Below are 121,896 nucleotides of genomic sequence, written 5' to 3'. Positions count from 1 at the left end.
GACGTTGGTGTGTGGGTTTACCGCAGTCTGGTTATCTGTTTACTTCTGAAAGGACGATTGGGGTGTTTGCCGTGTCTAGCGATTATGAGTAAAGCTGTTATAAACACTCACGGCCGGGTTAGGGTGTGAGTGTAAGTTTTCGTTTCACTGCGGTAAATAGTCTGAATGAGATGGCTGGGTCGCGTGGCAAGTACGTGCTTGACGTCGTAAGAAACTGCCAAACTGTTTTCCAAAGTGGCCGCACCGTTTGGCCTCCCCCGCCCTGGCCAGCAGTGGGGAGCCGTGCTTTGAACAGGTGTGTGTGAGACGGCAGACGTAACCCAGGACCTGGCCAGGCAGAAAGTGGGATCCGAAATCCCCATCAGGTCCCCTCTCCCCTTTAGAGAAAGGGTACACTTGAAAAGGGTCTGTCTTCCAAAAGGAGATGGCAAAAAAAGTGTTTGCACTTGGCTTTGACTCAGGATGGAAGGGGAGATAAACGCTTCCCTGAGCCAGCCCCCCGGGGGAGTTCAGAGCCCGGATTCCTACGTCTTGCTTGGTCCAGAAACTTCGAGCTGAGAATTTAGTTTAAAGTAGTTCCTGGTGAGTAATGCTCCCAGGTGTTAGCACAAAACAAACTAAAGTCCTTTCTGGAGGAAAACATGTCAATCAAAGCCTTAGATAATCCCCACAATTGGAGTCCTGTAATCACGAGCTTACAGTGAAAAATTAAAAAAACACCCAAGAACCGAGATTCTATGAACAAGTTTTTATTTTATTTATTTATATTGTTATTATTATTTTTGGTGAGGAAGACTGGCCCTGAGCTAGCATCTGCACCAATCTTCCTCTATTTTGTATGTGGGACGCTGCCATGGTGTGGCTTGATGAGTTGTGTGTGGGTCGGCGCCAGGATCCAAACCTGCGCACCCCGGGCCACCAAAGTGGAGCACATGAACTTAACCACTATGTCACCAGGCCCGCCCCCTGAACAAGTTTTAGTAGAAACAAGAAGCAGCAGAATCAGACCTGCAAATACTTCAGGTATTGGAATTAGAATATTCATATTAAGAAATAAGGGTGCTAAATAATTTAAACAAATAAAAGAAAGTATTGAAAGTGTGAACATGGAACGCATTAAAAAGGACCAGGCACAGTTGCTTATAAAATTAAACAGATATTTACCGTATGAGCCAGAAATTCCACACCTAGGTATTTGCCAAAGAGAAATGGAAACATATGTCCTGGAAAAGATGAGTACATGAATGTTCATAAAAGTTTCTTACAGCCTCAAACTGGAAATAACACAAATGTCCATCAGCAGGTGGGTGGGGAAACAAATTGTGGTGTGTAACGGGGTACCACTTAGCGATAAAAACGAATGAGCTGCAGATAGTTCCAACTGCTTGAATTAATCTCAAATCAGTACGTGGAGAGAGAGAAGCTATATGCAAAAGAGCACAAACTGTATGATTTAATGTTTATGAACTCTTTGAACCGGTAGAACTAAGCTATAGTGACAGAATGGAGATGAGCAGTTACTTGGGGCCCAGATGGAGGTGGGGTTGATGCGAAAGGACACAAGGGAACTTTTTTGAGAGAATGGAAACGTTTTACATCTTGATTGTGGTGGTGGTTACACAAGTAATCAGACGTGGGTCACAACTCACCAAACGTTACACTTAGGATAGATGCATTTATTGTATGCGTGTTATAAATGATATAACAATACCTCAGTAAATTGTACTTCAGTCAAGTTCATTTTATTGAAGATTTTTTTTTTATTTTTCCTTTTTCTCCCAAAGCCCCCCGGTACATAGTTGTGTATTTTTAGTTCTGGGTCCTTCTAGCTGTGGCATGTGGGACGCTGCCTCAACGTGGCCTGATGAGCTGTGCCATGTCCGTGCCAGGATTCAAACCAGTGAAACCCTGGGCCGCCAATGCAGAGCACGTGAACTTAACCATTCAGCCACGGGGCCGGCCCCCAGTAAAGTTCATTTTAAAAAGGCAGTTTGAAAAATCTTAAATTGAGCTTCTAGAGATGAAATATATAAAATTTAAATAGAAAATACAATAGCTGAAAAGAGGATTAGTGAATCAGATTACTGAATAAATACTGAGATTGTAGCACAGAAAGACAAAGATGGAAATTATGAAAGGGAGGTTCAGAGATGTGAAGGATAACGTGAAAAAGTCTACAAGAAATTGATTCAGGGCCTGGCCCAGTGGCACAGCGGTTAAGTGCGCACGTTCTGATTCTCGGTGGCCTGGGGTTCACCAGTTCAGATCCCGGGTGCGGACATGGCACTGCTTGGCAAAAGCCATGCTGTGGCAGGCGTCCCACGTATAAAGTAGAGGAAGATGGGCACGGATGTGAGCTCAGGGCCAGTCTTCCTCGGCAAAAAGAGGAGGATTGGCAGTAGTTAGCTCAGGGCTAATCTTCCTCAAAAAAAACAAAAAAGAAAGAAATTGATTCAGAATTCTAGAAAGGGTCAATGGGAGAATAAAGGAGAAACATTTTTCAAAGGGATAAACGCTGAGAATTTTCCAGAATTAATGAGCGATGGATTCTCAAATTCAGAAACCCAAGCAGAAAAAATAAAAAGAAGTATCTATCTTGACAATTATGTTGAAAGTTCAGAATATCAAGGATAAAGAGAAGACCCTAAAAGCAGCTAGAAAAGTCAGAACACCTACAAAGGAGCAACAGTTAGTCTGATGGCTGACTTTCCTCGGAGACAGCGGAAGCCAGAGGCGGGAGAACGATACCGTCCACGTGCTGAGAAAATCGCTAATGACCAAACTGGAGACTCAGCAAAACCACCTTTCAGGAGTGAGGGGGAGTTTAAGGCAGTTTCAGAGCAAGAAAACCTGACACTTGCGTTCCAAATGAGACACATTAGAGGAAATCATAAAGGATGTGCTTTGAAAAGAAAGATGATCTTAGAAAGAAAGTCTGAGACACAGATGAAATGGTGAGTAATGAACACGCCAAACACGTGGCTGAGTCCAATTAAACACCAAATCTGTAATTAGTGGTAGTGATGTCTTTTTTGAGGGCTTGAAAGAGTGAAAATACCAGGCAACGGGAGCACGTTAAGTCAAGAAGGGGTAATCAGACTTAAAATTTCCTGAGGCTGCGGCATTATTTTGGAGGAGAGTAAATGTGGTTATTTATAGACATAATGCTTGGGGACAGAGAGGTCTGCAAACTATGGCCCTCGGGCCAAATTAGGCCCAGTGTCTGTTTTTATAAATAAAGTTTTATTGGAACACAGCCACACCCATTTTTTTATGTATTATCGTCTCTGGCGGGTTTCCTGCTGCCACAGCAGAGGTGAGCAATCGCTACAGAGACAGTATAGCTGGCCAAGCCTAAAGTAGTTACTACTGGGCGCTTTGTAGAAAATGTTTGCCAAAAAAACAGAAGGGGAAAATAGACTGAGGAGAAAACTCAATCCAAGAGAAAAGAAAAAAGGAGAAAAATAGAAAGATACAAAATTGAGATAAGAGAACATACAAAGTAGGATGGCGGAAGTAAATGCAAACGCTTCTAGCCACTGCCCAATGCTCCACTTCCATCTCAGCTCGCAAGGTCTCCAAGCCTCACCTCTCTTCCCTCCCCACCGTGCTCCCGTGAGGCGCCTGTCCCCGTGACCCACCGTCCCAGCTCCGGTCAAGGGTACCAACGACCTCCACGTTGCTAAGCCCAGTCGTCCAGAGCTTTCCAACCGGGGTCCCCTGAGAAAGACGCCCAGATGTGCGTTCTCTCCGCTCTTGGGGGCATTGGGTGGGGCCTGGGGTGGCCAGAGGTAAGTTGGTCACCTTCATCCTTGAGCAGCCTGGTGTGTTTCCCTGGGGAACACATCAATATAGGTGTTTTCTACTCGTGCCATCATCTGGAAAAGGTTGGGAGGCCCGGTTAGGGTCGACCTTCAGTCCTTTTCTTAGGCTTCTCACAGCATTTCACACAGCGGGTCAGGCCCCTTCTTGAGACGCTGTCTCTTCCTGGATGTCCCCATTCTTTCCCGGTTCTTCTCCTCCCTCCCTGGCTGAACAAAAGAGAGAAAATAGACTGAAAAAAGTGAACAGAATTTCAGAGACCTGTAGGGTTTAATAAGAGGTCTAACATTCAGTTGTTGGAATCTCAGAAAGAGAGGGGGAAGATGGTGGAGCTGAAAAAGTACTCAAGAAATAATGGAAAAATTTCCCCAATTTGGCAAAAGACACAAACCTACAGATTTAAGAGTTCTGTGGACCCCAAACAGGATAAAAAAAATCTATGCCAGGACACATCATAGCCAAACTTCTCAAAAATGAAGGCGAAAATAATTTTGAAAATAGTGAGAGAAAAATGACATCTTCCCCATGAAGAAAACAATTAGAGTGAAAGCAGAGTTGTCATCTGAAGCTGTGGAAGCCATGTGGCACATTCTCCTGAAAGAAAAGAACTGTGAACCAGAATTCTATATTTAGCAAAAATATCTTTCAGGAATGAGGAAGAAATAAAGACACTCTCAGATGAGGGAAAACTAAGAGAATTGGTCACCAGCAGACCTATCCTAAAGACCTTATCTAAACAGAAAAGAAATGATAAAAGAAGGAATTTTGGAATGTTAGGAAAGAAGAAAAAACAATAGGAAGAGCAAAATTATGGTAAGTACAATAGATTTTCTTTCTCTTCTTGAATTTCCTAAATTGTTTTTGATGGTTAATGGTTGATAACCAGGGATATCAAAAATTATAAAACTGTCTGATGTGATTTGCAATGTATGTAGATAAAGTATTTAGGACTTATATTATAAATTGGGAGGATAAAATGATGTAAAAGGAAGTTAGAGTTCTATAGTTCACTTGAACTGGTAAAATGATGATATGAGTAGATTGTGATAAGTTATGTAATACCTGCAGCAGCCATTGAAAAAAGTCATACAAGGAGATACACTCAAAAACACTATAGAGAAACCAAAATGGAATTCTAAAAAATGTTCAAGGAACCCACATGAAGATAGGAAAAAGAAAACAGAAAAACAAAATGAAATGGCAGACCTAAGCCCTAACAGATCAATAATTACATTAAACGTAAATGGTCTATATAAACCAGTTAAAAGACAGAGATTGGCAGAGTGGTTAAAAAAAATATGACCTAGCTATATGCTGTCTACAAGCAACTCACTTCAAATATAATGATACAAGTAAGTTGAAAATAAAAGTATGGAGAAATATACCATGCCAACATTAATCAAAAGAAAGCAGGAATGCCTATGTTAACGTCAGATGACGTTGACTTCAAAGCAAAGAAATCACCAGAGACAGAGAGGGGCATTACATAATGGATAAAAGAGCCAATTCACTAAGAAGACTTAGAAATCATAAATGTGTATGCACCAAACAACAGAGCTACAAAATATATGTAGCAAAAACTGATAGAACTGAAAAGAGAAATAGACACATCTACAATTATAGCTGGAGATTTTAACACTTTTTGAACAATTGATAGACTAGTGAGAGAAATCAGCAAAGTTATAGAGGAACTCAACACCATCAACCAAAAAGATCTAATTAACATTTATAGAACACCCTACCCCATAGCAGCAGAATGCACATTCTTTTCAAGGACCTACGGACATATACCAAGATAGACCATATCCTGGGTCATAAAACAAATCTCAAAAAATTTAAAAGAATTGAAATCATACAGAGTGTGCTCCCTGATCACAATGGAATTAAAACGAAAATCAACAGAAAGATAACAGGGAAATCTCCAAACACTTGGAAACTAAACAACACACTTGTAATTGATACATGGGGCAAAGAGGAAGTCTCAAGGGAAATAAAAAAAAAATGCATTGGGCTGAATGAAAATGAAAATACATCATATCAAAACTTATGGGGCACAGTGACAGCAGTGTTGTGGGGAAATCTAGAACACTATGCTTACATTAGAAAAGAGGAGAAGTCTCAAATCAATACTCTAAGCACCAACTTTAAGAAATTAGAGAAAGAAGAGCAAAAGAAACTCAAAGCAAGCAGAAGGAAGAAAACGATGAAGAGCAGAAATCAATACAATTGAAAATGGAAGAATAGAGAAAATGAAACAAAAAATGAAATGAAAAAAGCAAAAATGAAAACAAAGTCAATGAAACAAAATCAACGAAACAAAAAGCTAGTTCTTTGAAAAGATCTCTAAAGTTGACAAATGTCTAGTAAGACTGACAAAGAAAAAGGAGAGAAGTCATAAATTATCCATATCAGGAATGAAACCAGAGATATTGCCATAGACCCTGCAGACATCAAAATAATAATAAAGGAATATTACAAACACCTCTACACACATAAGTCTGACAACTTAGATGAAATGGACCACTTTCTTGAAAAAACACAACCAACCAAAATTCACCCAATATAAAACAGGTAATTTGAAATAGCTCTTTGACTTTTAAAGAAATTGAATTCATGACTTAAAAATTCCTGAAAAAGAAATCTCCCGGCCCAAATGCTTTCACTGGAGGATCCTACCAAATGTTCAAAGAATTCTCCAGTTCTACAGAATCCCTTCCATAAACCAGAAGAGAAGTTGTTTCCCAATTCATTTTATGAAGCTGGCATCACCCTGATATAAAAATATACGAAACTAAAGCGGACTGAACCCCAAGAATTGGACAAATCTACTATTAAAGTGGGAGATTTTAACATGTCTCACAAACTGATAAAGCAGACAAATGTTAGTCAGTGGAAGATTTGACCAGCACAAATGACAAGCTGCCGCAGTCAACATAAACGTGCATCAGTCGTGTATCCAGCATACATTCTTCTCAAGCCCAGGGAACAGAGATGGAAGCTGGCGTGTGGATACTGTCTGTAAAGCAAGTCTCAACAAAATCGAAATAAATTGTATCACCCCGACCACATCCTCTGACTCTAATGCAATTAACTTAGAACTCAGTAAGGATAACAGGAAAAACCCATTGGTTTGGAAACTTAAAAACCGTCTTTTAAATAACTCACCAGTCAAAGGGATATTGCGGTGGAAATGATGAACTGAATGATAATAGAAAGACAACACGTGAAAACTCTTGGACTCAGCTAAAATGGTTCTTAGAACAAAACGCATAGTCTTCAATGTTTACGGTAGAAAATAAGAAAGGTAGAAAATGAGAGAATGAAGCACCCAACTAGAGAAGTTGGAAGAGTAACAAGATTAACCCAAAGAAAGGAAAGATAATATAAAAGTGGGAGTTGGTGAAAAAAATAGGATTTTAAAAAAGTCAAATTTGGTTCTTGGGAAAGATGAACTAAATTGTTAAACTTTGGACAAGATTCACGGGGGAAAAAGAGAAAGGCAGAAATAACGGGATTTAATGAGACAAGACAGTATGAGTATGAAGATGTACAACAGGAAACAAAAGGAAGCCAGCTGGGTGCCTGAAGCGGACGGGTACCATTTTGGATCAACTGGCCTTCAAAGACCGGGGTCAAGCACGATCTTTTTGGGGAGCCAACTTTGTGTCTCTGGGAGCTTCATGCTCATACTTGCCAACAGGCAGCAGCTCAGAGAGGGGCCCGCTTCCCCTCCCAAGGAAGCCCCCAGGAGCGTGGTCCCTTCCTCCCACACCTCCTCCTGTCTCGCTCTCCTCCTACCAGAGGTAGAACTGTCATGTCACCACGCGGCTGCACCGTGCTGATTTCCCAAGGAGCGACACCATTTTACATCCGCACGAGCAATGTCTGAGGGCTCCAATTCCCCCATATCCTACCAGCACTTGTCATTATCTGCTTTTTTTGTGTGTGTGAGGAAGCTTAGCCCTGAATTAACATCTGCTGCCAATCCTCCTCTTTTTTTGCTGAGGAAGACTGGCCCTGAGCTCACATCCATGCCCATCTTCCTCTACTTTATTTGTGGGATGCCTACCACAGCATGGCTTGATAAGTGGTGCCATGTCTGCACCTGGGATCTGAACCCTAGGCTGCGGAAGCAGAGCCTGCGAACTTAACCACTGTGCCACCCGGCCGGCCCCTCGTTACCTACTCTTTGATAGTAGCCATCCTAATGGGCATGAAGTGGTACCTCATTGTGGTTTGGGTTTGCATTTCCCTGATGACTAACAATGTCAGGCATCTTTCCGTGTGCTTATTGACCGTTCATGTACCTTCTTTGGAGAAATGTCTGTTCAAAACCTCTGTCCATTTTGTAATTGGGTTGTCGTTTTAATGTTGAGTTGTAAGAGTTATTCACATATTCTGAATATTAGGCCCTTATCGGATATATGATTTGCAAATATTTTCTCCCATTCTGTGGGTTGTCTTTTCACTTTCTTCCTCTTGTCCCTGGAAGCACAGAAGTTTTAATTTTGATGAAGTCCAGTTTATCTATTTTTGTTTAGTTGCTAAAATTAACTTTAAATAAAACGCAAATATATGCCAACAAACGTGAAAACTTAGATGAAATGGACAAATTTCCGGTAAAGTATAGCTTATCCGTACAACCAGTGGTGGACTGGTAAACGCTTAACAATTGACTTTCCAAACACAACGCGCGCACAAGCAGAACGCCCTTGTTTGTAGCGTTTACCAGTTTCCATCGTGTAAGTTTTCCCGCCACGGCCGGTTTCAAGCTACCAGCGTGACATCACTGAATGTGGAGGCGGGAAGAGATGCTCACCATGCGCTCTGCAGGGCGGGCGGCCAGCACAGGAAATGGAAACCTGCCATGTCCTCCTGCCAGTGAGGCCCCACCGGCCATCCTCCACCCTGCGAGAGCTGCTGATGCTGCAGCTAGTGAGGGATGACATCAGCAGAGTGCCACCAGAGAGCGGCAGCCGCGGAGCTCATACTTGCTCCTGGCCTGGCTGTCTTTCTGGGACCATTACTGAGCCATGGTTCTGCCTGAGCCTTTAAACCTAACCAGGCATGTGTAGACTCATGCATCACAGAATGTCAGTGACCAGTTTCTTGCAACTGAGGTTCAGAGAGGGCCAGCAACATGCCCAAGGTCACACAGCAGGACGTGGCAGAGTTCAGCTGGAATCCAAGCCTCTGGACTCCTGTCTCAGCTTTGGGGCTGTGCAAACTTGAGTTTGGCCCATGAACCCTCTTGAGCTGAGCCCCTGGGGCCCTCGTGCAGCCCTCCACTGGCCTGAGGATCCACTGGCTGAGCGCATGCCCAAGGCCAGGTCTGGCTCTGCCTGCCCCATTGCTCCTCCTCGGGGAGCTCAGGGAGCTCCACAGCCAGGGCTGCAGCTGCGGGGGTGAGGGCGGCAAGGCCAGCTGTGAGCCGGGGGAGAGCCCAGCCCCTGCAGGACCAGGTCAGTGGGGTGAGGTTGACGGGATGCGCTGGGCACGCCCAGAGGAGGTGAGCGTGCCCTGGGGCTCTCCAGAGGCCGCGGGTTCAGCGGAGAAATAAAGTGTGGGCTCCGGAAGCAGACAGAGCTGGGCTGGCACCCCAGCTCCCCTCGTGGGTGCTGCCTGAGCTGGGACGAGGTACCTCCACATCTTTGGACCTCCGTTTCCTCTCTTAAAGGCTCCTGCTCTCGGGACGGCCGTGAGACCCGCAGGAGGGAACGTGCAAGCGCTCTGCTCTGGGCCAGCACCTGGCAGGGGCTCAATAAGAACTAAGTCCCTCTCCTGCCCCAGCTGTCTCAGCAGGGCCGTGTCCCTGCTTCAGGGAGCCTGGTGGTGGCTAGGGCGGGGGTGGGATGGAGGGGTGCTGTGACCTTCCATGCCCCCTGACCCCCATCTTGACAAATTTCTACCACAGCTGGAACCCGGGTCGGCCTCCTCCCGGGATGCGTGGGGCGGGACAGAGAGCCAGGAGTGGGGGGTCCAGCCCCAGTGCAAATCCCTGAATACCCCAAAGGCAGAAGACCTTTCTGACATCCTGAGCTGTCTGCACCGGGACCGCTTGATGGGAAGAGCTGCTCCACCTGCCCCAGTGCCAGCGAGAGCCCTGGCCAGGGGACAGGGGGCCAGTGGCAGATCCAAGCCCTACTGCTGATGTGCTGTGTGACCTTGGGCAGGTCACTGCCCTTCTCTGGGTCTCATTGGTCCCTTCTGTAAAAGGCCCTGCCATGCCTCCTTCTGGGACTCAGTTTCCCCATCTGTCAAGCAGGGAGGCCAGCCCCTGGCTGGTTTTGCTCCTGGAGGGAGTTGGCCCAAGGCAGAGAGCGTGTAGAAGCTCTTTGCCAGAGTGAGCAAGTGTGCGGTTTTGTTTTTTTGTTTTTCTTTTTGAGGAAGATTGGCCCTGAGCTAACATCCGTGCCCATCTTCCTCTGCTTTGTATGTGGGACGCCTGCCACAGCATGGCTTAATAAGCAGTATGTAGGTCCACCCCGGGGATCTGAACCCATGATCCTCAGGCTGCATACAAACTTAACCGCTATGCCACCGGGCCGGCCCCAGTGTGCGGTTTAAGAGCGACCCTCACAGCGGTCTCCTGAGGGCTCCTCCATCACCTGGAGATTCCCCCAGGACAGGGGCTGTGCCTCTCCCATTAGATCGGAAGGTTTGCAGGCTGTGCCAGCCCCTTCAGACTGTTCCTTCTCCATCTTTCTCCACCACAGCCAGCACCCAGGAGGCCTGCGTAGTGGGTGGCTGCTGTGTGTGCGCCTGGCCCTTGGGGACCAGAGCTGGGAAAAAGGGGCGCACACGTGGACTCAGGGGAAGTGGAGCAGGAATCAAGTATTAAAACAAAGCAGTGGCTCGGAACGAAGCGCCCGCCCTTCTAGGCGGCTCTGGCACCGTGAGCTCCCAGGGCACACAGCCATGGTCGGGCTGGGTGATTCAGGCCTGCACCGCGGCTGGTTGGCTCTCAGACTCAGCCAGGCCCTGACTGGTCTCACTGTGGGTTACTGGCTGGGGGAGTCCCAGGGGCTGGGGGCACTGAGATGCTGTTGGGGGAAGGTGAGGGGCGAGGGAGCAGGAGGGGTGGACCCGGCCTAGTCTCCCTGAGTCAGAGCTGGACAGCTCCCTGAGGATCAGCTACCCAGTGCTCTCCTGGTACTGCTGTAAAGACCAAGGTCACAGAGAGGATGCCCAAGGTCACCCAACCAGTCTGCCGGGTGTTAGGACTGGCACCCGGGGCTCCTGACTCCTGGCCCAGTGCACCTTCCCCTCTGCCTGGCTACTTCTTGGGGAGTTCCAGGTTGTGCTTTTAGGGAGCTTCCTCTCCCATCGGAGGGTGGAGGGAACTCCCCAGGCCCACGCCACTGTTAGCATGGAGCCCGGACCCCGGGGGCGAGTCTGGGGCCTGTCTGGGAAGACTTCCTGCCTCTTCTCTTTTCTTCTGGTGTCATTCATCCTCCGTCCTTCTTGGCATTCTTCTTTGGCTCTGCAGCCCGGCCCCTCCTACCAAGAGCAGGGGACAGGAGACTCTGCAAAATTTACCCCTGAGTAAAGGCACAGCGGATACAGAACTTGGCGAGGAGTGAGGGCAGAGGCCAGGGGAACCTAGTTGTGAGCACAGAATCTGGAATCTCCTCGAAGGCTCCACTTAATGTCTGCGGCTGTGAATTTTGAGTCCCTTGTACTACACGTGGCTGGTGGCTTGTCTTTTTCATGTTGATCTGCAGGCGTTCCTTATATATTCTGGAGGTGAGTCCTTTGTCATGTCGATGAAAATAATCCATAACCAATCTATAAATGAAAATTTGGGAGAGTTTATTCTGAGCTAAAATCTGAGGACCATGGCCCGGGGCCTTTCTTCTCAAAGGAAGAAAGGGCACCGAAGAAGTGGGGTGCACAGAGTGGTTCTATACCCCCAAACAGGATGTTTCACATATGATTCAAATGTCCCTTTTACAATAGTCGCGAGACTGCTCTGTTGGCACAGCAATTGAAGGACACAGCAGGTAGGCCTGCTGTCTCAGTGAACACAGCAGGGTGGCAGGTCTGCTGTCTCGAGCTGGGTGGTCACAGGTGAGCTGGGTGGTCAAAGGTGAGTGCAGCGATCAGTTCCTAGCCTAAGGAAAGATGCTTATCCCTAAGGAAATGCCAATGTGGGGGGAAGTTGTACCTTTATCTTAAGGCCATTTGTTCTTGCCATAGTAAATGTTTTAAAGCAGATATGCAATGCGTGCTCAATGGCCACAGTCAGGCCCTTTTGGAAAAAACAAAGTCGGACCGAATTAGGTTTATACCAAATGGCTTCCTCATATACTCCAATATATCCTATTGCTTGCCATTTTTATTTGTCAGTCAGATACACCGATTATGAGGATCTTCTGCTCTACCTGGAAATTTAACTCATCTAGTCGTCAGCCCATTCCAGGAGCATCAGTAACGAATGGGCCAGGCTCTGTCTGTGCTGGGTGCTGGGTACCCACGTGCATACGATGTGGCCCCTGCCCTCAGAGGTGCTCACCTCTTGGGGAGGAGACAGACATTTAGAATAAGAAAGAAAGAAAGGCGATTGTTGAGGGACCGAGCTCTCACCAAGCTAACATGAGTTTCTTTACAGAAGTTTTATCCAGGAGGATCTCTTCTGAACCCAGGTAGGGTGAAAAGAATGGTTTCCCATGTTTGTTTTCTGGGCTGGGTCTTTAAATCCTTTGCAGTGAGCATTGCTTCTAGAAGCTTCCCATTGACTGAATGTGTGCTCACCTGCTGACCTCTCTCCCCTGGTTTCTGCCCTGGTTTTGGGTGTTACAGCTGTACCCACTAAGGTAGAGTTGAATTCTCAGCCTGGAACCCGGTCCTTGACGCTCATTGGAGGTCAGTCATGCAGCAAAGGAGGCAGTGAGCCTTTGCGGGGGAGAAAGGGTGGGGTCAGGCCTGGTGCATGCTCTGCAAATGGCGTCCAGTTTAGAACTCCACACCTGTCCTGGGGTCAGCGTGTACTGTGGCAGGCAAAGCCAGACTCCGCCACCCACCCCTTGAGCTGCAAAGCCTGAAGGGGACTCGGGAGGCTGTGAGCAGGACAGAGAAGAGAGGCCAACACTCAGAGCGAAAGGGCCAGGTGGACGCCAGGTTGGATGGGCGTGGCATGGAAGCGGGGCCCGGGCCTCAGAGAAGTCCACGGCTGGTTCGTGCACGGAGGGTGGGGCCTCGGCAGGCGGGGGCCCAGCATGTTGGGAGTGGAACAGTCAGCAGAGAAGGGCGAGGCAGACGGTGCTGGACAGGCAGCGAGAAGCCTGGGCTCTAGCTCTGGGCCGTTCCTGGCTTGCCACATACCAACCAACCCCCCTCAGGGAACTCAGTTCTCTGACCTCGGAAGTGGCCCCCACCAGCTCTGGCGTTCTCTGAAGCTTGCCCAGGCAGGGAGCAGGTTCCAAGGATGGGGCCAGCGTTGGGAAGCCCAGAGGAATGACGGAGAAGCAAGAGGCATGTTTGACCCAAGGATTGGAAACCCCATCCTGGCACATGAGGCTCTTCCATCCTCGTCCGTGGCTCCAGTGTCACCTCCTACAGGAAGGCCCCTGACCTCAGGCTAGACCAGGAGCCCATGGAATTTGGGGCCTCTCTTTACGCTTGTTCATAACGAGCTGCGTTACAATGTCTGCATCTGCCTGAGACTCCTCCGGCTCCCAAATTGGGAGCTCCATGAGGGCGCAGACTCCGTCCTGGCCCAGCGCCTGGCGGCCTGCAGACCGGGGCCGGGGGCAGCAATGTGGAGATGCAGGGTACACCCATGAGCAGCCTCGGGCTGCACCGGCCCCTGAGATCTCAATCCCCACCCTCTGCCTTCCTGGGTCAGGAGGCGGGAACAGGGGCACCAGGCAGACCACCATAGCCATGCCTCCATGGCCCCTCCCCGCCTGGACCCGTGGGTGGTGTCTCCCGAAGGCCTGGGAATCCTGGGATTAACCCAAGTGGCGTCACAGGAGGGTGGAATCAAGGACCCTGGGCCCCAGAGGGCACATGGGCAGGTGAGGTTCAGAAGAAGGAAGCCCATGGGCTCTCAGAGACCATCGAACTGTCCCCTGCCTCCTGACATATGCAGACAGGAAATCCCAGGGGGGGCTCTGACTTGTCTGGGGTCTCCCAGCCAGGGAGAGTCCCCCTCTTCCCAGCCCGGTGTGTCCTGGGGTTCAGGGTGTGTGTGCAGAGGAGAGGGGGTGTAGGGCTGGGTGGCTCACGCTGTGGACCAGGACAGGGATGGGCAGCCTGGGGAGCCCAGGTAATGGCCGGAGCTCGGGCTTAGGGTCCCGACCGTCCTGAATGGCTGGTGTGACCTGGGTGGCATTGGTGTCTCTGTGAGTCTTGCTTCGCTCACCTGGACCTGCCTTGCTGGGGAGCAAGAGCCCACGGGGAGCCCTGGTGAGTGCTCAGAGCAGATGCTCGGCATGTGTCCTCTCTCCCTTCCTCCAGCGGACTGAGCACTTTGAGGGGAGCCTGAGGACACACTTTGTGATGTCAGCAAAAGTTAGGGGTGTGGGAACTGCCACCCTGCCTCTTGTCAGCTCTCCATGGGAGGCCAGGTTGGAGGGCAGGGAGTAGGGACGTGGAGATGACACCAACGGGGGCCTGGTTCCCAGGAGAGAGGACGAGTTCAGGGTGCCCAGAGCTGACATTCCTGGGAAAGACAGCGGCAGGTGGGCAGGCAAGAAGGATGTGGCAGGGGGTGTAACCAGCTTTCAGGGTGTTGGCCCCAGCCCATCTGGTAAGACCTGGAGCCTCCTTGCCAAGACTTAATGAGATTTACTTTGTTTTGTTTGGAGCCAGGAAGGGTGCCAGTAGAGCTGGCTTCCAGCCTCGGCTCTGCGGCTGGTGGCTGTGTGACCCAGAGCCAGTCACTGGCCCTCTCTGGGTCCCTGTCTCCCTGTCCATGACCTCCCGCCTGAACCCTAGCAGTGGTGGATCCAGTTTAATTGGCTGAGTCACCTGATGGCTCCCAGCCTCAATTTCTTCATTTGTGTAGTAGGGATAAGCACAGGCGGGCTGTGTCCCCAGCACACAGGCCAGGAGCAAAGTAGGTGAGCAGTTCGTATCCAAGTGAGGGAGCAGGAGGCTTGGGGAAGAGGAGAGCCGGGGGAAGCGGGAGCTTGAGAGGGGCCTTGTCGGCCTGGGCACTCGCGGCACTGCCGGGTCTCCTCTGCCTTGCCCACGGGCCTCTCTCCTGCTCCGTGTCTCTGTCCCTTCGTCCTGTTTCTGTCCCTCCCTCTGTCTTTTTGTTCGTCTCTCTCTGCCTCCGTCTCTCTCTCTGCACCTCGCTCTGTCTCTCGGTCTCTGTGTCTCTTCTTTTCTCACTCTCTCCCTCTGTTCTCCGTTTTGGGCTTTCTTTGTCTCTGTCTCTCTGTTTTCCAGTCTGCTGCTTTCTGTCTGTTTCTCCGCCCCCTTCTCCCCTTCTCTCCCCTCTGGTGGCCCCTCTGGCTTCCTCGAGCCGCAGGGCCAGGCCGGGGTGGGGAGAAAGCTGAAGCCCTGCTCCCAGGTGACGCTGGACCCCCCCAAGGCCGCCCAGCCAAGTGCCGGGGTCGGGGCGGTAGAGGCTGGACGGCCCAAGAGCTCTCTCAAGGGGCGGCTGGAACCTCTGCCTGGGGAGCTTGGGGGCTGCTGACTGGCTGTGGCATGGGTGGCTGAGAACTGTCGTACCACCGTGAGTCCAGATATTTTCATTTAAGCCAGCTCCCTGATCCTCCGTGGCCAAGGGTCTGGTCCTCCCATGCCTCTGAAATGTGCCAGAGTGACAAGGGGAATGGGAGGGCATCCTGGGGCAGGGCCCGTGGGGGCTGCTTAAAGGACACAACACTCCCTGGGAGCCAGAGCCATCTCGGAAGGCTTCCTGGAGGAGGCGGACTGTGAGGGACCAGGAGGGAGACTAACCTGCCCTGAGTGCCCACCAGGGGCCTGGCCTGTGCTGGATGCTTTATAAACATCACCTCAGTTTCTTCATCTGCAGAGTGGGGATGACCACCTGGGAGGGGTCAGGGGGGTGGATTGTAAAGCCCAGTTCCTGAACCAGGAGTGCACGTAAGTCCCAGTTTACAGATGAGGCCAAAGGAGCCCCAGAGGGTCAAGTGGCTGCCTGTGGTCACATAGCCAGTGAACGGTGGGCCAGGGCCGGACCTGCCTCCCGGACAATGCTCTGTCCACTGTTGGTCCAGCCTGCCCTTTGCGACCCCCTCCACCCTCAATGCCCCTCCTTTCTTCTCCAGGTGTGGGACAAAGAGAATGGGCTGTGTGGCCTTGGGTCAATGACTGGCCCTTTCTGGGTCTATTCTTGGTGACAAACCAGGCTGGTGGCTTTCTGAGAGGATCTGAGGAGCCCCAGGCTCCTGCAGGAGGGCTGCAGGGACTGCTGGAGGGGAGGGGCTGAGCAGGTGGGCTTTGAGTGCACCAACCCCTCCCCCGCTCCCCCCGCCTTGGCCCTGAACGTCTCCTCTTTTATCTGTTCGAAATCTGAACCCCTGGACTTCCAGGTTATCTCCAAAGTCTCACCTTTTCCTGACTTTCTGAGAGAACGTGTGCCCCCGTATCCCCACCCTGGCCATGGGGACCCTCTCTGAGATGGGCGTCTGTCCCCAGGCTAGTCCCCAGCCCTAGGACTCAGGCCAGGCCAAGGCCAGCAGGGACAGGATGGCCTGGGCCCATATCTCAGGAGGCCCCAAGGCTTGAAGGATGTCAGAGTGACAGAGCTGGGCGGCCAGGGCCCAAAGGACCTTAGTGACGTGAGGCAGCTGGGGACTGACTGTCTCCAGGGTCCTCCTGCCATCAGGTTTCTGCTCGGAGGGGCTGGCCGGGGCCAGCAGGCCAGACACAGGACAGGCTAGACATGGGATGGTCTCGCCCTTCCCAGGGCAGAAGTTGGTGCAGCAGGAGGGGCTGAGGCCAGCGGCACCCGCGGCCTGTATGCACCGACAGCACACGCCGTAGCGAGAGCTGCTCCGGCTTCCTCGGAGACGGTAGAACGGAGCAATTAAAACACAAGCTCCGCGTCCCAGGGACTGAGGTTGCAGGTCTGCTTCCACCCTCATTAGCAGGAGACCTTAAACGTGTTGCTTGAACTCCCTGAGACTAGTTTCCTCCTCTGCATAGCAGAGGCGACAGCGGAGCTCACCGCCGAGGTGTGATGCTCGAATGAAAGATGTTGCCTGCAAGGTGCCTGGCACAGAGCTGGTACTGGGAGCGCTCAAGAGACACTGACTCCCGTCCCTTCCCTCCTCGTGTGCGTCCCCGGCCCTCAGCACACCCCCTTATTGCGGCTCTTACAGAATCCTCATTACAGCAAATTCACACGTCCACATTCCCATAACCCACCGTCTCCTGTAAGGCAGCCCGGGACCAGGTCTCGTTCGTTTTCTCATTGCCCGGGCCATGAAATGTTTGTGGAAGAAATGAATGATTTGGGGAAGGATGCTGTGTCCTTCTGTGCAACTGTTTCTCCACTGGGGGTCTTGGCAGATGATGTCTGGTCAGCAACACAGGTGGCGAGAACAGCAGTAGGACAGGCCAGATCTCGAAGGAGTGCCTCCATTGGACCGAGCTGCCCTCCTGGAGAGAAGGAAGAGCTTTCAAGGACCCGTGTTAGGCGGCCTGAGAATTCAAGTTTCTAACTCTGGGATCGATTCTCTGTCCTTTACCCCACGTTGCCTCTACCCGGCTGTGTGTTTTGAGGCAAGTCACTCCCCCTCTCTGGGCCTCTCTGTCTCTGTGTGTTCAATGAGGCACGTGGACCATATTTTCTGGAAGGGTTTTTGGGAATGGTTCCCCAGGGCTGAGTGAGCCCATCGAAGGTGCTGGACCCTGGCTGATTCTCCCAGTGGGACCTCAGCTGTAGCCAGGTTGGCTGACACTGGAAGCTCTCTGCTCTAGCAGCTGCAAGGAAGAGGCAACATCAGGGAGGGAAACCCCAAATTCTCCGCCACTCCCTGTATAATCAAAGGTTTGGATATAACAAAGAATGCTCACGGAAGAGTCTGAAGGATCCAAAGCACATTTTTCTATAGACACCCCACCCCAAAATATACCTGTGGATCAAGCCAGACACAACCGTAAGGATGTTGTGGCTCACTTAATTCAATATCCCATGTGTGCCCCATTTATTAAGCCCCACCCAGGGGCAGGGGTGGGCAATTTCCCTGAGTTGTCAGGGCCTGGAAGAGCTGGGCTTGTCTTCCTCAACTGGTCTGGTTTTACCTTGTGAGCACTATGATTCATGGAATTGATTGTATTTCTCTTTTTGCCTGGGCCACCAGGGAACTCACAGCTAAATCTGCCAACCAGACAGGGTGTCCATTCCTGTCTTTTTCTTTCTTTCCCCACTCTTTAACTTAATTCTCTCACTTAAAAAAAATCTTCCCAGGGCGTATTTTGTAGGCTGTCTCAGTTCTTTTTGTTAGGTTGTGGGATATCAATGTGCGAAAGCGGTGGAGGCGTGGAGTCTTTCTGCGGAGTGGGTGCTGGAGGAAGAGAACTGTGAGTAGGGAAGGGAAGGAGAGGGCGGGAAGGCTGGTGATGGACAGAGCTTCACAGAGACCCTCAGGTCAAGGAGCAAGTCCCCAGCAGGGGCAGTGGGAGGGCCTGGAGAAATATGATCAGGACTGGGGTGGGGCTAAGGGAAGGAGGGGTCATCAGGGGCCTGGTCTGGGGGGCCTTGAATGCCAGGCTAAGTTTCTATTTCTTGAGGATCAAGTAAACCTCAGGCACTTTACAAACGCATTTATGACTTCTCTGTTATTCCAGATCTTACGAATTAGGAGACTGAGGCTCAGAGCCGTTGAATCATTTGCTCAGGGCCCTGAAACCCAAGAATGGCCGAACCCAGATTGGAACCCAGACAGCAGGAGCCCAACGTCCAGGCTTTTTCTGCTCAGTCACCCTCCTTTGTCCTGGGGGCCGTGGGGAGCTGCAGAAGGCTTTCCGAGGAAGGACATTATCAGATGCTGCTGCCTGTGGCGTGGAATGCAGAGAGCTGGGGACCGGGCAACCAGGAGGCTGCTCAGGTGTCGGCTGGGAGGTGGCAGTGGCTGGGAGCAGGGTGGCAGTGGGGGTGAGGATGGGGGCCGACAAGACGGGATGAGGCGAGAGAGGGTTGGGAGGTACAGCTGACCGGTCGGGTGGGGTGACAGTTTTGGTGCTGGGGATGAGGGGGCGGAAGACCCAAGAGGCTGAGTGCCTCTGGCTTGGCGCCTGGGGTGGAGGCAGCGCCACTTACTGAGATGCGGAAAAGCCTGCTGGGGGCAGGGAAGCCCGTGATGTGCTGGGAGGCTGCTGAGCTGGCCACCTGTGGGGGTGGGGCTGCCTCTGCCCGACCACAGGCCCTGCCAGGCCTCTGCGGTGCCCAGCCCAGCCCCACACACGGTGTCACCAGCACTGCTGACGTTGCCAGGGGAGCCCTGGATGTCCCAGAGCCGAGGAGGGGTCGGCAATTCCTGAAGGTCCGTGGTGCCCCGTAGAGACCTGGGCCTGGGTTTCGGGCTCCAAGGGGACGTCATGAATTGAGTTGGGTGACTCATGGCCCTCACCACTTCCTGCCATTAGAGCTACTGGCCCCAGGCTCCCTGGCGCTGCAGGAATCGGTGGGTACCCTGCTTCCTCGTGATGGCTGAGTTAGAGTCCCAGAGGTCCCTCCTCCACCCACCTGGGGGTCCAGGATCCTACCCTGGGTGCCAGGGGCACAGGAAGGGGTAGTGGGTGACCTGGGACCTCCCAGAGGGGTGAGTTCATATAAGAAGCTGAGAGGACTCAATAGCTGGTGAGAACTCTGACTTCTAGAACAGTACCTGTAAACAAAAAGTGCCCAATAGATGTTTTTCAATGAAGGAGTGCATGAATGAAAACCTTGGATCCAGACTTGGCTTCCTGTGACTTTACTGTGTCATCTCGGGTATGTCACTGCCCTTCTCTGAGCTTCAGTTTACCCAGCTTGAAAATTAAGAGGCTGGACTGATGGTCTCTAGGGGCCCGTCCCGCTTGAAGCTGGGGATTCTGGGGAGCAGATGGCACTGTCCCTGTGGTGCTCAGGAGCGCTGAGAGTGGAGAAAGGCCACAGGCCAGGTCGTGCAGAGAGCTAAACTCTGCCGGTCTCCTCTCCCGCTCCCTCCATGGCTGCCCTCAGGGAGCTCAGGCGCAGGCTGTGTGTGGGGGGGGGCCCCCCTCCCTGGGGGTGGAAGAGCCCATAGCTGCTGTCAGCAATCGTGAGGGCAGCCCAGAACCCACTCTGATTGGTCACAAGGGCTCAGGTAGGCAGGTCCCAGGCAGGCCCCAGGTAGCGCGTCCTCAGGGGCATCAAGTGACCTCCCCAGCCAGAGTTATTCCCTCCACCGCCCTCCTTCCCCACCAAGCCAGAAACAGTCAGTGCTGGAGTCTCAGATGAACGGCCTAAGGGCCGGGTCTGACTTACAAATGGATTTTGCTTAACCCTATGGAGGCTCTGTGCTCTTCACTGTTGTCGCCACTCCTCCCATTGTCTTGGACCCAGCGGCTGCACCCTTGTGCTTTAGCTGCCTGACGCCTGAAGGCATCTGAGTTCGGAAACTCGGATGTGGCTCGACAGGCCCACATTGTGAGGAGGGAGCCTGGAGGGGGCTCCTAGGTTCGCGGGATCCTAGGCAATCTGAGGCTGGAAGACCCCTGGAGGTCACCAAGCTCTCATTTTCAGATCTCCGCTCCAAAATCCTTTCCCCAGACGGGCCTTCCCTGCTCAGCCTACTCAGAGCAGCAGCCAACACTCCCCGGCTTTACCCTGCGCTGGCGGTCCTCGCCACTTCCTGACGTCCCGTTCGTCCCCTGTCTCTCCTGCTGCTCTGTCTGCCCCATGAGGGCAGGCACTTGGTTTGTCTTACTCACTGTTGTATCCCCAGTGTCAAGAATAATGCCCGGCACGCGGTAGGTGCTCAGAAAAACTTGTTGAAGAATGGGGCAAAGGAGGCCCTGGACATGGTAGCACCAGCACCAGGCGCCCTGCCTGCTACGGTGTCCCTGGGTCGTTCCAGGGACGTCCCAGAGTCTTCCTAGAGTCCCAGGGACACCCAGCAGCTGGCGGGCCTCTCCCGCTGCAAATGAGGCTCCCTGGGGAAGGCTTCCCAGCTGTATGTTCTACCTGACAGAGAGGAGGGGGCAATGATGTCATCTGGGTCCCCCACCCCCGGCTCCTCCCAAATCTGGCCATCCAGCCTGGAACCCCAAGTTCAATAGACCGCGACACGGGTGTGCAGGATGTGACTTTCACGGGTCGTGGGCAGGGCACGGGCCCGGGCAGGTCATGGTGTCTTACCAGAACTGTTCTCAGAGCTGGAGGAAGAGGAAGGGAGGCAGGCAGCAAACAGCAGAGGGTGGCAGGGAGGCCGAGAGAAGGAAACGTTTCTGATTTTTCTTCAAAGAGAGACTCTATTCTTTTTCCAATAGTAAAGGTATTTGCTCACAAAAACTGTTTAAACATTACACAAAAGCATGAGGAAGAAGGTAAAAGGACCTGATACTCTACCTCCCAGGCGTCTAGTCAACAATTACGAGCCCATCTAGAGTTGGCTGGCCTGGGCTCAAATCTTGGCTTGAACACTTTCCAGCTAAGGACCTTGAGAGGGTCCCTTAACTTCTGTCGAGGAAAATAATCCATAACCAATCTATAAATGAAAATTTGGGAGAGTTTATTCTGAGCTAAAATCTGAGGACCATGGCCTGGGGACTTTCTTCCCAAAGGAAGAAAGGGCACCAAAGAAGTGGGGTGCACAGAGTGGTTATATATCCCCAAACAGGGTGTTTCCCATATGATTGAAACGTCCCTTTTACAATAGTCGCGAGACTGCTCTGTCGGCACAGCGACTGATGGACACAGCAGGTAGGCCTGCGGTCTCGGTGGACACAGCAGGGTGGCAGGTCTGCTGTCTCGAGCTGGGTGGTCACAGGTGAGCTGGGTGGTCAAAGGTGAGTGCAGCAATCAGTTCCTAGCCTAAGGAAAGATGCTTATCCTTAAGGAAATGCCAACATTGGGAGGGGGAGGGAAGTTGCACCTTTATCTTAAGGCCATTTGTTCTTGCCATGGGAAATGTTTTAAAGCAGATATGCAATGCGTGCTCAAGGCCAGTCAGGTCCTTTTGGAAATAACAAAGTCAGGCCGAATTAGGTTTACACCAAATGGCTTCCTCATATACTCCAATATATCCTATTGCTTGCCATTTCTATTTGTCATTTTCCCCTTTTGATCTATAATCTTTCGATAGAAAGTATTGATGATCAAAATATTTTCCCTCGGCACCAGGGTGGTTGCTGCCCGCCCTGGGCCCATCATATCCCTTGGTGCTAGGTTTTTATCTCATTTATTTGCCTAGTTGTCCACGTTGGGGGGAAATAGTGGACAAGCATAGAGGTATATATATTAACAGAGGAAGCCTCTCATGGGTTATGTAATTTTCAATTAATTTTAGATTGTTGTACGAACATTGTATATGTGCTTCTCTGTGACTCTTCACATTTACACTGCATATGATCATAGAACAAGTACAGTAACAATAACAATTCAACATTTTTTGAAGACATTAGTTTAAAATGAGTTCTTAGGTAAAGTCTTTATCAGAAAAGGAAATTTGTCCAGGGTTATAAGATAGATCAACCATCTGGAGTCAGCAAGAAACAATTATTCTAGTTTGTATGGTATTTTTACAGCACTGATTAAAGAAAACAACAATTAGTTTGATTATGAATAGTACAAGGATTCCAAGAAGTGATAGAAATAGGAATTGCAATCTGGATCGGAAAAGGGAACTGAGACCGGAAGGAAGCCAACCAAACAAATCAAACTGGGTGTCGGATGGCATAAGGCATCCACCTGCTTCTTCATGTGCTTTAGCAGAGATGACACATTGGAAGACTCATCAGGTATAAAAACACAGCATCCAGTCTGAATGATTGTATATGTACCACCTTGGGATGCAGTAAGATTATCTAAGGCCATTCTATTTTGAAGGACAGCCCTTCTCATTAAAGACATTTCAGTATTTAAATAAGGGTATTCCTGCCTGACTATCATAAAGGGCTTCTTGAGTAAATTTAGTCAGAGCTTTCATATGTAATAATGACATCTTTCTTTTAATCCCAAGAAAGAAGCACATATAGCTGCTCGGTGGCCGTACCAGTGGAACGCTGAACAAGCACATCTGGCCTTAAAGAGAGGGAGATTGGCAACAGGTTTTAACTCAGCCTGACTCCTTCCCTGCTTTTAAAGGAAACTCAGGGCGCAGTGTCTTAGCCATCCAGGCAGTAGCCAAGGCCAGAGATTTGTAATTCCTAACCATTGAGTTCCATTAGGAGTCATTGGATAAATTCCTGCCCTTCAAGTCCAGTCTGTTCCAAATTAATCCCTTTCTTTAAGTATGATCGTATTCCAAACAAGTTATAAAATAGGTATACAGTTTAAGCATAACAAAGGTTTAAATGAGGAGATATGAGGTTGGGAAGGCAGGCCTGGTCCAGAGTCTTGGGACAGCTGTCTACAACAGATGTCGTCGTCTTCTCCTCCTCATACGGTCCTTTCCAACAGGGCTTGCAAAGAGTCTTATTTGATGTCTCTTTCAATAAATAAATTCTCCAGGTTGTAGTCCATGATCCTTAAGTTCTGGGAATGCTCTGTGAAAGAATCAGCTACCAATCTTTCATTTCTTTTAAGCACCACAATAAGACCCTGACAGCGATGTAATACATCCCTTAAGCAAAGCTGGTTCATATATTTCTTCATTTAATTGCATAGGCTGTTTTATTATTATTTCAGCCGATGTTTACAAACAGGATAGATCTAAGATTAAGGAGCACTTGCACAAGAGCTTTGGGCCGTGAGAGAGTAAATGCTTCTGAAAGCTTGCCAATTAAGTTCTGGTTGGCCGTTAGTTGTTTTTACCAATCCTGAGAATGGAGGATGGTAAGCACAGTGGAAATGCTGCAATATTTGCAAACATTACAAATAGATTCAATTATTTAGCCAGTGAAATGAGTTCCCCGGTCACTATGTAACTCAGTAGGCATTCCCCAAACAGGAATTATCCTTTTCAATAATAATTTACCTAAAGCCATCGCTCTTCTGCAAGGAAAAGCCTCAAAACAATGTGAGAATATACAGATCATTACAAGATATATTTATCCTTGAGATGGTGTTTAGACAAAGTCCAATTGTCATACCTCAAAGGGTCCCTTAGGAAGGGGAAGTGGCCTTGTGACTCATGAAGTGGCTTCTCTGGATTATACTTTGGGCATATAGCACAACATGTAGAGGCTATATGAGCCACTGGGAGAAAGTTTCCAAAAGTATTATTTTTCCCTTTTGCTGTAACCTATATATATATATTTTTTCTTCTTCCGTGGTGATTTCTTAAGCCTGTAGAAGGAAATCTTTTTACTGGGTTAGCAGAGTTAACAGAAAGTAGCAGGCATTCTTGAGGCTGGACAGCATATCCAGCTTGATAACCATCCTTGTTTAATCATTTAAGTAAGACCCATTTGTAAACCAAATTAAACAATAGAATGCAGTTGTGATCTTCTCCCCTTGTGATGTTGGAAGCAAGGTAGCAGGGTTAGAATAGTGAATAATATTTACCTACACCATATAACCTAAGGTTTATCATCATTTACTTCACAATGCTTCCCATGCAATTTAGCAACAAACAAGCCTAATTAGTATCCCTCCGGTATAGGACGAGAGAACAGATTTCTTTGAGAAGTCCCAGGGCCCTCTGAAAATCCTCAGAGAAGTTCTCTTCCTTCATTTGGGTCAAAGGAAAACCTTTATTTAGGACTTGACTATTTGTTTGAGGGAGAAGCTTGTCAAAAATATCAAAAGATTTTTAAACTCTTACTTAAACAAGATCAAGAGGTTGCTGATCTTGTCATTGTAAAACAAGGGTCAATGAAACAATGCTTCATAATATTTAACCAAAATGACAACAGCAAAAAAAACTTTAATAGAGAGACCTCTGTCTTTTTGCACCTAGGAAGTTATCTTAACAAAACATAGATCTTCTGTAAACTTACTCAGAATGAAAAACCTTTATAACTTCTTAATCAAGAGCAGACTAAGAGTTTAAGAAAATTATCCTTTTAAGAGAGAAAGCCAAATTCTAACTTTTGTACCAGTTTACTTTTTCATATTAAAACACATTTACTTAATTAGATTCACTTCAATCTTAGCCAACTTGACCAGGTACAAAACTCTTTTCAGAATTTCTTTCACAAACCTTCTAAAACTTTCTTTCACATTCAGAATTTGTCCAAAGTCCTTTTGTTTTTCTAGTACTTTAGGACAAATTTACCCTTTTTAACCAATCAAACAAAAATTTTCCGTTCTTTTTATACCTTCTTTACTGAAAACTTATACCTTACTTTCCTTATTAACTTCTAGTAGCTTTAATCACATTTATTAGAACTCTTTAACCTTTAACAGACCGTAGTAAACACTGAAAAGGTAAGCAATTATGAGTTGTCTTTTGTATCAGCATTCTAAATACTTTTCGTAATTTCTAGAAACGTGCCACACTTTACAGTAAAAGACCCAAAGACTTTTAGCATCTCTGTGATGCGGGGTCGGTGAGCCGAGGAGTCGAAAGAAAGATTTCTTAGACTCTCAAGATCTGGCAGTAGTGCTCTTTTATTTAGAGAATAGTGTGGAAAAGCATGGGGACAGGACCCATGGGCAGTCAGAGCTTCTGCTGCCTCCGCTTCTGCTGCCCTCGCTGGCATGGGGACAGGGCCCATGGGCAGGCAGAGCTGGTGCGTGGGGACAGGACCCACGGGAGGTCAGAGCTCCTGCTGCTGCTGCTGCTGGCATGGGGACAGGACCCATGGGCAGGCAGAGCTGGTGCGTGGGGACAAGACCCACGGGCAGTCAGAGCTCCTGCTGCTGCTGCTGCCCTGAGTTGAGGGTTAGGGCTAATTTTATAAGGCATGGGTACGTGACTTATTTTTACTGGAAAAAAAGAAAAAGATGATGTAAAAAGTCATTAAATGATTTCAGTGCAGATGGGGTCTGGTTATTGTGCGGTCATATAACTTTAGATATGAATCTGGCCATATAGATCGGCATGCAGGTGAGGATGCCCCGGGCTTCTCTCCCTGGGGCAGTCCTAATTAATACCATAAAAAAAGTCCACTGGGTCATATAGTTTGGCATGTAGGCCAGGTCACCTTGGGCTTCTCTAGCTGGGGCAGCCTTAATCCACATCATCTGCAATAAAAAACCAAAAGTAGATAAACTTACATTTAGTAATTAATGTCTAATATCTTATTTGGAGATGATCTAGATACTCAATGAATTTTATCATTCAGTTAAATTAACCTAGCAAAACTTCAAAATTTCAAGTTACCAAAAAGATTTTGGAAGTTATTTTAAACACACATGCCATAAACTATAATTATTGTTAAAAGTTTATCTATAAACTTTTATTTCATTTATATCTAAACCATTTGTTCCCAGTAATGATGTTTAGATTACCTACAAAAACTTTATGAGACATTAGATAAAACTAGTTATCATTTAAAGCTATTATTTTGCTGAGAAATTTCTAATAGACAACGTAAACTTATTTGACTAGTAAACCCAGGCTGCATGCCTGCCTCATATTCAAATACCAACAACTTTTGAGGACATGCCTTTTCAATCAAACCAACAACTTAAACTTTCATTAACCAAAGATTAATCTATATCATGTTAACTTGAAAGACATTTGAGTTAAAACTTTTTAGAAAAACTTTTTGTAAGTGCTTACTTTAAGTCAATGGAATAGAGCTCTTTAGCAATTGTACCATCCGGAGGTAAAATATAAAAACTTTTGTAACATATAGACACACAAAAACAACAGACAGAGCAAAGATTTTCCTTAGATTTCTGACGTAGGTGTTCTCATAGCAGAACGCGGTGGAAAAACTTGTTTTCCCAGTTTTTTCCCTCTTTCTCTCTTTCTTTTGGCCTTAGCAATCTGGCTTGGGATCCCCCTTTGTTAAGCAATTGCAGTCACAGCATAAAGCCAATAGGAGTCTGAAGGAGAGGCTGCCCATTTGGGAATTGATTGGGCTGTTTTAGAAGCTTGATTTCCCACTTCTCTTTTAATTTTGTTTTGTTATAAAGTCCGAACAACTTCTAAGGACAGTGTAATGGGTCAGAAAGTGTGCTGCTTGTGAGTGTTACTCCCTATAGAAAGGTCATAAACACTCTCTTATGTGCCTCAGTTTCTCCCTCCGGCAGTCTAACACCACCATGGGTGCTCAGAGTGCTGGGTGACCAGCCCTTATGTGCACGACCCTGGACGAGCCTGTAATTAATTACCGTGAATGAGAGAGGAGTTCCCTATGGGACCGCTGCACGTCACGAGGATTGATCCTCTGACACTCCCGCTGAGGTCCTTAGTCACCTAAGGACGCCTTTTGGTAAAGGCCGGGAGGAGCAAGTGTCCCTTTTCTTCGGAGCTGAACACGTTCAGTCTCTCATTTCTCTATCAAGTAGTTTGTTCGGGCTTTATAAACACAATTCTTTCCAATTTTAAGCCAAATTAAAAACGTCAGCCTTCCCCATTCACTCCCAAGTTCCTCCAGGCTCCTCTGGCCTGGGAACTTCCCTCTGGGCTCCTCTGACCTAGCAAATTCCTCCTAGGTTCCTCTTACCTAGGGTATGTACCAGTACCCCTTGAGACACCAAGTCTTAAGACCTTACCCAGCTCATATAAACTCTTGGACCGTCAACTTAAAATAAGGAGGTCTGGGTTTCAGGAGAACTCACCAGAGTCACCTGAAGAATGCAGTGATCCGGGGGGCTCAATGGGCCCTTATTGGAACCGAATGCCCACTCAGTGTAGATTCCAGGTGGTCTCCAATGGGTTTCTCTGAAATCCTGCTGACTATGCCAAGAAATGTCGACGAAAATAATTCATAACCAATCTATAAATGAAAATTTGGGAGAGTTTATTCTGAGCTAAAATCTGAGGACCATGGCCTGGGGCCTTTCTTCCCAAAGGAAGAAAGGGCACCGAAGAAGTGGGGTGCACAGAGTGGTTATCTACCCCCAGAGAGTATGTTTCACATAGGATTGAAACGTCCCTTTTACAATAGTCGAGAGCCTGCTCTGTCGGCACAGCGACTGATGGACACAGCAGGTAGGCCTGCGGTCTCGGTGGACACAGCAGGGTGGCAGGTCTGCTATCTCGAGCTGGGTGGTCACAGGTGAGCTGGGTGGTCAAAGGTGAGTGCAGCAATCAGTTCCTAGCCTAAGGAAAGATGCTTATCCTTAAGGAAATGCCAACATTGGGAGGGGGAGGGAAGTTGCACCTTTATCTCAAGGGCCTTTGTTCTTGTCATAGGAAATGTTTTAAAGCAGATATGCAATGCATGCTCAAGGCCAGTCAGGCCCTTTTGGAAAAAACAAAGTCAGGCCGAATTAGGTTTACACCAAATGGCTTCCTCATATACTCCAATATATCCTATTGCTTGCCCTTTCTACTTGTCACTTCTCTGTGCCTCAGTTTCTTCTTCTGTAAAATGGGATGCATTGATATTCCTCTCAGCCTCTCTGCCCACTCTCTGCTATTCCCTTCCTCTTTCCTCTGGCTCTGAGGACATTTCATTTAAGACACCATGACCTGCCCACGACCCACAAAAGCCACATCCTCCACACCCATGCTGCGATCTGTTTGAACTTGGGGTTCCAGGCTTAATCGGTACCTGCCACCTAGTATTGTCATGAGATTAAATAAGTGATTGCACGGAAGGGGCTTATAACAATGCCTGGCACATGGTAAGGGCTATATACGTGTTGGCTAGAATCTGTTCGTCATTGCCATCATTATCATGGTCACCACTGTTGTCACCATTACCATTGTCATCATCATCCTCACCATTATCATCATCATCTGTGCAGCAAGCTCTTTATGCACCAACCTGCCTTTTTCCCTCTTTCCCATCTGTCCACCCACCCACCCATCCACCCATCCATCCTTCTATCCATCATCCACCATCCACCCATCCACCCATCCATCCTTCTATCCATCATCCACCATCCACCCGTCCACCCATCCATCGTTCTAGCCATCATCCATCATCCACCCATCCACCCATCCATCCATCCATCCTTCTATCCATCATCCACCATCCACCCACCCATCCATCCATCCTTCTATCCATCATCCACCATCCACCCATCCACCCATCCATCCATCCATCCTTCTATCCATCATCCACCATCCACCCACCCATCCATCCATCCTTCTATCCATCATCCACCATCCACCCATCCATCCTTCTATCCATCATCCACCATCCATCCATCCATCCTTCTCTAGTGGGAATATACTTATATACTCTTCAGGAACCTGCTTTTACGCTCTACATTGCATTACATTTGAGCAAAATGGCTCAGGTTCTGGTTAACGGGGGTGGAAACCATCATGCCCCCTCTAAAGTGCCCTTTTGCTGAGTCCTATATCCATGGGGTAAACCTAGACTTTGCCTCGGTAACTTCGGGTGCAATGAGCTTTGCAGATCAAGAACAGTGGCAATCAGATATGTTGGCAATAAGAAAGATCGTTCCAGGAAGATCTCCAAAATCAGAAGTAAACAAATAAGTGTTACTCCATTTTTATGCTTCCTGTCTCCCTAATCAGCCTGGCAGTTCCAGGAGGTAGTGACTGTGTCCTCCTCCTGCCTGTCAGGCTGGCATTTCCCCAGACAGGGGGTGTTTCTCCTCTTCCATCTCTCTCTTTGCCATCCTCCCACCCCGGACCTGTGGATGTTGGAGTTCTGGTTGTGCATCCTTTGTTCCATTCTGTGCAATGGCTCCTGAAATGAGAGGACCCCATGGCTGGGGAGGGGCGTCCTGTGATTCCTGAGGGAACTCCCCTCCTTGTCACCCCCGATGCCCAGAATGGAGGGAGCATATCACCTGTCATTCGTTGTCTCACTCAGAGGTCTAAGAGACACCTCAAGTCCAACGGGTCTACATGGAATGGCATCCCTCTGCCCAACCTGCCCGCCCTCAGCCTTCTCCTGTGTGATGACAACGCTATCCTTTCGCTTGCTGGGACCCCGAACACTCCAGTCATCCTTGGTGCCTCTCTTTCTCACACACCCGCATCCAATCCATCAGCCAAACTTCTCAGCTCCTTCCAGGTACCTTCAGAAGCCAACCACTTCTGACCACCTTCGCTGTTACCCCCGGGACCCAGCCGCCACCACGTCCTGCCTGGATGACGGGGAAGAGCGTCCTGCACCGTCTGATGTTACCCACACTTTACTCTGGAACCTCCTTATCGTCTGTCTCCCCGGAATATAAATGCCGTCAGAGCAGGGACAGGTTTTGTTCATAGCTGTGTCCCCATCGCCTAAAGGGGTGCCCAACACAGAGTAGGTGCTTAACGAATGTTTGTTGAATGAATGAATGAAATTCCATAAATAGCAAGAAAACAGACAGGAGCCAGCGCTTGCCAGAGCTGAAAGGAGGAGATTTCCAGAAACCAATAGCTCTCCCCAGCCCATCGCTCAGAGCTCCTTCTCAAGTGCCCTCCCCACTGGCTGGTGGAGGATGCTCACCTGGGGTGGCCTCTGCCATCGCTGGAGTTGGGGTGCAAGGGCATAACCTCACCTGGAGATGGTGAGTCATGCGGACCTGGGTGCGAGCTATGGCTCTGCCACTTACTAGCAGTGTGACCCACAGCCCTGATTCTCTTCCCTATCAGATGAGGGTACTAGAACAGCTGCCAGCATTTCCTTTAGTGAGTACCAGGTGCCGGCACCGTGCTAAGCCTCTCACACAGAGCTCTTGCGATCCTGCATCAATCCGATGGGAGCCACTGAGGGGTTGTAACTGCTCAGGACCACAGGCTGTGAGAGGCAGAGCCGGGATGTGAGTGTGGGCAGTCTGCCTGCACTCTGCTTTATGTGCTACCTGATCTCTTAGCATATGAGATAAGATCTGCAAAGCACTTAGCTGGCCCCTGGCATGCAATCAGCCTTTAGGAAACGCTGACGTCATTGCAGTGTGGCCTCAGGCACCGGGAGTCTGAGGACAGAGGCACAGCTGAGGAAGGGGGCCAGGGGCCGCAGGGGAGCTGCGCAGTCTTCTGTCGGCAGCTGAGCCCTGCTCTATCAGGGGTCCCCCGCTGAAGACCCCATTTCCCATCCCTCAGAGAGGTCTCGGGCGCCTCCTCCTCCTGGGTTGACCGGCCTGAGTGAGGAGGGCTGGGCGTGGAGCCAGGAGGTGGGGATCTGGCTCTGGCAGGCAAATCAGGTCACAGGGTGAAATTAAAAGGGAGGAGGAAGTCACTGACCCGTCAGAACTGGAGCTCCTTCGGGGCGACGAGGTGACTGGGAGAAGAGCTGGGGAGACAGGCTGTGCAGGTGGGGAGCCAGGGGCCCAGGATGGCCCTGCAGAGGGCTGTGCAGCTGTCCTCGAAGAAGCCCACCTACGCCGTGTGTGTGGTGGGAGTCGAGACGCATGTGGATGTTCACAGGTGAGAAGTGAGGGGCGCGCGTGGCTGCAGAAGGCTGGGGTAGGATGGAGGACCCCGAGGCAGTGGAGTGGGCGCCTGGTGGACAGGTCAGGCACACTGGAGGATGCTGGTGAGTTGTTTTGACAGCAGAGTGGGAGAAGTTGGCTGTGTAGCCTGGGAGGGAGGGACTAGGGGGTCAGGGCCATCTTGGGGCTCTGGCTCCTGGGCACCAGAGCCAGGTCTTTGGCCTCAAGCCCCTGGAGAGGGGTTCCAGCTCAGAGCCCTGGGGCCAGGCTATGGGGTCTGGGCTCTGTGTTCTGAGGTCTGAGTAGAACTTGCGTGGAGCATCAGAATGAATTGGTGCTCAAGACAGGGACCAGGACTGGGCCTCCCCCCATTTCTCCCTCATTTCTTGCCGACGACCCATCTCCGAGGTGGCGGGGTGGGGTGTGTGGCAGCCTGAGCCTTAGAGGCCGGTCAGGGTGATTGGGATCAGGAGGGAGTGGTGATGGCATGATTCAATGAGGCAATGAAAGAAAAGAGCTCGGGACAAGACCTGGGGCTCATATTTGTCGTGATGAGGATGATGATGCAGTGAGGGTGGCAGTGATGACCTCTGAGGGGCAGCAGAGGCATCAGGTTCTCCTGTTGGCCCAAATCCTCCCTGTCCTGGCTCTGCCCAGATGGGAGCCCAGGGACTTGACACAGCCTCAGTTTCCCCACCTGGCCCTTCAGGGAGCTGGACTTGGGCATCTCTGGGGAAGTTTCCAGCTCTGACGGACCGTCTATGGACTCCATCCCGGTGGGATCAGATGGGGCCGGAGTACCTGCAGGTGGGGGCACTCAAGGCAGCCGTCCCCCTCCCAGAGGAGGCGGGGCGGGGGGGGGTCTCTTACAAGGTAGATCTAGCTTCCACTGCCCTCTTGGGTCTCAGTCCCTGTGTTCTCCCAGTCTGGTTGTGCCGGGCCTGGGGTCCCACCTGGCCTCAGGTGAACCTCTGCCCCAGGTGCCCTACCTAGACCTTTCCTCGGGCCGTGGCCTGGGGCCCAGTGACAGGGCTGGGGAGGGAGAGCCAGGAGCCCTGGAGGCCAGACCTTGCCTCTGAGTCATGAAGGGGGCCCTGGTGCAGGGCTGGTGGCCAGCAGAGCTCCCATTTTCTCCCGCCCTTTTAGCATAGGTTTGCCAGACTTAGCAAATGAAAATACAGGGCGCCCAGTAAAGCTTGCATTTCAGATAAACAACACATAACTTCTTCAGCATATTGCATGCAACATACTCATATTTTTTAAAAAAATCTGCTGTTTAGCTGAAATTCAAATGTATCTGGGCATCCTGTACTTTATCTGGCAACCCTGCTTTCACACCAAGAGCAGGGAGAGGTTCCTCATGGTCCCCCACCTTCCCGTTTCCAGACCCCTACGCTCGCCCCGGGGATTGGCTGTTTCTGAAAGGTAATTTCAGAACCTCAGGCCCTACATGGTGCTGCTGACTAAGGCCAGAAGCATCTGCCTGGGAGCCAGGAGGCCTGGGCCGTGGTCCTAACTCTGCCGCAGACTTGCTGTGTGGTGCGGGTCAGGTCGCTGGCCCTCTCTGGGCATTTCCACCTCTGAGCGCCAGCAAGATGAGCTGAGTCCCCTCTTCAGTTCAGCGTGGAGGTAGCGCGCCCAGGCTCCGGAGCTGGACAGACTTGGGTTCTCATCCCAGCGCCCTTCGTGGCTGTGTGACCCTGGGCTAGCGGCTGCACCTCCCTGAGCCTCAGTTTCTTCATCTGATGGATGGGAAAGGTGTAGCACTGACTGAGTCGGGGCAGGATAAGTGGGACCATGCCTGTGCAGGGCCCCTTACGTGGTGGGTGCCCTGGAAGTGGGGCTCTCACAGCTCTGACGGCTCTGTGGGCTCCCTTTTCTCCAGGATCCGTTCTCCCCACCTTGCCTTGGAGGGGAGGAGGGGCCGAGGACAGATCAGGGTGTGTGTGGTGGGGACGTAGGGCCATGCTGTCTGAGGATGTCCTGTGGGATCAACAGGCACCTTAGTTTCCCCAAATGCGGCCCGGCCCAGCCGGGGTCAGGGGAAGCTGCTGTGCTCTGGCCGACTCTGGGAGGGGCGCTTCATCGGGGCCTGAGCCAGCTCCTTGAGAGACCTCCCCCGAGACCCCTTCAGGAACCTTCGCCCCCGGCATTGGTGGTGACGGGGGTCGTGGCCACTGCGACCTGGGAAACAGTTTATTCTGCAGCCAGTTGGTCTAAACGCAGACCTAAGGAAGAGCTTCCCGCCTGTGAGGTCTAGGACAGGTGGAGGAAGGGGACGAGGAACTGTCAAGACAGGGGAGGAAGGGCCATGGAATTGTCATCCTGGGGAGGTCTCAAGAGGAGCCTGAAGCTCACGCCAGGGCCTGGGCTGCCTGGGAGGAAGGGGCTACACCTGCTGACGACCTTGGGGCTTCTCCGCCCCCACTGCCAGGCGCCTGGCTCCAGTGGGGGCTGAGCAACGGCTTTCTCCTTGGCTTTGCTGGTAGAACGGCGGGAGCCCCCCAGAGAGGGTGTGTGCCACTCACCTGCGCTGCCCCGCGTCTGAGCCCCCCAGGAGCGGCAGTAGAGATGGGCGTGTGGGGTGACATCATGGGAAGTGATTAATCCCCCCAGCTGTTGTGTGGACTGGTTATTTGGAGAAATATTTGTGTTTGGGGTAATTGTGTCCCCAGGGTGTCCTAGCCCAAGGAACCCTCAGGAATCCCCTGACTCAGCCAGTGCTGCTGATCCTACCCCCTCACCCCAGTGGGCTAGCTCACCACCCTGACCCTTTCACCCCAATTGGCTAGCTCACCACCTTGACCCCCAAGTCTGGCCAGACTGCCCTGGCTGTCCTTGTCCTTCCTTGGAGGTGGTCCCCAGAGGACTCATGCCAAAAAAGGGGGGGTGGGCAGCGTGGGGAATCCGTCAGTGGTCCAGCCTGGCCCTCTTTGTCGGCCCAGAGCCCGGAATCAGAGCCCCGGGCTGGAGGGCCTAAGCGACGTTAATTTTTTTGAATGGAGAAGGCTGGCTGGGCAGGGGACAGGGACATCCTCCTGGATTTTTCCCAAGCTGCCTCAGCCCTGGAAAAGCATCCAAGTGAAATGGACTCTTGGACTCAGAGGTTGTAGAATTCGGGCTGACAGGGAGGAGAACTCTGGAGAGGCGCTCAGAGGAGCCTGAGAGGCCCCCGCCCACTTCCTTTTTCTGCGGTTCTCTGTACTTGAAAAAACAAAAATGGCAGGGGCCGGCCCGGTGGCTCAGTGGTTAAGTGCACATGTTCTGCTTTGGCGGCCCGGGGTTCGCCGGTTCGGATCCCGGGTGCGGACATGGCACCGCTTGTCAAGCCATGCTGTGGCAGGCGTCCCACATAAAAAGTAGAGGAAGATGGGCATGGATGTCAGCTCAGGGCCAATCTTCCCCAGCAAAAAAGAGGAGGATTGGCAGCAGATGTTAGCTCAGGGCTAATCTTCCTCAAAAAGCAAACAAATAAACAAAAAAAACAAAAATGGCAAAACAAGTTATAAAACCTGTGGTATATACATTCTTAATATTTACCCTGAGTAAATTAACACTTTTAACTCGCACAGAAGAACAATGAAGCCTAAGCGTGCTCCTCCCAGGATAATTACAGGACTGAGGCCGACACTAATTCACCGTGACTGACAGGCTCGGAGCGGGGCCGGACACAGGTTTAAAGCCGGGTGAGGACCTTCTGTCTTCCTGGCTGCATCCTGTTGCTGCTTTGCATTCCTTTCCTGGAAGGAATGTTAAAGTTTGAATTGGAGGGTCCTTGGAGACTGTGAGGCCGGGGTCCTGCGTGAGTTTCACAGGGCCACGACAGGCCTGTGAGTGTAGAGTGTGGAAGCGGGATGGTGGGGTGTGCGCGTTCTTGAAACTAAAATACTGGTGTCAGGGAGCGCCTCAGAGGTCAGCCGGATGTCCCTGCCTCCCTGGCCCCTGGTGCCACCTGCCGCTTGAGACCCCTGGGAGCCCTCCCCGTCAGTCACTCTTTCCTCCCCTCCCGCCCCCTCCTTTCCCCCTCCTACCACCTCTGGTCTTGGACCCTCTCCTCATTCTTGACCTTGTCTGCTTCCCTTTCCAGCTGCCATTACTTCCAAACCCCGGGTCTCTCTTCTCCCCCGAGTCCCTCCCTTCCTCTCTCAGTGGGCCAGGGCCAGCCGGGGCTGGGAGGCTGGAGAGAAGCCGCTCTCCGGAGCTGGTGGGCCCTGAGAGAAGAGTCGAGATGCAAGAAACGGAGTGGTGGTTGCTTATTCATGATGTAGGTTCCTCCTCGGCCCCCAAATGCTTTCCCTGCAACGTATTGTCGGCTCCTTTGCTCTGTTCAGAGAAGTTTCTACTCCCTTCTCTGTGGCTTCTAAGCAGCTATTCAGCTCTGCCAAGTGGTCCTGATGCTCAGAGGTGTCGGGGTGGGATGTGGGGCTGGAATGAACTGGCAAATCCACACGCAGCCGAAGACATCACCTATGGGGAACCCAGGAGGGGGGCCCCAGCTGTGGCCTGGGAGAGGTGGGGGGTTCCAAATGTCGCCATCCAGGCAGGGTGCAGGTGCCCAGGCCTCAGGGCCGATACGGAGGAAGCTGGGACCTACCCGGTCTTGCCGAGGGCCTGGCCTCTCGGGAGGTACATACCTGTGTCTGGGCCTCCAAATGCACCCTGGGTCCCAGAACAGAGACCCCGGTTGCCCTGCATTTGAGTCCAAGGCCACTGGAAGCCCTTGAAATGCTTCTCCAGCACGTCTTCCTGGGCACATTTATGACCCCTGCTGCCCCCAGCTGGGTCTCGGGCACAGGGCTGGCAGAAGCGGGCCAAGGGCAGGTCAAAAATTCCACAGGAGGATCCTGCAGAGGGTGCAGCTAGTGTGGTCTGAGCCAGGCTGGGTGCTGAGGCTGCTGGGCACAGGGGAAGAGGAGGCTGGGGCTTCTGGACTTGGGCGAGGAGGAAGGAAGGCTGGGCATCGTCCTGACTGAGCCCCAGAGGACGAAGGTTTTTTGGGGTGGGGCCATCTGAAAGTCAATGCAATGACTGCTGAGACCAGGATGGCTGGTAGTCATAACCACCGGCTGGGCGTCTGGCTGGTCCTTGCAGGCTGTGTGACCTTGGGTCAGTCACTTAGCCCCTCTGAGCCTGTTTTCTCCCATGGGGAGATGGGGATGATATCGCTGCCTATCATTTGTACCTGTGAATTTAGCCCGATTTTACAAATGAGAAACTTCATAATCCACAGAGAACGGGCATGCCTTTGTTCACGTACAGATGGGGAAACCGTGGCTGAGGGCGAAGCGAGTCGTGACTGAACCTCTCCATTCAGGGCTCTTTCTCTCGGGGACGTTCTGGGCCCCGGCCCCTGTTTGCCTCTGCCGGGGAGGCCCCCGGGTGAAGGCTGCCGGCCTGCCCTCTCCAGCCCCCGCTCCTGGGTGGGCAGGGATCCACTGAAAGGAGGCCTGGCCAGCCCAGGCCCTCTTCCAGGCTCTCCGTGTGTCCCTCCTGAGCAGTGACAGGGCACAAGCACCCACAACCTCATCTCTGGGAAGGAGGAGCACAGGGAGGGGACACGGCCACACATTGTACGATTCTAGACTTGGGAGAAAATCCCCACCTGTGATGTGGGCTCTGTGAGGCGCCAGCCCTCGCCCTCCCTGCCCTCTGTCAGCCACAGCCAGCACCCGGGGAGGACCAGGGAGAAGCCACGCCAGGGTGGGGAGTCTGAACCTTCTGTGGCCTTTACCCCGCTGCGGGTGTTTAACAAGCGTTACTGGACACCTGCCCCTCAGCCGGCCTGGTGTTGGACTCTGGCTCACTCTTCAGCCTTTCCTTCCAATTCTGCATTATTCTCCCTCCTGCCCTCATCCTGCCCCGCACAGTGCCCTCCAGGGCACAATGGTCCTTTGTCACCCTCCCCATACCCACCCCCTCAGCTGGAGGCTGGGTCAGTGCCACTCTGCCCTCCCTGCCCAGACCCTAGGCTGGGCCGAGGGGCCCCAGACCCCTGAGCCCCATTCCCAGGGGTTGGCAAAGTCCGAGCAGCGGGTGGGGTGGACGGCCTGGGAGGGACTCCCGTGTGACTGCTGTGTTTCTCCTCTCCCTGGAGACCACATGGTAAACTTCCGAGTAGCTGAGATGAGGTGTGGCCTGTGGAGCCCCAGTGGGTGGAAGATTCTGGGAGGCAGGTTGCAGCCAAGCAAAAGGAAAAGCTTTCTAATTATTGAGCAGTCAAACCACAAAGCTTTTCTGTGGCGGGGAGGCCCCAGGGGGCAGAGGGCAGCTGGGGGCCCGGGCTCATCGGCACGACTGGACAGAGGGGAGAGTAAGATGCTTCTGCTACAGAGCGGCCGCTGTACATAAAGACTTTCATCAAAGGGGGCTTTCAAATCCATCATGTTGTCGCCTGACTGAGAGTTTGGCGACACCTCAGGACGGCACACTGGGGTTGGTTGGGTCTGGGGGCTGCGCCGTGAGACTCCATCAAACGGAAGCAGCTGGGGGAGGTGTGGGTTGGGGGGCTCCTGGGCAGCAGCTGGGGAGGCAGCTCCCACTGTGTGGCAGCCGGGCGCTCAGCCCAAGCTCCTATGCCTGCCTGTGACACCCCCTTAATCCACAGCCCCACCCACAGACAGAGACTGAAAGATGATGAAAGGCAGTGCGAACCCCATTTCTGAGGCCCGGGGCACGGTGGGGGTGGGATGCCAAGGGAATGAGAGCCCTAGGCGGCCACGCGCCTGCCTGGCATAACGTGCCAAGCACGGCGCCAGTGAGAAACGGCAGCCCCCTCCGCCCCCTCCTCAGTCTGCAAGGCTCCTGCTGGGAGAGCCTCGGTCTCTCCTGCACCTTTTCCACCCTGAGAGGCAGCACTAGGGAAGCGACCTGGATGACGGCAACACGAGTCTCGAAGGCCCAAGGCCATGGGGCTGGGAGGCGAACAGGCCCCTCCCGGAGGGCAGGGGAGGTGACCCTGGACCTCAGCCCTGCCCGCCAGGTGCCTTCTGCAGGAAGCCACCTTTCCCAAGGCCCGGCCTTGTAGGGACTCACCCGGCCCCTGCAGCGGAGAACGGAGTGAGACTGGAATCCTGGCACCCCAGAGAGGGGACCAAGGCTTGAGCAGGGAGGGGGCAGGAGGCCAGGCTGGGCCCGGAATGTCCCAATGGCCCAGAGGAATTGTACCCATTCTTTTTCTCCCTCTTCTTTCATCATCATTGTTATTAATATCACTATTGCTGTTTTCCACCAAGACTCCAAAACAGGCAGTTGTGTGGCCATGGCTGTGCCTTAGAGGTGTCAACCTTTGCCTGAAGCTGGGGATTGCCTCCAGGGAACCCCGCTAGCCTTGAAAGGGCTGTGTCTGGCGGTGGCAGTGCCTGGATGGCGTGGGGCAGGGGCCTCCCATGAGCTAGAAACCCTTCTGCCGCCAGCCGGGTGCCATGGGCTCGTGCCCACTTGCTCTCGAGCTGTGTGGCCCTGTGGACAAGGGCTCCGGGGCCAGGCAGACGGGACTGAAATCCCAGCTCAGCCACCTCCCAGCTGGGCAGTCCCGGGAGAGCCGTTCCGCCTTCCATTTGCCCTGTGTCCTCACCCACAAAATGAGGTGCATTGTGCTCCTGGTCCATGCCAGGTGGCCGGCTGGGTGCTGAGATGACAGATGCTGAGTTAAAGAGAGTCAAGTGGACAAAGTCCCTGCGTTCTAGAGGGAGAACCGGGTGGGAGGAGCAGTAAGTAAACATCAAATAAACATAAAATGTCAGGTGGCAAGTGCCGTGGGTTGAAATGAAGCCAGGTCATGGGTTAGGGAGTGTGGGGTTCAAGGTGCCATTCATGTCAGGCTGTCATAAATGGGGCCGTCAGGGAAAGCCTCTCTGAGAAGGAGAAGCGGGAGTGAGCACACAGCCTGCATCTGTGCGCTACACCTTCCGAGCGGAGAGAAGGATGGGCGCCGAGCCCTAAGGCGAAGCTGGCTTGGAGGCTGGCGGCCGGGGAGGAGCTGGGCCTGCGCGGGGAGGGTCGCGAGGTGGGGCAGCCAGCGTGGGCAGACCACAGGGGCACCTTGGCGAGGTCGTGAGCAGGAAGGACACCACACAACTCTTGTTTTGAGAGAGTCCCTCTGCTTGGGGCTGGGAACTGACGTGGGCAGCAGGAGAGGACACAGGAGACGAGCCTATTGTAAAAATCTGCATGAAAGAAACTGGCGGCCCAGACCAGGGTGCTGGCCGTCGGGGGTGGGGGGAGGGGGGAAGGCCAGCGTCCAGCGATGCTGTGGGGGCGGAGCTGGTGGGCTTTGCTGTGGACTGGACGTGAGTGCGATGGAAGGAGGCCAGGGTGACTGGGAGGGTGGAGGCGCTGTGGACTGACATGGGCAGGTTCGGATGGGCAGCGGTGGGGAAGTAGGAGTTTGGTTTTGGACATGTTAACTTTAAAATGCCTGTTAGACACCCAAAGGAGACGTTCAAAAGCCAGTTAGCTACAAGAGTCTGGAGATGGAAAAGCGGGGTTCTGAGCATGGCCACGTGGCAGGTGGAGGTCACCCAGGGGTGAGCGTCTGCGGGAGGAGAGAAGCAAGCACCGAGCCCCGGGCCAGGCGGCTGGAGCTCCGGGGCCAGAGAGGGGATCCTGCCAGGAGCTGAGTGTGTCTGTTCCAGTTACACATTCCGGAGCCTGGGGAGAAGCCACGCATGGGCTCGGTGACTCACTGTGGGAGCCGAGCCAACTCCATCGGTCACCTGCCGCCTGAAGACTCCACTCTGGCCGGTGGGCCTCGGTGACCTTTGGGCTCTCCTGGCATCAGTGTCAGTTCAGAGCCAGTGTTCAGTAAGCCTGGGAAAGTCTGATTATTTCCTTGTCCCCAGTTGCACGGTCACCCTGGTGAAAAGCTGTAAGTCCCTTGGGAGAATGCTGGGAGAAAGGTGGACAGGACACATTTTTAGCCGTGTAGCAGGGCCCTTCCCCAAGGGGACCTGACTGTCCACATTTTAGGAAGATTATGAGCCCATTGTCAAACACAGCCATTATTTAAAATTAAACTATACACACTAACAATTAAATGAATGATAATAAATACTCAAAACGCATCACTTGCTAATGATTTTACATTCTACCCTTGTCTGTGCTCTGGAGATCACTTCCCTCTGTGGGGTAGAAACAGTTCTATGCTGGGGGCTTTTGTACCTCTCTCTGCCTCTCCAACTTCAGCGACTTCGTAAGTAACCTGCCCTTGGCCACAGTGCAAGCGTTTACACCGTGGAAATCGGCCAATGCTACAAATGACGACTCTGTTTATTGTTTTACTGATTGTCTAGACTGAGAAAGTGATGGAGGAGAGGCTAATAACACAGACTAATCTTAAACTGTGTTGTTGCTATAGCCGGTACGTTGTGATAAGCACGAAAGGTCGAGGAAGTGTCCTTCCTGTGTCATCTGACTCTGCAGAGAGGTTGCTCACATCACTGTTGGAGGCGTGAAGTTTGACATCTTCGTTACTTCACTTTCATCTCGTTCTTGAACACGAACAAAAATATCCATCAACACCTACATCACGTATCAGATTTAGTGATGGTAAACTTACTGGGGGAAAGAATTAGCAGACGGCTGCAACTCCATTTGTGGAATTGTGGCTGAATGGCAACCACAGGTTGGCTGCAGTTACAACAGAGGCATTCTGGGAGAACCAGTGGGCTGTATGGAATTTACAACAGATTTTATAAGAAAGAGTAATATATTGTATTATTACTTATATAACGTGTGTTATATGTATCGCCCCCTCCACACACACACAGCTGGCAGTTAAACCTTTGCCAGTGCACCACTGCCTGGACTCTCCGGGGTCAGGAGGTCAGGGTGTGAGAAGGAAGCCACAGAAGGGACAGCCAGGGAGGGAAGAGGAGAGCAGGGAGAGGCTCGTGTCCCAGAGGCCAAGCGGGAAAGTGTTTCAAGGAGGGCGGCTGATCATCTGGGACAAACGCCTTTGACAGGCCACCAAGAGACGAAGAAGAGAAAGGCCTTTTGGATTTGGCAACTGAGTGGTTTCGATGGCGCCGAGGGGAGGACGGCCAGAGGCGGGTTACAGAGTTGGCGGGAAGAAAGGAAAGGCAGCAAGGACACACAGCTCCTGCGGCGTTTTCCTATAAAGGGAGCTGAAGGAAAGCGGGGTGGGGCCGAGGGAGGGTGAATCTTTAGGACGGGGGGTACAGCACGGAGCCTCTGGTGCTTGGTGATAGAGAGCGAGATGGCACAAGGCTGGGCGACGCTCTCGAGCAGGGAAAGTGCACCAGGGAGGACTGGGGCCGCTCATTGTCCCAGGAGCGCCGGTGTGGACTCAGGCTCCGAGTGGGCGGGCTGGCAGGTGAAGCGGTGGGGAGAGGGACGTTATCAGCTCTGAGTGGGGGGGCAGGTGACGGAGATTTCTGGAGAGAGGAGAAGGTTTGGAATGGTTTTCTAGGACTGTGAAGGAGGAAAAAGCCCCCAGAAATGCTGTAAGACTGCCGGGCCGTGTCAAGGGTCACTGGAGGTCAGCAGTCAAGAATCTAAATGGGGCAGGGCCAGCTTCGTGGGCGCAGATGTCGAGCGGGGGGATGGGGGTGTTCACTGTGGCTGGAGCTCTCTTAGGCAGTGTGGTGGAGGGAAAGAAGCACAAAGGAGTTCAGAGCCCAGGGACCTCGATGTGGGATTATGGAGCCTGAGCCGGGCGAAGGGGAGAGAAAACAGGAAGGGGTGAGGGCTGGCAAGAAGGGGTAGAGAGGGCTCGGCCCTCAGTGGGTGCAGGTCCCAGCGGGGTGAAGGCTTGGTGGAGCGGGTGTGCTAGGAGGAGGGAGCTGGCAGGTCGGAGGTGGCATCAGAGCGGGTGCTAATAGGGGAGTGTGTAGTGGGTGCAGTTCCTGATAATGATAGTCTAGGGTCTGCCCAGGGGAGAGGGTGGCTGAGCCAGGGTGGAGGACGGGGTCACTGGAAAAGAGGAGGTCAAAGGACTGAGGGGCCAGGGTGCCAGCGCATCACTCACGTGGCTATTGAAATAAAAAACGGTGACAGCAACGCTGGAGACAGTGGCAGGAGCTGGCACCCTCAAGGAGCGAGGACAGAGTGACATTGATCTGGAAGTGACAGTAAGGAACAAGCAGGACCTGTGCCCCACTCTGTGCCCAGCGGTCGTGGAGAATGAGGGAGAAACCTGCCGTTGAGAAGGCTGCAGGGGAGACCCTGCCCGCCGCGAGGAGCAGGTTTCCGCCACAGGGCCAAGGTCACGGAAGCTCTCCAAGATGTGGTTGAGGCCACCGAGCAGATGGTGGTGCGTGAGGCTGACCGGGAGTGGAGGAGGGTGGGAGACGGGGTCAGATTAGAGGACACGAGCCCGGGAGACTCGGGTTCCTGTGGTCCCTGATTCAACAACGACGAGAGCGTGTGAGATGGGGATTCCTGAAGGTGTCGTGCCTCACAGGGAGGATGAGGCCGCGAGTGTGGGCTGGGGGAGGGGGTCTCGGCAGCCGCCTGCGGGGCTCGGGGGTCCTTTCCAACCCAGCCTCATCTGTGAAATGAGGGGGATAATCCCTGCCTTGAGGGACTGTGGTGGGCATCAGAGAGCCAGGCGCTGAGTGGGACTTGGGGTCATCGTAACTATGACCGTTGTCACCATCGTCAATGGAGGTGATTGTTTGATGGGGACAGAGTGACCGAGGTGGGGGTTAGCGAATGGTGTCTGGTTTCTCCAGAAGCTGTAACATTTGGGTGGGTTCTCGGGGGCCCAGGAAAAGATGGAGGCAGGAGGATATAACAAAGGCCCCCTCTGGCCTTGGCATCTTTGTGGTCAGGTGGGCGTTTGTAAGTGGACTTGACCTTGAGTGGTGGCCTTGAGGTCGATGGCTCTGCCCTGGGGGATGGCGGTGGAGAGCCCTGACATGCAGGTGAGAGAGGTCACGTAGTTCCCTCGTCTGAGCCTCCTCTAGGCTGTGAGCTCCACGTGGCCAAGGGCCTCCTGGAACCCTGGGGCCCAGCCCCGTGCCCGACACAGAGTCCAGGGGACGAAGAAGGTCAGGATGGACCCCGGGGGCCCTGTTGACTCAGGCCCGGGGCCCCTGTAGCCTGAGTTTGCAGAGCATTGCTCGCAGCCCATGCCTGGGAGGCCGGCCCCTGCTGCTATGGCTGCAAGCAGCTGATGGTGTGAGGGGGGTGTGGAAGCCCAGAGGACAAGTGCCCCCAGCTGGGGCCTGGGGGACTGAGGGCTTCCCAGCCCTCCTTCCTGGGGCATCAGATGGATGGGGAGCATTTGCACTGGCTACTGGCAGGAGTCAGGTTCTGTATCTCCACTGGGTACAGTTGGACCTGAATCCCCCCCAGAGCAGGGAAACGGGATCCACTCATTCACTCAGCAAGTGTTTGTGAGCACCCACTACGTGCTGGACACGGCCATAGGTGCTGGGATACGGCACTGAGCAAAACAGACGAAACTCGCTGCCCTTGAGGAGCTGACCTTCTAAGAGAGATGGACGGCAACCGCATGAGCAAGCATCAGAGCAGGGGAGCAGGGAGAGGGAGAGTGAGAGAGAAGGCAGGGGCAAGGGGCAGCGTTAAATGGAGGAGGGTTGGGGGTGCTCCTTGAGAAGGTGACATTTCAGCAGAGCCCTGAAGAGGCTAAAGGAATGAGCCTTGTGAATGTCTGGGGAAGAGCATTCTCTGCAGAGGAAACAGCCAGTGCAAAGGCCCTGAGGCAGGACAGACTGGCAGCTTCATGGAATAGCAGGAAGGTCGTTGTGGCTGCAGCAGAGTGGGCGAGGGGGAGTGCAGTGGGGAGGAGGAGGAGGTTGGAGACGTGGCAAGGGTAGATCAGGAGGGACCTTAGACACCATTGTGGGGACTTTGCTTTTTACTGAGTGTGATGGAAACCACCGCTTTTGAGCAAAGGAACAACACAATCTGACTTAATCGTGCTGTGTGCAAAACAGACTGGAGGGGGTACGGGTGGGCCTAGGGAGACCAGTGAGGAGGCTGCCCAGCAATCTAGGGGGCGAGGATGGCTATGCAGGCAGCGAGAGGGGGTCAGCCAAGGGGATTTGCTGTTGGGGTGGAGAATTTGGGAGTATCTGAGGGGCAGCGTTGGGGCGGGGTGGGGGTGTCCAGAGGTTTGCGTCCCTGCTCTCTGCAGCCTGGGGCACTGTTGCAGTCGGGGGGCGGGGTGTGGGAAACGCTGTGGCTGGGCCCCAACCCCCGCTCCCTTTCGTCTGTCTCGTGTCCCGGGTTCTGTGTGAGTCTGCGGAGAGGACTCTGCCACTAAAACCCCGCTCGACAGCCACAGCTCTGCTCCAACCCCTCATGTTACAGACGGGGAGTCTGAGGCCAGGGGACGGCGTACCCAGGGCGGGTCACACAGAGGTCAGTGGAGAGCTGGGACAGAGCCCAGGCTGCCCGGTGCCCAGCCAGACTGGTCTCCTGGCCAGGGGCACTGCCCCCGCTGCTCCCCAATCCCGCTGTTGGGGTGCTGTTTGTGGTGCCTGGCAGCCCCGGCCCGCGACCCCACTGCGGTCTCTCTCCTGAGCCCCAGGATCCTTTCCTCTCTCCCTTCTCTGCCAGGGATGTGCCCAAGGGCGCAGAGACCTTCGGGGTGTCTGAGAGCTCCGGGGTGAGGGTCTTCGTGGTGTACGACCCAGAGCAGGTGACAGTGCCCACAGGCCAGGCCCGCTGGCCCCTGGACGCCAGCGTGGGTGTGACTGTCTCTGTGGACACAGCCAGTAAGGACTTAAATGATCTCAAGGTAAGAGGCCACTTCCCCACAGTAAGGGGCTGCATGTCCCCACCCCTCCACCACCCAAGGTAAGAGCCCCCCAAAGTTTTACCCCCATTCATGTATCATCCCCACTCAACCAAACTCCACAAAGCTTTTGACACCTGTATCCACACAACACGTCCTGACACAACTCCACAGACGCCCAACACACAAACCCACCCCACACCGGAAGGTCACGTGTGCACACGTGAATGAACGCTCCCGTGAAACACAGCCTGCCTGCTCGGCCCCCAGACTCACAAGCACCCACATGGATCCCTGTTCTCAGCCTACAGAGACCCCACAAAGCAAGCCCCCTGCTCTCGCGTACACGGGACTCCATAGCAACACCCTGTGCGCGCGCACACACACACACACACACACGCAGACGCGCAGACGCGCACATTCCCGGACGTGTATGTCTTTCATACCAAAGGAGGGGGAGGCCTTCTCTCTCACGGATGACGCCCTCCTCACTGGTCCCCGGGGTCCCCCCGCCCATGGTGACCCACTGAGTCGTGGACGCAGCGCTTTCTCCTCTGACGGGGAAGAGGCGAGGATTGTGTAGCCTTGAGAGCAGGGCCCTGGGGTTCAAATCCTGCCGTGGGCCCCAATCCTACCTCGTCGGTGTACAGCTCTGCACCTGCAGGCAGGGCCCAGAGGGGCCTCCTTATGAAGGGGCCCTGTCCACTGGGGCCATCCTGGGGGCTTCCTGAGATGGCCTGGGTAGAGCACATGGCGTGGGTCCTGGACCACAGGGAAAGCTCCACGACCATTGGCTGTTTTCACGGGGGAGGGAGTCCTTGTTCCCATTTTACAGACGAAGAAACAGAGGCCCAGAGAAGTGGAGTAACTTGCCTTGTCGTTGGCGACAGCTGCCCCTTCCCTTTCTCTCTGACATCCCCGCGGATTCCTAAGGGTCCCGCTGCTCCTCTGGGATCTGCCCCACCCCGCCCGGCCTTCCTTGCTCCTCAGCCCAGCCCTGGGGGCCAGGGAGGTGCCACGGCCTCTGCCGCTGGAGGGGGCGGCCCCGCATCCAAGCTGGGAGCCCGGAAGTCCTGGGCCTTCAGCAGCGGAGGACTGGGGTCCCCCCGCCTCCCCAGCCTCTGAGCAGGGCTGTTGGGAGGAGGGCGCACACCCATGCCCCCTGCCACCGCCGTCTCTGAAGGGGCGGCCGTGCTGGCTTAGGGCTGACCATGTCCCCGCAGGTGAAGGTCTCCTACTTCGGGCAGCACGGGGGCGACGCCCTGGGCCACGGCGTGCTCTATCTCACCGGCGTCGGTAAGTGCCGCCTCCCTGGCTCTCCGCGTATCTTCTCCCCCCTCCGCGGTGGCCGTTTGAGGGTCTTAGGGGGGCCCCTGAGCGCAGGGCCCGTGGCCAGCTCCCCCCACCGCCAAGGAACTTGGCTTCCTCAGCGAGCTCCCATCCACTCCAGAACCTCAGGAATGGGGACCCCGCAATACTCAGGGCGACAAGAATCTGGAACCGTGCTGCCCCGGGTCGACAGCTAGACCCACGACAGGGCTCCTTCCTCTGGAGTCCCGTGTACCGCACCCACGGGAACTCCAGGATTCGTCACTAAACCTTGGAGGGCCACGTACCCCTTCAGCCCTGGGCAGCCGGTTCCGAGAACTGTGGAACCAGCACCCAGAACCTCGGGCTGAAACCCCACCCGCCAGGGTCAGGGCCACCAGGAGCTGGCGGTTCAGCTCGCGTAGGTGAGCGAGGAATTCAAGAGCCGAAGACTTGGGTCCCGGCACACCCAGAGCACAGGGGGCTGCCGGGGCCGCCCGGGCCCTGGGTTTGGTCCCCAGAATGGGGCTGCCTGGTTCTCATGCCCCACTGGACGTGGTGGGTGTGGAGATGCGACTGGGCGAGCCCCTGGCAGCCCCCTCCGTCCGTTTTCAGACATCTCCCTCGACGTCGACACGGGCCGCACGGGCAAGGTGAAGAGGGGCCAAGGAGACAAGGTGAGACTCTCCTCGCTACACCCAGGTGGCAGGGTTGACAGGCAGCCTGGGGATGGTCCTGGGATGGTCCTCCAGAGGGGTGACTCATTCCTAGGCTCTGCGGCATCCAACAGTGTGCAGAACCCATCTGGGGACAGCCAAATTGGCACCAGTGGGCGTCAGCTTACACTGTGTGAGCAATGTGCTGTGTGACTCCTGTAAAACAGGCACCCTCTCTGAGTCTCTCTTTTGCCACCTTGGAATTGGGATTGGTTCTTTTGCTTGATGTCTTTTCTATTTCCTGGGTGTATTTGGGCCCCCAAACATGGTTGATGCTTCCCAAAAGTTTGTTGAGTGACTAAATGAAGGCTGGAAGAAGACAAGTTTTCTGTAGAAGAGGCTGGCTGGACAGTCCCAGTTAGACCCTCAAGAATGAGGAGGGGACTGGGGTGGACTCAAGGCATTATTGCACAGGAAGTATCTGGAAGCCGTCCTGGGAGGGTAGAAGGTATGGTTTGCAGGGAAAGACCCCAGAGAGGAAGCCTGGATCACAAGTCTTTGAGGACAAGATAGGGCAGGGCTGCCATGGACGGCTGTGCAGGTTGTTTACAGCACAAGTTTGCTTGGCTAAGGTGGTAAGTCAGGGCTATGATATAAATCATGTCATGGGCCTTGGTGCAGAGCACCATTTACCTAGAGGGGTGGATGAGAGTGCCAGATAGGCTGGCAGTGGCCCTGGGCAGTCCCCCAGCCCTGAGTCTGAATCCCAGCTACGTGACTTGGGGCTCACTTCCTAGAGCCTTTCTTCCCTCTTCCGTGAAATGGGGAAAGAGAGCCCTGCCTCGCGGGGTCTGGTGAGGACAAAGTAGGGGTGCGGCAGGGAGAGCTGCAATCACGCAGGCAGAGCTCCAGCCACCTCTCCCACCTCAGCTCGGCCCTCGAGGCGGGGACGGCAGGACTGTGGGTGGCCATCAGAGGCATCTGTGGGCCAGGCCCTAGGAGAGTGCTGGGCTGGGGAGGGTCTCCAGGGACTCTGCAGCCCCATCGAGGTCAGGGCAAGGCAGCCTCTGACCCCCAGGCAGGGCCAAAGCTCAGCAGACTGGCGAAGGCCATTTCTGAGTATGGTGACATCACCCTTCTTCTTCCAGGGTGTTGGCTGGGCGGGGCCACTCTATATGGTTGCACAGGTTGTTCACTGCACAAGACTGAGGTAGCTATGGGTCTAGAGGCCTGGAGCTCCAGTCCCAAAATCTATGATCCCTCTTTAAATCTTTAAACAAACCCAGAATACAAAAGTCTCCAAGTTAACAAAGCAGCCAGCCATAGCCACATTCAGAAACCCTTCCCAGAGCTCCCTGGCTCCCACTGACCCCAAGACCTCTTGTTTGCCGCAGAAAACCTGGCGCTGGGGCCCTGAGGGCTATGGGGCTGTCCTGCTGGTGAACTGTGACCGGGATAGTCTCAGGTCCCAGGGGCTGGACCTCGCCGACAGGCAGCTGACATCACTGGACGGTGAGTGATGGAAGGGTGTGTGGGGTTGTCCAGGGTGCTCGCGGGGGGTGGTAAAAATGTTGGGGGGGTGGGGGGAGCCTGTTGACGAGGTGGACGGAGGATTGTCTCAAGGGTGCCACTCTCTCTAGACCTGCAGGACATGTCCCCAATGGTGCTGAGCTGTGACGGCCCTGACAAGCTCTTCAACAGCCACAAGCTGGTCCTGAACGTGCCATTTTCTGATTCCAAAAGACTGCGGGTCTTCTGTGCGAGGGGTGAGTGGCCTGGTGGGGCCTCTTCCCTCCCTGCTCCATCCTCTGCTTCCCAAACTCTTTCTTTCTTCTCTTATCCGTGTCTCTCCTTTCTTTCCGTCATCTCTTCGTAACTGTCACTACAGCTGGCAACGGGCCACTCCGTCAGTACACAGCACGTCACCCGAGAAGGAGGCTCGAAAACAAGTCCCAATTTACAGAGGGGAAACTGGGGCTCAGATGCATGAATTCATTGTCTCAAGGTCACAAAACCCACTGGGGGCGGAGCAGGCATTCAAACCCAGGTTTCTCGAGTGCCAACCCCCTTGTCTTTCCACTGCCCCCCTCGCCCCCCACTCTCTGGCCAGTCTGCGTGGAATGAGCTCTTGACGCGGGCCGAGCGCCGTCCAGGCTGGGTGAGGCGGGTGCAGGAACTAGCAGGCTGAGGTCCATTGCTGCTCTCAGAAGCCGGCTGCTCCGCCAGAGAATCAATCAAAGTCTGCGACTTGAGAAAATATACCCGTCCTTAACCCCCAGGTGCCCTTTCTCATTTTCACAAACAGCGAGAGGCTCTCCTTCGTCTTTCTTCTTCCTCCTCACCTCCCTCTGTTCAAACTCACCCAGAACTTGTCATTCTGGCTAAATGAGCCTGGCAGGAGCCGGAATGTTCCTTCCCGGGCACCAGAGGTTTGCAGAAGTTTGGGCAGAGGCCCAGCTCACACTTTCTGTGACGCCAGAACACAAGCAAAGTCTCAGTGAGTGAACTGAAGACCGTCCCTGCTGTGACTGCGCCCGTGCTGGGCTGCCATTTCCCAGACAACCGTCAGGGACAGGAGAAGAGGGCCGGGCAGAGCTGCTACGAGCCAGGCGGTTTTGAAAATAAATTGGGGTGAGAGCCAGCCCTCACAGCCCTGCGGTTAAAGTTCGATGTGCTCTGCTTCAGCTGCCCGGGTTTGGCTCCCGGTCGTGGAACCGTACCACCCGTGTGTCGGTAGCCATGCTATGGTGGCGGCTCACACAGAAGAGCTAGAAGGACCTACAGCTATGTGCTGGGCCTTTGGGGAGGAAAAGAAAGAAAGATTGGCAACAGATGTTAGCTCAGGGCGAATCTTTCCCAGCAAAAAAAAAAAAAAAGTTATAAATAACTAAAATAAATGGGAGTGAAATTCACATAATATAAAATCAGCCATTTTAAAGTGAACAATTCAGGGGCATTGAGAATATTCTCAATGGTGTGCAACCATCACCTGTATCTAGTTCCAAGACATTTTCATCCTCCCACAAATATGACCCGTACATGTTGTCAGTTACTCCTGTTTCCCCCACTCCCAGCCCCAAGCAACTGCTAATCTACTTTCTGACCCCATGGATTGACCTATTTCGGACATTTCACATAAATGCAATCATACTATACGTGGCCTTTGGTATCTGGCTTCTTTCTCTTCACATAATGTTTTCAAGGTTCATCCATGTTGTAGCACGTATCAAAACTTTATTGCTTTTTATGGATGAATAATATTCCGTTATATGGATATACTACATTTTGTTTATCCTTCATCTGTTCATGGATATTTGGGTTGTTTTTACCTTTTTGCCAGCTGCTTTTATCACCTGATCTGGTCTAAAGCTTACACTGACCTCATAAGGAATGTGTGTTAGCCCATTTTACAGATGAGGAACTGAGGCTCAGAGAGGTTGAGTCATTGAGCCAAGGTCACACAGCTTGCACGTGGCAGAGCTGGAGAGGAGCTCATGTGGATCTGACATGAAGGTGGCTCTGCCCCTGGATTCCTGGCCTCGTGTTTCCTGTCCTCCTGTCCTCACAGCCCCACGCCCTTGTCTGAGCGCTGGGCCCTGACTCCGGTTCCCCCTAGGTGGGAATTCCCTCTCAGACTACAAGCAAGTGCTGGGGCCCCAGCGTTTGTCCTACGAGGTCAGGCGGCAGCCGGGGGAGCGGAAGGTCAGCTTCTACGTGGAGGGCCTCACCTTCCCCGATGCTGACTTCTTGGGGCTGGTCTCCCTCAGCGTCAGCCTGGTGGACACGGGGGTATGTAAAGTGTTGGGGGCTGGGATGAAGGCGGAGGGTTTGGGGGACCAGTCTGGAGGATCCCGGGCTGGGCAGGCTTGGGGGGGCATCTTGAGGCCTGATGGGGCTCCCTGCAGGGCCCACTGAGTCCTCATTTTCCCCCCAGACCCTGCCGGAGGTGCCCCTCTTCACAGACACCGTGGCCTTCCGCATGGCCCCCTGGATCATGACCCCTAACACCCAGCCGCCCCTGGAGCTGTACGTGTGCAGGTGAGGCCTCCCCGCTCCCGAAGCTCTCCCGCCACCTCTGGACTCGGAGAGACAGGAGGAGGATGCTGTGTCTGGGGCTGGCCCTCACTCAGACGAGATGGATTCATCGAGGCCTCCCACCAGCACAAGCTGGGTGCAGGACAGCGGCAGGCTGCTTGGGCCTGTCAGCCCCACCTGCCCCGAGCAGCTAAGGCCCTAGCTGAGGTCACAGCTCCAGGGCCATGGCCCCTGCCCACCCTGATTGAGTCTGGGCATGCGGCCAGGCTCTGTGCAGACTGCTGGCGGCTGCAGGAGGCCAGCCCCGCCCTGAGTGGACATGTTCCTGGGCATGCAGAGCATGTGGGACCCAGCGTCTAGGAGCCACTGGGTCCCAGCCCAGCCCAGGTCCCTGGCCTGTCTGTCATCTCTCAGAATCCTTGCCAGGCCCCTTGATGGCCGAGTGAGCCTTGACTGACAAGGCCACTCCAGGCCCCTGGATCAGAGGTCAGACCACGGTTGACTTAGAACATGAGCCCAAGCCTGGGAAGGGTGGCCAGACAGGTTCACTCTGCTCCCCTGGGTGCAGGTGCCTGCAGGTGTTCAGAAGGGATTTCTTCCTTCCCATTTGCTCACAACTCCCCCCCGCCGACCCCGACTCCTCTGTTTAAGCCAGATGTGTGGGACAGGAGGACATGGGGCGACCTGCCCCCTCGCTACCGCCTTAACCAGTGAGGTTCAGTCCACAGGCCCCCTCCTCCCAGGCTGCCCGGGCTGGCTGCAGTGTCCTGCCTCTGGGGTCCACAGCCCTGGGCCGGCCCCTCACCTGGGATCTACCCCGCAATGTGATCTGGGGACATTATCCGTCTCTGTCATTAGCCAGTGGGCCTCTCTAGGGCAGGGACTCTGTTTGAACCCCTGGACTCAGGGGCCACATAGGGCCCAGCATAGGCTGGCTCAAGACCGCCCCAGCCATGCCCCTGCCACCCGGCCCTGAGGCCAAGGCCACAGTCAGAGGCCATTGTTAAGCTCCTTCTCCCTGTGTTTTGCAGTGTGAGAGACTCTCATGGCTCAAATGAGAAATTTCTGGAAGACATGTCTGACCTGGGGTTGAAAGCCAACTGCAGGCTGATCATCTGCCCTTGGATTGAAAATCGAAATGACCGCTGGATCCAGGTGGGCGCAGGAGCAGACCCTGGGAGAGCGGGGGCAGCCGGGAGGGCTGTGTCGCGGGCCTTCAGCCCGGCTTTGGGGAAGGGGGCCTGGGTCTCCCGAAAGCTGCCAGGCCAGCCTGGGTGCCAGGGCTCAGGGTGGGGGGCATGCAGCTCAGGGGAGCGCTTCCCCGCTGCCTGCATCACCCCAGTCCTGCTTCCCTCCAGAAGCTCTGGTCCCAGAGTCCTCTCCCGGCTGGGGTCCCAGGAGGCCTCACCTCCCCCTCCCCCTTGCCCCCTGCCCCCCGTCGCTCCCAGGTCTGGGGAGCGTCTGCTGCCCCAGGCCGGGAGGGCGTCCCCCATCTGAAAACCACACGCAGAGGAGGTCACGGTGGTCTTTCCTCCCCCTCCCAGGACGAGATGGAGTTCGGCTATATCGAGGCCCCTCACAAATCCTTCCCAGTGGTCTTCGACTCCCCCCGAAACAGAGGCCTGAAGGATTTCCCCTATAAGAGGATCCTGGTATGTGGCAAGGGGCAGAGTAGGGGACCCTCGGGTGGCTCCTCCCAGAGGGCCCCCCAGTGAGTCTTGCCTGCTGGTCTTGGTCCTTTGGGGGGCAAAAGGACAGAGGCAGTGGGACCCAGCAAACTGGGCAGTCAGTGGGAGGTGTGGCAGAATATGTAAATGATATGCAAATTGAATGCAAAGTGCCCCCCCCCTTCTAGGAAGAGCAGGCTGGCAAAGTCTCCCCGGGGCCCTTCTCCCCCAGCAGGGAGTCAACAGAAGGGTCAGTCTTGGGGAGACCAAACTGCCTTTTGGGGGGAACGCACCCTTCCTGAGCCCTCATGGCTCTCGCTTTTATGAGCTGGGGCCTTTCTTCAGGTAACGAATGTTGTCTGAACACCTACTGTGTGCCAGGCACGACGCTGCCTCTTGTGCACAGGAGGGCAGCAAGAGCAGCTCCAGCGACCGTGTGCTGACCTCCAGGCATGCCCCCGTGACGTTCCACGGGTACTCAGTTAATCCACGTGGCCCTTTATGGATAAGTGCTAATGCTGTTCCTTCTTCACTGAGGCTCAGAGAGGTTAAGTAACTTGCCCAAGGTCATGCAGCTAGTTATTGGTGGCACCAAGATGCAAAACCAGAAGGGCTGCCTCCACAGCCCCCGTGCTCAACCACCAGGCAAAACCGCCTTTCGAGGTGGGCCTGGGTCCAGAAGCCCACCACCCCTGTCTGCTTATGGGTCCCCACTCTCCTACCGCCCAGACAATGCCAGTGTCCAGGTAGAGGCTGTGATGGGGAAGTCCTGGAACGTGTGGGCGCCTGAGCAGGGGCATTCGCCCCAGCCTGGAGCGATCAGGAAGGAGTCCCAGCGGAGCTGACAATGAGCCCTGCTGGACGGGTCTGCATCAGCCGGGTCCTGACCCCTAGCCCTGGGCTCGCCCCGCTGGACCACTTTTCAGATTTCTGCTCTCATCTTCATCATGTCCTCCCTTCCGATTTTTTTTTTAATTGATATGATTGACATATAACACATTAGTTTCAAGGGCATAACATAACGATTGGATATAGGTACACACTGTGAAATGACCACCACCCTGAGTCTAGTTAACATCCATCACTGCACATGGTTACTACTTTTTTCTCTTGTAATGAGAACTTTTAAAACCTCTCTCTCAGCGACTTTCAAACACACAATACGGCATTAGCTGTGGTCGCCATGCTGTACACCATGTCCCCTGGACTTACTTATCTCGTAACCAGAAGTTTATATTTTTGTCCACCTTTTCGCCGGCCCGCCACCCCCTACCCCTGGCAACCACCCATCTGTTCTCTGTGTCTACGAATTTGGTTTTTAAAAAAATTTATACTCCACATTTAAGTGGTATTTCTCTTCCTCTGACTTATTTCACTTAGCAGCTTCGCCAGCACCCCACAGGTTTTAAGGTGCTATATTTTTCTTACCTCTCACTTCAAAATGTTGTCTAATTTCCACTTGGAGTTTTTCTGCGACCTGTGGGTTCTTTAGATGTGTGTTGCCTGAGTTCCCAACATCTGGGGATTTTCTAGTCGTCGTTCTGTTACTGGCGTGGACTTTAATTGGACAGTGCTCAGAGAACAGGGAGATTTGGGAAAGCGGATAAAGCGTGTTTTTCAGGAAGCAGGGGTTCCCTGGCCTCGACCCCCTGCCCCCAAAGCTGTCCCCGCCCGTCCTAACTGACCCCTCCTTCGGGGGGCTCTTGCTGGTCCTTCTCCAGGGTCCCGACTTTGGATACGTAACTCGGGAGATCCTGCTGGCCGGCGCCTCCGGCCTTGACGCCTTCGGCAACCTGGACGTCAGCCCGCCGGTGACAGTGGGCGGCAAGGAGTACCCCCTGGGCCGGGTCCTCATCGGCAGCAGCTTCCCCAAGTGAGAGGCCAGGGCGGAGGGTGGCAGAGGACACGGGACCAACCGCAGTGTCCACCTTCCGACTAGCTCACCACAAACACAGTTCTCCAGTCTGAAAAGTGGTCTTAGCTTCCTCGACGGAAGTCTAGAATCAGAGACTCAGAGCCCTAGAATCTGAGCTTCGAAAGGCCACAGAATATTAGGAGAAAACCCACAAGTAGTGGCCCATGGTCCCTTGCCCACCTAGTATTTTATGAGCTTCATAGTCACCAGCATTTTATATATATGTGTGTGCATATACATATAGAGAGATAGATATATACACATATCTCCGGAGGTCTCAAGTAAAAAGCCAGATTTCTTGTTCTTTGAAAAATTGGAAGAGCTGGGGAGGGGGTATGCCACCTGGTGAAGAGGTAGGAGATGGACCTTTGACCTCTCCGCAGATAGCTGCTGTCCTAGCAACAGTCTGAAAGGGCCCAGAGGTCACCACGTGGCTGCCGGTGAGCCAGTGGCTGGCCAGGATACCGGGTGACAGAGGTGACTCAGTGGGCCTCACCCTGGACAGCTGTCACTGGGCAGGAAACCAGGTATTTAGGGGCAAGTGTGCAGACAGGTGACAGCACCTGCTAAACCCGGCTGGATGGGCCCCCACCCCGCCTCCGGGCAACGGAAGAATGGGGTGTGCAGCCCGGGGATGCTGGCAGGCCCCCGGCTTCCCGCGAGGAGGTGATGTCTGCCACTGGCTGCCTTCTCATTTGTGCGGGGTTGGCATGGAGCCCAGGTGTGCCCCAGTTTGTCCCCCACGCCCTGGCTGACTACCTGGTCTTAGGCCCAGAGCAGCCAGGCAGCCCTGGGAAGGCCACCCAGCCTCAAGTGGTGACCCTGGCGTCCTCAGGGCTCTGGGTCAGGTGAGGTGAGGTGAGGTTTCCTGGCACCAGGCCCAGGTGCACAGCCGGGTGCCCAGGGCTGAGGTTGGCCAGGGCCAGAGGAGAGCGCTCACCTTGCTGGTGACTCATGTCCAGACACTGCTCTGGGGCTGGATTCTGCCCGCAGCCCTGGGGGCAGAAGGACCTTGGGGCCTCTGGATAGTTATTCTGTGGGGAGGGACCCGGAGCCCAGGCTTCGAATCAGACAGACGTGGGTTCGAGTCCTGGCTCCGCCACTTACCAGCCATGTGATTTTGGGTCCATCACCTTATCAGGGCTTAGCACAGTGCCTGGCACATCCTTTACAGATGTTTATTGCATGCCTACTAAGTGCCAGACGCTGTTGAAGGCACCAGGGATGTGTCAGTGGACAAGACAGATACATTGTTACCTGAACAAATTATTTTATACTCCATGCCTCAGTCTCCTTGTCTGTAAAATGGGCCCATGAAGAATCCCCATCTTGGCTGTGTAATCACCAGTACCGGGGATGAAGAACCCATGTTAGCCACCTTCCGAGCGCTTGGGTGTGGGTCGCTGGTCCCCCCCGCTGAGTCTGCTTTGAAGCAGGTTGGAACTCACTGGACAAAAGTTATTGATCACCCACTATGTGCCACGAACAGAACGCTTCCCCCAGGTTACCTCCTTTATTCTCACCACGGCCCTGTGGGGTTGGGACTATTATCATCCCTTTCAACAGATAAGAAGCTGAGGCTCAAAAAAGCGAAGTGAATGCACCTATTCATGCTTTCATTTAGCGATTCAGTAAAGATTTACTGAGACTTCCCGTACGCCAGGACTGGAGCCCAGTGCTGGCGATAAAAGATACGTTCTGGAAGCTCCCAGATTCAGAGCAAGGACCCGGGATGGGAAGGAGTGGGGTCGCCAGTGCAGCTGTGCCCCACTCCATTGGCCCTTGTGTTGAAACAGGAGCAAGGCCCTTGGTGGACAGACGGAGTCCTGAGGCTCAGAGAGGGGCGGTTGCTGCTTAGACCTCACAGCTAGTTAGTGGTATCGTCAGAATCCAGGTCTCCTCCCTGGGCCCCAAACTCAAATTTAACACCAGGCCCTGTCCTGTGTTCCTGTCTTGGCTTCTGATCTCAGCAGTAAACAAAACAGACAACCTACATACATTCTAGCAGGGAGAAACAGACAATAAGCAAACAGTAAATAAGTAAGTAATATAGCATTTTAGATAAAGGAAGCTTCAGTGAGAAGCTTACATTTCAACAAAGCCCTAAAGGAAATGAGGGTGTTAAAGATGTGGTTTTGGGGGAGGAAAATGTGCAAAGGAGTGGAAACAGCCAGTGCAAAGGTCCTGAGGCAGGAGTGTGCTGGAGACATTAGAGGAATAGCATGGAGGCCGGTGTGGCTGGAGCAGAGTGAGCATGGAGGGGCATCGGGTAGGACGACATCAGAGAGCTTGGCAGAGCAGAGTTGACCTAGGTCAGCTCATGACCTGGACCTATTCTTTGTAGGTATATCATAGAGTTCTCCTGGGGATTAAACACAATACTTAGTGTGGGGAGCCTCAGGCAGGCACACAGTAGGTGCTCAACAAATGCCACATCCATTCTCTTCTGTCTTGGGTTCTCCACGCTCCGCTTCCCACATTTAAAATGATCTTTGAGCAATTCTGCCTCCTGGTGGCGACGCTGATTTGACTGAGAGACCAGGCCTGCTGCCGCCAGGGCTGGAGTCGCCTGGTCCACGCCCCGCCTCCAGGCGGACGGACTCCGCCCCTTCTCGGCCTCACACGTTTCTGATTCCTGCCACTTTCTGTTCACGAACAGTTTCTGAAGTCCAGCTCTTATCCACCATCTCACCATTTTTAAAGTCTTTAAAAATTGCCAGCACTACATTCAAACAACAGAAATACAAGAAAAATATTTTCCATGATCCCATCCCCAAAATCGAATCAGTGTTGTCATGTGTCACCACTTGCTGAGTCTCCCTTCTAGTCCTCGTCTGTGACATATTTGAGTCATACAGACCACAGACATTACACAGCTCTTCAAAAGCATCACTAACCTTCATGAAAATCTTTCGAGCTTCTATTCTGCCAGAGGTGCTGGAGACACAGCAGTGAGCTCACGTTCTAGAGGGATGCAAGGCAATCAGCAAGATATCAAATACGCCAGAGAGAACCAAATGCTGTAGAGAAAAATAAAGCTGGGAGGAGGATTGTTGCCATTTTCAAAGGCCTGATACAGAAAGAAGGTGACATTTGAGTCAAACCTGGCAAAGCGAGAGAGTGAACCATGGGGTATGGAGAGTAGGCAACAATTCCTGGTAGAGAAGAGCAGTGCAAAGGCCCTGGGGCAGGAATGTGCCTGGTATGTTCAAGGGACAGCGACGAGGCTCCAGTTCCCTTGGGCAAGTGGAATGCTCTCCTCTTGGGGGAGGGGCAGGCGAGAACTTCCTGGCCTTGGGGAGGATGCTTTGGGGTGGGGGAGGGACAAACTCTCCGGGATGATGGTCGAGATGGACAGTGAGTTCCTGGGAGCACCTGGGGGCTGGGGACGGGAAATGGGGACAAAAGAGGACCCATTCAGAAGGTTGTCATGAGGCCTGGACAGGGGCTAGCATGCTCAGGAAGGGCCTGCGGGGAACAGCACACAGTAAGCTTGAGGTGACAGCCCGCTTTCTCCCTCCTGCCAGGTCCGGTGGGAGGCGAATGGCCAAGGTGGTGCGGGACTTCCTGCAGGCCCAGCAGGTACAGGCGCCCGTGGAGCTCTACTCCGACTGGCTCTCCGTGGGCCACGTGGACGAGTTTCTGAGCTTTGTGCCCACCTCCGACCAGAAGGTACGTCCCCTCTCCTCCTGCCTGAGCCACCTCTGCCCCTCCCCGACCTGATGGGATGGGACAAGGCAAAGCCACCTGGAACCAGTTCACCACCTGTGTCCATCCACAGTGAGCTTGGAGTCAGGGCACCCTTAGGGACAGGCGGTGTGAATTGGGGGGCCTTCCTGGAGGAGGTCAGAGTTCAGGTTAGGAAGACTCTCATTTGTTTACAACTCATACACTCGTTCTCACGCTTACTGGACGTTTGCACTGATCCAAACCCCTGGCCCCAGACCCGAGCATGACCCTGGTAATAACTGGTAACGTCGACTGAGCACCTATTGTGTGTACACTTTTAATTCATCTAATCCTCCAACAACCCCATAAGGTGGGTACTGTTATCCTTGCCCCCATTTTACAGATGAGGAAACTGAGGCTCAGAAGGGCGATTAACTCACCCAGGGTCAAGTAGCCTGCAGGTGGTAGGGGAAGCTTCACACCCAGACAACGGGCTCTGGACCAGCCTGTTGACCACACGGCTTGACCCCCTGACAGTGGTGGCCGGGGAGGGCTGGGCCCCCAGGGAGCAAGCTGCCTGGGAGGGGAGGCCAAGTTCCCAGTGGACGACGTGGGCAAGGAACTCCAGGCAGGGGGAACAGCACGGACAAGGCCTGGAGGTGTGAACCAGCTCCCAGGACCGGGGGAATTACAGCCTGCTGTTTGTGGCTGGTGGGTGGGACTGAGGGAAAGAGGGGGGTCCCATGCACCCTCTGGCCTCCAGACTCAGGCCTCTCCTGAGTTTGGAGTCTCTTGCCTCCAGGGGAACCTGCCCACTGAGCCATTCTCCCCACTCTGTGCCAGGGCTTCCGGCTGCTCCTGGCGAGCCCCAGCGCTTGCCTCAAACTGTTCCAAGAGAAGAAAGAGCAGGGCTACGGGGAGGCGGCCCAGTTTGATGGTGAGTGCCAATGACCTGGTCACCGGTCACCCCTTGGGGACACTGCTGCCTCGTTGCCTGCCCCGGGCACTGTCGATGCCTCTCACGGCAGGCCCTTTGTCTGCGGGTCTCTCAGCTCAGAGTCCGACATCACTAATTTTCCCGACATGTTCCATGCGAGCAAAGGAGTACAGCTCTCCCCTTGCTGGGCCAGGGATCGGAGCCGGGAGCCAAGAGCATTGCCCCAGGCACAGGCAGGGTGAGCCCCTGTGCACAGTGGGCGGTTCCTGGCCCCATCCCAGGAAAGGAGGGGAACAGGAAGCCATGAGCACTCCGGCATGGCATGCCCCTCTGTGCCAGCCCTTTCCTGTTCCCAGCGTTGGCTCTCCCGCCCCCTGCCCTCTTCACAGAAGAGGAAGCAGGCCCAGAGAGGAGAAGTGGTGGCCCAGGGCTGTGCAGCAGGGCGTGGCAGGGCCAGGGGCTCAAGAGCGAGGGCGAGAAGCCAGGCTTGGCGGTCAGGGCCCCTCTGTGGACCCTCCTCCGGGAATTGAGAGACCCTCCAAGGGCCTGGTGGCCCCCTGAGCACCTCCCCCCTCCCCAGCCACAGGCTTGAGTGCTCCCACCTGAGGAGTGGAGCATTGGCAGGCAGGTGGCATAGCCTTTGGCCCGGATAGGCCTGGGTTCAAATCCTGTCTTGTCTCTTGCTGGCTGTGAGGTCAGGGGTGTGTTCTGAACCTCTCAGCGCCCGGGTTTCCTCTTCTCTGACTTGGGGGTGATAGTTAACCCCACCTAGCATTGTTTTGAAGGTTAATAATAAATTCAGTAGAAAGCCCACAGCATGGCGGCTGTTCAGTAATGGCTTTACTGTGATTATTAGGCCCTGGGCCCAGGAGTCCCTTCCCAAGGAGTCAGCAATCCACTACCTGTATTTACTTGCAGCCAGAGTCTGCTCCCATCCCCTCTGGCTTTCCCCACCCCCGCTTCGGAAGCTGGCACTGAGGTGGGAGGGAAATCCTGGCCCGGATTATGCAGCCCCAGGTGGCCCCGGCAGAACTCCCTGAGGCCCCTGTACTGTCGTCTTCCTCCTGCAGGGTTAGAGCACCAGGTGAAGAGAAGCATTAATGAGATGCTGGCAGACAGACGCCTCCAGAAGGACAGTCTCCACATCCAGGTGAGGGGCGGGACTGCTGCCTGCTCTCAGGGGTCCCCCACCCTCCAGAGGGAAGCAGCTCCAGGAGTTGCTGGGGTGGAGGTGAGGGGTTCAGCCCTGGACCTCTGACTGTCCCTGGGGCTGCTGAGACCTGTGGGTGGGTGGGGCCTCCGGCTGTGGGAACCCAGAGTCTGACGGAAGAGACACAGCCCTGCCAGTCTGATAAGGGAGGTCCTGTCCTGCTCTGGGTAAAGGACTGGTTTCCGTGCAAGCAAAACTGAGTTCTCACCTGAGAAGTCTGATGAGATAAAAGAGATGCGGTGGATGAATGGGACCTGTCAGGCTGAGGGCTGGGGCGGGTGGGAGTCAAGGAGGCCTGGGAGGTAGAAGGGGGTCTCAGGACCGGGCAGGCTGATATGCGGTGCAGGGCCTGGCGCAGAGTCCGTGCTTGGTGCACAGGAGGTGGGAGGCTCTTGGCTGCGCCCCAGCGGCGCTGGCACCTTCTCCTAAGGTGCCAAGATGGGCAGGAGCAAAGCCATGCTGTGGCTGGGACAGTGTGGTGTAGTCACAAGGACATCTAGAACCAGAAACCGCTTGGGTCCAAACCCAAGCTCCACCACTTCCTAGCTCTGTGCCTTTGGGCACCTCACTTGAGCCTCAGTTTCCCCGTCTGGGCGTAGCAATGGCACAAAGCTTTTGTGAGCACCAAAGGAGCTAAAGGGGGCCGTGTGCAGGGCCCGGCACAGAGCAGGCGCTCAGCGAGCGTAAGATCCTGCCTGGATCCCTGGCTGCCTCTCCTCCCCCTAGAAATGCATTGACTGGAACCGGGAGGTGCTGAAGCGGGAACTGGGCCTGACGGAGCGGGACATCATCGACATCCCCCAGCTCTTCTCCCTGAAGGACTCCTACGCAGAAGCCTTCTTCCCCGACATGGTGAGCGCTGTGGAGGGAGCACGGGTCATTTCCTGTCCCTGGGGACTGGCAGGGTCCTGGTGGGGGGAGAGCTGGGCGTCCAGAGGAGAAGCACTCCCTGTCCGAGGGCAGACAGGCCCAGAGGCGAGCGGGGCGGGGGGGGCCCTGCCGACCTCGAGGTGTGTGTTTGTTTGCTTTTTGCACAGATTTAGGACATCTCCAGCAGTGGTTCTCCACTGGGGTGACCTTGCCCCCAGGGCATTTTGGATTGCCACAACAAGGGGGGAGCTGCTGGCATCCAGTGGGTAGAGGCCAGGGATGTTGCTAGACATCCTACAGGGCACAGGACAGCCCCCACGACTAAGGGTTTCTTTTTTTTCCAAATGGAAAAAGGAAGCGTGGTTTGGTTCTAAATGTTTCGGGCTTCCGTTTCTGGGCCTCAGTGGCGCGCTCTGCTCCCCGGCGGGGCTCCTGAGTCGGGCAGGTGGGGCAGGTGGCAGCTGTCTCCCTGGCTGTCATTAACTCAGGCACCTGACAGGCAGCTGAGCAGAGTGTGATCTCACGGCTGGGCCCAGGGAGGGGCCTGAGCTATGCTATGGGTCCTGGTCATGGTGCCCATGAACCCCTTGGGAAAGGAAGCCAGTCTGCAGCAATCGCATGGCTAGTGGCCACTGTGTCGGGCAGTGGAGCTCTGAGGGGTGACCTGGCTCTGGTTCTGGCTGAGGGTGGGGGAGGGCCTGGGCCTGAGCCCATGACCTTGGTCAGCCGTCCTGGGGCTGTGGCCTTGGCCCGAAGCCTCCTCCTCAACACACACACCTCTGTGGGAGTCTCCCAGCTTCGGCCCAGGCCCTGCTAGAGGACCCCGGTATGACCTAACTGGAAGGGCCATTAGGGAACTCTCAGTTAACCCCCTTGTTTGTCAGATAGGGAAACTGAGGCCCTCAGAGGCCAGGGGCTGACTTGCCTGAGGCCCCCCAGCCGGTGAGTGGGCCGGCCTCCAGTCTCCTGAGTCCTTATGCAGGAGGAAGCAGACCTGGGATGGCGACAGTCCTGAATCCAGCTTCTGGCTCCTCTCGCTGCCCTTTGACCCTCGGCACGCCCTTTTCCTGCCCTAGCAGGTTCTGGCCCATCAGTGGGTGTCTAGGGAGCTCAGGGCTGAGGCCGTGGGACTGACCCCTGGGAGCCTCCAGCTTCACATTGGCCCCAGCTGGGACGGCCCTGCAGGGCAGCCTTGAGGGCATGGAGTGTGTGAGGACAGAGAGTCGAGGGCAGCCCACGTCACACTGAGATGACCAGCACCACTCTCCGGGCAGCGGGTCTGGGCGCCCAGGGCAGCTCCTCTGGCAGTCAGTCTGGGGCTGGGGTTTCCCCTAAGAAACCTCCACCCCCTGCATGGGGATGTCCCTTGCCCAGCATTAGGCCCCAAGCCAGGGAAGCAGAGGTGCCACCAGACAAACCCAGGTGCCCCCCAAAGGGCTCCCAGCCCCAACTCCTCAGCCCCCCCAGGCAGCCACAGTGCTACACTCTGGCAGAGAATAAAGAGCATGGGTTCTGGCATGAATCGGACCCAGATCAAATTTTAGTCTCCCCCTCCTCTGGCTGTGTGGCCTTCATCATGTTTCTTAACCCATCCAAGCCCAGGCCTCAGAGGGAGGCTGTGAGGTTTAGCGATGGTATATCTGGCACATAGAAAATGCTCAATAAATGGTAACAATTATCAGGTCTTCCAGGGACAGTTGAGCAAGCTGTATACTGCACAAGTGCACCACACCTCCGAGGACATTCACACGATAGACCTGTGGATGGGTATACTTGTACACATTTCTGGCAGGTGATGGTAGAATCTCACTCTAATGAAATTGTTATCATGTGACAATTTCCTAATAGATGGAAGAGAGTGTTGGAGGAAGGGGTGAGTTTAATTCGTATAAACTTACCACGTATGTTGCTCACTGGCAACCCTACCTGGCACTCATCCTCACTTCCAATCATGGATCTATTTCTTCTCTGCTTCCGTAGAACCTCCTTCTTGAGTGAGCCCAGCCCCGGCAGCCCAGGGATGCTAGCAAGGATGGGACAGGCCCTGGGGATGGGTCCGCCGGAGTGCGAGCCCAGACGGGGTCCCCATCTATGGAACATCCCCAGCCAACTGGGCTCCCCTTGCCCTCTCTCTGCAGGTCAACATGGTGGTCTTGGGCCAGCACCTGGGCATCCCCAAGCCCTTCGGGCCCGTCATCAATGGCCGCTGCTGCCTGGAGGAGAAGGTGCGGTCCCTGCTGGAGCCGCTGGGCCTCCACTGCACCTTCATCGATGACTACTTATCCTACCACAAGCTTCTCGGGGAGGTCCACTGCGGCACCAACGTGCGCCGGCAGCCCTTTGCCTTCAAGTGGTGGAACACGGTGCCCTGAGCTTGCTCCCCACCCACCCTCCTCTCTGCCCACCTGCCAGGGAGCCCCGCCCAGGGCAGGGCAAGGAACCTCCACTTGGCCTCCATCCTCTTGGAGGGGCCTCGGGCACTGCTTCCCAAGTGCCAGCAGACCCACTGGCCACCGTGGGCACCGGGAGACCGGGATGGACACTGTACAGCCTCACCCCCGGAATGAGGCCTCGCCTGCCCAGCCCGAGAAGGACCGCCCTCATTCTTTCCTCTCCTCTCCCCGTCCACAACGCCCAGAGGTTCTGGAAAAGACCCACATGGTCGGCGCGGCCTTGGCAGGTGCCCCGCTTTAAATGGCTCTTCCTCCGTTCTGACACCCCACGTCTGCACCAGGAACGGGGCCCAGAGAGCCTGGACTCCGGCGTGAGGGCCCTGGGTCTAGGCCACCAGTGGCTCTTATAAGACCAGAAAGGGGGACATGAGGCACGTCATTCTCCACCAGCCACCTCCTCCTGCGGGGGGGCCCCCAGGCTGTGACCTCCTAGCAGCCCTCTGCCGTATTGACATAGGCAAATAGGACAGGAAAACCCAGCGTCTGGGGGCCTGTTTTAAAAAGAAAAGGCAACAAAACCCCATTTAATATGAGACTCTGTCCTCAGAAGGTGCTTGTTACCTGTTTGGGAAGCCTTTAATTACGAGTGCTGGCTGCTTCCAGCTTCAAAACACTGAGAGGCCGAAACGCAGCCTGAGGAGCGCAGACAGAGGGCCCGGCAGAGGGGAGGAGGCCAGGATGGCCCAGGAGGCCAAGGCAGGATGATAAAACCTGGGGCCTGGCCGCTGCGTCCTCGGCTCCCGGGCTCTGGGTTTGGGACTCCGAAATTGAAGGGGGCCGGCTGTTCCAGGGTGTTCCTGTCCCAGGGGGCGGGGGCCATTAGGTTATCTCTGAAGGTGGGGCTTAATTTCCTTTAATAGTCTTTAATTAGTCCCCTTCACCCTGCAGGCAGTGGGAGGGGAGGGCTCCCTGGTCCGAGACCCTGCGGGTAGCTTGGGCTCCACCCATGAGTAAACCCCGTGGCAGGCCTGTCCCCTCCCACAGAAGGGAAGAGGAAGCCTCCACAGGGGTTAATAGCCGGCCGGTGAGGTCACCCAGACGGAGCACAGGCAGGCGCCTGGCCAGTGCGGGGTGAGCATGGGCACATGAGAGCAGCCTGCCCCTGCCCCATGGCCTGCGGGCTGTCTCAGGGCTCGGAGCCGCTGGGCCTCTGCCCTCTGGGTTTTCAGGGGCCCCTGGTGAGACCCAGCTGAGCCAGCTGCTCTTAGACTCTTAGCCACAAACACTCACCAAACCAAGGCTCACCTGGAAACCCAACACCAAAACTGATGAAACCGGAACGGCTCCGGTTGAAGGCGCGGGGGCCGCGTCCCTGGATCCTCCCGTTCCAGAAGGCTCTGTGGAACCCCACTCACAAGCCCCTGGTCCAGCCTGTGCACTTTCTGCTCATCCAAGGGTGTGCAGCCAGGGTGGGCGGGACCCCCCAGGGAAAGGGCTGGGGGAGGTGCGGGGGGAGGAGCTGAGAGAGCGGAAGGGTGGGGACCCAGCTGTCCAGAGTGGCACTGAGGCGGGGAAGCCCAGGAATTGCTGCTGAGGCTGTTGGGGAGCCCTGATGTCCCCCGTGAGAATGTTACGGGTGACTGGTCACCTCCTCTCTGATTAATAAAAACGTTGATGTGCCTTTCTTCAAGGGCAGCCTCCTTAGCTTCTGTGGGTTGGGCTGTGGGCAGGAGGGGTGGGAAGTGATGGGCGCAGGCCCTGCTTCCAGTTCCACCCACAATCCCACCAGCTCCTTGGCTCAACCTCTGCTGGCCATGGGCAGCCCCTACCTGGCTGGGAGAGCCTCCAGGCCGGGCAGCAGGCCAATTCAGCAGGACAGTTGGCACTTGCTCGTTGCCCTGAAGCTGACTGCCCTGCTGAGATGGGTATCGGGAGGGGCGGGTCCTCCTCTGCATCTCTTCTCCTTCCCTGGACTATCTCCTCCATCTCTCAGGGCAGAGGCAGGCTGGGTCCTGTCGGTGGAGGTGGGAGATTCCCGGCAGGGCTGGTGCCCAGGGCCACAGGCCATGACGGTTCTCTTTCATTCCTGCCTCTAAAGCTGCTAAGTTCCCCAGCCCCCGTGGTCTGACTTCAGGGGCCCAAGAATATCGCCACTCTCATCCTGCACTTGCTGCTGCCTCCTGTTGCACCCTTTGACACCCACTAGCTCACTCTTTTACTTTATTTGTTGTGGACTAAGAGGCAAAAAGTTGCTGCCCATCAGTCATTGACACTTTAGTCTGAATGAACCACACACCTGTTTCTAAAAGCTGGTATTAACTGGGGAGAAGTGAAGGTATGGATCTCCTTCCAAAAGGAGGTATGAGCTCTGAGTGGGAGGCTGGTCCTGTCCCCAGCACAGTGGGCCAGAACCCAGGGGGAAGCCCCCTCTTTTTTTTTTTTTTTTTGAGGAAGATTAGCCCTGAGCTAACATCCATGCCCATCTTCCTCTACTTTATATGTGTGATGCCTGCCACAGCATGGCTTGATAAGTGGTGCGTAGGTCCGTGCCCAGGATCAGAACTGGCGAGCCCCCAGCTGCTGAAGCGGAATGCGTGAACTTCTCCGCTACGCCACCAGGCCAGCCCCAAGCCCAGCTCTTTTTGCATCTATTTCCCACCTGTGCTCACAGCTGTGCAGGCTAGGGAGATGGTCTGGGGCTTCCTCCTGAACTCTAACTCCTACCCAGAGCTGAGTCAGCCACCAAGCCATTTTATAGCCAAAAAGTGGAGCTGTCACTGGGCCCGGCAGCCCCGCCGATCCCCCTGAGAAGAACCTCCTCTCTAGAAACTGGGGTGGAGGGGCGCGGTCTCAGAGTCCTGCTGAGACCCCTGAACGGCAGGTGCACCAGCTGGCGACTCTGAGGAGCGGGTCCTGGTCTCCGCCCTGCCTCAGCTTGTCAGCACGGCCAGGGCGAAGGCAGGAAACCTCTGTTCAGCACCTCTGAGCCTCGCCGGGCAGGGCGTGTCCCCGCCATTATCTCTGCCGAGGCTGGTGATTTGGCACATTCTCTACAGATGAGGAAACCAAGGCTCCAAGAGAGGGGATGTAAGCCCCCAAGGCCACAGAGCCGGTGATGCGTGGTGGAGCGTGGGTCTGAGCCCGACTCTCCTTCCCCAGAGCCCTCACTCCTGCTGTTCCAGCTCCCGAATGCCCCCTCTGGCCTCAGTTTCCCCACCTGACAAGTGAGCCTTTCTACTCTGACATTCTAAGCTCCCTCGGCCGGAGAGGGTCCTCGCCTCCATCACTTCTCCCTTCCAGAGGCTTCTAACACTAACAACAGCGGTAATAAAATAACGCCACGCTCTGTACTAGAGCTCGGCCCATGTTGTCCCATTGAAGCCTCACAGCAACCATTTTTCAGATGTGAAAAGCGAGGCACAGAGCAATTAAGTGCCCATGGTCAGGATGCGGCTGAGGCAGGGCTGAAACCCAGTCCTGCCTCTAAAATCTGCGCTCTTGAGAAAAAGGCTGGTGTTTCTCAAAGTGCATCAAAACGTTTTGGGGTGCGTCTAAAAGATCCAGATGCCAGGCAGCTCCCCTGACCCGCTGGATCAGACTGGAGGGTGGGCCTGGGGATCTGCACGTCCACCGGCTCCCCCAGCAGCATAGAGAAGCTCCCCACTAAACCATAACGTCTCTGAAGACGCAGAAAAGGGGGCGAAGAGGATGAGTGTGGGAAGTGAGGAAGGGGCCCAGATCAGTACCCCACATCTCTGCACCACCCCTCCAAGGCCGCGGTGCCCGGGCCAGCTGCCTGTGGGGACCTGCTCCCCTTAGAGCGAGAAATTCACTCCCTTGCCTAGGAACCTCGGGAGCAGAGGGTTCATATGCAAATGTGGGGTTCCTTCCAGCCAATCCTGAGCTCCTGGTTTCGGGAAGGGGCTGGACTCCCAGGACTGGAGCCAATGAGCTAGCATCCCCGGCTGGAGGGGCGGGGCCGGAGTCTTTTAAACCGCGTGCCTAGGGGCCTGTGGGGAAGTGCCCGCTTTGGTGGCCCCAGCGCGGTCCGAGGCCAACATGTCGCTGCAGAGGATCGTGCGTGTGTCCCTGGAGCATCCCACGAGCGCTGTGTGCGTGGCTGGCGTGGAGACCCTCGTGGACATTTATGGGTAAGAGCCAGGGGCCCGGGGGTTTGCAGGCCCGTGGTGCTGACCCCCCTCTCGCCCTCCCTGCCAGCTGTGCAGGGTTTCCAGAGGGCTCCAGCCAGGCTTGGCTGCCCTTTCCGGAACCTTGGCCTTGGAAGAGCCGCCAATCACGGAAACTTGGGTCCTCGCCTTTCTCAGGCGGTTTCTTGAGGACCCCAGCCAGGGGACTTGAAGTGTGGGGGGCTAGAGAGGGTAGACGGATTTGCAGCGGCTGAGCTCCCGCCAGGGGCTCGGAGGGGCTGGTGCCATGGGAAGTTGGGCACTTTTCTCTGTCCAGAGGATCCTGCAGGCTGGGCTGAGGGTCTGGCGGGGCACATCAGAATAGGAAGAGATATACCTACCCACCCCCCCTTCACCCCAGCCCATGAGCTCTGAAAATGGAGCATCAATCATTTTTTTAAAAATCACTTATGCTTACTTAGCACTTACTAGGAGCCAGACACTGTTCTGAGAGCTTGACAAGCCTCCTGATTTAACACTTGAACTTTTACTCTCAAATTGAACTTTCACAACAACCCTATGAGCTAAGTTTATGATTGGCTTCACCTCGTTTGGCAAATGAGGAAACCAAGACACAGAGAGGGCAAGCCACTTGCTCAAGTTGCACAGTTACTAAGCGGCAAAGCCAGGGTTTAAACCCATCCGTGGTCAAGAGTCTTATGCTTCTAGCTGCCTGACACCTTGAGGAGGATGTGCTTTCCTGCAACCACTCAACACCCATGAATGATGCCCCTACTGTGTGCCATGGCCCTGTCCTTAAGGCTCACGGCTGGAGGTGAGGCCCACCTTCTCGCTCTCCCAGGAAGAAAAGAAGGAGCCATTTGGGCAGGGTTTCAGGAGCTGGGCTCTGGGACCCACCAGGGGGCTGGCTGCTCTGGCCTTTTGAGGCGTCTCCAGGTGTCCCAGCTCCGAGGCTTTGCTGGGGACACAGCAAACCAGGGAACTGAGAGAGAGGAAGGCAGAACCATGTCACTGTTCCCATCTCGCAGGCCAGGTTCCTCAACCTCGGCACTACTGACATGGTAATTCCTTGTCGCGAGGGCTGTCCCCTGCGCTGTGAGAGGCTGAGCAGGGTCCCTGGTTTCTACTCACTAGATGCCAATAGCACACCCCCGACTTGTGACAACCAACAATGTCTCCAGACTTTGCCAAATGTGCCCTGGAGGGCAAAAATCACTCCCAGCTGAGAACCAGTGTCCCAGACTAAACCTTTAAAAGTTGGAGTGAGCTTAGTCAGAAGCAGAGATGGCGTTGATGCGAGGGCATTAGATGAGAGGGGGTGAGGAGCTGGTCATGGGAGGGAACCAAGTCTGGAGCAGGCCAGCCAAGCTAGGTCCCAGGAGCTAAAGCCTGGTCGCTGGTGGGTGGGCAGTGAGGCGTGGGAAGGGGATTCGGTGGCTCCTGAAGGAGGGGGTAGCCACGAGGCTGTGCCAGGAGGGGTGATGAGTGAGGAGGGGTACCCAGGCCGCCTGGCGCCACCACCTTCTCCAGTGCTGTGTGCCCGCGGGGGTGACTCACCTGCCTTGGCTGCCTCATGGCCGTTGGGCAGATGTGTCTCCAAGCTGACCTGCCCTGGAAAGGCCGGGGCTATCTCCTGCCCCACAGAGCTTCCCTGGGGGGGTGAAGGACAGACTGGGACCCTGAGAGGCAAAGGCAGCAGCATCCTGGGGTGATGTGAGGGGATGGGCCATGTTGGGGGTCGCAGAGGAGGCTGTGGTGGGGACAGCCACTGGGTGGGGGGTGGAGCCTCTGCGCCTTCAAACAAGGGGTTCTTGGCCTCCAATGACCAGACCACCTCGGGGGTGGGGAGAGCGCCTAGTTCACCCCTTCACACATTCCTCAAGTCTCTTTGGGGTCTGGTGTATGCCAGGCATGGGGACACAAAGGTGAACATGCAGGTATGGCCCCGACCCTCTGAGACCCCTGTCCTGCAGTCCTAGCGGAGGCTGGACCACCTCCTGGCAGAAGGGCTGCGGGAATCGCTCCTGTGTCGCGAGAGGAGCTGGGCTGGGTGAGCTCTAAGGTCTCTTCCGGCTGGGAGATGCTGTAATTTAGCAATCCTGGGTGCCCGGACTGTGGGCCAGCAAGGGAAAGGGCAGTGGGTGTGGCGGCTCAGTCCTGGCTCTGCGGCTTAGCAGAGGTCTGATCTTGGGCAAGTCGTTTGACCTCTCTGAGTCTCGGTTTCTTCATCTGTAGAATGGAGATAGTAATAATAACAATGTCAGCAATGGCACTTAGAGCCTGCTCCCTACCAGTCACTGCCCTAAGCACTTCACAGGTGTTAACGAATTCTCACAACCATTCTATGAGGCGGGTACGATCATCACCCCCACTTTATAGATAAGGAAACTGAGGCACAGAGAGGTTAAGTAACTCGCCCCATGTCACACAGCCGGTGAGGAGTGGCAGAGCCAGGATGCAACCCAGTTTGGCCTTCACGTCAAAGGGCTATTGGGAGGACTGAAAGATCATGCATGTAGAGCGTGTGGGCGGTGCCTGGCATGTGATGGACATTCATTAGTGGTAACTGGTACCATTCTGATCGTCGTCACCATCATTTTAAGGCTCTGTCCTTGTCCTGTGGACAGCCTCAAGCGCCCCAAACCTGCCATACGTAAGACATCTGGGGAACAACCTCTGAACCATACTGGGAGTAGGAATGGATGAGAAAGAGAAATTAGGGTAGGCTGAGCAGGCAGGGCAGGCTTCCTGGAGGAAGGGCACCAACAGAGCCTTGAAGGATGAGCACAGGCAAGCCCGTTGGGCCTCTCTATCTGTGGCAGTGGATTACAGCCTGGCTGCCTGCCTTGCGCTGAGTTAGAGATGGCCCAGAACTGGCAGGGGCCTTGCCTTCCTAAGCAGGGGTTCTCATGGGCAAAGGGAAGGAAGGGGAACTCTCGGTGCGCTGAGCCACGCGCTGGCCCCTGGGATCTCGCGACTTGTCACTGCAGCCGAGGGAGGTGTCATAGTCTCCACTTTACAGATGCGAGAACCGAGGCTCAGAGGGTGTGGCCTGACGAGTCCTGCCCCACGAGGCACAGCTGGGGCTTGAACCCAGATCCCACCTGGTTCCTAAGCCTGCGGGGCTTCCTCCATTCCGCGTTGCTGTCTCCATGTTCAAACACCCACGTCGACTTCAGCAGAGTCTCGGAGCGGGCGGAAGGCTGGTTTGGTTCGTCCTGGGCAAACTCAGAGCCTCAGGATGGCCTCTGGTGGGGGCCCACCCCAAGGGGCGCGGTCACGGCCAGAGGATAAGAATGGTAAATGGATGGAACCCTGCCGACCGGGCGTCCCCACAGCACGTGGAAATACTGGGGGGCTGTCAGGCTGTGGCTCCTCCCGTGGCTAAGGGGGCCCTCGAAGCCAGTCATCTTTGGGATTTGTCACAAGATGGGCTTGGCGAGCAGTCCCCCGGCTGGTGAGTGGATGCATCTGTGGGGGCTCAAACAACAACACTAAGTCTTACCCACCCCCTCACCTTCCAGACAGGGAACCCGAGGTCCAGGGTCACACAGCCAGTTAGGGACAGAGCTAAAACTGGAAACCAGTTCTTCTAATTCAAGCAAATGATCCATGACTATGGGTAAAAGGGAAACTGAGTCACAGAGGTGCTGAGACTCATCTGGATTGGGGGTCCTGGTGGGGCTTGTGGAGCACTTGTGCTGGCACTAAGGACCCCCACATTCAGGAGACCCCAGAAGCGTCAGGCTCTGATCTGTTCACAGAAGGCGGCTGAATCTTCCTGGTCTTCCTGATGGCAGCTCAGATGCCTCCGAGAGGGGGCAACCTGATCCTGGGGTGCACGCCTCCCCACTGCGGACTGATCCCCAGTCGCAGCACTTGCAAAGGACAGAAGGCAGGGCGTCCCACAGTTAGGTGCATTGGGCAGGTCTTGAGGGGGTGGCTGCCACCCAGCTTCCCTCAGTGGGGGCCCCTCCTTCCGTTAGCAGATGCCCTTTAAGGGCCCGTGCCTGGTGACGAGCCATCCGCCCCCTCTTTTCTCCGGTTCAGGGGTCCTCGATCCTGGGTGCACCTCTGAATCACCTGGGGCCCTTTGGCTCCATTGTTGTAGTTTATTCAGCATCCATCGGGGATGAACGTGCAGCCAGGGCTGGGAACCACTGCCCTCGTTGGAAGGGCGGGCAGCTCCCGCCACCCCATGCTCAGCAGAGCACGTCTAGTAGAGTGAAAAGGCCAGGGGCACCTGGGGCCAGGGACCCTGAGTTTTGGTCCCAGCTCTGTCGCCATTTGCTGTGTCATCCTGAGCAACTTCCTCTTCCTTCCTGGGCCTGTTTCCCCGTGGGTACCCTGAAGAGGTGGGCGTAGAACATGGGTTTCAAGCTCTGCTCGTGGCGGCCTCTGAGCCCCCTCCCTGGGCTCACCAGGCGGCTGCCCTTCTGTCTCCAACGGCCTCTGTTTGATGTCAGAGCTCTGCTCTGCCCTGCCCTGCAGAGAGCTGGGCCCCGGAGCCTGAGGCGTCTTCAGCTCTCCATGACCATCCTGGCTTTGGAGAAAGGGTTTGCGTGGCCGCCGTTTTCCAGGGGCGGGAAGAACGCGGGATCAAGGAGGCGCAGTGGTTTCCTGACCCTGGTGCTGTTGGTGAGGTCAGCGGTGGAGTCGGGATCTGGGAGCCCCGCTGAGTAGGGAGGGGCATCTGGAACTGCCACCAGAGCCCGAGCTGTGTGTCTGGGCCTCGGTCTCCTCTGCCCCCGGGCCAGCTCGGTGGGGACCTTGGCGGTCGTCTTGTCGGCCTTTCTGTTTTCATCCACAGGGACCCTTCCCACCCGTTCTCGGCTCTGAAGTGTTCGGTTCTGTTCTCCCAGAGGCTGAGTCCCTGAGCCCATGAAGGGAGAGCCCGGGTTTGGGTTTGCAAAGGAGTGGAGACAGAGCTGGCTGTGAGTCCTGGCTCCTCTGTCACTCACCGGCTGTGTGACTTTGGGCAAGTCGCCTGTCATCTCTGAGCCTCAGTTTCCTCATCTGTAAAGTGGGGATAATAGTGCCCACACCAAGTGGCTAAGGGAGCTACCTTCATCACCGCTGTCACCATTGCCCTCCTCACCACTGAGCACAGAGAAGACCTGCCTTGTCCTGGTTCCCAGGGACTTGTGTGGTCCCTGGGGGGACCACAGTCCAACATCTCGGAGATAGTCCACCCTTCGTGGTGGCTCTCAGACTTCCCTGGGCTTCAGTGTGGTTGAAAATGCAGGTTCCAGGCCCCCGCCTGGGGCACTTCTGGTCCTGGAATCTGCGTTTTCAACAGGTGGGCCTGGGGCTGGCCCCTGTGAGGGTGACCGGCTGTCCTGGTTTGCCCAGACCTTCCAGGTTTTAGCCCAGAAATCCTGCACCCCAGGTGACGTCTCAGTCCCTGGGAAACCAGAACTGTTGGTCACCCTGCCATGTTTTACCACCATTCGCCACCTCCTGGACTGGCTGTGCCGCTGGAGCGGTTGGCTGGGGATGGTCTCGGACTGTCCCGCATGTGAACAGCCTCAGCTGGGGAGAGCCCAAGGCCCCAAGCCATGTGTTCCCCCCGCCAGGGCTGGGCTGGGTGTCTAGAGCAGCAGGCTGGCAGGCAGAGGTGGCCTGGCCTGGAGGAAGAACTTCACCCAGGTGGGCTGCGGGCCTCCTCCTCTGTCCTCCAGGAGATGGGAAACCCAGATCCTCCCGTACCTGATGCAGGCTCTCCTCTCAGCAGCCGCCCCTTTCTCTTCCTAACACGTCTTCCATAACAGGGCATGAGCACCACACTGGGGGTCTGGAACCCTACCTTCTAGTCCCTTCTCTTCCGGGCCTCAGTTTCCCCAGTGGTGAAACGAGGGCATGGGTTCAGTCACCTCTGACTTTCGCTCATCCCGAGCATTTACACACACCCACTCCTTTCCTCTTCTCATCATCCCCACTTTATAGACGCGGACAGAGGCGGAGGGAGGCCGAGTCACTCCATCAAGGTCACATACCTAGTGAGTGGTGGCGCTGGGATCTGGACCCAGGCTGCCTGGGCCCGGCGTCTATGGGCTAACCACCTCACCACGGCTTCATTGTGTTGCATCTCCTGATCAAGAACTGTCACTGGTTCCCCATTACACAGGGATGAAGTGAAAATGAGCTTGTTACAGCCTGAGTTTGCGCTTGACCTTGTAAGGTTCCTCAGTGAAGACGCCTTCCCCTCAGACATGTCTCCTCCTTGTCCTGGGTTCGCCTGCCTTCCTCCAGGAGTCCTTCCCCGGACACCCCAGGCCACCCACTCGACCTGGCTCCATCCACCCGTTTCCTGGGCCCTAATTTACCTTAATAATCCCTCTCCCCATCCTGGGCAGCTGGTTTTCCAAGCCTTTCCTATCAATTACTGCACTGAGCCTCACAGTGCCCGGGAGGGTGGCCAAACGGGTGTCATTATCCCACTTTACGGGCGGGATCACTGAGCCCAGGGAGGCTGGGCTATTTATCCAAGGTCACCTGACTGATGTGCCACCCAGCCCGGTGTGGAACCTGACCCTGACTCTGGTCCTGGCACCGCCTGGGCTCCGGGCTTCTGCGGGCTGGTCGTGGGCAGGGGCACGTCCCCTAGGGCGTCACCCAGGACCCGGCCCGGGGAGGTGCAGGGGGCTGGACTGAGATAGCCCAGACCCAGGGGCTGGGACCTGGGTGGGACTTTCCTACCAGAAGGACGACAAGGGTGCTCAGCTCCAGCTTGTGGATGCCTGGGGTCCAGGGAGCAGCTCGGGGTTAGGGGGGGAGTTCCACAAAACCTTTACAGGCTTCCCGGGGAGCTGGAGGCCGGGTGCCTCGGGGAGCAGACCTGAGGGTGGAGCTGAGGCTGCTCCTGGATATGAGGGGGCCCCTCATGCTGGTCTGTCTCCATGAGCCTCTGTCTTTCTGGCTCTCCAGCTCTCTGGGTCTCTCCATGTCTCTGTCTCCCTTGGTTTCTATGTCCCCATGCCTCTCTATCCAGATTCCCCATGTCCCCGATGGCCTGGCCCATCCATCCAGGACAACAGGACAGAGGGCACCACCAGCCCTGGAAATTACAGGCTTTGGGAGTAGAGTTGCCAGATAAAATCCAGAATGCCTAGTTAAATTTGAAATCTAGATAAACAATAATTTTTTGTCCAAGTATATCCCAAATATTGCCTGGGCCGCACTTGTATTGAAACAATTGTTTGTTGGTTATCTGAAACTCAAGTCCAGCTGGGTGTTCTTTATTCTTATTTGGTCAATCTGACAGCCCTGCCTGGGAGGAGAGATGGGTGTGTCAGCCCGTCCCACCTGGCGAGGACGCCGGGCAGAGCCATGCGCTGGGGTGCGAGCTGCCTGATGGAGCAGAGCTGGGCCTTGGTTCATTTCTCCTTTTATTAAAAAGCCACTTGGAGACGGGGGCCCCCTCACATCCAAGGAAGAGAGTGTTTTGGGGGCGGTCTGCTCTGTTCCAAGCGGACGAAGGACGGGAGCGGGAATCTCTTCCCCATCCTGGGCCTCAGTTTCCCCGTGTGTGCACAGGAGTGGTAACGCCTCCCCCGGGGCTGTGGTGAGGATTAGGTGACCTGATGCTGGGCCTGCCGTGGTGGGAGGGCAGGGGATGGGGTCTCAGGGTTGCTCGTTGCTGTTATGACTCTTGGGAAAGGGGTGGATAAGAATGTGGATTCAGGAGCTAGAAGGCCTGGGTTTGGAACCCAGTCCTGTCACTTACTAGCTCCGTGACCTTGGACGGGTTCCTTAACCTCAGTTTCCCCATCTGTAAAATGGGGACAATGATAGACCTACTTCCCAGGGTTATTGCGAGGATGACATGACATGATACACACCAGGGAGCTCCGAGGGGGCTGGCACGCTGTTCTCCCCTGGGGGAGTGGCGCTGCTTCCTCCGGGAAGCCTTCTGGTTCTCCGGCTCACAGTGGCCTCTCCCTGTGTGGTCCTGCTGACCCCTGACCCTGTGACCCTGAGCCCCCTCTGGCTGCCGGGGCTGTGCTCTGTCCTCAGCTCCCCAGCAGGATCGAAGGCTCCAGGGCGGCGGAGAGAGAGGTGGGCATGTTTGCCTGAGCCCAGCAGCGCCCGCATGTATGGTGGGCACCCCACAATCAGAAGGGGAACAGACTGATTTCACACGGGACTGCCAGACCAGCGGGAGCACGGGAAATGCAGCCCCGGGGCCAGATGACATCACAGACTTTTTAACCCTATAATAATGCCTGGTCATTGGGCTGAATCTGGCCAGGTTTCCCAAGTGACACTACGGTGCCTCTGTGTCAGAGACCCAAGTGCAAACCTGGCTGTGCCATTTGATGCTCTGTGATCTCGGGCTTGTTACTTGACCTCTCTGAGCCTCAGTTTCTCACCTGTCAAATGGAGATGATACGGCTCCCTTTGCAGACTTGTAAGAATAAAAGAAGCTAGTAAATGTAAGGTGCCTAGCACACAGGGAGCTCTCAACAAAATTTAATAAAACACGCGACTGGTCCTGACTTCCAGGGAGCTTGCAGTTCTGTTAGGAGGTAAAGAAACTCACAGAGGAAATGCTAGTGAACACAGAGCGCTGGAATGTGAGAATGTGTATACATTTGTGGGGGGTCCAGATTTGACTCCCAGGAGCTTCCTGTGAGGCTCTGAGAGGCCGGGGTGGTCAGGGAAGGCTTCCTGGAGGAAGCAAGAGTTTGAGCCAAAGCTCGAGCATCTGAACAAGGGCTCCCCGCTCTAGCACTTTCCATGGCTCCCTGTTCTTCCCAGGTCGGTACCTGAGGGCACAGAGATGTTCGAGGTCTATGGGACCCCTGGTGTGGACATCTACATCTGTCCCAGCGTGGACAGGGGCCGGGAGCGCGCGGACACCAGGCGGTGGCACTTTGATGCTGGGTCAGAGATCATCGTGGTCATGAACTCTCCCAGCAACGACCTGAACGACAGTCACGTGAGTGGGTCCCCTGATCTGGGGGTGGGGCGGGGAGGCAGGTCCAGTGCCCTCTTTCCCCAGAGTGCAGGGTAGCACGGTGGGTGAGCGCCTGGCCCTGGAGCTGACCAGCTCTGCAACTTACAAACCCAAACTGCGTGTCCTCTGCCGTGTCACGTCACCCCTTCGCCTCAGTTTCCCCATCTGTAGGCTGAGGGTTGATTACATGATCTCTGCCCCTCTTAATGTAGGAGAGAAAGCAAGGACCGGGGAGGGACGCCGCCTGGGGAGACCCTTTCCCCATGGTGCCTCGCCTTCCCCTTATCCACTCTCTTCCTGTCCCTGTTCCCTTCTCAGAGGCGTGATGGCCCCCTTCTCTGCTCTCTCTGCTCACTCAGCTAGCAAGGGTGCAGGCAGTGTTCTGGGCCCATGCAGGGAACATTTAACAAGTGCGAGAAATGGGGTGGCCTTTGAACTTGGCACAGGTGAGCCCCGTTAAAGGGCTGATGGGAACCGGGGCTTGGCAGGTGGGAGTGGCAGTTCCCGCTCCACGTCTGGAGCGATGCTTCGGGAAACTGGCTCTTAAGGCGCACTGACCACGTGCCGGCCTCGGAGCAGGCATGACCTCAGCCAGCCCTCACAACCGTCCTGAGAGCCAGGGTCTGATCCTCATTTCACAAGCAGGCCACCAAGGTGCAGAGTAACTGCCCCAGGGCCACACAGCTAATCGGTAGGAGAGCTAGAATTCAATGCAGACCTGCCTGACCTGGGGGCAGTTTCCCTCCATCACGCCCACCTCTGTTCCCATCTGTGTATCTGAATCGAGCCTCCCCACTGAGCTCTGTGAGGCAGGTGGGGCAGGACTCAGTGAACCCATTTTACAGACAAGGACACTGAGACCAGCAAGGGGCATGGCTTACCGAAGTCACGTGATCGAGTGAGTAGCACAGATGGTGAGGACGTGGACAGAGGCCCCGGGGCAGGGCAAGAGGACCAGTCAGCCTGTGAGGGCCCCCCCTACCCCGGGTGCCCTGCTGGGCTGGGGGCTGTGTGGACGCCTCTCCACCTTGACTTCCTTGGCCCTAAGTACTGCATTGAGGAGGGTCGAAGTGTCCCCCTCCACCTTCGGCCGGGATCCAGGTACTTGTGTCTGAGGTGAGCATCACTGCTGGGGCTTGACACATGGGGGTCAGTAACTGCAGCGTTTAGGGGCTCCCGGGACTGAAGGGTGAGTGGCCTCTGTAAGGTTCTGAATCTTCTGGCTGAGATGAGGGAGTTGAGGGACCCACATCAGGAGGGAATATCCAACCAGAGAGCCGTGGGTCAAAGGGGACTTTGCTGCGTCTGCCTCAAACTGCTTTGTCGTCATCCCCACCTTTGACACTTCTTGGGTGACTGCTGTGGGCCAGGCACTGTCCTGAGCACATCGCCTGTGTTCCTTCTTGAGTTCTCACAGCCTATAATCAACCCTGCAGCGTAGGAACTTTCATTATCCCCACTTTACAGCTGAGGAAACTGAGGCCCAGAGAGGACAGTCACTTCCCCAGGATATTCTCACGTGGTGCATCCACAGTGTGAGCTCTTACATGCTGCCACCTGCCCACCAGTCACAACAGCTGGTATTTCCTGGGCGCGTGCTATGGAATCAGGTGTCATTTCTAAGCTGCACTACAGTCCTCGGAGGCGGGGACCTGCAGGGTCCCTGTTTTGCAGATGAGGAAATGGAGGCAGCTCAGAGAGGTGAAGGGTCTTGGCCAAGGTCACAGGACCCAGAGGTGCTGGGCTCAAGTCCAGGCCTGTCTGGATCCCACGGATGAGAGCATGTCCCCAAACCCTGCCCAGGCCAGCTCCTCATTTTACAAATGGTGAGACTGAGACCCAAAGGGGAGCGGGGGCTCATCAACATCTCACAGGGGTCATCGGTCGCACTGGGACCGGGCTCTCCAGGGAACCCCTCCCAAATGATTGCCGTTTTACAGATGGGCCAACTGAGACATGCGAAAAAATGGCAGCGAGAAGGCCAACGGCAGAGCTGCGTTGATAAAGGCCGAGCTGATGGGGCACAGAGGCTCCCGCCATCTCCTCCGCTCCGTGGCAGACCCTCCAAGGCCTGTCTTTTGGGGTGGGGGCCCTTGGCTTCGGCTGTCGTGACCCTGGGCCCGTCTCTCTGCAGGTTCAGATTTCCTACCACTCCAGCCGCGAGTCCTTGCCCCTGGCCTACGCCGTGCTCTACCTCACCTGTGTTGGTAAGTCGGGGCCCTGCTGAGGGTGTGAGCAGGCGCTTCGGCCGGGCACGGTGGGGAGTGGTTGGGAATGACAGTGAACAAGGGTCTTTTTATAAAAATCAACTGGTTTTATATTTGAAATTAAAGTAAGAAGTGCACATTTAAAAAAATTCAAACAGGGCCAGCCCCAGTGGCCTGGTGGTTAAGTTTGGTACGCTCCGCTTCGGCCGCCTGGGTTCGGTTCCCAGGTGTGGACCTACGCCACTCATCTGGCAGTGGCCGTGCTATGGCAGGGGCTCACACACACAAAAAAGAAGATTGATAGCAGATGTTAGCTCAGGGTGAATCTTCCTCAGCAAAAAATAGAAATAAATAAAAATAAAGTTGAAAAAGTACCAAAGAGTCTACATTGGAAGGTAAACCTCCTTCCCTCCAACCCAAGACTTCCAGTTCCCTGGACCCAGCACCTTTCTAGCCCAGAGATAAGCTGTGCTGATACACGTAGACCTGTGGACGCCGGTATATTCATTCTCCCCTTTTGTAAGCAAAATGAAGCATATAAAGACATGGAACTGGACCTTGCTTTTTCCAACTTAAATTTTTTCTGCCAGTTCTTCACAAATTGGTATATAAACTCCATGCAGGATGGCTCAGATCTTGGAACCGTCAGACAGGAAATGTAAAGTAACCAAGATTAATATGTTAAAGGATCTGGAGGAAAAGGTGGATAACATGCTTGAACAGATGGGGAATTTCAACAGAGAAATGACAACTGTAAGAAAGAGTCAATGGGGCCAGCCCAGTGGCACAGCGGTTAAGTGCACACGTTCAGCTTCGGTGGCCTGGGGTTCGCCGGTTTGGATCCCAGGTGCAGACATGGCACTGCTTATCAAGCCATGCTGTGGTAGGCATCCCACATATAGAGTAGAGGAAGATGGGCACGGATGTTAGCTCAGGGCCAGTCTTCCTCAGCAAAAAGAGGAGGATTGGCAGCAGTTAGCTCACGGCTAATCTTCCTCAAAAAAAAAAAAAGAGTCAAATGGAAATGCTATAAATAAAAATCATGGTAACAGAGATCAAAGCTGCTTTTGATGGGTTTATAGATAGTCTTGACACAGCAGAAGAAAGAATCAGTGAACTTGAAGAGAGGGCGGCAGAAGTTACCCAAACTGAAACACACAGACGAAAAAAGAGTAAGAGAAACAAAAATCCAGAATGGGGATCCACGAGCTCTGGGGCAGCGTCAGTCTAAACTCAATGCCATTCTCATCAAAATCCCAACATGGCTTTTTAATAGAACTTTCTAGAGCTGACCCTAAAAGCCACGTAGAAGAGCAAAAGACAAGAACGGCCAAGACAATTTTGAGGAAGAACATGATGGAGGGACTCATAGTACCAGATATGAGTAATTTTTTCAAGCTGTAGTACGTGAGGCAGTGTGAAACTGGCACAGGGCTAAATTTAGACCACAGGAACCAATAGAGAACCTGGACATGGTTATCACGTCAGAATCAGTGGACTGGAGCCCTGCCTCCTACCACGGTCAAAAATAAACTTCAGATGGGTTAAAATCTTAAGCTGACTATCAAAATTTTAAAGCTTTTAGAAGAGAATATCTTTGCAACCTCAGTGTAGTTGAGGTTTTCTTTAACCCAGCAAAAAAAAAAAAAAAAAACCCACAGACCATAAGGGGAAAGATTGATAAATCAGACTGTATTAAAATTTAAAACTTCTGTGTAACAGAGGACTAGTCAAAAGTCAAGCTCTGAACTGGGAGAAGAAATTTGTGAGGCGTGTAGCTGACTCGGTGCATACAGATTATGGAAAACTCAATCAATAAAAAAATACAGCAAATGAACAGAAATGGGCAGAAAATATGAACAAGCAATCCACAGAATAGAAAGCCCCAATGATCAGAACCCGAATGAAAAGATGCTTCACTGACCTTGTGTTGCCAAGGATGCTGGGGGGCTCCTTGCACCCTGGTGGGCGTTTGCATTAGTCCCAGCACTTGGAGAATAATGAGCAAGACGGTTGGAAATGCTCTCTCTGCAGGAGGCGTTTTTAGAAGCAGAACTGCTGGGTTATAGAGAACGTACGTTTGAAATTTTGATAGATTTTGCCAAATTGCTCTCCCAAAAGACCGTACCCCTTTGTACACCTGCCAACAGTGCACAGGAGTGCCTGGCCGACACTGTGCATCATCAGCCTTTTCCATTTGTGTCAGTCGGAGAGGTTGGCGTCTCATTGTTGCTTTAATTTGCCTTCCTTTAGTTAGGACCGAGGTTGGGGACCTCCTCTCTTCCCCTCCCTGAACACACACACCCTTGTTCATTGGAAAATACTCAGACAGACAAGTGTGTAAAGCCTTATGTTATATATAAGTGTAAGTGTGTACACACACGTTAGTGAATAGCTACAAAGCCAGCAGTTGAGCAGCCATCACCCAGGTCAAGAAACAGAACATGACCAGCACCCCAAGATCCCCCCGCCATGCCCCTCTCTGATCATGACCCCCTCCGGCCCCTAGAGGTAACCACTATCTTGTGAGAGTGTTTCCTTGCTTTTTAAAATGGCTTTATCATCCGAATATGCATACCCAAATAGTACAGACTGCTTTTGCCTACCTTTGAGCTCTCTATGGGTGGAGTCATACTGCGCATGTCTTCTTAGGGGCTGGCCTCTTCTGACCCCCCTTGTGTTTGTGCGATTCATCCACGTGTGGCATGGCGGTTGGGTATCTTTTCACGTGTCTAAAAATCACTTCAAATTCCTCCTTTCTCTCTGCCATTTGTGCTGTAAAATCTCCCACGCTTCCTAGAGAGAAACAGTAAGAAGGTGGGATGGGGGCTGGAATTTGGGGAGGGGGAGATGGTGCTGAGGCTCAGGGAGGCCCCACAGCCAGGAGGTACCAGAACCTGGATTCGCATCCATGTGTGTCTGATCCCGAAGTCCAGGCTCCCTATCCCCTCCCAAGGAGAGGAGGCAGCTTCGTCCAGACCAAGAATGTCCAGGGCGACCTGGGCTCCACAAGGCGTCCCCAGACAGCAAGGGCCATAGGGATGTGGAAGAAGGAGGGGTCAGGGAGGGCTTCCTGGAGGGGGCAGCATTTGACCTGGGCCTTTGCTCTGACCCTGCTTCCTCCTCTAGGCCTCTTTCCCCAGCCCAAGCAGAGAGGCTCCAGATGCCCCCACCTATAGGCAATGTATTCTTGGAAATGACTTCCCTCTTCCCAGTCCCAGATGGCCTGAGATCTAAACTGTAGAGACCATGGCCTGTGCTGGGCTCCTGGGCACCCTGTAGTGACCTACCCTCTTCCCGCCCCTTGCAGACATCTCTCTGGATTGCGACCTGAACTGTGAGGGCAGGCAGGACAGGAGCTTCGTCGACAAGGTAGGGCATCTCTGCCTGGGCCCAGAAGAGTTTGGAGCTGCTCTAGGCTGGGTTAAGAGGGCGAGGCCTTTACAGGTATCCTCCTGCCACCCAGCTCATGACGAGGTCAGGGGAGCCAAACGGGAACCCGGAGTGGCTGGGGGGTCTTCTTTCCCCAGGAGAACTATGGAGCACACTCGTGCCCAGCCCTGGGCTAGGCCTTGCTTGATGGGAAAAGTCCTTCTGGGCTTGGAAGCGAGGTCGGGCGTCAGCAAACTTTCTGTTAGAGCAGGATAGTAAGTAGCTTAGGCTTTGTGAGCCGTACTGTCTGTGTTGCAACTACTCGATTCTGCCAGGGTCGTGTGAAAGAGCTGTAGCCAATACAGAAACAAGTGGATGAGACCGTGTTCCAATAAAACTTTATTTACAAAACAGGCAGTGGGCCAGATTGGGCCCACGGGCCGTGGGGTGCCAACCCCCGATCTAAGTGAAAGGAGAAATCTACCAAGTGTGAAACTGTCCAAGAACTTTGGGCTGAATTGTGGTGGCACTTAATACATTGGGAGTTCAGAGGAGAAAGTCAAGGTGGGCTGCATGAGCGAGGAAGACGTCCCCTGAAGTCCACTTGAGCTGGACTCTAAAGCAATGCAAGAGGGAGGGCATTGCAGGTGGAGGGGACAGCAGAAGCCAAGGCCTGGCCGGAAGAGCAGATCTTATCATCAGGCAGCTGCCTATTGAGAAAGAGGACATTGGCTGGAGACACATCGCTGTCAGCTAAGAAAGGCGGCCCTGTAGTTTGAACTTGATGGTGTGGGCGGTAGGGAGCCAGTACCATTTCTTGGGCAGGAGGGGCTTCAGAGAGAGTGGACCTACCCTCACAGGGTAGCGTGAAGAGGAGGAGATGGGGCTGGAAGGCTGCGGGGGAGGGAGGCACAGGTCTGATCTGAGCCCCAATCACAGCTATGCTTTGCCGTTGGCAGCGGCAGTGGGTCTGGGGGCCTGGTGGGTATGGAGCCATCCTGCTGGTGAACTGCGACAAGGACAATCTGAACTGTGATGAGCGAGACAACTGTGACCAGCACGTGCACTGCCTGCAAGGTGAGGGGGGTGGGGCAGCCCCTGTCCGTGGGTGTCTAGGGTCACTGCTCAGCTAGCCACAGGGATTCCTACCCATGGCACGGCTCTGAAGGCAGAGCTCAGGACCTGAGTGCCAGCTCCCGGACATACCTCGACATTCCTCAAAACCTGCCTCAGGCTGGCAGTTGCCCCCCCATATCCACAGTGCCCACAGGCACTCACATGCCAGGGCAGGACTCTGGAAATGAGCTGACTCACCTTTCTCTCCCTCCAGTGGAGCGGAGGATGCTAACATTATGTGAGCACCTGCTATGTGCCTGGTCCGTTCCCAGAATTCTCATTTAATCATCCAAGTCGGAGGGGAGGGGAACATCACCCCAATTTAGAGACGAGAACGTTGAGGCTCAGACATCAGGAGACCCCCCCCCAACCCTGGATGTCTCCTGTCTGTGGCAGACCCAAGGCTCCCTATTCCAACCCCAAATCCGGCCATCCCCCCCCGGCCCCCCCCCGCCAAGGTGCCTCTGGCCAGTGTTTCAGGAACGCCACATTCTATTAAGTGCATTCCAAACCGCGTGCAGCAGCCCCGTGAAGAACGCTTGCAGTCCCCCGGGGTGAGAGCCAGGAGCTTACACACGAGGCGCTCACAGCTGCTCCGAAGGGCGCATAAATGTCCCTCGTTCCAGAGATGGAACGCTGAGGCTCGGGGAGGAGGGGCCCACCCAGGGTCAACAGTGCGTGATGCTGGGCTGGGGCTGGAGCCCCCATCTGCCTGCTGCCCAGGTGGCCTTGTTCCCCCTCACACCTCGCGAGCACCTGTCGTGTGCCAGGCACCAGGCTGGCTGCTCCGCGCTTCCTGTTTCTCTGGGCAGATGAGGCAGCGCGGGCCCAGCCGGCTGTGAGGTGGCTCACCGCATCACATGCGTACAGACTTCCTGGTTGGCTATTGAGGGTTTCCAGTGTTTTCACAGGGTGGGCAGAGCTGGGGCCCGAGGACCCAGGTCTTAGCACCCTCTGCCCTGGGGAGGGCGGCAGGCCGGAGGAGGAGATGCGCGGGTGTCAGAGGCCCCCTGAGTGGCCGCCCTGTGTCTGGCTCCGCAGACCTGGAAGACATGTCCGTCATGGTCCTGCGCACCCAAGGCCCCGCTGCCCTCTTTCATGACCACAAACTTGTCCTCCACACCTCCAGCTATGACGCCGAGCGGGCACGGGTCTTCCACGCCTGCGGTGAGTTCGTGCCCCTCCCCCACCCTGTGCTGCCAGCGGGGCCTCAGTTTCCCCACCTTGGGTTGGAGGGCAGGCTCTGCCCAGGCTCCCGAGCTGTCTTGGGGGTCAGAGGAAGAACAGTCAGATGTGAGAGCTTGGGACTGGTCATCTGGGACAGCCATGGCCTGAGGCGGTTTTATGGGATAAATGAATTTGAAAAATATATTTTAAGCACCTTTAGAAATTTTTATTATCAAAACTTTCGAACAAACACAAAAGTAGAGAGAACAGCGTAGCGAACCCCCATGTGCCAACCACTCAGACTCAAGGATTGTCCCTACTCTGCCTGGCTGGCTTCATTGCTCCCTCTGTTTCCTGAAGTGTTTTTTTTTTTTTTTTGAGGAAGATTAGCCCAGTCTAACTGCTGCCAATCCTCTTTTTGCTGAGGAAGACTGGCCCTGAGCTAACATCCATGCCCACCTTCCTCTCCTTTATATGTGGGACGCCTACCACAGCATGGCTTGCCAAGCGGTGCCATGTCCGCACCCGGGATCCAAACCAGCGAACCCCAGGCCGCTGAAGCGGAACGTGCGCACTTAACTGCTGCGCCACAGGGCCGGTCCCTCCTGAAGTTTTTTAAGGCCAGTCTCAGACCCCAGGGCTCTTCGCTCCGACATAATTCCAACCACAGCCTTACATTGCCACTGCCTTAGCCTATGTACAAGCTGGGATCTGAAACACCTTTAAAAATACAAAAGTACACAAGTAATGAGATGCTCATTTTTAAAAGACCAAACAGTATAGACACACATAAAGTAAGAAATGCGAGTTCTCTATCCCCACCCCTGAGCGTCTTCAAATGTGCTCACCGTTAACAACTTGGTGTGCTTTCCTCCTGACCTTTTCTGTAAGCACTAAGAGTGTGTGTACACACTCTGCTTTCCAAACTTTTTCTTTCCTTGAATTATATGCCCTGTGCATGTTTCCGTGTGTTTCCGTAGCTGCGCGTCCTTCTTTTCCGCAGCTGTGTAGTACTCCAAAGCGTGGAGGTGAGGAACTCGTCTGGTCCCCTGAACACGCAGTGGTCTGCAGTGTTATGATTTCCAACAACACACCTTGAGGGCAGGGACCGTGCTCACGGCTGTACCTGAGTCCAGCACCACGCCTCGTGGGTGCCTTGTAGGTGCTCAGGGAGCATTTGTTCAATGAATGAATGAACGGCCAGTGGACAGCCTTGTACGTGTATTTTGTAGGAAAGATCCCTAGGAGTGGAGTTGCGGGTTAGGGGCGAACATCACCTTGTTAGATGCCGCCAATTGCCCTCCGAAGGATCTGAACGCCAACCTCAGAAGGCAGTGTCCTTCCCTTGCCTTGCCCACACCGGGTATTAAGCATCTTTCCCTCCTTTGCCTGTGGGAGGTGAGAGGTGGGAGTTGTGGTCCGGCTTACAATTTCTGGTGAGGCTGCACAGCTCTTCCTGCATCCCTCACGCGTCTCAGGCCCACCAGGGAGTCACGGCTGCCCCTTTCGTCCCCTCCCAGGGCCCGAGGACTCGTGCGAGGCCTACAGGCACGTGCTGGGCCAGGACAAGCTGTCCTACGAGGTGCCCCGCTTCCACGGGGACGAGGAGCGCTTCTTCGTGGAGGGCCTCTCCTTCCCCGACGCTGGCTTCACGGGCCTCATCTCCTTCCACGTCACCCTGCTGGACGACTCCAACGAGGTAGGGGGTGGCCAGGGCAGGGAGGGCACCGCCGGCGTGAAAGACCCCAGACCTCTGGACCGCCCCGCCGGTGCCTCACCAGAAAGCAAGAAGCAGGCGGCTGGCTCAAGGCCCTCTGTGGTCCTTGAGCCACCCAGGCCTCTGGACTCCGAGGTCAGTGCTCTCCCCACTCCGGTCTTCCCCCGCAGGATTTCTCTGAATCCCCGATCTTCACTGACACCGTGGTGTTCCGTGTGGCGCCCTGGATTATGACGCCCAGCACGCTGCCGCCCCTGGAGGTGTACGTGTGCCGGTGAGTGTGGGGGCACCAGGTGTCCTCCTGACCCTGCTGGTGCCTCTGGCCCCCAGGCCTGGCTCTGTCCTGAGCCGCTCTCCCCGGGCTTGTCCGCAGTGTGAGGAACAACACGTGTTTCGTGGACGCGGTGGCGGAGCTGGTCAGGAAGGCTGGCTGCAAGCTGACCATCTGCCCGCAGACGGAGAACCGCAATGACCGCTGGATCCAGGTACCAGGGCCGCCGGGTGGCCCCCAGCCGGACACCGTCCTGGAGGGAGAAGCTGGCCTATTCCAGCGGGGGATGCTGCTGGGGAGCATCCAGGAGGACCGGGGGCTGCGATCGTCCTCCCCACGGCAGTGATCTTTCTAATTCTAGACGGAGAGCCCTCCCTCTCTCCAGAACTTTCTAGAACCCAGGGACACACTGACACTGGGTTCAACACTCATTCACCCACAGGATCTGGGCTAAGCGCTGGGCTGGGCCGGAGGGGGATGGCAGAGGTCGAGGCACCCACCCCTGGCCATCAAAGGCCTGGACCAGTGGTTCTCAAAGGAAGGTGATTTTGTCCCCAAGGGACATTTGGCAGTAGCTGGAGATGTTTCTGGTCGTCACGCTGAGGGTGGTGGTGCCACTGGCTTCCAGTGGGTAGAGACCAGGGATGCAGCTAAACATCCCATGGTGCATTGGACGGCCCCACGACAAAGGATTATCTGGCCCCGAAGGCCAATCGTGCCGAGGAGGAGAAGCCGTGATGTGGTGGATGATGGAGACCCCCGACTCGGACGGTCTCAGGTGGGGCAGGGTGCTGGCAGAGTGCCAGCAGGGTTTGGAGCCGGGCGCCGTCACCTCTGTCTCGGGGTCAGTGGAGACTGCCAGGAGGAAGGGCATCCGAGCTGGACCAGATCTGGCAAACGGACGGATGATGACTCGGTCATTCACTGAGTGCCTGCTGCGGGCCACGCACAACATCACTGCATCTTCCTGACTATTCCCCGTCGATCCCCCCATAACGAAGGAGCTCTCAGCGGGGCAAATGCCAGGGCCAGAGCTGGTCAGGGCCGTGCTGGGGCTCAGTGGTTGGTGGGTCTGGCAGAGGATCAGCATGAGCGATGGCCAGAGGTGGGAGGCATTAGAAAGAATGTTGCCTGTTCTCTTTGACCAGGGCCAAGGCTCCGTGCAGGGCAAGAGCTGAGGTGGGAGGCCTTGGATGCTAAGCCAAGGAGCTTTCATTTCAGCTGGAGGTTCGTCCAGTGAGGTGGTCAGGGCAGGACTTGAGTGAGACAGGCTGGGTTTGGATCCTGGCTGTGCCACCGACTAGCTGTGTGCCCTTGAACAAATAACTAGACCTCTCTGTTCCTCACTTTCCTCACCCGTAACATGGGGTGAGAATAGTGCCTCCACCTAGGGGTGTCATGAGGATTAGTGGAGTGAATATTTGTAAAGGGCTGGGCCAGGCGCACCGCAGTGAGCTTCTCGTTGGATATATAGTTCATCACTGCAGGGCCAGCTTTGCCTCCCGAGCCAGAGGGGGCAGGACTGCGCTGGGCGTGTTAACAGGTCTAAGGGGGAGGCACAGCTGTACCTCCTCAGGTCCCCTCAGCCCTGTCCAGCCTTCAACCCCTCATGACCACACGTGGAAGCTGGAGGTGCTGGCTGATGCCCAGCAGCCTGTTTGTCCAACTCAGACCACCCTGAGCTCCTCTCTGCGTCCACTCTGCCCTGGCCCAGCACGGGGACACCCCTGAGGTCACGTCCATGTTCTCGTTCTTTCCTGACCTGTCTTGCTGTGTGACGCAAGGCAAGTGGACCCCGTCTCTGAGCCTCCAGCCCGTCCCCCAGCCAGCAGGCATGAGGACCCCCGCCCTGCCCCCGCCCTGGGCCCCAGCAGGCCTGAGGCAGAGGGTCCCCTGAACAGTTGTCCCGGAGCGCTCGGGGCCAGGCAGGGGAGCGGGTGACATCCGCAGCGCGGCGTCTCTCGTTGCAGGACGAAATGGAGCTGGGCTACATCCAGGCACCGCACAAAACCTTTCCCGTGGTCTTCGACTCCCCCAGGAACGGGGAGCTGCAGGACTTCCCCTACAAAAGGATCCTGGTGAGTGGGCGGCCGCAGCGCCCGAGGGCCAGCGGACGTCACCCGAGAGCCACGCCAGGAACCGCGTTCCCTCGGAACAGGGGCGGAGCTGCTAGATAGAGACAGGAGATGCCCAGTTAGATTCGAATTCCAGCGAAGCAGGGAGTAACGTTTTAGTATAAGTGTGTCCCAAACATTGCCCGGGACATCCTTTTACTCAAAACATATTTGTTGTTTGTCTGAAATGTACATTTAACTGGGCATCCTATATCTTTATTATAAATCTGGCCACCTTAGACGGGGGAGGCAGGATCGCAGAGCTAGTAAGAACATGGGCCTTGGAGTCAGAACAACCTGGCTCTCACTCATGTGCTGTGTGACCTTGCATGAGTCACTTCCCCTCTCTGAGCCTCAGTTTCTTCATCAGTAGAAATGGTATTTTAGCCCAGGCCTCACAGGTGTTTGTGAGGCTTCTCCATGCACACATGGAGGGAGTGTAGCACACAGTTAGCTGGTAGTATTATTGGGAATAAAATAAAGAGGGTGTCTCAAGGGATGCTTGGAGGAAAGAGGGGAGACTGCTTCGTGCCGTGGAGGGTGGAAGGCCTCTCCAGCCCGCCGCTGGGCACACAGGTGGTCTGAGCTCTCCCCCGGCCCTCAGTGCTGCCTGAGCTCCTGCTAAGAGACGGCCCTGGGGAATTCCCTCCTTTTCGAGTCGAAGGCCTGAGGCTCCGAGGCCAGCACCAGGCTCTTGGCTCCCAGGGCTGGCTGCTCTGGAGCAGCCACATCCCTGCCTAGGGCTGCAGGTGGCAGGAAGGCCGAGCACAGGGTCGAGGGTGGCCGTGGCCTTGGGCTCCGTGTCGGATGGGGAGCAGCCAGGGCCCTCCCTGCTGTCTCCCTGTGACCTGGGACTGCCCTGCTCTCATACGGCGGCACCGCCAGGCGGCCCATGTGCTTCCCGATGGCCCTGTGCACGGCCGCGGGGGTGCGAGAAACGTCGCATCCGTCAGGTCCCCATCTTTGACTCGGCGTTTCCATCTGAAGAGGGGGTGACCATCCCGCCCCATCTTTAGGGAGCCCAGAGGCCAGCGAGTTGGTTCAAGCTCTTCCTGGTGAGCACCTCCCCGCCCCAGCCTGACTCAGTTTCCCCTACCAGGGTCCAGATTTTGGCTATGTGACTCGGGAACCAGGAGACAGCTCTGTGAGTGGCCTGGACTCCTTTGGAAACCTGGAGGTCAGCCCCCCCGTGGTGGCCAACGGGAAGGAGTACCCCCTGGGCAGGATCCTCATCGGGGGCAACCTGCCTGGGTAAGAGGGGAGCAGGGAGAGGTGTTCCTGGGGCGGAGGCTGATGGTGGGGGTGGTGACGGTGGCTTCGGGGCTGGGGGATGAGGGGCCCCTCCACTCCTTGAAGAGAATCAGAAAGAAGCAGTGATGACATTGTGGTCGTGGCGGTGGTGGTGGCGGGAGCTGTCGAAACTGTCACTTATCTCAGGGGGTTTGAGAAGGCCAGAGTGAGCAGGGACCTAAGACATCATGCAGTCCAACCCTTTCATTTTACAAGTGGGCCCAGAGAAGGTGCGTGACCAGGTAAAGGTCACACAGAATGCAAAGTTCTGACTAGACTCAGGTCTTCCCATTCAGAAAGTAAATAGATGTTTCTGTCCATTAATAGTTATAGAGGAAAGACCTTTAAGTCTCAGCAGTCCTGGGAGAAATTGCATTTAAGTCAAAGCTTGTTCATACTATAGTGTAAATGACTAATATCAGATCTTTTCCTGAATAGGACATGAAAAATGAAATGGCAGTAACAGAGAGGGAGAGAGAAACAGATTATGTCTTATTCAACATGTGACACAGGGGGACTGGTGGAAAAGAAAAGGAATTATAGGGTCATGGTTATTTGCTGTGAAATAGACCAAGACACAGAGCCAACTAAATTCAGCAAAGCATTTAGAACAGACTTGCTATCAAATAACAGGTGAATCAAGAAGCTTTGGAGGGGGCTCTCTGCCCTCAAACACAAGATCCCACTGAGGGAGGGAGTTTGGGCCACGCCATTAGGGACTTTTTCAGAAGGCAAAAGAGGAATGAAGCTTAAATTCATGAACATAAAATGCTGGGGCTGTGAGACCCCCCCAGGGGTGATCTCGTCCACCTCTCTCTGCACTGCTGGGCAGGAAGGTGAGGCTGCAGCATGAGAGATGCAAGTTAAACTCAAAGAAGAACCGCCCGGCCGTGGGGGAGTGAGGATGGGGGTGAAATCGGTCTCAGGATGGGCCCTGAGGGTGCTTCTGTGGATGTGCTGGACGGCGAGACCCGGGTGGGTCGCTGACCTGGTGGGACTGACCTGCCCTGCGTCTGCCTCATCGAGAACTCACCTGGAGTGGAATTTTAAAAAATATATATGTATTGTCTTTCCTGCTTACAAAAGCAATGCGTGTTTTTTTGCAGATATTGTGGCAATCTTGAACGCTTGTCTTTCCATTTCTGCATAGATTTTTTTTTTTTAGTTCAGCAACTTTCTTTGACCCCTTGGCCCCAGGTCGAGTGGCCGCAGGGTCACCCGGGTGGTGCGGGACTTCCTGCACGCGCAGAAGGTGCAGCCGCCTGTGGAGCTCTTTGTGGACTGGCTGGCCGTGGGCCACGTGGATGAGTTTCTGAGCTTTGTCCCTGCCCCCGATGGGAAGGTAAGGACTGGCAACAGCCTGTCCCCGGCGTCTGGGTCAGGGGACGAGCTCCGGGGGGCCCCGCTGAGGCCGGGGAGCTCAACCCCATCTGCTCTGTCCACACAGGGCTTCCGGATGCTCCTGGCCAGCCCCAGCACCTGCCTCAGGCTCTTTCAGGAGAAGAAGAAGTGGGGCCATGGCAGGGCCCTCCTGTTCCAAGGGGTTTGTGGTGGGTATCAGTGCTGTGTCCCTCCCCACAGCTTCCCTCCCCCCGCACCTCACGGGGCTTGAGACAGGGATGGCAAATGTTAAAGCAAGGCTCCCCCCCAACTTTAGGATCCCTTGCTCCACCAGCCACCACTGTGCAGTTTGTGGGCACGTGACCCATGCGGTGGCACACGGCCCGCTGCTCAGAATGGCCCTGTGTTGGGGTTTAATGCTCTGGCAGCACTGTCTTGAAAATCTTAATAATGTGTGTTTTGTGAGTGGAATCTGGTTGATCCATGGAGCATCTACAGGGGCTGGGAGGCTGGGTTCATGAGCAGTCCCGCCTCCTGCCGCCTCCTGCCTCCCTGGGGTGAGGCCTCTCCCTGTTCCCTCGCCCCTTAGAGCCCCAGCCGACCAGGCGACCGCTCCCTGCAGCCCTCCACCCCCAGCGGGAGCCTGGTCCTGGGGAGGTCGGGCGCACGTGCTCCCAGCAGCTCAGTCGGGGCCTGGCCTCAGTCGTCCCTGTCCTGGACTGGCCGCGCCACAGGGCCCGTGCTGGGCAATTTGGTGGGGGTGAGCCTCTCGTCCACCCCGGATGCAGGTACCTAGCACATCCCCGTGCAGAGGCTTCAGTGCCCCTGGAGATCGCCCATTCGCCAAGGTTTGGGGTGGCGGGCCTGTGGGAAGAGGCGTCCAGCTCCCCTTCGCCCCACACCTGGCGCAGCAGGAGGGTCCCACCGCTCCAGCGCTGAGATTCCTGGGAGCCGGCGGGCAGTGCGCATGCGCCAAGTCCCAGCGTGGTTCCGGCAGCCTGCGGTGGGGTCTACACTCGCATCGTGGGTGTCCCCGTGCCGGTGAGAGCGTGACATCAATAGCAGGTGAAAACAACATGACAGGGCAAGAGAGACCGTGAGGAAAGAAAAAGCTTTATATTTTTGTACCTTTAAAGGTGGATTTTTCCTGCGCTTTGAACAAGGGGCCCCACTTTTTCATTCTGCGCGGGGGGAATTTACAGAGGGACCTGGCTGGGGCTGGCGTGGGCGGGGGCGCCTGCTGGAACGGCTCTCAGATCCACTCCCTTTCTCATCTCCACCAAGACCTTGACTCCCACGGGATCCCTCCTCTCTGACTGGGACCCCGGGGTCCCAGGGCACAGACCCCAGTGTCTGGCGGGATCGTAGATTTTCTTGGCCCCGTGGCCTCTTGGGAGTTAGATAATGCCCCGGACCAAATCTACCTCCGAGAGAGAAGCTTCTGCGGAACTTACAGCTCCCAGACTCCCCACGTGCCCCGCAATCTCCATTCACCCCCTTTCCCCCTTCCCCATGCAGTCCTGGGGCCCCAGCTGTAAAGGGAAATAAAGCACCGTTTCCCAGCCCCGTTGCCCAGACCACGCCTGAAGAATCCTCAGGTCCGATTTTATGTCCCAGGCAGGCGGAAAGCCGTCTCCATCTTCCCAGAGTATCGGGTTTGCAGTGAGCAGGGCTCAGGAATAGGCTGAGCAGTTTTTCCAGCTGAGAGGGACAGCGAGGGACTTCACAGCTGTCAGGCCACCCATAGCCACCATGCTGCCCTGCAGGGCTGACGCCCAGGGCAGTGACCAGGGAGGCCCGGCGCAGCTCAGCGGTCACCTACTTCGTGCCAGGCCCCAGACTGTGTGCTCCGTGCTGTCATCCTATTTGACCTCAGGGGAGCCTGTGAGGGTGACTGTCACTTGGCTTCATACCCAAGAATGTGAGGCTCAGAGAGGGGCAGTCGCTGGCCCAGAGGCCTCAGCGAGAATGCGGTAGAGCTGCGGGAGGACCCCAGCTGTCTGACTCCAGCCGGGGTGGAAAGGATGCTGAGTCTGCACACACGCGGGTCAAGGCTTCAGGCCCTTTGTGAGCACTGGGCTGGGGTTTGAATCACAAGCCCCCACTTCCTAGCTGGAGGACTTTGGGCAAGTCTCTTTACCTCCCTAGCCTCAGTGTCCCCATCTGTAAAGTGGGGATGATAACGCATACCCTGTGGGGTTGCAGTGAGGGCCCAGTGAGGCACTGAGTGCAGAGGCCTGAATTCAGGGCCTGCACGTGGGAAGAGCTTAATAAATGGTGGCTGTGAGTGTTGGCTCCAACCTCCCCTCCCCTGTCCTGCCCTGTCTCCCCGAGCACCACATCAGGCGGGTGGGAAAGCTGGGCCTCGGGGGAGCCCCTTTGCCATGTAGTCACCTGTTGGAGGGACAATGTCCAATGGGGTCCATAAGAGCTGGCACTGGTAGGTAGGTGGGTGACCCAGCCCCCCCGCCCCACCATTGGCCAAAAGAAGAGCAGTCATCACCCAGTACCCTGGGGGGGTTATAAATTTCCAATCAAAGGTGTCACCCCTTCCAGGGCCCTCAAAGAAAAGTCTGAAGTTCACAGTGGACGGCGACCTGCCCCTGCCGCCCCTCTCAGCCCAGACCTGGCAGCGGCCAAGCGGAGCCCTGCAGCCGGTGCTGCGCAAACCAGAAAGGCCCGCAGGCTGCTGACTCAGCGAGACCGGCCGCTGTGAACCTGGCCCCGCCTGGCTGCTTCCCAGAGCGGGTGGCGTTGCTCCTGCCCTTGCCTTCACATCTCTCTCCGTCACAGGTGCTCAGCCGGTCAACACCATCTCCATCAACCAGGTGCTCTCCAATGAAAGCCTCATCGGCTACAATAAGTTTGTGCAGGTATGAGGGCCACAGGCTGGGAGTGGAGGCTGGGGGCACCTGCTGGGGAAGGGATGGGAGCCGAAGTCCGGGCCTCACGGTTCGTGAAAGCTCAGGCTGGAACAGGCCCAGACAGAGGGGCTCAAACCCTCTCCTTTGACCCAAGAAAAATGAGGGGTAAGCCATGCATTTGAGAAGGACAAGCATTCCAGGCAGAGGAACAGCACAGACGGTGGCCCTGAGGTGGAAGGAAGGGGCCTGGAGTGTATGAGAACAAACCAGGAGGCCAAGGTGGAGAGAGGGGAGGCCGGGTCACACAGGCTTTGAAAGGCATAGCTGGGACGGTGGCTGTGGCTCTGAGTGGGATTTGAGGCCCTCGGGGGATTTGAGCAGACGAGGGACCTGATCGGACTTGTGCTTTGAAACGAGCTCTCTGCGGCTATGTTGAGAATGTATCCGTATGTCATGGCAGGGTGGGGGGTGGTGACAGTAGGTCCCAGCAGGAAACACCTGGCACCTCAAGCTGGATAACTGGAAAAGTTTAGTAAGGAAAATCTTTACAAAGACGCGGGAAGGATCTGAGGAAATCGGCAAGGGACCACCCCCAGGCCCGGAAGAGGGCAGCCGTCCCAGCCCTGGTCCCGAAGGAATTAGGCGAGGGAGCTGTTCCGGGAACCTCGAGAGGTCACTCGGAAGAGATGGCCACCAGACAGGAGCTGTGACCTTCACAGCCGGCGCACAGTGACCCAGCAAGGAGGGAGCCGGCGGAACAAATACCCCAACTGCACTCTGCTGGCAGTCCCCATCTCCTGCCAGAGCCGCCATTGGCTGAACCCAACCAGAAGCCAGAGGGCGGGGGGAGGCCCTGAGTCCCAAGGACCAGCTTCCCAGGGCGCTGAGCAGAGAAAGGTGTAGGGTGGCGTCTGGAAGGGCAACCAGAAGAAGCAGCACAGGGTCCTACAAGAAGCAAATGCCGAGATGGGGTTCAACACCTGAGGATTCTGTTAGGGACAGTGTCTGTGCGAGGGAAAACGGAAGGGAGCCGGAGGAGACGGGAATACTGGCCCTGGGTGTAGGAGAGTGACGGAAGCTTGGGGGGGACCGCATCCCACAGGGCCGTGCGGTCTAAGGCAGTCGGCAAAGCTGCGGGGGATGCGGCAAGCCATCAGAGGGGTCCCCTGTCTGCCGGAAACGGGTCTGCCTTAGTGTCCTGTCACACCCAGCCATTGGCTGTTAGCAGCTGGGGGGCGGTGCGGCCTGGGGTACCAACACAGGAAAGACTTCAGAGCTGCAGCCCGCAGCAGGGGCCCTCGGTCCATTCCAGCCCCCAGAGGGAGGTCTGTGAGGAGCATCTTCATGGCCACCGCGTGGAGCAAGAGCACGAAACAAAGAGACCAGTTAGGAAGCCTCTGCGTCAACCGGGGGGAGGGGCTGGCGCTCCAGCAGGTGGGAGCAGTGGCTCGGATCCGGGCTGTATTTTAGAGGTAGAGACCGCGGGCCTTGTTGCTGATGGATGTGGAGAGGAGAGGAGGCATCGAGAATGACAGCAAGGCTTGGTCCGAACAGCGGTTACGTTTACGGAGCTGGAGGACGTTGGGAGGCGCGGGTGGCGGGAGGGGTAGAAGTGAAGGGTGTGTCTTTGGACGTCACATCCAATGTGCCAGTTACACGGGCACGTGGAAATGCAAAGTGGTTGTACTTACAAGTCTGAGCTGAGGAAAGAGGTTGGGCTCTACGAAGAAGTTGGGAGATAGAAATTTCAGACTTTTCAGTGTCTACATGCTGCTTTAAACCACGAGACTGAAGGAGATCCCCTAAGGAGTGAAGGATCCAGAGAAGGGAAGAAGGTCAAGGGTGGAACATTCTGGAATGCTCTCATTTGAGCCCAGCTAGTAGGATAGGACTGTGAGGGGTGGACCCAGGGCACACAGAGAAGGTTTGTGTGGAAAGTTGATCCGTGGGCACTTGGGCATCCTGCCTCTCCTTAATCAGACGTGACCCCTTGGGTCGCCCCCACACTGGCGAGGTCTCCCCAGCTCTGCCTTCCCACTTCCCCAGAGCTGCATCGACTGGAACCGGGAGGTGCTGAAGCGGGAGCTGGGCCTGACGGAGCGGGACATCATCGACATCCCCCAGCTCTTCAAGACCGAGAGGAGAAAGGCAGTGGCCTTCTTCCCTGACCTGGTGAGGCCACCACCCCTGACTTAAGGTTTCCGGAAATTAGACCCCAAGCCTCCGTTCCCCAGAGGGGCAAGACGTTTGGTTACCGCCATATTTGGGATTGTGGTGGCTGGTGGGGGTGGCATGGAGAATCAGAGATCCTGTGTCCAGCAGAAGGGCCAACTGTGATGGCCGCTGCAGGATGCTCACTGGCCAAGCTCACGCTCAGGGGCCGTCGGGGAGGTCCACGTCTCCTCCCAGGGGCCCGCTTGATACCTGGCAGGGGACTAAGGACAGCATGCGGGTGTGTGTGTAAAGTGCGGAGCATCAGCTGGGAGCTCGGGTGCCGTTTCTGCTCCCTTCATCCCAGCCCACAGCTGTTCCCCCATCCTCCTATATTTAGGGTACCCTGCATGAGGGACAGAGATGATTAAGGCTGCTCCTTGCCCTCAAGGAGCTTCCGATCAAATCTGCTGAGGGAGACCCTCTGCACCTCTCCAAGGGTCTGTCCCAACAGTCTATTGATAATAAGGTGATGTGGGGATTCAGAGGTGGGACAAAGCGCTTCTGGCCTTAGAGGTAGGACTGGAGATCCAAGAAGGCTTCCTGGAAGAAGTGGCTTTTGATTAAGCCCTGAGGGCTTTGCATCTGGTGCTTCTAAAACTTGAGCTTTGGTGGACCGCTGGGGCCCCGCCCCACGGGTTCTGATTCAGCAGGTCTGAGGTACGGCCTTTCTAACAAGCAGCCGCCCAGGTGCCGCGGCTGCTGCTGTCTGAGGACCACACTTTGAGTAGCACTGCTCCTTCATCCCTTCCCCGCCTCCGTCCCCTCCTCACCTCCATCCCTTCCTTCTCTCTCCTCTCCCTCCATCCCCCAGAGGAACTCAGCTCCCCATCATCAGAGCCTCGCAGGGAGCCTGTCCACACCACCATTGCTTCATCCCCTTTTTTCCTTCCCCTTTCGGGCTAGCTTTTCCCCCTGCTCGATTTCCCCACTCGCAGAGCCTCTCGTCCCTCCCTTTCCTTCCTGCGTCTTTAAGGAGGAAGATGTATGTGCCCCCGAAATCTTGTGCCTTGGTCCAGGTTCGTGTGTTGACAGGAAACAGAGGGCCACCCAAGCCGGCTTCAGCCAAAGCGGAAGATTTAATACAAGGACATCGTGAAAGCCGAGGGCAGGGGCAGCTGCTGTGGGGGCGGCATCAGGAGGGCCTGGAACGCCTCTTGTCTCTGTATCTACATCATTCTCCCCCTCCTCCCTTCCCCTCACTTGGCTTCCTTTGCTTCTGTGTCTCTGGGGACGCATATGAACACGGCCACACATAAACACAGGCGTAGGCAGAGACTGACTCAACTCTCCCACCATGTCGACTTCAAATACCCCAGAGAGAGAATCTGACTGGCCCAGCTTGGCTCGGACGTCTACCCTGGTCTGATCAGCCACAGCCTGGGAGGTTGGGATTCTGCTGCACACACATGGCAGCCACCACAATGCATCAATAAGGAGGGCAGTCACCAGAGAAATGAGATGTCGCTGTGAGCTCTGCAGATGCTCCCATGGGAAGGCACAGCTGGTTAGAGTTCTTCCCAGACCAGGTTCCTCTCCCACTGCGTGAAAGCGCGAGTAGCTATTTTCAAGGCTGCCTAAAAGACCACCCCGGGTCTTGGCAGGTATGGGGGAGGTGTTAGGGTGGGAGCCGGTGCTGAAGCGCTACCCCTGACCGGGCGCTCGCTTCTCTGCAGGTGAACATGCTTGTGCTGGGCCAGCACCTGGGCATCCCCAAGCCCTTCGGGCCCGTCATCAATGGCCGCTGCTGCCTGGAGGAGAAGGTGCGGTCCCTGCTGGAGCCGCTGGGCCTCCACTGCACCTTCATCGACGACTTCTCCTCCTACCACGTGCTGCACGGCGAGGTCCACTGCGGCACCAACGTGCGCCGGCAGCCGTTTGCCTTCAAGTGGTGGCACATGGTGCCCTGAGCCCGTCCCATCCCCCACCTCTCCCCCTGGGGTGGGACGTGGGCCTGGGTGATGGAGACTGAGACAGGCCCCTGAACAGAAGCTCTTTCTCTAGAAGTGTTCACGCCTCATCTGCAACCCGCTTGATTCCTCTTGGCCCCCCAAGAAGAAGGACCTCATTTCTTGTGGCCTCTCAGGCGCATCAGCATGACCCATGGAGACTCCTCCAAACATCCCCCTCCCATCCCCAAAGCCTCCACTTGGGGCCTAGTTCAGTTTGGGGTCTAGAAACCTCCGTGCGTGTCATCTGCCGTGTTGGCCTGTGTGTCCTGATGGAGGAAGGACCCACGATTCTGCTTTGGTCTGATTGCCTCTCGCTCTGTAGGGGAACAGCCCTAAAGTCAGATGCGTCCACACAGGACAGGAGAGGTTCTGCCCATAGCCTCCCCACAGGGAGATCCCAGCAGGGGCCCATGGAGATCAGGGTGGGACCAGCATCCCGCCTGCCAAGGTCCTGCCCAGATGCTGAACTCTGGACCCGCGCAGCGCCCAGCATGAGCCTCTCAATAGTCGCTGCTCCGAGATGCGTGTTGAAGGAAGGATAACTGTCTCTTAGCCTTCTAAACACCCCATCATCTGACTTTCAGAAACCCGGCTTTGTCCCCAAACCTCCTGGAATCTCTTGGAGATGAAAATATCTGGGGAATTCCTGGAGATGGGAAGGACTGTGGGTGCACGGTTGAGAAATGTCTTTCATGCTGCGTGGGTGCTTCACTGGCCCTGGCCCTCCCTCTGCAGGAGGGGAGACTCCTGGAAAATCAGGCCTAGGCTTTCTGTTGACCTCTGGTGGCTGTTTCCGTATCTTGCTGTGCCTCAGAAGCCAGGGCACAGGGAGACAGCTCGGGCAGTGAATGCTGTCCGAGGGCAGGGCGTAGGGGGCAGGGGGTTCCCCAGATGTGTGTCAGTTACATGTGTGTTCCCTATGGGTCCAGCTGTGTTTCCATCACTGGCTAATAAATCTGCAGAAACGTAAATGGTTTGAGCCTCATCCTGGCCCTTCTTTGGGCTTAGAACATGACAGCAAGGACAGAGGAATTTCTTGCAGCTGAGGCATTTGCTTGTCTGGCCTGCCAAGAGTTTGGGACTGACGAGCCCGAATTCTGGTAAGACTGTGAGGTTGTACCTGCAAGAGGCCACAGGACAAGTTACGGCTGCCCTGGACAGTTGTGATGATATGGACGCATAAATGCAAGCCTGGGGGTCGAGTGTCAGGCTGCTATGACCGAGGGAGCACGGCGGGGTGAGGGTCTGGGCTGTGGCCGGAAGGTTGCATTGTGAGTGTTGCAATGGGGGAAGCCAGTGTGGGTGGGGAGGCCCGCCGGGTGCCCTTGGTGGCATCCCACTTCCTGCCAGGCGGAGGAAATGGTGCCCTGTGAAAGGCTGGGTGGGCTTGCTACAGAGCCCCGGGAAATCACTGCCACAGCTCATCCCTCCCAACCCCTGTCCTCTCTAGGGCTGCAAACCACAGAAGCAACTCAAGCTGGCCCAGGGCCGGGCGGCTTCCAGGTGGTTGGGCAGGGTGCTCCAGCCTTCCGCCCGTGCCCCGTCCTCTCCACTGTTTACTTAGATTCCCTGGAACAGACTCCCAGTACCCCTCCCATGACCGGAGTTTCCCAGAATAAGCCCACCTCCATTGGAGGCTGAGACAAATGAGGATGCTGCAAAAATCATTTTTTTTTTGCAAGGGTTCGGGTTGAGAAGGTGACTTTCCAGAAGGCAAGTGCCTAAAATTGGGATGCTCTCCGATCGGCCGCAAGCTCTGGGAGAACCCAGCAGAAAGCCCTGGAAACTTCTTGCATCTCGAGTTTGCCTCCTGTGCTCCAGGTTGGGTGTGGGTCGGACAGCTGGGCAGCCCCAGGAACCTAACACTGCGACAGAGGAAGCAAAATAAATCCTCATTTGGGCCACTGAAAATGATATTCACTTGTCCACACTGCAAAGGCTGCAGCCAGTGTATTCATCTCCAGCTGCTGCCCTGACAAGTTGGCACAAACTTAGTGGCTTAAAATAACTGACGTTTGTCATCTCACCGTTCTGGAGGCCAGAAGTCTGAAATGGGGCCCACTGGGCGACAGTCGTGGTGTCAGAAGAGCTGTGTTCCTCCTGGCGGCTCCAGGGGAGGATCTCTTCTCTTGCCCTTTCCAGCTTCTAGAGGCCTCCTGTGTCCCCTGGCTTGTGGCCCCTTCCTCCATCTTCAGAGCCAGCAGCTTAGCATCTTCAGATAGTTCTCGGACTCTTCCGCCTCCCTCTTTCACTTAGAAGGACCCTTGTGATTGCTCTGGGCCCACCCGGATAAGCCAGGAGACTCGCCGTCTCGGGGCCAGCTGATTTGCAACGTTCTTCCTTCCGTAACCTTGTTTCCCCAGGGCTGTGTAAGGCAACGTAGTCACAGGTCCTGGGCATTAGGACGTGGACATCTTTGAGGGCTCCCTATTCTGCCTTCCACAGCCAGTTAGGCCCCCGCTGGGTTTTCTGGCCTCTGTGAGCTGGACCACACCTGTCCCCTCTGAAATCCAGCTCAGGCCTCTTGACAAGTGTCACGGAGTCAGCAGGAGAAAGATGCCATCACTGGGCCTTCCCTCCAGGGTCGTCACTCAGTTTTGGACCCTTGATGACACTGGGCTGAGACCTGGGATCCTGTGAGTGCAGGCTGGGTGGCTCCTAATAGCAGTGGGGGCCACGTCATCAAGCCTGAGGGTGAAGGTCCCCTCCACTGGCCCCTGCCTTCCCAGACGGCTGCCGGGGTTACCCTGTCTGGTCCCTCCCAGGGCCTGGTTCTCCAGCCTGGAAGCCCCTGGGGAGACCGGGATGACACCTGGGCTCTTCTGGGGAGACTCCCTCTCCCCCCAACCCATGTTATAGTTCCTCCAACACAGAGATCAGCCTTGACCCTGGGAAGGTCAGAATGGAGGCCCAAACAGCCTGAGGCTGCCAGGCTGGGCGAGTTGTCTGTACTCCAGCAAAAGCTCCTTCAGCACCCTCTCTTTATTCCTCATTCGTTCACTCACAAAATCTTCAATGAGTACCTTCTGTTTGCCGGGCAAAATCTCCAACCTCAGGAGTTTATATCTAGGGAGGTAGCAAGTAAAGAAACACAAATAACCAAAAATTATGGTGAGCGCCGTGAAGTGGAGAAAGTGAGGTCCAGAGAATAAAGGGGGTGGGGACCCGCTTCACAGGACAACCTTCACCGCCCAGAGGAGGTGCTGTTTGGGCTGAGACCAAAGGATGACCCGGAGCTGTAGGCAAGCAGAGGAACAAGCTTCCAAGCACTGGGAACTGCTGTGCAAAGGCCCGGAGGTGGGAGAGTACTTGCAGCATAGACAGGACGAAAAGACCAGACTGGGGGCTGTCCGGTGGGGTGGATTGAAGCAAGAGGAGGCCTGTTGTCCCACAGCCCTACCATGCCCACCTCGGAGCACGCCACCCTCGCCTCTGCCCCTCCGTGCGGTCTGCGCTGATCGCATGGAGCACGCCCCGACAGGCTGTCCACATGCAGCCCCTGGGCAGTGGCACAACGGAAGGGCCATGCGCCTCAGCGTCGGATGATCCAGTGCTGCACTGGTGCTCCCTAGCCGTGCACTTAACCTCGCTGAGTCTCAGTTTATCCCTCTGTAAAACGGGCATGATAATTGTGCCTGCCCCGCAGAGGCTGCACGGGGCTCAGTGAGGTCTGAGCAGCACCGTGCCTGGCACACAGGAAGCGCTCAATAAACGATAACTTTGTTGTGTAGCGCCCCCCAGACCTTCCTCAAGTGACTGCTGTGCATCCATACTCCTAATTCTTGCATAAAACAGGGGACAAGACCCTTGGAGACCCAGAGGTCAGAGGTGGGACGAAGGGAAGGGAGGGCCCTCCCGGCAGCTCTCAGATCACATCCTGCTGGGCTCAGTTGCCTGGGGCCGAGCCAGGAGGAGGCTCCGGCCCAGACAGGAATCAGGGGCCCGTCTTTCTTGTGGGGATTTACAGCTCTGGGTGGCACTGGGCCACCTGACTCACCCCGTATTCAGAATCAGGAATAAGTCGCTGCGGGGCCTTGCAGGAGGTTACCCAACTCTGTGGCCTCCTGCCCCTTAGCCGGCAGCCCTGGCGGGCAGAGTGTCAGCCTGGGACAGCTGGGGCTCCAGGGGAGGGTGGCCGGAAAGGCATTCTGGATGACCGGACAGAGTCGCTGGGAACTGTCATTTCCTACAAAGCCCGTGTCGTCCCACGTCGTCCACAGCGTGATGATGGTGAGCACGAGCGGTGTGCTGGGCTCGTGCCAGACGTTTTACACGCGACGTCTCATCTGCCCTTTGCGGCAGGCTAACTGGTATTTACGACTATGACCCTTGTTTTATGGACAAGGGAACTGAGGCACAGAGAAATGAAGGAACGTGCCTGGGTCACAGAGCTCTTACGTGGGGGAGGCAGCTTTGAGCCTAGACAAGTGACCTTTATAGCCTGGGTTCCTAACCAGCCAGGCCTGCGGTTTTCAGCCCGTCTGCACAATAGAAATGCCTGGAAGGCTGTTAAAAAACAGCGGCGGGGTCTCCACCCTCGGAAGTCCTGTCTGGACATTGGGCTATTGCACAAAGCTGCCTGGGGGTTCTGACGTGCAGCCAGGGTGGAGCCTCTCTGCCCCCTCACTCCCTCCCTCCCCAGAATCAGCAATTCCATGGGGCTCTGGGCTCCCGTTTGTGCACTCTGCCTGCTGCTTTCAGATTCCCTCATCGGCCCGGGCATCCGGATGTTGTGAACCTTCCAGGCGGGTCTCGTGCACACCTGGGTTACAGTTCCAACTACCTGCTCTTCCTCGCGGCAAAACATCTGATGCAAAGGGAACACTTATCAAGAGGGGGCCTTGGAACACATTCTAGTGTATTCCACACCTTGGACTATTATGTCGTCATTGAATAAGGATCAACAGGAAATCTCCCAACTGACCTGGAGGGATTTCCACAGGTGGTGTTGAGTGATAAAGACAAGACAAAATAGTGCGTGTAAAACGATGTCATGGTGGTCACCGCGACCTCAAAGCCCCCTTCCACCTTTGTATGTGTGTGTGTGTGTGTATTTATGATTATTCGACCATGGAGGAAAATATAGACAGATACACAGTAGATTGTTAATGTGGGTATGGCACGGAGGAGCCAGGAGCCAAGCAGATAAATAATGGATTAAAAACCCCAAAAAGGCGGACATGTGTGTGATTTATTTATTATAATTACATATGGCGTGTATATGTATAAAAATGCTTTTTAAAAAAAATAATAAAAATGAGCTGTGCTTTGGAGCAAAGACTGGCCACGCTTGCAAATCAAAGAACAGGTACAAGTTGAGGTTTGGAGAGAGTGTTTGGGGAACATAGCCCTTCTCGTAATGGAGACAGCGACAGAGGCCCTCGGATCGTGGAGGAAACAAACAGGGCCTTCGGGGCCTGTCGTGGACAAGGGGTTGGGCAGGCCCTCTGCGGGGTGACGGCTCAGAGCGGGGCGGAAGGACGGGAAGGAGTCAGGGTGGGAGAGCAGCTATGTAAGGCCTGGAGTGGGGACGGCACGGCATGTTCCAGAACTGGCCTCTGGGCAGGAGCGTAGGGAGCGAGTGCAGTGATGCGGCATGATGGTGGGAGAGAAGGCTGGGCCCCATCACTGAGCTTGGCTGTCCCTTTGGTGCCCTGAGAAGTCCTCCAAGCAGGGTGTGATGTGACTGGTCTATTTTTTTTTTTTTCCTTTCTCCCGAAAGCCCCCCAGTACATGGTTGTATATTCTAGTTGTAGGTCCTTCCGGCTCTGCTATGTGGGCCACCGCCTCAGCATGGCCTGAGGAGCGGTGCAAGGTCCACGCCCAGGATCCGAACCGGTGAAACCCTGGGCCGCCGAAGCGGAGCGTGCCAACTTAACCTCTCAGCCAGGGGGCCGGCCCCATGGTCTACATCCTTTTAAAGAATGCTCTAGGTGGGGAACAGCTCAGGTTTTGGGGTGAGGAATGGGATGGGAGCAAAGACACAAGTCAGAAGGCTGCACCTAGTTCCGCGGAGAGAAGCGAGTGCATTCAATTCATCATTGGCATGGAGACCAGAAGCGACCAGCTTGCTGACGGCCGGGATGTGGGAGTGAGGAGAGGCGGGGTCAAGGGTGACTGCGAGGTTTCCAGATGTATTTACTGACTGATTTATTATGAAGTAGATCGCAGGCACAAAAACGTCTTTGTAATGTTTCTGAATGATTTAAGGGATAATTAGGAAATGAAAACCTGTGTGTACTGAGCACAACTTTCTTTAGAAAGAACAGTTCAAACCCCTGTGCAGTCCCGTGGTACCCCCCTCCCTCCTCGCTCACACCTGGGGTCTCACAAATGTGAATTTTGTTTGCTTATTCGCTCCTCTTTATAATTTTACCACATGTCAGTATCTCTGAAGTACTTGATGTTATTTCCCCTTGTTCTTAGAATTTATATACATAGAACCGTGGTCATTGTGTTATTCTGTGACTCGCTTTTTACGTTTAACACTGTGTTGGTGACATTCACTCACGGTGCACGTTGCCAGGATTCATTCCTTTTCATTGCCGTGTAGTATTCCATTTTGTAAGTGGAATTTATTAGACATTCTATACTTATACATTTTTCTGTCAGTGGGTCTTGAGCTGTTTCTATTTTTTGCTGTAACAAACAAGGCTGCTATCACCATTCCTGGAGACGTTTCCTGGTGTACACAGTCATGAGTCTCCTTAGAATACTTAGTGAGAAGGTGTCTGGCTTTATAACCAGGAAAATCCTGGCGCTGTGGAGGAAAAATGGGAGGACCAGCTGGAGAGGAAGCCCTCAGTCAGGCAGGCCCTCGGCTCTAACCACAGACTATAGTGCAACGGCTCAGACAATACGCGTGCATTCTTGCTCGTGCCGACAGTCTGAGGCGGGTCAAGTGAATGGTAAGTGGGTGCGTGTGTTGGTGAAGTGGGCGAGCTCTGCTGCACCGTCACTCAGGGGTCCAGCTGATGGAGGCTCCGCCGTCTTCCACGTGTGGTTTCCAAGGTCACCCTGGGCGTTGACCTTGAGCCAGCAGAAAAGAGAAGAGAGAGGGCAGAGAGAGCACACCTGCCAGAAGGGACACACATCACATCCACTCACAGGTGAGAACTCGGCAGCCACACGTGGATGCAAGGGATTCTGGGAACTGTGCATCCCGGCAGGCAGCCGTCTCCCGGAGTCGAGCCCACATTGTAGACGGGGGAGGAGGAGCTCCCTGCCGACCATGAGCCACCTCAGACCCGGAGGAGAAAGAGTGGCTGGGAGAGAACCTCCCACCCACCGAGCCGGCAGCCCAGGCCGAGCCCTGAGTTCCCACCGCGCTGCATCTCTGTCCCCTGCCTGTCGTCCAGCCTTAGGATGTGGAGCTGGCCTTCCTCTCAGGGCTGTGGCTGTGCGTGCCGGGCCCCCGGCAGCGTCCTCTCTGCCCCCTCACCCCACTGCCAGGCCCGTCCACGCAGTGGCTCTGGGTCCCGCCTGCCGATCCAGAGCCACCATGAGCGGAGTTCCCTGGAGAGAGACGAGTGAGTCAAGGCTTCCTGCCGGAGCAGACGGAGGGGCCTTGCGAAGGCCTGGTGACGACGGCTGTGCATGGATCAGTGTGTCCTTCTGTCTTTCCTGCTTCCCTGCTTGTGGGGATGAAGCAACCGGTGTGTCAACACGGAAGCAGGTGGAGGTTTGTCTGCCAACCTGCATCTGCCTGTTGCTCAGAAGTGAGAGCCCTGCAGGTGGGGAGAGGAACCCGGCACCGACTCTCAAACCCACTTTCATTTAATTCACTAGATGTTTGTTGAGCATGTACTATGGACCGACGCAAGAAGCGGCCGTCACTGTAGCATAGTTCAGATCGTGGGCTCTGGGGCCAGGCGGCCAGGCTGTGCTTCCTGGCTTTGCTGTGTGACCTTGGAGAGGTTACTTAACCTCTCTGATCTTTACTCCTCCCTGGTAAAATGGGAATAGTAATAGTACCCATCTCGGGTGATGTTGGGAGAGTGTAAGAGGTTGGATAGGGCCTCGGCATAGTGCCCAGCACTCGGTGAACTGCAGCCTAGTTCCGAGGGAGGACAGAACCTGAAGTGACTTGCCCGAGTAAGCTAAAAAGACAAGGGTGCTTGGCTCTGAAGCCTCGATTTTTCTGCGCTGGCACCTAAGGTGTCTCACACCCACTTTTTCCTGGTGATAAACACATTTTTAAGTTAAACCTTCTTGGGGACTTCTTACGGACACGTGGCAGTCTGGCCACAGCAGAGCCTCGGTTGACACGGCTCCTGCTGCCCGCCGGGAGGTGGCTGTGGCGTCTCCCGTTTGCCCACCTGGCTGTGCCAGCAGCCACTCCCCTACCACCTGAAGCCAAAACAAGCAGTAGGCAAGTGTTTAGGAGGCCGGGATGGGAGAGGGGCTGGTGCCCCGTATGAGCCGCCCAGTTCTGAGCCGCAGACCTGGGTGCCCGGTTCCTGGCATTTTCTCATGATGTTGGTGGCGAGGATTTGAGATGGTTCCTCACGGGATGTCGGGGGGCAGTAGTCGCCCTTGGAGTTCCTAGAAAGGAACGGACGCCCGAAAACCCGGGGTGAGCTTGGTCCGCCGAAGCGCTCAGCAGCTGCGTGTGTCGCGGGCCGGCGGGTGAGCGCAGCCCGGCGTGGGCCCGCTCTCTGAAGCAATCTGGCTTTGAAGAGTTGAAGGCCAACGTTAAAGTTAGTTCCGTAGTTTCTTTTTGGAACCCTCCTTGGGTCTTTAAATGAGTCTCAGCATCCTGAGAAACCGCATCTCCGTGTTAATTATCTTCATCTGAAACATCTCAATTACGGAAATGATCGCCTCCCCGGGCGGTTCTCAGGGCTCCTACAAGCAGGGGCCTGAGCGGGGCTGGGCAGCGCATCACTCGGAAAGGCGTTTTGTGTGAGTGACTAACCAAGAGGGCACTGCACGGCTCAGCCATTACCCTTACTTATTTTCTATTTTTTTATTTTTTTATTCTCTTGACACATTCCTCAAGGGATTTCGGGCCACTTGTAATAAGAAAACACTCATCAAAGTGATGAGTAGAAAGTAAAGGGGCCGGCTCCGTGGCTGAGTGGTTAAGTTTGAGCGCTCCGCTGCGGCAGCCCAGGGTTCAGATCCTGGGCGCAGACATAGCACCGCTCGTAAGGCCACATTGAGGCGGCGTCCCACATCCCACAACTAGAAGGACATGCAACTAAGATATACAACTGTGTACAGGGGGCGGTTTGGGGAGATAAAGCAGAAAAAAAAAAAAAAAGATTGGCAACAGTTGTTAGCCCAGGTGCCAATCTTTGGGAAAAAAAAAAAGGGGGCTGGCCCCGTGGCCAAGTGGTTAAGTTCGCGAGCTCCACTGCAGGCGGCCCAGTGTTTTGTTGGTTCGAATCCTGGGCACGGACATGGCACTGCTCATCAAACCATGCTGAGGCAGCGTCCCACATGCCACAACTAGAGGGACCCACAATGAAGAATATACAACTATGTACTGGGGGGCTTTGGGGAGAAAAAGGAAAAAATAAAATCTTTAAAAAAAAAAAATAAAGACACCAAAGCAGGAAAAATCCAGGAAATAAAGGCCATGAGAAAGGACAAACATCTATATGACCACGAGGACCAAACCAGCCAGAGTGGTTAAGCTTAGAATTAGGATCTGAGCTTCCCAGCAGCCCATGCAAAGAAAGGAACCAGAATAAGCCAGCTAATTCTCATTATCAGAAGGGAGGCAGCATGCCAAAGGATTCCCACAAGACATGGACCTTTATAAGGACATGGTCTCTGTCCACGACCACCTTGCAATAGCAAATGTGATGAGAGATTTCCTGGGACTGAGGTTTCCTGTGACTCTGTTCGCTCACATGTAAAATGTGAATGGTGTTTACCTTCTGATACTGATTGTTTGAGAACTAGACCGGTGTCTCGCAGACAGTGAGAACCAACAAATGTTCATTTCTTTACTTTCCATACCCCCCTACCCTCACAGGATTAGTGCATTGTCATCTTCTCCAAGGCAGCTATTTAATCCTCATCCCTATTTTTTTTTTTTTTTGAGGAAGATTAGCCCTGAGCTAACATCTGCTGCCAATCCTCCTCTTTTTGCTGAGGAAGACTGGCCCTGAGCTAACATCCATGCCCATCTTCCTCTACTTTATATGTGGGATGCCTACCACAACATAACTTGACAAGCAGTGCCATGTCCGCACCCGGGATCTGAACCAGTGAACCCCGGGCCACCGAAGTGGAACATGCGAACTTAATCTCTGCACTACGGGGCTGGCCCCTGTCATCCCTATTTTACAAGAGCACAGTAATCCTATGATGTGTCCAGCTCAGTGGTGGACTCTGGGGACACAGCCGTACGTGAGCAGATGAGGATCCTGCCTTCAGGAAGCTCACAGAATAGCAGGGAAGCAAGGCAAACCGACAATGGAATATGACGTGAGAAGTACAATTAAAAGGGCATAGTAATCAGTGCAGTCGCTTCCATTGCTTAGCACTCAGTCTGAGCAGAAACTGTGCTCGACAAGCACAGCAAGAGCCAGGGGCCCAGAGACCCAGCGAGGAATCCGTAAACACGAACATTCTACACAGAACTCTTAGCAAGCGGCATTCAAAAGGCAGACAGCATCAGGTTACACAAGATCGGATCAAATTAAGTTGATCCCTGGGATGCAAGTTTCACCCTAGAAAACCAGTTCAATAGGTTAATAGATGGAAGAAAACTTTACACAATCATCTCAGTAAATCGGAAAAAAAATGATAAAATTTCCATTTGTGATTTTAAAATAAAACTGAAGCTAAGAATAGAAAGGAACTTCTTTAACCTGATCGAGAAACGCTACAATGGTGGTTCTCAAAGTGTATCAGCGTTGCCGGGGGACTTATCCGAAATGGAAACCCTCCGGCCTCACCCAGACCTATTGCATCAGAAACTCGAGTGGGGGCAGCAGTCTGGGTTTTAATAAGACCCCAGGTAACTCCAGCGCTGTTCTACCATCATTGATCTGCAAGAAACCCACAACAAAAATGATACCTAGTGATGGAGTGTTGAAACCATCCCTCTAGGATGAGCTAAGACAAGAATTCCCACTCTCATCCCTTTGTTCAGAATGAAATGGAAAGTCTGTGCTGTGCAGTAAGGCAGGAGAAAGAAAAAGAAGTTTCAAGGGTGGAAAAGGAAGGATTGTCTATGTTGAAAATCTAAATGAGTCTACGAGCCATGAGAATTAATAAGAGGGCTTAGCAAGGCTATCCCTTAAAACCAAAAGACAAAACTCAATTGTATTTCTAGAAACCAACAGCAAATAGAAAGTGAAAAACTTAAATACACCACTTGCAGTAGCAATAAAAAAGTAAAAGGAAAACAAAACAGTGAGCAAATCTAACAAAAGATGTGCCAACCTTTGCAGGGTATTCTACACAAGTGTGCTGGGAAACATTAGAGAAGATCTGAATTGGTGGAGAGAGGACCACCATCAGAGCTGGAAAACTGAACATTGGAAAGATGTCAATTCTCCCCGAGGTCTAGAAATTAATGCGAACCCAGTTAGAATCACTACAGGCCGTGTGAGTGTGTGTGTGCGTATAGAACTTACAAGCTGATTCTGAAATTTACAGGGAAGTGTTAAGAGCCGCGAATAGCTAAGTCACTCTTTAAGATGAAAAGGTGAGAGAACCTGCCCTACCAGGTATTAAGACTCGTCGTAAAGCTATAGTAATTAAGACACTGTAGAATTTGTGCAGACAGACAAATAGACCAGTCATGCGCCACGTAATGATGTTTTGGTCAATGATGGACCGCATATACGAGGGCCGTCCATAAGATTAGTACCGTATAACCGAGGCGTGTAGTAGGCTGTGCCATCTAGGGTTGTGTAAAAACACTCTAAGATCTTCGCATGATGATGAAATCGCCTGACCCGTTTCTCAGAACGTCTCCCCATCGTTAATCAGCGCATGTACACAGAACAGAGGGCCTGACATTTTGTTATAGATGCTGGTCTGTCCTCATTTACGTGTATTACAAGCATATTTCCTCCCCTTTTGTGGCTTATCTTTTCGCTTTCTTAATCTGTCTTTTAATAAATAGAAGTTCTTAATCTTAATACGGTTAAATTTATCATTCCCTTCCTTTATCATTTTGGTCTTTGTGGACCAGTATCTAGGAAATAGAAACAACTCCTACCACTCAATAAAAATAAGAAAAAGAAAAACAATTTCATAGAAAAATAGGATAAAACTATGCATTGGCCCTTCACCAAATAAATAGACTTCCCATAGACAGATGAAAAGATATTCAACCTCATGAGTAATCAGGGAAATTTAAACGCAAACCACAGTGGTGCGCTGTTGCGTGCTCACCAGACAGGCAAAAATAAATATATACATAAAGTAGAGCTGTTGCTACCAGCAACAAGGAGACGGAACCACAGGAACCCTCATAAATTGCTGACGGGGATGAAGTTGGTACAACCGTCTGAAAAAGAGTTTGTTACTACCCCATAAGTTGAAAACGTCAGAAATTTGACTCTTAGATACGTGCTAGAGAAACTCTTGCCCTTGTGCCCCAAGAGACATGAATATTCATAGCAGCATTAGTGAAATTATCCAAAAACTGGAAACAACGCCTATCAGCAGTAGGTCAGATAACTAAATTGTTGCATATTCATACGACGGAATATTAGAGAGCGATGAAGATGAACCATTTATGGTTCACACAACAACATGGATGAATTCATAAACCCAATGTCGAGTGAAAGAAGCAAGTCACAGAGGGATAAAGTGTGCTTCCATTGACATAAAGTCCAAAAGCAGGCAAAACTAAACAATAAGGTAAAAACCACAAAGAAAGAAAAGCAAGGGAATGATGGTCGTAAGAGTTTGCATAATTGTTAGTTTGGGGGGTGAGGGGAGGAGGTAGTGAGGGGGGTGTCCCCAGACGGCTTCAAAGTTGCTGCAGACTTCCTATTTCTTAACCTAGTTGGTGTTATTCCTTAGAACAAGCGCAAGTTTACACTCCATGTGCATGATATATTTTGCAATTTGAAGAAATACACACAGATAGAAAGGCAGCCCCAGAAAGCGTGCGTGAGAGGATCAAGCTCGTCGGCACAGCTCACACCGGCCCAAATAAGAGGAGATCCCGCCTCAAGCGGACGGACAGCAGAGGATTTGCCAACCCTCGGGGAGGGCCGTGGGGGTGGGCTGCGGGGGGCCTGTCTCTCCAGAGCCCCGAAGCTCAGGGAAGAGGAGGGCGCCCACACTCTGGCGACCAGACCGTGATGCCATCACCGAGTCGTGTCTCTCCGGGAAAGCGCCTGAGCGCCTGTGGGTGGAGGGCAGCTGTGTGAATAAAGTCTTGACTGTCTCCTGCTGGGGACGGGCGGGTGGGCGAGGGGGAAAGAGGAAGGAAGAGTCACTGGAGGTAGAAGCCTTAAACCAGGGTCCCAACGTGGGCTCCAGGGGGTCCACGGACCCATCAAACTGTAGGCAAAATGTTCCATGTGCGTTTTGGGCGGGGAATGTGTCCCCAGCTGTCCTCTGCTTGTTGAGGAGGTGGAGACACCCCTCCCCTCCTGCAGCCGATGCTGTCAGTGCACCCCCATCCCCTCCCTCCTCAGTTCACAGAGATCCGGCCTCCGAGGGCCAGCACCTGCACCAGAGGCCCGGGAACTAACGCCCCCAGGAGCAGCCTCCCCCAGCCACTGATGGGAGCAGGAGTGTAGATGCCCTGGCCCCGCTGCTCCGGGGGTGGGCTGGCTGGGGCAGGGTCCACACCACTTTTCAGCGCTCCCCAATGGGCTAAGCTCCAGTCACCCACAAGTGGTAACCATGGTAACCAGCTTGCGAGCACACCCTTCACTGGCTTCTTCCCTGCTCGCTTTCCCCCTCCCTCCCAGTGTGTCCCGCGCCCCCCAAATAAACCGCCTGCTCCCAAATCCTTGTCTCAGAGTCTCCTTCTGGGGGAGCCCAAACTGAGAAACCCCCAAAAGATGAAGGACACTCACAGGGAGTCAGGAGAGGAGACCCCCATCTTGGTCCTGCACCAACTTGCCCATGACCTTAGGCCAGTTACAGCGCCTCCCTGAGCCTCAGTTTCCCCATCTGCAAGGAAAGGAAAGCTAAGGGCATCTCTATTGCTTCCTTTAAATGCTCAAACGGGAGTTTGAACACCTGGGAAAGGACGGGAGTTAAGAACACCCGTTCTGAACCGTGGGTTCTGTGATGGTTAATTTTATGTGTCAGCTTGGCTAGGCCGTGGTGCCCACATATTTGGTCAAACACCAGTCTGGATGTTGCTGTGAAGGTATTTTTTGGGAGAGATTAACGTTTAAATCAGTAGACTCTGAGTAAAGCAGATCACCCTCCATAATGTGGGTGGGCCTCGTTCAATCAGTTGAAGGCCTTAAGAGAGACAAGACTGGCCTTCTCCAAGGAGGAGGGAGTTCTCCAGCAGACTGCCTTCAGGCTCGAGCTGCAACACTGGCTCTTCCCCGGGTCTCTAGCCTGCCTGCCCTGCAGATTAGGGACCCATGAGCCTCTGCAGTCACATGAACCAATTCCTTAAAATCTCTCAACAGACAGATACATATCCTATTGCTCCTGTTTCTTTGACTTTTGTTTCATGTTCCTTGAAGACAGGGACCCTTCCATCTTTTGAGCCCCCAATACCTGGCACATTGCCTGGCACAGAAGGGCACTCAGCTGATGTCTGTTGAATGAATCTGAATCAGAAGAGCGGAGGTCTGGGGCCTTTTTTCCCCCCCCCAACTGGCCAGTAAAGCCTGTGGTTAAGGCTTTGCGCTCAGCTCGATCTGGGCTCAAGGCCTGACTCCTTTTCCTACCAGTCGTGAGATCTTGTTCCGGTCAGTCACCCTCTCTGAGCCTCGGTTTCCTTGCCTACAAAACGAAGTTCTAATCCCCTCCTTGTGGGGTTGCTATGAGGACCACATGAGGTCATGTCAACGGCCTAGCCTGGAGTCCGCCCACAGCTCGTACCCCACAGGCAAGGCTATTGGTTGGGGAAACAGACAACAGGACTGGAACATTCTCTGCACGAAGGTGCTTAAGGAAGCACTATGTTGGGATCGCACACTTGAAATCAGAACATCCCAGAAAAATCGAGGCCTGGGTTCCTCAAGACCTGGGAAGAGGGCCTGGCATGTGAGCACTCAGTAAGCTGAACGGAGGGATGGCGCACAAACGATGGGTGGCGGATATTTGAGCCCTGATCTGCGAAAAGCAGGATGAGAACACCGTAATGAGAGGACGTGGGGCAATCCCAGACCTCACCATGTTCATGCGAAACCCCCAGGGCCCTTGAGTGGCAGCTGAAGACACCTGGGCAGCCCTCCTTAGTAAGGAGGGACACATAGTGACATCTGGAGCGCCAGGAAGAGAAGCCAGCCACCACGCCGGCGGGCCCCGCCAAGACCTCTACGGCAGCCTTACCTGAGTCTGCCCGGCAGCTTCCGGGGCCAGGTGTGAATCCCCGAGCCACCAGATTCCAGGAAAGGCCATCACCAAGCCTGGCTGAGGAGAAGGTGAGGTGTCGGTGTTATTTTAAACCCATGCTAGGTTCAAGTTTGTATGACAATGTTATCTTAACTTAGCTCCAGGTCCAACCTTCAAGTGGCTGCTGGAGATGCACAATCGGAGTCTAACCAGAAAAAGCTAAGTGGTGAATCTGTGAGCTCCCCAGTTGCCTGCAGGGCCCCAGCTCCTTGATCTGGCCCTGGCCCTCCCTAAGCTCCCTCCTGATCAAAATTGCTCTAAAACTGATATCGACCCTGATATCAGTTTCCCCACATTAAACTCGGCATATATGGGGTTAAAACCAACAAACTCCTTCCTTGTTTGCTCTCTGGCTTCCTGGATCCAGAATCCACTATCCTCCATGGAGACAGACACCGTCAAGGACAAGCACCTGGATCCTCTCCGCCCCACAAAGAGATACAGGCTGGTGGGGAAGCTGCTGACCAGCAAGGTCACGGGCTCCCTCCTCTCTGCAAGTGTCTCAAGGCCAAAGACAGGCTGGTGGGAAAGCTCCAACCAGCAAGGCCATATGCTCCCCTCCCCTACCTAAAACCCCAAATAAAAAACCTTCCTTTTAGCTTTTTGGGGAGTTTGGGATTTCAGCATTAGCTGCCCTCTCTCCTTGCTCAGCGCTGTGCAAAAATTAAATTCCTACTTTCTTCCACCACACCGGTGTCAGAGATTGTCTTGCCGTGCAACGGGTGAGCGAACTCACTTCAGGTTCGGTATCAAAACAACATCAGCACCTGGATGGCAAACATCTGGAACGTTTATCAACCTCGTTAGGAACAAACAAACACAAGATCCCACTATCAAAATAGCAGAAACAAAAACCAAAGTTGCTGGCCAGGCCAGAGCGAAGTGAGCGGTCCTGTGGATTGCTCCTGCAGATGCAATTTGATAATCCTTTGGAAAACAGGTTCAAATTTGCCCTAATTGTGCCTCTAGGACAATAAACGAGGAAGTGATACTATTCAGAGACAAGGTTTATTTAGGATCCGTTTGTAGGGGAGCAGATTTCGCCACCTCAAGGTGTGTCTCATTGGCATGAGAATTATTATTATTATTTTTAAAGATTTTATTTTTCCTTTTTCTCCCCAAAGCCCCCCGGCACATAGTTGTATATTTTAGTTGTGGGTCCTTCTAGTTGTGGCATGTGGGATGCTGCCTCAGCATGGCTTGACGAGCGGGGCCATGTCCACACCCAGGATCCGAACTGGCGAAACCCTGGGCTGCCAAAGTGGAGCACGCCAACTTAACCACTCGGCCACCAGGCTGGCCTGGCATGAGGATTATTTATTTGGGGCTGGTTATTTTTTTAAAAACTGCAGACGGGGAGAAGCTCTGAAACCAAGTAGAAGTTAGCCTTTGTAAGAGACACTTACATCTGTAAGGGAAATCTCCATCTGTAAAGGTGTCTCCCTCTCTGCACCAGGAAGAGGAGGGGATAACCTTATCTCTAGAAACTCCTATCAATGCGGAAGGCAAGGACTTAAATCTTCAGAACCTTACTTGTTTAACTTGTGTAACAAGGTTACTGCCTAACCTAGTTCACTGTGCTTTTCTGGTCATCCCCCATAACTGCCTCCCCCCACTCCCAACATCCTCCTTTGTCTTCAGCTGAGGACGGTATTCAAGGTGGCGACCTCAGCCTTTCTGGCGAGTTTCTCAGCTTTCCTTGGTTTCTCCCATGTGTACATGTTATTAAACTTTGCTGATTTCCTCCTTTTATTCTATCCCACATCAGTTTAATTCTTACACCTGCCAGCAGCCCTTGAGGGCAGAAGAATTGATTTCCTCCCTTACACTAACATAAAAGACAGTTCATAATTGCTTACTTCTGTATTTTCAATAAAAATTAAGGTCTGTAAGGGTTAAGAATTCTAATTAATATCTGTGATTAAAGTTACTAAAAATTAGTAAGGAAAACATATTTGTATTCAAGGAAAGTAAGATGTGTGTTTTCAGTAAAGAAGGTATAAGGAAAAGAAATATTTTTGTTTGTTTCATTAAGAAAGATAAATTTGCCCTAAAGCATTAGGAAAAGAAAAGAAGACTTGGGACAAATTATGAATGTAGAAAAAAGTTATAGAAGGTTTGTGAAAAAGGAACCTTGAGAAAAAAGAGTTTTATGCATGGTCAAGCTAGCTAAGATTGGAATAAATTTAATTAAGTAAACAAGTGTTAATATCAACAGTAAGCTGGTGCAAAATTAGAACTTGGTTTTCCCTTTCTTAAGAGGATAATCTCCCTGGACTTTTAGTCTGCTCTTGATAAGGAGATTATAATAGGTTTTTCTTTACTTTTGAGTAAATCTGCCTAAAAGACAGAAATTCTCTGTTTTGTCAAAACAATTTCCTATGTTCTGAAAGGCTGAAATCTCTCATTAAAAGAACTAAGGGTTTGTTTTTTTAACTATTTGTCTTTAACATCCGTTGTTGCTTTGGTTAAATGGATAACGAGCATTATTTCACAGCGACCAGTGTTTCAGTGACACAGAATCAGCAGACACCCAATCTTGTTTGACCAAGGGTTTTAAAGCCTTTTGATATTTTTGACAAGCTTCCCCCCAAATTCAGATTCTAAATGAAGTCTTTCTTTCGACCTGAAAAAAAAATTTTTTTCTTTGAGAATTTTCAGAGGGCCCCTAGGACTCCTCAAAGAAATTTCTTCTCCCTGTAAAGAGGGAGACACTGAACTGACTAGGCTTGTTTGGTGCCAAAGTGCACGGGAAGCATTGCCAGCCAGTGATGCTAAGCCTTCCTAGGTTGCATTGCATAGGTGAATATTCTTCACTGTTTTAACTCTACTGCCTTGCTTCCAACATCACAGGAGGAGACAATCATGACTGCATTCTATTATCTAATTTGGTTTACAGGTGGGTCTTACTTAAACAATGAGCCAGGATGTTATCAAGCTGGATATGCTGTCCAGCCCTGAGAATGCCCGTTACTTTCTTATTTTTATTTTATTTTATCTTTTTTGAGCAAGATTAGCTAACTGCTGCCTAGCTAACTGCTGCCAATCCTCCTCTTTTCGCTGAGGAAGACTGGCCCTGAGCTAACCTCCATGCCCATCTTCCTCAACTTTATATGTGGGACGCCTGCCACAGCATGGCCTGCCAAGTGGTGCCATGTCCACACCCAGGATCCAAACCGGCGAACTCCGGGTCACCAAAGCAGAACGTGCGCACTTAACCACTGCGCCACCGGGCCGGCCCCATGCCCATTACTTTCTACTAACTCTGCTAACCCAGTGAATGATTTCCTTCTACAGGCTCAAGAAATGGCCATGAAAGAAGAGAACAAAGATGGCGACAAAAAGGGGGAATTCCTGACCCCATCACGCAGCTGTGGTTCCGGCCTGATAACCAACGACAGTGCCCTTTGGAGCGCAATTGCCACTGCCCCAGCATGTGCCTCAGTTACCCACCGGGCACCTGAAAAGACGATTTTATAGGGAAAGCAATATTTTTGGAAACTTTTCCCCACAGCGGCTCATAAAGCATGTGCTCGTTGCACCATGTGTCCTAAATACAATCCTGGGAAACACTTCATGGGTCACAAGGCTGCTTTTCCCTTCCTAAGGGACCCTTTGAGGTCTGGCCATTGACCTTTGTTCCAATGCCACCATCTCAAGGATATAACCATCTTAGTAATGATCTGCGTGTTCTCACTTTGGCATGAGACCTTTCCTTGCAGAAGAGCAACAGCTTTAGGAGGAGGTAACTTACGGGAAAGGCTCATTCCTGTTTAGGGAATTCCTGCCGAGTCACACCGTGACCCGGGAACTCATTTCACTGGACAAATAATTAAATCTATTTGTGACTTTTGGCCAATTATGCAACATTTTAACTAATGGTACAATCAAAACTCAATTGACAAAGCTTACAGAACCATTTAAACTCTCATGGCCGAAAGCTCTTCAGCTAGCACTTCTCAATCTTAGAGCTACACCTTTTGGTAAACATCAGCTGTCTCCTTTTGAAATAATAACAGGGCCGCCTATGCAATTAGAGGAAGAAATGTATGAACTAACTTTGCTTAAGGGGGATATATTACATTGTTGTCAGGGTCTCATTGAGGTGCTTAAAAGAAATGAGAGGTTGGTAGCTAATTCTTTTCACAGAGAGCTCCTGGGTGATGCACACCTTAAGGATCATGGACTACAACATGGAGAATTTATTTGTTGGAAGAGGAATCCAATAAAAGACTCTTTGCAGCCCTGTTGGAAAGGACCATATCAGGTACTTTTAACCAATGCATGCACGGCAGAATCAAAAGGCATAGACTCAGGATTCACATTTCTCATTTTAAAAAGTCTTCTTGGCCTGAGTGGTTTTCAATTCCTGTTTCTGATACCTGACTTCAGCGGACCAATGCAGTTATTGCCAAACCAGGATGAGAAGATGACGGCGTCTGTTCTAGACAGCGGTCCCCAGACTCCGGACAAGGGCTGTATTCCCAACCTTATATCTCCACATTTGAACCTTTCTTATGCTTAAACTGTATATCTATTTTATAATGGTTCCATTTAAGGTTTTCAGAACACTATCACACTTAGAGAAAGTGATCGTTTGAAACAGACTGGTCTTGAAGGCCAGGCATTTTTTGGGTTTCAGTGGTTATGTGGAACAAATCCCTGGCCTTGCCTGCTGCCTGGATGGCTAAGACACTGCACCCTGAGCTTCCCCTGGACGCGGGGAAGGAGTCACACGGAGTGAACACCTGTTGCCAGTCTCTTCTCTTTAAGGCCAGGGGGGCTCATTCAATGTTCCACTGGTGTGGCCGTGTGGCAGCTATATATGTCCTTTCCTGGTGCCAGAAGATGTCACACCACGTATGGAAGCCCTGTCAAGCAGGAATAACCTTATTAAATACTGAAATATCTGTAATGAGAAAGGCTGCCCTTGAAAATAGAACGGAGTTAGATAGATTCACGGCATCCCAAGGTGGTACCTGCGCAACTGTTCAAATTGAATGCTGTGTTTTTATACCTGGGGAATCTTCCAGGGTGTCATCTCTGCTGAAGCACATGAAAAAGCAGGTGAACACCCGAAACAGCCCTACACGTGGTCTTGATTTGTTTAGCTGGCTCCCTTTGGCAATATGGATTGCAATTTCTGTTACTCCTTAGAATTCTTGTATTAGTCATAATATTCTAACTAATTACTTTTTTCTTTACTCAGTGTTGTAAGACTGGCGTGCAGGTTAGAGTAATGATAGCTCAGTGACTTGAGATGGGTGACCAACCTCACAATCCTCAACGAATTTCCTTTTCTGATTAAGACTATGCACAAGAATTCATTTTTAAGTGAATCGTTTCAAGTATTGGATTATCTGTTCTATAATTGTTACAAAAAATTTAATTATAGGAAGTCATGTAAAAGCACGTGTACAATGTTTGTGCAATAATCTAAAAATAATCGACAAATTACATAACCTATGAAACACTTCCCCTGTTAATATATAACTCTACGTTTGCCAGCTATATTCAACTATTTCTCCCCAACTTGGATAACCGGGCAAATTGGTGAAATAAAGGCCTGGCACTGAGGGACATGAAGGACCCAGGGCAGGCAGCAACCACTCTGGCACCGAGGGACAATATTTTGATCAGCAATGTTTTCTATCAAAAGATTATTGATCAAAAGGGAAAAATGACAAGAGATTTTCACATATTGAAGTATATGGGGTAACAATTGGTGTTCAAAACTGATTCAGCTTGAACTAAAAAGTCTGATTTATGGTCTATTAAGCATAGATTTTACATCTGATTAACCAGTAAAGAACGCACTCTCTTAAGATAAGAATGCATACTTCCACTCCTAGGCCCGGCTGGTAACGCCCGGATTAATGTCTTTCCTGACATCAGGTTATGCTGACCTGCTGATTTGCAACTGAATACCTCTTTGAAACTATGATGAATGTGTATCATGGGTGTGTTTGATGTATATTCTTTGTTCCAAAAAGGTATGACTACTGAAAACCATGCTTCACCGGAACACTTTCTAAGGCCTTCCCCGATTATAACCCTCACTCTGACTCAGGTAAAATTCACCTTATTTCTCTTCTCTATAGAATGGTTATCGGTTATTTTGGGTCAACAGTGGGGAGGAGTTTATCTTTCTACTTAAAAAATAATATTACTTTTGAATTAATAACTGGAAATTTTTAAACAAAAAAATAAAAATTATACAAGAACAGAAAAGAATCTGTAAGATATAAAGTAAAAGGTTCTACACGTTAAAAAATGAAGGGAAATAAAATTATTTGCCCAAAAGGAAGTAGACGGAATCTACTTGATGGAATCAGGGAATATATTTATTTGTGTTTCCTCCAACCAGCCTTTTATTCCCCCACATTTGTTATTATCATCCACTTGTTGTAAGAAGGGGGAAACGTCCCATAAACTTTTTCAAAGGAGACTATGGAGCTCAGTAATGCCACCCTGTGAAATATGAGGTCTCCTTGGGGGGTGTCCATCAGCAGGGTACAAAGCTCAAAGCCTGGGGCATTTTGAGTTTTTTCCAGTAAGTAGGGTCAGAACATTGACCATGGGGGTGGAGGCAGTGTCTTCTTCCAACTCTCAAATGATGAGCTGGTTGCTCTGCCCAAAGATGGGAAGAATTGATCCTTTGATGGAAGCCCTGCCAGAGTGGGAAGCCGCCTCCTCACACGGAGGGAAGCAGATCCTGGGCCGCTATTCTCCACCAGCCACAGCAGACACCTGGTTGCTGTCGACACCAAGCAAGCCCCTCTCACGTGTCTGCTGTGTGCCCCTTGCATCAAGCAGTCGAGTGATGGAGGGACAAGCCTCGGGCAACGAGCCTGCCCTGGCCCAAATCCCTGTTCAAACCCCTGGCAGTGCCAGACAAGTGCCTGAGCTCTGCGTCATCCAACGGGATGAAACGTAAATGACTACAAACCAGAGAGAAAGAGACTGGAAGAATTCATAATTCAACCAGGCAGTAAAGCAGTGAGTTGGAAGAAGTTAGCCTCAGCCCCATGGGGGGGTCCCAGGCTCAAAGCAAATGAAAGAATTACCTAAAGGTAGAACTTGAACCCAGATAAACTGTCACCCTCCTGAGGGACATGGAGCTGGAGTCCTCTGTTGTCATAGTGACTGAAAACCTGGGCTTGGTGGCTCTTCCACGGCAAGGGAGACTCAGTTCATGTCTCAGGTCCCCGCCCCAAGACACATTCAGTTGATGAGCAGCCCAAATTCCCCTGGGGTGGTAATCCAATTTTCTTGCCATAGTAAAACTGCTCCTTTATTTTACAGGAGGCCAACGGGGAATCTGGACTTTCACGATTGCTCAGTGGCAATGAAGCTGCCGCCCCCACACACAGCCCCAGTGGGGGCCATGTGGAGAGTAACAACAAGATGCCCTTCCCCTCCCAACCAGGGTGTTATTGGCAAGGCCAGAATTCCCACCACCACCCCAACAACAAGAGATACACTCAAAAGCACTACAGATAAATCGAAATGAAATCCTAAAAAATGTTCAAGTAACACTCAAGAAGGCAGGAAAAAGAAAACAGATACCAAAAACCCAAGAATAAGCAGAAAACAAAAAATAAAATGACAAATTTAAGCCCTAATATATCAACAATTACACTAAATATAAATGGCCTAAATATACCAATTAAAAGACAGAGATTAGCAGAATGGATTTAAAAACTACATGCTATCTAAACTATATGTTATAAGTATGAAATTTACTTCAAACATGATGAAATAAGTAGTTTTAAAGTAAAAGAATAAAAAAAGATATACCAGGCCAACACCAGTGGCTTAGTGGTTAAGTTCAGTGCACTCTGCTTCAATGGCCTGGGTTTGGTCCCTGTGTGTGGAACCACACCACTTGTCTGTCAGTGGTGATGCTGTGGCAGTGGCTCACATACAAAA

The 121,896-nt window shown here is 54.0% G+C and overlaps 2 protein-coding genes and 1 long non-coding RNA gene across 4 annotated transcripts; 2 read left to right on the top strand and 1 right to left on the bottom strand.

The window, feature by feature from the left end:
* Nucleotides 1-1,723: 1,723 nt before the first annotated feature.
* Nucleotides 1,724-14,289, bottom strand: LOC139080518 (uncharacterized). The gene is made up of 3 exons (XR_011535081.1): nucleotides 14,189-14,289; nucleotides 8,130-11,610; nucleotides 1,724-4,031 (listed from the first exon to the last, which is right to left on the bottom strand). It is a non-coding gene; the product is annotated as an uncharacterized lncRNA (long non-coding RNA).
* A 16,575-nt stretch (nucleotides 14,290-30,864) lies between these two features.
* Nucleotides 30,865-65,409, top strand: PADI1 (peptidyl arginine deiminase 1). Of its 2 annotated transcripts, none has more exons than XM_070601427.1 (16): nucleotides 30,865-31,328; nucleotides 44,882-45,062; nucleotides 46,283-46,355; nucleotides 46,983-47,044; nucleotides 48,418-48,535; nucleotides 48,664-48,789; nucleotides 50,640-50,812; nucleotides 50,958-51,061; nucleotides 52,090-52,213; nucleotides 52,603-52,710; nucleotides 54,447-54,598; nucleotides 58,168-58,312; nucleotides 59,153-59,246; nucleotides 60,317-60,396; nucleotides 61,183-61,308; nucleotides 63,465-65,409. In XM_070601427.1, exons 1-16 carry the CDS (start codon nucleotides 31,237-31,239, stop codon nucleotides 63,696-63,698), a joined length of 1,992 nt encoding a protein of 663 aa, XP_070457528.1. In that variant the 5' UTR covers nucleotides 30,865-31,236; the 3' UTR covers nucleotides 63,699-65,409. The 2 variants fall into 2 exon arrangements, with proteins under 2 accessions (XP_070457528.1, XP_070457534.1); XM_070601433.1 differs by lacking the exon at nucleotides 30,865-31,328 and adding an exon at nucleotides 31,329-31,437.
* Nucleotides 65,410-67,716: 2,307 nt separating this feature from the next.
* On the top strand, nucleotides 67,717-99,419 carry PADI3 (peptidyl arginine deiminase 3). The gene is made up of 16 exons (XM_008541928.2): nucleotides 67,717-67,870; nucleotides 76,628-76,808; nucleotides 78,961-79,033; nucleotides 82,344-82,405; nucleotides 83,365-83,482; nucleotides 84,563-84,688; nucleotides 86,209-86,387; nucleotides 86,576-86,679; nucleotides 86,779-86,890; nucleotides 88,647-88,754; nucleotides 89,890-90,041; nucleotides 91,278-91,422; nucleotides 91,528-91,630; nucleotides 94,215-94,294; nucleotides 96,332-96,457; nucleotides 98,173-99,419. The coding sequence occupies exons 1-16, from the start codon at nucleotides 67,779-67,781 to the stop codon at nucleotides 98,404-98,406; spliced, it is 1,995 nt and encodes a 664-aa protein (XP_008540150.2). The 5' UTR covers nucleotides 67,717-67,778; the 3' UTR covers nucleotides 98,407-99,419.
* Nucleotides 99,420-121,896: the final 22,477 nt, after the last annotated feature.

Source organism: Equus przewalskii, chromosome 2, assembly GCF_037783145.1.
Source record: "Equus przewalskii isolate Varuska chromosome 2, EquPr2, whole genome shotgun sequence".
NCBI classification, from domain to species: domain Eukaryota; kingdom Metazoa; phylum Chordata; class Mammalia; order Perissodactyla; family Equidae; genus Equus; species Equus przewalskii.
This window is presented reverse-complemented; position numbering and strand designations above follow the sequence as displayed.

Bases quoted from the DNA above. Each gene is read 5' to 3' on its own strand.
- PADI1 (XM_070601427.1), top strand. From the start codon at position 31,237: ATGGCCCTGCAGAGGGCTGTGCAGCTGTCCTCGAAGAAGCCCACCTAC. The intron at 45,063-46,282 runs GTAAGAGGCCAC...ATGTCCCCGCAG, and splicing joins AGGACTTAAATGATCTCAAG to GTGAAGGTCTCCTACTTCGG. The intron at 61,309-63,464 runs GTGAGCGCTGTG...CTCTCTCTGCAG, and splicing joins AAGCCTTCTTCCCCGACATG to GTCAACATGGTGGTCTTGGG.
- PADI3 (XM_008541928.2), top strand. From the start codon at position 67,779: ATGTCGCTGCAGAGGATCGTGCGTGTGTCCCTGGAGCATCCCACGAGC. The intron at 86,891-88,646 runs GTACCAGGGCCG...CTCTCGTTGCAG, and splicing joins GCAATGACCGCTGGATCCAG to GACGAAATGGAGCTGGGCTA. The intron at 94,295-96,331 runs GTATGAGGGCCA...CCACTTCCCCAG, and splicing joins GCTACAATAAGTTTGTGCAG to AGCTGCATCGACTGGAACCG.